The following is a 118,867-nucleotide window of genomic DNA, read 5'->3' on the forward strand; positions in this document are numbered from 1 at the left end:
CTAACCGGAAAAAACCAAGCGTATCCACCCTATTAAATACAATGCGTGCTGTGTGCGAAAAGTCCAGAGTTAGCAGCAAAATCTTCACCATTATCTAAATCTGTTAAGGATATACACCAGACACAACTGGGAGGGGGGGTGGGCCAGCCAACACTGTCGCACCTGTCAGCCTAGAATGAACATGCGTTCACACTTTAGCTATATAAATACTCACACATGAATCACGTGCACTAACACACATGCGCAATGTATTACGGCGGGAGATTATTTTCTGTCTAATTCGCAAGCTCAACCGACATAAAATACATCTCCCTCCTCATACCCGAGATACTCACACAAACACATACTGGTGTGCAGCTGCAGGCGCGGCACTAGTTCATTTAATTTAACAAACAATTAGAGTAACAAAGAAGGCCTAGTGTTGGTTCACACTCTGCAGCTAAGCACCATATGTTACCCCTCCATAAACACCACCACAGGTATCCCCTTAATAAAGATACTGTTATATCCCTATACTCTTGGACACTGTCAGGCGGTTCTCCACAGAGTCCTCAATGTAGCCATCTTTAGCTGTCTCTGATCTCCACCTTCCATGCTGGCGGAACAATCTGTCTGGGACCCCTGCCTGGGCTGCAGCGGAAGCACCACCTGCCCTGAGACTGTGCAGACCATATCCTGAAACAGGGTAGCCCAGTTCCAACATCTTGCCCCTAAACTGCTCTCTCACAGTTGTATAACTGAGCGGACCTGTACCTCTTAGTCTCTCACCACCACTGGTTCTGGTAATCCCTCTAAACAGGAAGAGCTCACTTGTGGTGTCCAACCCGACCTTAGCCATGTAACGCTCCAACATTCCTACTGGGCAGGTCGGCATACCTGTCCTGGCAATTAATACTTCACTTCCTTGCCTGAGTTGATCAGTCTTGCTACGTGGGATCTGGAGTTTGGCCATTCCCTCAGCAATAGTGACATCACTAGCCCTAATGTGAATGACCTCATCAAACCTGAGGAAACCTGCGAAAGCCAGCAGGCTCAGGGTAGTGATCCTCATGTTTTCCAGAGTTGGATGAGAGTTCATGTTCTCAACCATGTCAGCCAGCATGTCTACAGTCACAGGCTTCTTCTTCCGCACAGGCTTGCAACACGATCTCCTTATTCCTTGCAGTGTAGCTTGTACAAATGTTGCATTCGCTGGAGATTCTAGCCCTGCTAGTGTGTGAGCCCAGTTGATCGCATTGACAGCTTCTTCTGCAGCTGATTTGGATTCAAGGCGGTTGGCAATACTCTGCAGATACAAGGCAATGTGCTGCTCCTTAGCTGGAAATACTGGCAGGTTATGAGTTGAAGCCCAATAGCGCCACCGTTGAAAGGCTCCTACGTATTTCTTGGCAGATGAGTCTGCTCTGCTCTTGAGCACTGTGGATGGTAGCTGCGAAGCAAGTCTAGCTAGCTCAGGGTCCTCAAGGTCCTTCAGCGTGAGCCAGGTCCCTGTCGTCTGGACATCTGTGGTAATAACACAACATGTGATACAATATCTCCATGCATAGGTGACCTTGAATCCCATTGCACTTATCATTCATGCTTACTAAGAGTCTGATAACTATGTTTCCGTAATTATAAAGTATAACATTCTATGTACAACTAGCAGCTAAGCTAGCACATTAAACATTAAAACACTTGACTACCCCAGCACCTGGGCTGGTCCATTAAACATTAAAACACCTGACTACCCCAGCACCTAGACTGGTACATTAAACATTAAAAACACTTGACTACCCCAGCACCTGGGCTGGTACACTAAAACACTTGACTACCCCAGCACCTAGACTGGTACATTAACACACTTGACTACCCCAGCACCTGGGCTGGTACATTAAAACACTTGACTACCCCAGCACCTGGGCTGGTACACTAAAACACTTGACTACCCCAGCACCTAGGCTGGTACATTAAAAACACTTGACTACCCCAGCACCTGGGCTGGTACATTAAAACACTTGACTACCCCAGCACCTAGACTGGTACATTAAACATTAGGAACACTTGACTACCCCAGCACCTAGGCTGGTACATCACATTAAGCATTAAAACACTTGACCTCCCCTACATCTGGGCTGAAATCTTTCTATTTATTTAATTAATTAATTTTTATTTTTTTTTAAATTTATTTATTTATTTTATTTATTTATTTATTTTTTTTTTTACCTCCAAAACTGATAATAGCACATGCATAGTTTACACAAATATGTCCCTATTACATTTATCATACCTTAACAGTCTAGCAAATCCTAGCTGTACAGTTACTGACCCACCACTATGGTATGCGCAGTACCAACAAGTTAGTGTTGGGGTAACCTACAAACAAGCTGGAGCCTCTTCTTCCAGGAATTATAGTGAAGGTAACTGGTGTCAGGGTGCGGGTTTCTGCAATGAAGCTGGCTGGTTTGCCTCCTTCTGGGAATAACATAGGCCAGAACGGCGCTGATGGCCATTCTGGCAATATCAGAGTTGCTGCTGCCTTGCACTTCAACAGGTGCCTGATAACACGTGGCACCAAGTTTACAGGCGGACAAAGCCAGTTGTTGTCCATTTGCCAGTTGCAAGTGAAAGCATCCACATCCTCTGTGCCTGGGTTCCAAAACCTAGAATTAAAACGTGGCAGCTGTGTATTGTAATAGCTTGCAAAGCGATCAACTGTGTGAGGGCCCCACACTCTGTCCAATTCCATGAAGGAAACATGATCCAGGCTCCAATCATCATAGTCAACAAGCCGACTGAGGTAATCAGCGACCTTGTTATCCCGCCTTGGTATCCACTCTGGCTCAACGTGGACGCAGTGTGCTAGCAAAGTCGAAAATATAGCAAGTGCTTCATTCTGCAGGTCAGGTTTCTTACTCCCTACTGACAGTATACGTACTACATTCTGATTATCAGTGAACCACCTAACCCGCTCATTAGCCAACTTAGCTGCAAGGGCTTCCAGCACTAGTCTAACTGCTCTTAGCTCACGCCATGTGGAGCTCCTTTTGGATTCATCTGGCAGCCATGTACCCTGTGCTATGTGACACCCGCGTTGCACTGTGTAACCTGCATAACCAGAGTCACTAGCATCAGTGAACACAACCCTTACTGCTGAGGGCCCCATCCATATATTATGCCCATTGAACTTTTCAATTTCGTTATACCAGAACCCGAGTTCCCCTCTTACATGGTCGGATAGTGGCAGGTACTGTAGCCATGACATGCGTGTGTTCAATAAGGTGTACAGTCCCCTGGTCATTAACCTGGTCACTGGACCCAACCCTGGGGACATAGAAATTATCTTACCTGTAATACTAGCTAGGGCCTTAGCAGGGAGGGAGCACTTGCCTATTGTATCTTTAAGTAAGGCTTGCAGTGCATTAATTTTTGCCTGTGGGACTGTTATCTTGCCTTGCTCCAGGTCCAGCTCAAAGCCAAGCCAGGCGCCTGTTGGGATGGTGTCCAATTACACTTTGTATGGTTTGTGACAAAACCTGCTCTACTAAGGTCCTCCTGGACTAGTACACTAGCAATCTGTGCCTCCTTTTTTCCACTTACTGCCACTATCCCATCATCTAAATAGACAACTGCCCGCAAGCCTTGGGCCCTCCAGTGCCGAACCAGAGGTCTCAACAATTTGGTGAATAGATAGCATGCAGTGGCTAATCCAAAAGGTAACACACAAAAGACATAAAATTACTGTTTCCTGCCCTGACCCCAGGAAAACCCCAGAAATTTCCAGTGTTGCCTATGGATATCTACGTGGTGGTACCCCGATTTGAAGTCAAAAGAAAACATATAGTCCCCTTGTTGAAACATTGACATAGCCACCCTTAGATCTTCGTACTTAAATTTAGCCTTCAGCAGAAATTGGTTAAGATAGCGCAGGTTCAGGACTAGTCTCAACTTACCAGAGCTGTTGGACACTACTGAGAGTGGGCTACATATGTGAGGTTTCTGTGTGACTGTTTGGATGCAGCGGTTCCGTAGCAATTCTGCAACTGCCTCAGTGACAAAGCTTGGGTTATTGGTAGCCGACTTCTGGTTCTTAACTATGAATGGCGGTTGCAGAGAAAGGAGAGGGAGCTTATACCCCTCCTCAATGCACTCAATCACTGGATTGGAGGCATTCAACACTGTTCTCCAGAATTCTATCGAGCCTTTAAGCCTACCTTGCACATCGACTATTTGTTCCGAGTTCTGTTCTAGCTCCCAAAAACGTGTAGGGCCCACCATGTCACCTTCTGGGACCTCCACCATGGTATTGCTCTTTCGTAAACCCTCGTCACCATCATGAGTGTCATTACTTAGGGAACCCACATGCATCCTGGGCCCACCTGGCTGGACTATGGGCTGTGATACTACACTCACTCTGAACTCATCATCCACAGTTTCCAAAGTGTGGGCACAATCAGTAGCAGATTGGTTACTGCTAACCTTGTATACATCCCCCTTACCCTTAGCATTGAAAACAGTATTGAGGCCATTGGTATTACCCACTACACTAACAGCATAAGCACTATTAGCATTGCATACATTATCAACACCATTAGCATTATCCACTGTAGTTACTGCATAAGCACTATTAGCATTGCATACATCATCAACACCCTTAGTATGACCCACCTTACTCACAACAAAATTACTATTAGCATTGCATACATTATCAACACCCTTAGTGTGACCCACCTTACTCACAACAAACACTCTTAGCATTGCATACATTATTGACACCCTCACAATGACCCACTGTACTCACAATACCCTGACTTGTAGGTAGTACAATGCTCACACCATAAGGTGTACCCCACTGACATTCAGCATAACAATCATTACTATTCACCAAAGGATACGGTCTACCACCCCTGAACCTGGCTGGACATTGAGCCCTCAGGTGTCCCATCTGTAGGCAGTGGAAACATGGACCTGGCACTCTTGTTGGTGGTCCTGGTGGCCCAGTTGGCTTCATGAACATGGGAGGCTGGGGGTGCGGTGGCGGCCCAAATACAGGGGGTGGTGGCATACCACAGGCAGGGCCTGTGCCTACTACTGGAAAGGGGCCAGCAAAACCCTGACTCACAGGCTGAGGCGGCGACTCCCTCTCACTAACTGTCCTCTTTAGTCGCCGTCTCTGCTCCATTGTACACTTCTCTACGTCAGACCATTTCTTGGCATCCTTCTCGTCGGTGGCAATCTCTTCCTTTAAGTACTCTTCCACCGCACCCCAGCCGCAGTCTGAGCTATCCGCAAGGCGAATAAGCTTTTGCTGTGCCGCAATGGCGTGCACACCTTCTTGCAGCTGCTCTCTTGCGTTCTTAAGAACGGACGCTGCCTGGGGTTGCTCCGGCTTCAGCTTGTCCAACATCGAGGCAGCTGACTTGATGGCGTTGTTCACCGACTGATTGAAGGCGAACTGACGCTCATTCCCTTTTCGACGAAAGGTCGGTTCGGGCTCCTTCTGCTGGATCTTCCAGACGATAAGGTGGGCTGTCTCCTCTTGGCCGTCCGCTACCTCCTTCTCGAGGCGCTCAAACTTGGCGTTCATATCCTGCTGGATGTGCACGTGGGCCGCCTTCATATCGTCCTGAATCTGGGTGTGGGCCGCCTTCATCGAGTCCACGGACTTAAGAAGTAAATCCAGCTTCTGGGAGTCATCCATCCTTCGGAGGTAACTATTGTGGCTCGTGAATAGCCACCTAGTAAATTAACAACTTATATACTTATTACTAGAACAGGTACTAGCAGCCAACACTGTTGCACCTGTCAGCCTAGAATGAACATGCGTTCACACTTTAGCTATATAAATACTCACACATGAATCACGTGCACTAACACACATGCGCAATGTATTACGGCGGGAGATTATTTTCTGTCTAATTCGCAAGCTCAACCGACATAAAATACATTTACGCTTTGTTGTCAGCTATGTTTAACCCGTTACACAACATTTTGAATCAAGACCTGTTCAAAAAGCACCTCTGCAATCCACGCATACCGAAAGAAAAAAATGGTGCTGTGCGCCCCAGTTATATCAATTATTGTCTGAAAAGTGAAGTATCCATTACGCTTCGTTGTCGGCTATGTTCAACCCGTTACACAGCAGTATGAATCAAGAACTGTTTGAAAAGTACCCCTGATATCAAAATAGCTACTATGACAAATATGGATGATTTCCGTTATGAAGAGAAGCCGTCACGTGCTATCGCCGATCGACACTTTTCGCTGTCAGCAAAGATGAATGGAACACAAAGGAGGACACTGGTAAGTCCATGAAGAATGCATTGTACGTACTGTGGTGTGCCAAAAGGCACCTGTTGGGCCAAAGCGACGTCAAACAGTGAAAAAATCAAGTCTGTAGCCTTAGCCGTTATCGAGTTACGCTTGTCTGAAGGCATCAGTCAATCAGTCAGTTACTTACTTACTCAGTCAGTAGAAAATTCCGTTAAATAAGTTATTTTTAAATTTCCGTAGCAACTTGTTGAAAGCATTTTGGGTTGATCTGAAAGCTTGTTTGGGCTTAGTTTCACCTAACCAATACTGCCTGATAATTGTTAGGGGAAATTGAGGCTGTTTTTTGGGTGATATTATTTCATGGGCCACGCCTACTCCTTTGTGGTCCCTACTATACACTACTATCGTAGTGTATGATTATGAGAACAAAATCACAATCGTTAGTTTGTAAGCAGAATAATCATGTATAATTTGTGAATTTACTGTACCCTGCATTGTACATTATTCATTAATAAGTGATATTACCATTGCAGAAGACTCTAGCAACTTATAGTATTTAGTGTTGCAGATAATGTGTATACAGTAGTTAGTTAGGAAATACAGTAGTTGTTACTGCATTCCCGGAAGCAATAGTACATGCTACATAGTACAGTATGTATTATGTTGAGCTAAGCCCTCAATAACTGGTGGATTGAATTACACTAGTCTAGTTCTTTAAATTTGGCTCATTTGTAGTACTGCTTGACCCACTAAGAGTATTTCAATTTGTTTATTCAACCAATATTTATGACCAGTCAAAGATTTCATCATACACGAAGCCATAAAGTACATAGGCATAGCCTTTCCTGAATTAGTACAGGAGCCAAAACTGCACGTGTCTGTTCTTTACAACTTTACTGACATCATGCACTGATCATCTGGCTACCTGAAATGTTATTTCTCTTAACAAAAGTCCTCTTTTCTTTTTTAGCTGTTTTCTCAGGGCTCAGCTCAACTTGAACATATACTATTACGGTAGCCCATGCGTGTAACCATGCAAATATCTGTGATTTCAACAGGAAAAATTCTGCACGGTTGATATTTGGTAGCTTATATATGCTATAGCCATGCACATGCTATGTATGTACAGTGTACATTAGTTAGAATGCTTGTCTATCAGGTTCCAGGAGTAACTGGAAATCTTTATGTGAAGTGCTGGATGTTAACTATGAGAATCTTCAGCATGTTCATCCTACTGAAAGAATGCTAAACATAGTCAAACAATACCAGCAACAAAATGAAGAAGAAGTAACTGTTAGAATAATATATGATGCATTGAAGTCAATAAGTGCAAAGCGTGCTGCGTCTCTGCTGCTGAAAAGGACCATGAAAGTTCATGAGCAGCGCAAAAGAACAGCATCTGAAAGTCAAATGCACTCAGGAAGAAGATCTCAGCCAATTCAAACCAGTTATTCAATGTCGTATGCTTCTAGGACACAGATGGTCACTGGTGAGGATGATTTGTCTTTCAGTAGAGAACATTATAATGTGACAACAGTAGCTGTCACCAATTCCTCTCTGGGTGATGAAGCAATATCGCTGAACAGTACTGAATCTCCACAAGATGTGTAGAATTATATGTTTTGTATTGAAACATTTTTACATAACACAAATATTTATGTTTTGTACCTATTTTCTTATTTATCTTACTGTATAATACTGAACCTGTTCATTGGGTTTATTGTTTTTTTGTGTTAAAAGTGCTTGTGTGTATGATTCTTGTTATTTTTACATGCCTATATTAATTATATATGTACACAGCCACTGACCTAATTGTGCTTTCAATGAGGTGAATACATTTACAATTTCATTGTTGCATTAATCAGCACTTTTGTCAAGTCTATAAGTATTGAGCCGCAGATGAACACATATAATCAATCCATCTTTGTACGTTTCTGTTAATAAATTTGCAGTATTTGTCTTATTGGTTCAAGGCAACAAATAACTCATCTTTTCTCTAATCTCCCTAATATATGTGCGTATACACTGTTTGTATTCATATTGTACTCAACTTACATATTATGCTATAGTTACCAACCTTTATGATGCTATGAGATCCAATGGCATGGAATGTACGCACATGTTCATTAAAATCTACAATTATAAATTATATGAGTACTAAGGAACAGTAGCTATAGCTGTATGTATAATGTATGATCATGCACATTATGCCACTTGATAGCTATAAAGTATGACACATTCATCTGTCATAATTACTTTACATACAAACAGTAGTAATACATGTACATGTATATGGGAGTGTGCATGTGAATGACATGCAGGTTGATTCTGAGGTTCAGATGTAGGCAACCTCCCTTGTTTATTTCCTAATTGAACTTAAAATTCCTAGTACTTGTTTACTTTTTTTGTAACATTATTATGACTGATGAATCCCATTAGAAGAACAGGGTTTACAATAAGTCAAACAACAGACAAATTGCCCATTTTCCAACCATAACGGTTAGATGAGGCAGTATTTTGCCTCTCAAAGATTTTTTCTGACAAGAAACTGTAAAGAGTGACCCAAAACTAGATAATTACCTAATATTGTGTTGATAGATTTATATTTGTAATTTATTTTTGTTTTTTTGCCAGTATGTTGCAGTTCTCTTTGTTGTAACTTAAGCATGCCATTCCCACAGTGGTTCTCTACATGTTCCACTTTGTGGTCACATGCTGCCTGAGGTCTCACATATCTTTACAAATTTTTTTCTGTACCTATCAGTACATGTATACATGTTTCCATCATAAATGATGGTTTTCTCTCCACTCAGCTGATTGCAGTTAGGTCATTAAGAGGTGTAGTCACAGCATGCACTGATCATTAAGTGCAAAGCACATGTTGGGGTGTGGTTGGATAAGCAATTTTGGCTTTATAAGTGCAGCTACACATATCTGCTCCACCTATAGGGATATAAGCACTTCAAATAGTACTGTGGCATCTAGATGCACTCCGGCCACTTGTCCGGTTGGAATTAGAAAAGGCACATGAGTTTGTTATTGTGGCATGATTCCGCATGAAATGTGGCCGTGAGTTGCTTCATTTCGTCTCTAGTCTTACGACTGCACCAGTGATGAGGCAGGCAGGTATAGGCCAAAAATTGAGCTTTGACAATTTAAAAATAAAAAACAATATTAATTTTGGCCATCTGTTGAGTGTTTTCTTGTCAGTTTAATGCTGAATTTGAAATTAGATACACTAAGGCTATTCTGTAAACATGGTTCTATATATATGATTTATCAAATTATTTTACTGTAGAGTATTAGACATGGCAAACCATGCTTTACTCTATTACGTAGCTCACTCAAGACAAGCAAAGAGATCAACACTGTATTCTAATAAGCAGTCACAGCCACACATGTATAACATAGCTATGCTACGTAGAATTTTAAAATGATGTAGGGTTACAGCAATAAAAAATAGATGAGAGATATGAATAATGGTAGCTATTACAACATAGCTATGTGGGTAAATCCCTACTTTGGCATTGAACAGATGGTGATTAACATGCCAATGTAGGGATTTTCCCACATGGCTACAATAGCTACCATCAGTCATATATTGCTGGAATCCTACTTTATTTTTAAATTAATGTACTCAACATCATTGTATTTGTGAACAGGATAATCTTGACCATAATCCCATTGCTACGGATTAACTGGAAGTTACCCTTTCTGACCTTTTCTACTGTATGTGTGTGTTATATGCACTAACTGGTTGTGATTCCCAGAGCTTACTAATGCACTGTTGGAACTGACAATACATCTTCTGTGATTTCAGAAGGATGTAATTTATAGAGGTCTGTTATACTCATGACCAAACAAAGCGTATCCACTGGTGTAACAAGACCAGGAAGAAACCCTTTTTTGTAAAAACATTCTCTGTGCAGAGAATTCCACCAACACATGCTGCTCAAGCCAATTAAGGTGGTCATGTGTGGGGTCAAACACTTCAGACCCTGTTGTACTTCCTGCTCCAAGTTGTTAGGGCTGGATCAACACAAATTGTGGCCTATACAAACCACAAATGCGCCACACTCCATGGTTCACCCAAGAGTGGCCAAGACCTGCTATAAGTTGATCTGTTGCAGCTACAAGAAAGAGCGTACATGTCTTACAACTTTAAGTGCAAAAAGGCTGGTCTCCAATGCATCGCTCTCTGCGTGCAAAGGAAAATGTCTAATTCATATAGCTTCAATTGATTATTATCATTAGAGATATCAGAATAATAATAATAATAATAAACCTTTTACCAGTGTAATACAAAATTTATCTGATCTATATTTGCACTATCCATTGCAACAAAGATTTAGAATTGTTCTATTAGGAGGTGCTGTCACTTTGTGTAGAATTGCGGCCAAAATAATTTTCATTGTGATTAGCTACTGAAATTCCTAATAGTAGTTTAGAGACCACTTGCATGGCAGTGGCAGGCAGCTATTTTGTAAACTGTTGCTATGGCCATTGTGAGTGCATTTATCAAATAGTGTTACTCTATACATGTGTACAAATTTTGGCGCTTTCATCAGACAATTTACAATAAATTTGGTATTCCATTGCACTATGAGGGCATACATGGCATGTATAGATCACTTCATAGCTAAATCTATTGCTGTGACAGGATGTAGCACACATCGTGTGATACATGCATATGGATGTGCAAATTAAGCTATTAACTATTGTACATGTATCAGCTATGGGATGTGTAAAGCAGTTCAACCTGATAAGAAATTGACATGGTCACATCTCTACTGGGCTCCTTTCCAAAAGCCTGCCACTGAATGGGCGAATGGTGCAATTAAAGTATGAACTAAACAGCAGACAGCTATTACATTGTGCATGATCTATATAATCCAGTATTGATGTTAATAATAATTTAATAATGCCAGCCAAAATGTGTCAAAGTAATCATAAGCCTTTCACATTTCCTGGAGTATTAATTATGATCCACAGTAGCTACCGACTTGCACTGAACAGAATTTTAACATCATTCAATTATACCACATTTTGGGCTAACTACGTGTAATGAAAGATATTATGTTATAACATAATAATTATCTTTTGTTATACGTGAGTTATACGTAGTTAGTGCTTAATTTTATCTGTAGCTACTCCCTGTGAGGATTTAGCTACATATAATGTCATGCAATAAATAAAATAAATGAACATAAAGCTATATATTGGCTTGATTTTGGAGCAGTGCTTAAATGGCAAGCTATACTCTTTAGACTTAGTTATCTTTCTACATCATGTTATATAACTAGCTATACAGCAAGTGGCTAGCTGCTATGTAGCTATTTATTTGTTTTATTTTATTTACTACTGCATGGGCACTGGCCAGACAGATGTGCCAGGAAAAGTGGAAATTACAACAAGATTTGTAGCTAAGTCAATATTATACTTATGCATTGATAATCGTATCATCATAAATACAACTCACAAGTCCATTGTGTTGCTATGCTGGAATTGACACTGTGTCCATTATTTACAATTAGCATGGAATAGGAAGCAATCAAAAGTTGAATATTTGCAATTACACATTAGAATTTGATGGGTTGAACATCTCCAGTTACTAATTGAACTTTCAGCACTTGGCTATTACCAACCAATGTCCATTGGAAATTTTCTGAGTTTTCCAACGTTAGAAAATGTTGTTTAGATGACGCTGCCTACCAAAGTATCCTAGCCTCCGAGAGGACTGATATTTTTGGCTAGGAATTGTAAAGAATGGTTGGATCGGACTAAGTAATTGTCTACTGTAATAATTCTATTTATTTATCTACATAATTACATACCCTTGCCAAGCCCATGCAGGTCATTTCTTTTACCAGTTATAATCTGTGACTTTTCAATACAAGATCTATAGTAAAAAAAATCCTTATAGTTACGCTATTAAACTACGTAGCTATGCTAATTGTACTGACAAAATGTGTGGAAGCTAAAGCTATTTTAGCTATATATTTCAAGACTGATGTAGAGCAATTAAATATTTAAATCATACTGCTTTCTAAGTGGACTAGCTGCATTGATCAAGAGTTGTATAGGGCCGGATAAGCGACAGCCATGAGTATAGTTCAGCATGAGCCTAAAGAATGGTATAGAAAACAAGGACCATGTGCATTTCATTTGCAAAATATTCTTAGCACTGAGATTAAGTGTACCCATGGGTAGTGCTGCAGACGCTAGTTTTCATACTCAGCAACTGTGCATGGAGGATTCTGAGTAGTCAATAGTGTTGTGTGCTGACTGTTCTATTAGAGAATCCAACTGACTGGAGAGTATCTCCCTTTGGGGGGGGGGGGGGGGGGGTTGATACGCGCCCCTGGATCCGCCACTTATAGCTAATTGTTACAAATTCGCGCACGCGTAAATAGCTTACTCGATGCGAATGAGCGGGCGCCGCCAGACTAGTATTCGCGCATTAGAATCCGGCACGAGGGTGAAGAACTTGAGATCACGAGATGCGAATTTGATCATGATGCGTGACTAACACAACCTTCGCTGTCGAGCGTGCTGTAGCGGTTTCAACTATTTCAAGTGTCGCGCAGTGCAGTCACTTAAAGTATGGTATTATATAGTTGTTTTATATTATGGTGCGCATTGTCATGATCAAAGATAAGAGAGAGGCGCTCTGCCCCCCTCTATAATCTGTCATGATTGTGACATGCCTGGTGAGATCATATATCTCTATCTCCCTATCCAATGACAGGGAAAACTGTGTTTGTGTGTAGTTTTCCTTACTTTGGCCCCTTTTCTGCTACACCTTGTTAGCTATAAGTCATCGAAGTTTAAGTCCTTGTAATTAGGTTAGGTAGCTAATCTTAAGGCTGCAATTAAAGTTGCTGTCACCTTCAGTGCTGGTCACTGTAAAGTGTTAATAATAGTGTAATGTGTGTATTTGTGCCTACATTGGCTGCTGACCTCAAATTAGTTGTGGCTATGCATGTTGACAATAAATTGATTTCACTGGCTTAACTCCTTGATTGTCCTGTTACTCTGTAGCAAATAGTACTAGCATACATAATGAATTATGAGCAATAAATCAGTTGAAAAGACAGATGATTTCTATAAGGCATTGCCCAATATAACACTACCTCTAGTCTAAACTATGGTATACTACAAAAGTAATCATACCACGCTATATAGATTTCCAAACTTGTTTATTTACAAAACCCACAAATAATTTTGGTTTTTGAATGTTTCTTTGATTTGATACTAGTTATGTTTTAAAATACTGTGAATTGTTTCTGATGGGCTATGGTAGTCAGAGAAGTGATTTTCAAGAATTTGGTGTCATGTATGTGCACATGCACATGATATGCATGACAAGTGCTCAAGCACAATATAGCAGCTATAGATTTTGAATTAAAATGTCCAACACTATGTGAGGTTTAAGTTAGTGTGTTTTACAGTTTGAAAGGACTGGTCTACTCATGCTCTATTATTTATGCGGTATGTACAGTAGGTGCTATTGCTGTGGTTCACTATGCATTACTGCGAAATGTTATTGACAACATGATTTTTCATACATTTTCTCTCGCATATAGTGTAAGCCCATACTTCAAACTGAAGTTTTTATTTAGCAGTACTGTTAAACTTAATTCGACACCAGAATCTTCAAGTTTTAAAATTTACCAACAGTTTTGTATAGAAGTAACCTCTGTAATCTGATTCTTATACCTCCGAATTCTATAAATTAAAAAAATATATTTCCTGGACATTGCTTTCAACTTCTGTAATGTGCATGGCAGCATTAAAAACAAACTTTTGGAGGTTTGGCACCATTGTGTGGCCATGGCTTTGTTGGAATGGTGTGTAGTGAGCTGCAGAGAGCTAGCCATTTGTGTTCTTCTTCACTTGGAAATGATTTGAGTGGAAGGAGAGTCCATGGGAAGCCCGAATTAGACTTAAACGGTGAAAATGTTTTAATATGTAAGTTATAAGATTCCAAATATTTGAAAGTGAATAGCTGCAATACTGTGAATGATGTGCATTAAAAAAAACTTAGGCAATGGTGTACTCTTACATATCCATCATTTACTGCTTAATCTGACATAGTTGCAATGTTGGTGACTTAATAATACAACAACCTTACTAATCCATTGTAATAATTGTGTTCACCGTTGAACATTGGAATAGAGAGATTTTGATTGTACAGATACCGTGTTATTAAGTGCTTACACATTTCTTGTGATTAACCATGGCTGATAAGCGCACATGGCCCAATGCAAGGCTCAATACAAGACAAATCTACACGTAGGGAAAAAAAAACTGGAAGTACTGTCTCCTTGAGCACTTGTCTCCCTTGAAGTCTCCCTGTGCTATGTGTACAGTAAATCAGCCATCTTGACTGCAATATTCTTGGGGTCTAATATATCCTTATCGCCTAACAGATAGTATGATTTTTATATCCAAAGTTATAAACATATGCACTTAACAACCTGGCTTTATGGTATGTGTGGAGACCATATGTGACCAGATCTGCGAAAGGGTTATTATTACAGCATTATGGTGTCCAGCACTGAAGGTCTACAGCAACTTGTGCTACAGCCTTTGAGTTACCTAACCTAATAGACAAGACTTCTAAACCTCAGTACTTAACATTGCTAATAGGGTGAATGGACCAAAGGAAGGGAAAAATATCCCTCCAATCCCAGGATTCAAACTGCAGGCCACCCAATCTCTAGTCGAATTGCATTTACCTGGCAACCCATTACTTGACTTGGAAATAAGGTAGCAGCTTGAAATTTGTCCACTTTACGCCCTGGCGTAGCACTATCCCTGAGTGTCTTTTAAACATGATAGGTTAAACACATGAGGAGTTATGATTAATCAAACTAGAAAGGCTATAAGACCCCTGTTTCATATCCGGTCACATGATTTTTATCTGGAAAAACCGGCCTTACATATATCCTGTATCAACAGGTCTGATTCTTTACCACCAACATAAAGCTAGGTGTGTACATGAAACTTTTAATCAGGCTGGTCCTACAGACCTTCATGCAGCACTTGTGCTGTAGTGCCTTGTTATACTATACAACCAAGTATAAGAAATGTAGTCAAAATTACGTCATAAATAATTAAAGAAATAATGAATATGAAAGGAGTGTGTAAACAGTGGAATTGAGTACTGGAATAGTAATGGTGGAATAAAGTTCAATATCATTTTTTTACATCCGAATAAGTACATTTCCCCTTGAAGTCAGCTCCTTTACGTACATACTTCACCTAATAACACTTGTATGACTTACAACTTCATCACTTGTCTGAAAACTTAAATCTTAATGAAGGTTTAGTTCGGTGTGCAATGTGGCACTGCCACAACGAACTTTGGCTTAAATTTTATTTTCTAACGTAATTGTAGATAAGGCTCGTTGTAAATGTTTACAAGATACTTCATTATTCAATGCATACATGTTATTAACTAACTAGCTAACTTTTTATTGTTGATTTCTCATTTGGGAACAGGAGTTAAGTCAAGGGTATTCCCAATAAACTGCTATTGTGCATGTTCACTATATACAGTTTGTCTATGGTGAGGTGAAGTATGCTAAAAGAGCTCACTTCAAGGGGAATCCTATTTATTTGCTTACTTAAGGGGAGGAGTTGTACTTATTTGGATGTGAAGAATGATATTGAACTTTCAACATTTTCATTCCACCATTACCATTCCAGGAGTCCATTCCACTGTTTACACACTCCTGATTATGAATGTTTTGCCAGCCAGAGTGAGATCAGCATGCAACCAAGACTACTTATATATTCACTGCCATACATTCCTTGTATCCTGATGGAGAGAACAAACACAGCATGCACAAATGCTGGTAATTGCTGTGTGGTTGTGTACCTATGGTTACTATCTCTTCACCTACTGTATATACTGCTGTTTATTGTTGTGCCTGTACGTACATTCTACCACCACCATGTACTATATCCGTAAAATTCTAGTGTTGTATTTTTATCCTTTGAAGGAACTGGCATCTTTCACAGTGAACAGCCACTTGTTCTTCAAATTTTGTTCCATGATAATAATATTTTAGGACGCCCTAGCTCATTAAAATATAACAGTTGTAGGTGACAGACAGTCAAAATACTTTGCTTCTTTAATCCTAAAAGTTACAGAGTTCGTTGAACATTTGTTGGAAGTTTAAGCTTTATTGCTTGTAGGTGTGAGATTCAATATCTTGGGTGTTAGGACATGAGAATTATACTGGAGGCATTATTTTTCATGGTGAGGAGAAATATAGCAGTCTTTCAGAACTCATATTGATTGTAATTGGTTACTAATATATCACTCATATTTTTGTACCAGCCTGTGTACTTTTATCTTTTCCACCCACACACTGTGCTGGCACACATTTCCTATTGGTAGGTTGTCTCATTGGTGCAGATGAATAATAAATAAAATAATCCTATTTAATATCACTGTCAAAATTGTTCAGTTAAGTGATCTTCTTTTGCTGGCCGCTTTTTCATTCCTGTTGTGAGCCGTATGAATGATTTGAGGTCTTGATGGAGAACTGGCCTGCTTGAGATGGTTTTTAGCCCCATGGAGCTCAATAACAAGTTGATTCTGTGCTACTTTAAAAACCAGGTGCCCATGCAGTAAATACTATCCCTTGATTTAATCAACTCTTTATAACATATAACTTAGTGTAGCCATGTTTCTCACCTTGTTTTGTAATAGTACATGCAGTACATTAAAAGTAAATGTATTTCATAATTCACCAATTATTTCATAATTCATCAATCACATTACTATGCATTGCTAAGGAAGGTAACTCGAGCAAACCACTTTGAACCACAAATTACACAAGGAAGTATCTTCTTAACTGTTTTGTTGTTTGTCTATCATCTTTTAATATGCAAATTCTTTACACAAAACCTCATGGTTGCTCATAATTGTCGTTCGCATACAAATGGGATATGCCCTTTTTCAACTCGAGAAGATATGCCGCCAAATCATGGTAGCTTACAATGCCTGTTATGTTGTTCTTCAGTTGTTATATGTCTGTTGCAGCATGTAGGATAGCCTCTTCTGAATCATAGATTATCTGTGAAGATAATCTATGACTGAATTATTCAACTGGTTTCAGTTACCGGCCACACACCCTTCAAGTAAACATGACGAAAACAGAAAGTTAAGCTTTAATACAGTATGTAAACAGCCTTTATTCATTGAATGAAGGTTTATTTTCTGTAGCTCAAATCTCACGTGGGTGTTGGACAGACATACCGACAGTCAGACATTCAGACACATAGTTTTTGCCAAACCAATTTCGAGAAACCAGGCGTGTACCCACAAGGTTGGCTGTGGGTCCGTGCCTGGATTAAAAACCTATACTGGAAATTCTTGGTTTGAGCCCATACCTCACTAGCCCATACCTCACTAGCCCATAACCCTAAAGTACATCTGCAGTGTTTTCTAATATTGAGAACCACTGTTAACTCTGCCACCCACCACTCTGATTGGAGTTAGCCTGATACATTCAATCTCATACCAGGAAACTTGATACTTAGTAAACAAATATACGGAAGAAATTAGTAATTTTAAGTTCCATTAGGGTTCATAGGAAAAAATGAGGGAAGCAAAGGAGGTCCCCTACACCTGCAGATATACTAGTGAACATTTGTGATTGTCTCTGGGAAAACCAGTCTTATTGCCCATTATTTTAAAAATATCGAGAAACATCAGTTTTAAATGTTCAGAGTGTTGTAGCTGGCCAATGGTGGTAGCTACACATACCAAATTTCACATGTTTTACAGCAATTTCTTACCTTCCAGATCATCCACTGGAGAAATAGTCAACAGCTAAGTTTCCCGCCATTTTAGATAGTTTTAAACCGAGGGTTGACTGTATCAGACGAGCTCCAAAAGGGGTGGGAGGTGGGGACCCTGGAAGGTGGGAAAGATGGTGTTCAAAAAGTGAAAAGGAACATGTTTGGATGAATTAGGCCAAGTTATGGGCAATTCAGGGTTCAGAACTGGCTAAAATGAAAGGAAATTTACAGCACAGGTCATTGTCCAACACCACGGAGCTGTACAGCCACACACAGCCATCTCCTGGTTGGCCAGGGTTCCTTCAAGACCCCAGACCACTCAAACGGCTCACCACTGTGCTTTAAAAAAGCAGCCAGCAAAGCAGACCACTTTATTCTGGTTGACTCTGACAGTGAAATTTGATAGTGCATTCATTAAGCTTTGTGTTTGTGTGAAAAAATCAAACTTCCTGTCTTGAGCGATAAGACCACTTTTCGCAGATTCAGTCACATTTAGTCCCTAATTTCTATGCCCATGACTGAATTAGGGATTAAATGTTGAGTACTATATCTACAGGTGTAGGCAATCTCTCTTGTTTCCCTCCTTTTTGTTCTATGATCCGTATTTGAATGCTATGTTCAGTCCATTATACAGTGCTACAAATAAAGAACAGCTACCAAGCTGTCATGAAGGGAAATTGAGGCTGGTTTTAGGGTGATATTTTTGGCTAGAAAAGCCCAGTTCTTCATGATCCGTAATATACTGTATGATGCCGTGGAAGGTTAGTCATTGATACAAAAAAATCTAGTATACTTATACATAGCATTAATGATGAGATACAACACAAAAACTTGTGTTTCTCGATATTGGGGAATGTGTAGGCAATAAGATCAGTTTTCCCAGAGACCATCATATACCGTATGACAACAAATATTGGCGAAACTAATATTTGGCGATTTGCTATAAAATTGCAGTTGGCGAAATTTTAATTTGGTGAAATGCTCTCACTGAAAAATTGGCGAATGGCGTAAGTACGATGCTGCACTGACTCGCTTTAAAGAATATTTTGGTCCGGCTTCCATAGACGCTTACTGTACTCGAATATCTGTGCTCCAATTTCTTTCATGGCCACACCTACTTTCAGGATTATTTGCTGTCTGTACTTGAGGCATACTCGTCCATTTATCAATGGCTGCGTACGAATTCATGTCTGCTGCTGTCTGCAAGCTTACGTGGAGCCATGCCCACTAATCGAGTACGAGTTCTAGTCTAGTCAGTAAGCCACACCCATTTCGGCATACATGGAACCACACTAATTTACCAGTTTCAGCAGTATCCACGAAGGTTTGTCGAAAACCTACTTCAACAATTGCTTGACCCAATGTTTGAAAATAATATTGACGAAATTTAAATTTGGCGGTTTAGTGACGAATTGCCAATTCATCTAATTTAGTTCACCGCCAAATTTAATTGATATACGGTATTTGTTAGCGGTTCTACCAACCTGCACAATCAGTTAATTATCAAACAGTATGGTAGTACTGTTTAAGGGATTGCATCAAAAGTGATGCAAGCCACCTTTAAAAGTCATCCTTGAGACATCTTACATGACGAAAACCACCTTTATGGAATAATACTAATCCATCTAACATGAAGTACAGTATTAAAAACAAGAAAACACTTTCAGGGTATGTAGAATTTTTTTTAAAAATCGTCAAAACTTGAAATTTGATCTGCCTCACTCACTGACCACAGTCGCAAGCCTATAGAGGCCGAACAAAGCAAGCCACAATAACAAACTCATTGGTGAGATGCGCCTTTTGGGGTTCTGATGGGTGTGCTCTGTCGGTGCCTTATCTTTCCTTTTATCTTCAATCAGGTTGGTTGTCTACTTCTTCAAGCATTGAAACCATATCGAGGTGTTAATTTTCCGTATTATCAACACTTTCCCTTAGCAGTATATTTAGACATCACAGAATTATTTCAGAGCTGGATTTCAGTCCCGGTGCTACTACAAGAGGTACACTAGCTAGACATCTGCCACTTCACGATTGGGATCCTGTTCGTGATAGGTTCGTGACCCCGCCTATAGATGTAGGTGGACTAATAGTGATAGATCACCTCTTAACAATCTAGCTATTTACTAAACAGTAAACAAGATCACCTCACCCCTAGCTGCACACCCCTTGGCTGACCCGAGATATACTCTAATGCAACAGTCACTCTGTATAATAGAATGGTTACAGGTTATATTGTTCTGATAGACATATTTGTGTAAGAAAAAGAAGCAAGCACAATACAAAAACATTATTGTTCTAAAGGAGACAGGTGCCCCTCAGTTACAGCAAGGTCGACAGCTGGAGGCACACAGGGATGCTTGGATCTAGAACGTGATCTCCTGATACACATTATTGAAGAGCGCAGCAAGGAGAACTTCAAACTACAGCAAAGCCTGCCCATAACCACAGAATATAGGTAACTCCACTTCTCACTGAGAAAATGGGCAAAATGTTTATAAGTATCTGCTTTCCCCATACCTACAGATGTGGAAAATACAAGTGGACTAATACAAGTTACATTGTAGCAAGCTGTGCCACAACAAAAAACTAAAGCTAGAATTTAAAAAAAAATTGAAAATGAAGTAGGGATCTATGCTATAAAAAGTAGTGAAACAAGAGATGAATGATGGTATTACAGCATAACTCAGTGGGAAAGTCCCTACTTTGGCACGCTATTTTGTTCAGTGCCAAAGTATTGACTTCCCACTGAGCTATGCTGTAATTCATTTCTTGTTTCACTACTTTTTATAACATAGATCCCTACTTCATTTTTAAATTAAAATATTAGTGTAGTATAGTAGAGCAGCTAAATGACAATTTTTGCTAAAATCATTCACTTTGTGATAAAAGCATCAAATTATTTCAGTAGGGTATACTAAATGATTGAGATATGGTGCCACTTTAAAATCATTGTCTTAGGGAATTTTTGGAAACTTCTAAAGCAATTTTAGCTAATCAAGTTACAAAGTTCCAGTATGGTTTCTATTAAGCACTTTTATAGTTTCCTCAATGCATATTCTATGTTCAGTTTCTATGTTGGGTTCTTTGTGTGTAGTACATACATACCAAACAATAAACCAAATGTTAACTTGTAACCTTTAGTTAACAGTTTACTTCATCATGGTCATCCATACATTGTACATGTGGGTTGTATACTTTTTATAGCTTCCCTCCAATTTCGTTGTCAGTTGTGCAACCATATTTAGACAAACTTGCTATTGTATAGTATTGTGATATTGTGAATGGTATACCAGTATGTGCCGGTAACATTACTAATTTATTGGATAAACAACTCCTCTTCATCATTATTAAGGTTAATGCGCACATGTAATGCTGCTATAGAACAGTGTTGTAAGTGGGTCAAGTCATCCAATTATCTGGGTCATTTAGGTCGCATTTTGTTCAGGTCAAGTAGGTCTCATCCACTTTATTGAATATCTACGTAGGTCTGAGATCATAAATTAACAAGCTCAATTTTTTATAGATGAATAAAAAATTGGAAATTTTAAAATGGGAATGGGGATCGCTGAAAAAAGCCACCAAACAAGAAGGGATCGCTGGGGTGGTAATGCAAACCACAAATCCCTATTTTGATTCTCTGTCATAAATATTTAGTTACATGCTCCCCTGAGTCATTTAAAATGAGTCAAAATAGGGATTTGTGGTTTACATTACCACCCCAGCGATCCCTTCTTGTTTGGTGGCTTTTTTCAGCAATCCCTATTCCCATTTTAAAATTTCCAATTTTTTATTCATCTAGTTTGTGCACTTTTTATTAACCCAGTAATGGATTTGTTTTACTGATAATGATAATTGTTGTAGATATGCGTAGAACAGTTTACAATTAGTGGCTGTCAAGTTCAGTGTAAGCTTTGTTGTTATCAGACACACCGTGACTTGACTGCATTTATTATTTCAGCCAAGACCATACACAATAAGAAGAATCATATATAGATTTTCCATGGGTGCATGGACTACAACATTGGCTCACTGGTGAACAGTAGTATAAATGATAATATAATGCTTCGTACAATATAGTTTGTACAGCTAGAGTTTGTTGTTCATGTGAGTATTGTATTCATTGAGTATACCACAGTGAAAAAATCTATGTTGACATGTATATGAATACACAACTTCCCACAAACAATATGTGTTATTAACACTTTACAGTGACCAGCACTGAAGGTCTGAAGCTAATGTGCATGCACACACATCATTCACAACAACAAAGTCAGGTACTGTGTATAGCTGCAATGCCTATTATAAACCATGGGTTATCAACAGCATGAAGCCATGTTGTTTACACAATGTGGTCAGACAATTATGGCACTCACGAATAGTTTTAATTAACACTAATACTGACTCTACCCAACTTTAGGCTTTACGTGGAAAGGAGATATGGTTTATAGAAACTATATTCATAACAATGAATAATCTCTGGTGTCAGCGCTATCACTTCTTTATGTCTCTGAGAGAGCACTTGTATGGTCGCTCGTAGCAAATCGCGACCATGCGCTTACAGGAAGAAGTAGACTGTACTCACCACGCAGTGACGCTATGCATGATCTAAGCCTAAGAAGTGCTGTTGAGTACTTGATTAACGCTGCAACAAAACCCAAAGAAGCTCACACAATGGAATCCTGTAATTTTATTGTTATACGGCTTCTTTAGTATATGGAGCTGCTGCCAATAGTGTAATGGCGAAGAGAACTTAGAAAAATTTTGAGGTGTAGGGTGGTTGGCGATCTGTGGAATACGGGCTTATTAATAGGTCATGGACATGCGGAAGGACTCAGTAAGCATGGCTATATAGTTTTTAGCGCGAAAAAGTGGATAACTCTTGCTGTACATGAGTGAAACAAAATAATATTATGATTATACAACCAAGTAGTAAGAACTAGATGAATAAAAATTGGAAATTTTAAAATGGGAATAGGGATCGCTGAAAAAAAGCCACTAAACAAGAAGGGATCGCTGGGGTGGTAATGCAAACCACAAATCCCTATTTTGACTCTCTGTCATAAATATTTAGTTACATGCTCCCCTGAGTCATTTTAAAATGAGTCAAAATAGGGATTTGTGGTTTGCATTACCACCCCAGCGATCCCTTCTTGTTTAGTGGCTTTTTTTCAGCGATCACTATTCCCATTTTAAAATTTCCAATTTTTATTCATCTAGTTTGTGTACTTTTTATTAATCCAGTAATGGATTTGTTTTACTGATAATGATAATTGTTGTAGATATACGTAGAGCAGTTTACAATTAGTGGCTGTCAAGTTCAGTGTAAGCTTTGTTGTTATCAGACACACTTGACTGCATTATTAGAGTATTTACCTGACTGCTCATAACTGTGGACAAGATTATACATTACACACAACAGTGAGCAGCTGTTGTCTAACTTGTCTTACTACATGTGTCAGGACTCTAGTCTCTTACTCACATTAGCATCCTAATGCAGTGTTCATGAATATACACACACCAAATGGTATGATACTGAGCTAGCCACCTGTTATAAGACAATTGAAGACATGGAACTCTGACAAGCATATAATTATAAGTTAAAATAGTCAGTGGCTGTGCATTTATTATTTCTACCAAGACTGTACACAATAAGAAGAATCATATACAGATTTTCCATGGGTGCATGGACTACAACATTGGCTCACTGGTGAACAGTAGTATAAATGATAATATAATGCTACGTACAATATAGTTTGTGCAGCTAGAGTTTGTTGTTCATGTGAGTATTGTATTCATTGAGTATACCACAGTGAAGAAATCTATGTTGAAATGTATATGAATGCATGACTTCCCACAAACATTATGTGTTATTAACACTTTACAGTGACCAGCACTGAAGGTCTGAAGCTAATGTGTATGCACACACATCATTCATAACAACCAAGTCAGGTATACTGTGTATAACTGCAATGCCTATTGTAAACCATGGGTTATCAACAGCATGATAACACTAATACTGACTCCACCCAACTTTAGGCTTTACGTGGAAAGGAGATATGGTTTATAGAAACTATATTCATAACAATGAATAATCTCTGGTGCCAGCGCTATCACTTCTTTATGTCTCTGAGAGAGCGCTTGTACCGTGCGCTTACAGGAAGAAGTAGACTATACTCACCACACAGAGATGCTATGCGCGATCTTTTAAGTCTAAGAAGTGCTGTTGAGTACTTGATTAACTCTGCAGCAAAACCCAAAGAAGCTCACACAATGGAATCCTGTAATTTTATTGTTATACGGCTTCTTTAGTATACGGAGCTGCTGCCAATAGTGTAATGGCGAAGAGAACTGAGAAAATTTTCAAGGTGTAGGGTGGTTGGCGATCTGTGGAATATGGGCTTATTAATAGGTCATGGACACGCGGAAGGACTCAGTAAGCATGGCTATATAGTTTTTAGGGCGAAAAAGTGGATACCTTTTGCTGTACATGAGTGACATAAAATAATATTATGAATAATAATAAGAATAATAATAATAATATGAACAAAACAGCAAATTTCAGTTTTGTCCCAAATACACATACTGTTTCCTTTTCACTTGATACTTACTAGTGGACCAATACTAATTGCAAATAACCACCAGAGGGTTGTTTTGAGTTGGAGGGTGCTTTCCAAGGTGGTTTTTAGGCGTACGTTCTATTAGAGTTTTTGCAAAAAACATGGGCGATCCCTATTATGAACCCACTATTGTGGTTCATGATAATACGAACTGCAGTTAAAATTATGTCATTAATAATGAATAAATAATAAATAATGTTTGAGAAAACTACGAGGCCTAGAGACATGAACTAAGCGGGGATAGATTCGCCTGTGAATGAAGGCACAACCGTATAATAAGTACGCCTGTTCGTGCTGATGACTTTACCGTACGTGTAATTCTATATAACGCCCGGCACCACGCCCTTGTTTAATTACAGATTGTTCGAATGAGAAGATTAGTAAACATCCGTGGAGTAAGCAACAACATTACAAGTATGTTTAAATGTTTGTAACTGTGTCTTTTGTGTGCAGCATATGCGCTCCAGGCGTCATGCAGTGAACGACCAGCTGATGATCAGTTGGGATACCAGCTGATGCGCTTATAAACAACCAGCTGGAACAGCAAGGTATTGAGTAATGTAATACTTGTACCGGTAGTTGTATTATAGGTCTACATCTTCATCCTTCATCTGGCTTGCTAGTGGCTGGAATTATTTTCATTATACCGCCACCTTCATCTGGCTTGCTGGCAGCTGGAATTATTTTCCACTCGGCTTAACTACTAGTCTACTACGATTCTGTAATAGCTAAACAAGAAGCCGATGCAGTGCTGCATATACAACAATGTGTAACTATCTCCTGTATGTTGTGCATGGCCGTATGCATAATATTATAGACTGTGATCACTGTGCCAATGCCACACCGCTGATATACAGGTACATCACTAGTGGCCTCTAGTTAAAACAGAGTCTGTTGTGCCATATTGGCTTAATTGGGATCAATTGCTAATTGTGCCTTCACCATATCCCTTATTCTGCATAGCCTCACTTCACTGCTGAGTCATCTTCAGAGACACGTCACACCTACAATATATAGTTACTTTCAATATAGCTAACTTAACTTGGTTTTTTGTGTAGGTTGTGTTTTAGTATTGTGGTTTTCTGATGTCAGTTAAACTCCCTTGCCTGTGTACGTATGCATATGTATCATTTCCACAGGTACACGCACACTGCTCTGAGTGTTTCCTATGGCACTGTTTATACTTTCCCAATGGGTAGGTTGTAACGTTGGTGTGTGTACTTGGTTGTATGTGACGCGGTCCTAGTAATAAGAATAATAATAATAATAATATGAACAAAACAGCAAATTTCAGTTTTGTCCCAAATACACATACTGTTTCCTTTTCACTTGATACTTACTAGTGGACCAATACTAATTGCAAATAACCACCAGAGGGTTGTTTTGAGTTGGAGGATGCTTTCCAAGGCGGTTTTTAGGCGTGCGTTCTATTAGAGTTTTTGCAAAAAAACATGGGCGATCCCTATTATGAACCCACTATCGTGGTTCATGATAGATGGAAATACAGTGGTACATAGTCAAGAAACTTTTGTGGATCCATGTCCACCTATTGGGATTCTATTCTCTGTAGGCATGCATGATGCACACTTTTCGGAATTGGGTATGGCTGCTTGTATAGGTGATAGTTTGGCATCAAGCAAGCCAATTTATGGGAATTGTGGGTTGCTGAGCTGCCTTTTGTCATGCCCACTTATTGATTTTTGATATTGTGTGTTTTGGTAGCTACATTACTAGTATCTAGCAGATGATTCTTCCTATAGTGTAATATTTGGGTTCCATCCAAATTACTATTCGGGTCAATCAGTTAATTGGTACTGACTCACTTGCAGTACAACCCTGCTACAAAGCTGTATGTCATTTTAATTTGTTATTTTAGTGGAGATGCTACATCTTTGTTGGGTACTTTTTTGTGAAATACATACGTATCTATCCATACATGTAAGCGTAGATGTACTGTTTACTATAATTCTTGTATTTACTGTAGTTGCAGGTCTTGACACGTGGTATAGTTGCACGTGCTGGTTCAGTTAATAAATATGGAAACAGGTGGCATTATTAGACTTGGAAAACAAGGTAAATTAGTGGTATTTGTAGAACATGTACATGTACATTCATACTTACATTGTATTCATAATCTCTTGCATGAGATGCATATGTTATGACACATGTAAACCCTTGGTAACATACATACTGTACACCCTGTATTGCAGAGTGTATACTGGCAGCAGTTGTATAGTATGTACATGCTAATAGTGTGCATACATCTGCATACTGTACATGTTGTCCTTAAACCTGTTTTTATACGTGTTTCATATCATGTACGTATATTTACTTGACATTGGTTTGTTTCTTTAGTTGACCGGATTGCTGATCTCAATAGTATTAATGAAATTCTTACTGAGCATTCTAAGCAGTGGAAGGAAATTGGACTCAAGTTGGGCTTAAAAAGTTGCGTACTTGAAAATATAGAAGCTGATAACTCGGAGCAAAGAAAGCGCTTTGAGATCACTTTAAGTAATTGGTTGAAGTTGGATGGAAATAATGCAACCTGGGGTGTACTAGAACTTGCTATTAGCAATGCAAACCGTGAAAACTTAGGACTTAAAGCACTGTCAGAAAGTAAGCATCAACATGATTTTGTACTGTTCATGCTTTCATGTATGTATTCATATGCATTATTACTTGAAACTATATACATATGTGAGGTAATTGAGTGTAGCATCAATGGATAAGTTTGAGAGACTTATACAGCACAGGGTGACACTTTTAGGCATGTTAGACCATGACTGCTCAAAAGTTGTTGATAAATGTGTCCACTTATAACTTACACATGCATGGCATTTTTTCGTGTGGTGCCATGTATATTTTCTGCATGGGTAAAGGCACAGCCACACTCGGAGAATGAAATTGCTACATGGAACATGGCCATTCACATGCACCAGTTCTAGTCATGGTTGTTAGGCCTTGAGTAAACGTAAGTAACTACATAACAATGCATAGGTGTAGCAACCCGGGGGGGGGGGGGGCAAGGGGGGCTGGAGTCCCCCTTGCGATTTTCTGATTGTAAATTCAAGAAAGATTGAGATACTCTAATAGAGCAGTCAGTTACTCTAATAAAGCAGTCACAGTATTCAGAGAAGCAGTATAACAAATTATGAAGTTGTGAATAAAGATTTTTATATGCTTCATCAGTGATACAATCTATATTATTTAGTGGAGGACAGCCATTCTTATTAGGTGTTGACCTTTTTTTTTGTTTGTTTTTCAACACCAAAGTAGAGCCCCCCTATCTAAAAATTGCAATGTATGGTTAAAAGTTTTGATGCATGTTCTGTTTAATGAAGGTCTGCTACAGGACCAAACAACGATGTCTTGAGGCTGCAAATCAAACTGTCCAGCAGTGATACGCACAATAGTGGACATCCTGACCATATGCATGCTGTATTTATTGAACAAGAAATGATCAACTTACAGTGATTCCCAGTATGTGTGATGGTGAACGACTATCGCAAATCCCATACAAAAGTAAATGTAGCTTTGTCTGGCTATAACTCACCACCCCTCTTTCTAGTTACCTCTGCTATACAGGTAGAGGAAGCTATAGTTCTGGATGAAGCACTCGTAACTGGTCTGTTTCCTGAGAGTCACTGCTATTTGCATTTTCCTATGTCTTCCACATTGCATTTGTTCACATTCGTGATGTGGTAAAACATCATGTGTTATTAAAAATATTTACGGCACTGCATATGTATGGTATATTGTATGTAATGCACATACGTATCACACTTACCATACAAGAGGTTGAAGTTCACTTATCTACTGCTCATGAGATCTAAATTACTTTCCTTTCATAAATCAAAGTTCACTTACTGCACAAAGTTACTGCAGAATGGAGATTGAAGCTCATATACTGCATCGATGCCACCATTCTGTCTAATTCATAGTTCAACAATGCTGATATATCTACCAGTTGCATGTACTTTATTGGATTATGTGGTAGCTCATGTTTGTAACTATGTAGCTAGCTAACATTTTCTTGTGAGTTTAGTCAGTTGAAAAATTAATAGAAACTTGCCCTCACAGTTGGCTATCGCTTAATCTGGCAGTATAGCCACAGTGTAGCTATAATGGTAAACCATATACTGTAACTGCAGCTTGATAAGTAGTCCATCGTTTTGTGCACATTTGGCCCATGCTCGAAAGGGAGTGGGGAAGCCTAGTAATCACCTTGTAACTTAAAAATAACAACAGCCGAGGTTAACACATACCTAAACTTATAACTTAATTTCTCCCATACAAGGGAGTAAGAGCATGGTTCTATTCTAAGGAACACACATGACCAGGCTTGTAAACACAGCATGCTGGTGTGCTGCCATGTGTGGAATGTTGCCACATGGCACAATGTGGCTGCATAGCACATATGTCTGAGACACACTATACGTTACCTTCAGGTTACCTGTTTAGGAATTAAATACTGTATAGAGTGCATTTCAGTTTATTTTTGTATTAAAGCACATACAACAGTGCAGTCCACTTATAACTTCACAATAACATTTGTGGCCATGCTGATTATGCCACACGGCCACACCAGGTGTGCCACACACAAACGTCGCAAGTAGAATTTTTGTTGATAGAAGGAACAGCAAAGTACTCTAAGACACTTCTCTTTACACAGCTCAGCTGTTTTACCAGTAAAGACCATATATACATTCTTCCTTAACAAAGAAGACATACAGTAGTACAAACTGCAAAATTAATGTATGTACTGTGGATGTACAGGCTGTACATACAGCGCAGTTCACAGTACAGTGCTTCCTTGATTGTTTGACCCCTTGGTACCAATACATGTTCAGATAATCGAAAAGTGAACCCATTTATTGTCCTGTTCAGTTACTCTAATAGAAGCACACCGTAGAAAAATACCCTAATAAAACAGTCATTTCTACTGTCTGGATAATCGAGTGTTCAGATATGTAACTGAAGGTCCAGTAATTGAGGGAGCACTGTAAATACAAGGAAAGGTTTACATTATGAATGCAAAAGCAGAAGAAATGTACATAAAGTTTATTACAAAAGCATCTTTCCATCCTGGAAGAGGACTACTTGTAGATTCCTATTTCTATATTACGTAAGTACCTCCTGCTGTTAGCTGTATAGCTGCAGTCTACAAGTTTATGGTGTTGTGTCAGAGAACATGGACTCAACTGTACAAGGCCAATTCACTTTAAATGTAATAAGTATTTTTGCATTCACTGCACACATGTACATGTGTATGTATGTGTATGAATTTCATCAATGTGCCTGATCACATTTTTTATAGTGCCTAAACAATTAGTATCAAGTAGAGAGAAAATCAGAGAAGATAGCAGTCTGAATGTACAGCCAATAAAATCAAATGGTACGAAAGTGTAAATTTGTGGATATAATATGTACATTTTTAAAGTGTATGCATGTATGTATGTATGTACACTGGAACTGCAAAAAATCTCAAATGTTTGTGCAAGCCTAATTTTATGGTACCCTAGAATGATTAAACGCAATAGGTAAAACTGTAAAGAATTATGTACACCTTTTTTTGCAAATGAAGGAAAGCGCTAATGGCAAAAAAACTTGTCATCATATTTCCCAGTGCAAGAGGAGTTCAAAAGTCATTATTTTGTGCTAGTACTGTCAAGGAGATGAAAGATATGAATATTATATTGGGCATGCGGTTCACTGTTGCAAGGCTCACAATAACGGTCGGACATCAGACAATTTCTGGATATTTACATGGATTTCTGGCCAGTTGCTCACATGATTGGAAAAGATGTCCACTCACTCAGCAAAGGTCCTAGTAAGCAAGCGAAGTGTTTCTAGTTCGACCAGTGACAGCAAGCCTTCAACGAAGAAATGTGCAACCACAGTTGAAACAGTAGAGAAGAAGATTCGTGAGAATGATAAGACATTTCAGATGGCCTCATGGTTAAAGTATGAAAAGGGAAGAGGTGGAACAGTAACGCCTTTGAAATGTGAGCTGTGCATCAGATATAGAGAAAAAGTAGAAAACCTCAAGAATGCTCTCCACAGCTTGGTATCTAACTTGTCTCAAGTCGCCATTATACCCTTTGTGTGCGTGCGTGCATGTGTGTGTGTATGTGCGTGAGGCAGCATAGCCAAGTGGCTTGAGCATAATTGAAAGGTTGCAGGTTCAATTCCCAATTTAGTGTTGTTGCTTACAGCTCAGTATTCATACTTGGTTCAAACAACATCTGTACCTCGGTATTCAAAGACCACGGATGATCAGTGATGCATCAGAAGGCTTTAAGCTTGTTTACCAGGAGCAAGGTAAAGTCAGTAGTCGATCATGCTCCCATAGCAAGAGCTCTGGAAAGGATGGACGCCAGTACAGCATTGATTATGAAGCAAAAATTCAAAATAGCCTAGTTTATTTGCAAGCAACACTTACCTTTTATGGAAATGGGTGGTTTGGAAGAAAAGCATGGGGTAAATTTAGGCACTGGGTACAAAAATGACAGAGCTTGTGCAGTGATAGTTGAATTTATTGCCCAAGAACGATGAGAAGCCCTATTGGATGTTGTTTCTAAAGCAAAATCTTTTAGTATTCAAGCAGATGGGACGACTGATAAAGGGAACATAGAAGAGGAATTGTTTTCATGTGGTGTATTGTGATTTTAATTCAAGTGATATGAGGTTCAAGCACACAACAGGCATTTGGCTGTGAAGCAACCAACCAGTGGCAATGCTGCTGGACTGTTTGAATGTTTTAAACAGGCAATGGAATACATTAACATCCCAGAGGTTGATTGGAAAGTAAAAATGGTTGGGTATGGTTCTGATGAAGCTAGTGTTAACATAGCGTGCAATGGACAATCTATCCAAGTCAAAAGGTGTTAAATGTTGCAACTATAACTATTAGTCTTTATCCGAGTCCATCCCTGCAATGAAATCATCCCAGTTACACAAATCAAAATGATATTCCTCAGAAATAGAATCAGTCTCATTTTCAGGCCGACATGGTAGTGCTCTTGTATCCTTCACCTATTCTTGTTCTCCTTTCTGTTTTAATCATTTTGAGTGTTGAAAAACTTGCTCAAGATGCCCATTTGACACGAGCAAGCAAAACATCAATTTGACTAAAGCCAAAATGTTTGCCTACTTCTTGCAATTGGTACAATTAGCTAGTTTCCAGTTTCCACCAACCAGTCTGGCTGTCATCTTGAACCAGGTTAAGGTACGTTTTGGCATAATAAACCACTCTTCTTCTAGGACCATCAAGTCTACACCTGCTTTCGTCAGTGGCACTGCAAAGTGATCTACAATATTCTGTAGTGAGGCATTTGCAATATCATCTGATTCTGTTGTGGACCACCCATGAGTGGCAAGAACAGCAAGGATATCTGTAAGTAAATTAACATGTTGTAGTTTCACACAGCTCTTTAAACAATCTATGACAGTCCCCATGTATTCATTCTTGTGCATACTGAGATGTTTCATAGTGTGTTATCTTGGTTCCCTGGTAGGTGGTTTCAATAGCTGAATCTGTTTCACCTGCTGACATAGCAGAGTGTTGCAGACGTGACATAACCTTCATAACAGTAGGGATATCATCACTTTCAATTTTTCAATAGATTTCTTCGTCTTCAAGATACCGTCAATTGCTTCAACTATGTTTACTTTTGTGTACTGCAGACTTTTGCTAAGAATGGTAACTGGTTTCAGCAAATCTGCAAATAATGCACATGCCAGAAGCATTTCCCATTTTTCACTTCAAAATGTAGCCCTTTAACTTCTGTTTATCAGCTGATGTAACACTACTGTCCTCTGTCAAGCTACAGAGGTGATTACAAAACAATTTATATAGTTTAGTATACACCTTATAACAAACGAACATGGTTAGAAGGGATGCCACAATAGTCGTGACATATGACATATCATGACATAAAAATGGCCCATTAATGTCATGATAGAGAAATAGTACATTACTGTAATGTGCAAAATTGAATATTGGGACCAAAAACTTTAAATTTCTTTTATTATACTCTTGAAAGTATTGATGTTTTTTGGCAGTTCTCCAAAGGGAAACATGTTTTGTTAAGTTTTCTAAAGTAAGTTATGTCGTGACATACGGTATGATATATCGTGAATAAATGCCTGTGACATATGACATAAACATTTCTATGTCATGGCATCCCTAATGGTTAGTGAGTAAAAACTGGTAGCTAGTATTTATCTGACCAAAATGGCTTACCAGGAGTCAAACATGAAAACTGTCCTGTGTCTGTAGCTTTTTCCAGCGGAAACGTTTATTAAATCACCATTACAGGTGATGTATCAGAGTTATTAAGGGTTTTCTCTGTAAACAAAAAGATGGATTTTTTCAGGCACAAAACTAGGACAGGACAATTGCCTTTCTGTAAACCATATGTGCTCACACAAATAGTTTCACATCCAAGGGGTATATCTTTAACTATGTGTAAGTGCAGTAACTGGGCATCTTCACTTAAATGTATTTTGTTAACAACAAAATGAGAAACAGTTAAACATTATTATAGGGCCACCTATGTGACCAAAAATAATAACAATGACTTCTCAATTTTCAAAGCTACTGTGATTGACTGCTCTATTGGAATATCTGATATTTTAATTCAATAAAGGTATGGTATGGAACCATAGCCTCCTATCTCCTGCCTCAGCCGTTTCCACCACTTCTGCTCTACATACAGTATCACTTAAATGTAATGTAATATTTGGTCACTGGTCAATACTCTTAATTTGAATATTTACACTCAAGTACACAGGAAAAAATTACATGAGTCCAACTTCCTTGAAAGGAATATGTGTAGTGAGTACATTACACCTGGACAAGTAGTCAAGCAAATACACTGTAGGACATTAGAATAATAAACCAAGTTCTAAACTACTCTACACCCACAACTATCACATGCACAGATGGTGGCTGTAAGTATGTAATGGTTTGGGTAGTAGTGGAGGATTTGACACAACAGTACTAGTTTCATAAAATTATAATGTAGTTTTGTTAAATAACCATCATACATCAAGACACACGGTAGTGTGTTATGCGGCCCAAGAAGCCGGCATGCCACACCGTGAGTATATTAACAGGAAGAACGAAAATGTAATTTTTAAACTTATGTAGCTCTGTGATCCCTACTTCGATTGGAACCAAATTTGCTAGAGAAGTGCCAGCCAGTTAGGGGAGTCTACATACCAAATTTGAAGAAAATTGCTCCAGCCATTCCCGAGATACAAGCAAACAATATTTTGTTTTAATTTCTTCGTATTTTTCTTCTTCCTACTTCTTCAGTTCACACACTTCACAAAATCCGCCATAATATATGAATGCGTGCTCCAATCAGGCTGAAATTTGGTACACTTGAAGGGCTCATTAAGGCAGATCTCAGTACCAACTTTGGTAGGAACAACTGATTATGTGCATAAAATAAGGACGAAGGTCTGTCATTCCTATAGGGTAAAACCCTTGGAGGAATGAGTTGAAAATTGATATGTAGATGGAGTAACCATTGTAGGAGTGCCTTTTTGTGGTTTGAAAAGAATCGAGATAAAGACCATGGAGATATGACACAAAACCCAACCTGTGTCACAATTATGCAATCAATTTTTATGAATAAACAAACTATTAGTTTTCATGTCTACCAGGCAAACCGCTTAGAGCAATGAGTTGAAAATCAATATGTAGCTGAAATAATTATCATAGATAGTCCTTGCTGTAGTACAGATGAATCGGATTACAAACCACTGAGTTATGATTCGAAAGCAACTACGTGTAGCAAATGCGAGATCGAGATACTCTAATAGAACAGTCACCCTAATAAAGCATTCAGCTGCGTTTATAATTTACTCAATATATTACATTGCAAGTTATTCTGTAGGGAATTCAGCTACAAACATGTCACCTGTAGTCAGATCAGCTAGAAGAAAGTACCTAATAGAGAGTTCAGCTACAAAGAAACCATCATGTAGGAGAGTTTAGCTGCAAACAAATCACCCTGTAGAGAATTCAGCTACAAATAAATTGCCCTGTAGAGAGATCAGCTAGAAGAAGTTACCATGTAGAGAGTTCAGCTGCAAACAAATCACCCAGTAGAAAGTTCCGCTATGAACAGATCACCCTGTAAAGAGTTCAGTTAGAAACAAGTTATCCTGTAGAGAGATCAGCTAGAAGAAGTCACCTTGTAGAGAGTTTAGCTACAAAGAAACCACTGTGTAAGAGAGTTCAACTGCAAACAAATTACCTGTAGAGAGTTCAGCTAGAAACAAGTCACCCTGTAGAGAGATCAGCTAGAAACAAGTCACCCTGTAGAGAGTTCAACTAGAAGGAGTTACATTGTAGAGAGTTCAGCTACAAAGAAACTACCATGTAGAGAGTTCAGCTGCAAACAAATCGCCCTGTAGAGAATTCAGCTACAAACAAATCACCCTGTAGAAAGATCAGCTAGAAGAAGTTACCTTGCAGAGAGTTCAGCTACAAACAAATCACCCTGTAGAGAGTTCAGCTACAAACAAGTCATCCGGTAGAGAGATCAGCTAGAAGGATCACCTTGTAGAGAGTTCAGCTACAAAGAAATCACCCTGCTTCATCTTTTCTTCTTCCTGTGGTATAGAACAAAATGATAGGTTAAAAAGCCGGCCATAGGCCGGCTTTGGGGTATACAAATACAAAAAGAAGTGAAATCTAATCCAAAACAGCCAAGCTGTAAAAAAAGAGTGCGGCCCTCAGAAAGGCTATGGTGAAAAAAAATGTGAAATCCAAGGTGGCGGCTAAGAAATGGCTGTGATAGTAGGTTAATGGCATTTCTTGGCTGCCACCTTGGATTTCACATCTTTTTTCACTGTAGCCTTTTTGAGTGCCGCACTCTTTTTTTTTACAGCTTGGCTGTTTTGGATTAGATAATTATATCATAGCTCTAGAACTCGAGTATTTACTATGCAACAGATTTCAAGGATGTTCATTCATATAGAAAACAAGTTGATGTGCTACTTCTAAAAACCAGGTGCCATGTAGCTAGCTAACTTATCTGGAATTAACCAACTATGTATTACTATTTTATTATGTTGTGCAATAATGCATAATTTATTTATTATAATTCTCGGATTTTGTAATTATGGAATTTTTGTAATTCTTCAATTACGTTGCTATGCGCTGCTAAGGTAAACAAACCGCTTTTAACAACATATTACACATAGAAGTATCTTCTAAACTGTTTTATAGTTTGACCATAGTGTTTTTCCCACAAATTCTCTCGACAAAGCCTCAAAGCTGCTCTAGATTTTCGTTTACGTACATTGGGGATTTGCCCCCTTTCCAACCAAAGGGGTAGGCTATTCTTGGTAGTCTACGAGGTCTGCACTGTTGTTTCTCAATTGTTAAACGCCTGTAAAACCCAAAGGGAAGGTAATTCACAAAGTCTGAGGAGAGTCACCACACTCGTCTCAGACAGCCAAAAAGAAACCATCTCAAAGCAAAGTTTACCAGTGCGTAAGTTAATACAGACTTCATTTCACTTTTACTTCTTACACATAAAAGCTGCTTTTACCATTTAATGATTTTGCTCACGTGGGTGCGTACGGACAAACATAGATAGGTAGATAGATAGATAGATAGATAGATAGATAGATAGATAGATAGATAGATAGATAGATAGATAGATAGATAGATAGGTACACATACACACACACACTTTTACAAAAATAATTTCATTTGAAGGTCGGCTGTGGGCGTGCACCTGGGTGCACCTGGTTTAAATAATATTGTACACTGTATAAACAGTATATTGTATGCACACATTTTGAATGTATATTTCTTTGTTTGAATGCAAAGGTACTGCACTTGAGTTCTCTGAGGATCAAGAAATGTTCATGGCATTTGATGTCTTGACAGAGTACTTTTTGGAAGAGTTTAGAAAGTTACCAGCTTCTAAGTTGGTGGATGTTATTAGATGGTGTGAACAGTACTGTGATTTATGTGCAATTAATGCTTCGTTTAGAGCCTCTACAATGGATGACTTGTTCCAACTCCTTAGAAAATTACCTCATCATAATTTTCTAAATCCAGGTTTGCTGAAATACTTGGCAGAGTTATCTAAGTGTAAGTATTTGGTCCAATCAGTGAAAAATTATGAGAAAGTATTTTCATCTGTAAAGTTGAATAATCTCATTGAAAGTATGGGGGACAAGATTCAGGAAATACAGGTACTGAAGAAAAATGAAATAATTATGAACTGCGATGAAATGATTATGAAGTTGGAAAAGGAAGATATGACTGTTAGTGAACTTCATGGCTTTACAGTTAAATTTCAACAAAACATTCTTTATCTTCGAGTTGGTATAAACCTTCCTCGATGTGTGAAGAAAGGATGTATATGCATACAATGGCTAATTCCATCTTGCTTGGTTGATTATGTATACCATATGGCTTGTCTTAATACTAAACTGTTTGCAGAATTTAATTTGTTACATGTTTCAGTTGGAAAGTACAAAGTGGAGCTTGCAGAACATTCCATAGGGAGTAAGTGTTATGTACCTTGTATGTACAGTATGTTGTACTTACATTATGTACTTTTAATGTGTAAGTTCAAAGGGGTAAAGTGCACTATATTATGCAGATTTATTTTCCTTAGTGTGGCAATAAAGTGCACTTTTCTAGCTCCTGTCCCACTACTACATAAGCAAATTTTGGATCTCAAATTGTGTGATAAGTTGGTGTTGAATTAACCTTCTGCTATTTTTTCTTCTTTGCATTCACTTTATTTTCCTTTCTTCTTAAAATTTTGATTTATAAACACGAGTACAGTAGTGCAGTGATTAGTAGTTTTGTTGATGATCCATACTACGTTACTGCAGTGTAATAATATTTCTGTGTATTTAGATTAGTTTGTCAAAGGTCATTAGCAGTCAATAATCTCAACCATTGTTGTTGCTATGCATATTCTGCGTACAATATCATTGTTTAATTGTGACTGAATTTGACAAAACAAGGCTTCGACGCACAAAGCTTTGTTAGGAGATATGGCGATTTTAAGGAATCATTGTGTAATAACTTCCCAGTGCCTACAGCTGTGCAAACAAAATTTGCACCAATTGTTCATCTGTTCACTAGCTATCACTGAGTGGGTGTATACATTTCTGATACCAAAAATTTGCCCTGTTTTGAGCAGCTTTTTTCGAGCGGGTAATAATATCACAGATGGTAGTAATAGGGTGGGAGGGTGGGGGTGGACGGTGGTCTTAATATACGGGTATAAAATGGAGTAAGAAGACGATTGGAATCCAGAGGCCAAGTTTGGGCTCTCCATGGCCCTCCATGGCCCTCAAATTACTCCAAATTGACTGAGAACACTATTGGCGAGCTGTCTGTGAAGTCCCAGCTCACTACACACCATTATCACAACCCCATGGCCATTTAATGGTGCCAATCTCATACTCGTGGCTTTGACAGGGTCGGAAGAAAGCTGCTACAGAAACCAGACTTGTCAGTGCTGAAGGAAGTACAGTGTGAAATATGATAGTGTATTAGACCAGCAATCCATTTCTGGTAAAATCGTAAGTTTGATTTTGTGTGTGTGGAAGCCTTGTTATGTGAAATCCGGTCACAATTGTACGGTACTGTTGCACTTGCCATGCCCATTACTTGCATCTCCATCCAATACTCACACTCAACATTTGAAAGAAAATTGCAAGTGTTTGAGTGATTTATGCTCTTGAGACAAAGCTTGTGAGCAAATTATAATTCTCACACTTGCGGGCCACTTGACAAGCTATTCATACCTACGAGTAGTGAAGCAAGTGCTGAGTGGAAAATCGAGAAGCATACTCATAACTTGAGAAAGCAGTGTAAGAGAGTGCAACGTTATGTTTGAGTGGTACAGTGAACTCTTGCATGCAATCCCTGTGTTCTCAGGTAATGCAGATAGAAGTGTTCAGATTAGTGAATTGTTTGGATAATGAAACTCATACAAAGTTCTGTTGAAATACTGTAATGCAGTGAAACATACACCTACGTATACTTAAAATACTCTAATAGAACAGTCAATTCCAATAGAGGTTCAGATAACTGAGGGTCTACTGTACTTGGTCTAGGACATTTTACTATGAATGTCAGTGCATGATTAGACGTTGGTCTTTGTAAAACTCCGCAGTAATGAATTCACACAAATAATTTAGATTTGGCACTTGGTGTTTTTATGCATACACACACACACACACACACACACACACACACACACACACACACACACACACACACACACACACACACACACACACACACACACACACACACACACTGTATGTAGTGCAACATAATTTTCTTTTCATATCACTTTTACTTTACAACAGTGTATGTACTGTATTCATACGTACATATAGTATATACGTATATGCACATACATACATATAAACATATGTTGCAGGAAATCCTATTCAGATTTTGTGTGACCACTACCAGTTTCTGTTAGAAGCTATGGATCCAAGTGAGATATGCAAAATGTTATTTTTCAAGGCTTTACTTTATGATAGTGACCTAAATGGTTTAAAATTGTGTATTCCCAATGACTACATGAGGAATTCTGCTATACTGGAGTACATTCGGAATCTGCAGACAACAAGCCTGTTCTTATTCATCAATGCTCTTCAAGATATCAGTAGCCAAAAGCATATTTCTGAAAGCTTGCTCAAAGGTAAATTATATGTGCCATGTGTATGAACAGTACGTACTTACGACGAACAATTTTCTGTGTGAGTGCATACGTAAGGATGTAATGTTCAGCAGTTGTTTATTAAGAAAGCTTTGCATGTGTGTACATGATGTAATGTGGGTGATGTTGTGTGTAACTTAATTTGTACATGCAAGTGACTGACTTAGTTTCAAAAGCAAGGAGAGTTATTTTTTGGGTAAGTAAAGCAGTTGTATGTGGCTTTATGCTGCAATAGCAAGATTTTTGGGAGCTTGTTCAGAAAGGGAATATAAGAGATTACAGATGAAAATACAAACTGGTAATTTCTAAAAACCCCTAATGAAGACCTAGATGCTATGTCTACTGATAAATTATTAGAAGAAGAAAAAGAAACTTTGGTTCTTCTGTGTACTCTGAGTTTATCTAGCTAGAGCATCTGGGATGCATGGCAAAGGAAGAGGCCAGTATTATTAACTATGCACTTTTGTTAACAGTTTACGCGTTCACCTGCAGTTAAGGTAAAGATCACTCAGTATACTCTCATCATGCTGCATGGCTACCTGCATACACTCTTCATAACTAAACTGATTGGGTGTGCTTTCTGGCTTGTACCATGAAAGATCTCCTACTACTCAACCTAGAGTAACTGGAGACTATTTGATTGGCTTGGACAGCCTTATATGGACAGCCTTATAGAGTGAAGCAATCATGAATTGTACCATGACAGTGTTTCAATGCAAACTTCCTGTGATGTGCGAGTTGGCCTTGAGCTTTCCTTTTTTCATTTTAAACCCTACCTGTACTTTATTCATCTTGCACTCTATTGTGATGTTGCTGCACTTGAAATATTGATGGAAATTTTAAAGGCTTTTGTTTGTGCATGCTTGGATACTCAAGTAATTCTATATATTTAACCAATGTTTCACCCACATACTTATGTATGTAGCTGCCATGTTAAATTAATGGGTTATGTTCATAAATTGTAACTTGAGCTACCACAACATATAATACAGTGAGGTTTACATCTGCATGGTCACATTATGTGCTTGATTCATGTGCATAAACCCTATCTACATACAGTGTACACATACATGCAGTAGTTGCACACATTTAAATATTACATACTATGTTTGTCTTTTAATAGACTTGAGTGCTAAGGGTTTTACTATCATATCAAAAATCCAGGATGGTGATGATAAATGTCCTGATTCAAGCCCAGAAAAAAAACTTGATGTTGGTTTATTTGAGTACAATGAAAGAGAGTTAGAAAAGTTGAAATGTTCCAGTGCAAAAAAGTGGCCACCAATATTTCCAGACAAGGATATCGCAGACAAGTTTAAATATATTGATCCGTGTAATCTAATGTTAAAGTATCTTGATTTGTTTGATGCTTTAGTTGAGTTGTTACAGGCTAGAAAAGTTACTGATGCACTCAGAGAAATTATGGCTAGTGATATACATGGTATCAGCATTTTTAATGCTGAATTCGTTGAGATATTGACAAAAGGTACTAACACCATTTCACTACTAAGGATATTGTTCCCATACACCAACTGGCATGATCACTCCATCATTAGGGAGTTGGTAGAAGTTTGCGATTGTCCTGAAGGTGTGAAGTTATTGGATGAGTTTGACTCTCGGATTGATGTCTCTCTACCCATTACAAGTTATCCTATACCTGCACCATCTAACCTCATGATCCCTGATGAGTCCAGTACTCACACTGTGATGGCTGTTAGGTGCGAACAACAATTGTCTTCATTATCACTACAACACACTGAAGTGGTGAAGTCACTGATGATGAACACATTTGGTATTACTAAACATGCTTGCATATTACTGGCTGTTGCTAATCATAGCTCTGCTATGTTCTTCTGGTTGATCCCAAAGAGTGTAGGTTTGATTATCACTAATGAAGTGCGAGAACACTCAGGTTTTCTACATGATAATGGATTGTTGGAAGTAGCTATATTTCCTAATTTCTCATTTTCAACTGGTAGTATAAGTAGAGTGTGGAAAACTGTCTACTTCTCTGATATGGCCACTATGTATAAGCATGTAAGTAGCTGTTATGCATGTATAGATGCATGTATTTATCAACTTGTGAGTCCCTTGCAGAAGACTCATGAGTACATGTCTTGCTAGTTAAAATACATTTGCAGCTATATATTTGTGCCACGAGTCAAAAATCATTTTACAAACTTTGCAGGTCCATTCATGACACGTGTGCAGGTGTGATGTTGCATTTTGGCAGTACTGTATGTAGCTGTAGTATTCCATCATGATACTTATTTCAGGGATTTTAAGCATTCACAAATTCGAAGAAACCTAATTTTGTTTTTTAGGCTGTTTCTAAGCAACATCGCTACATAGCTGAATGTAAAGAGAAAGAAAAATATATAACGCAACTAAAGGATGCTTTGAGTAAAGAAAAGCAAAGAGAAACAATAGAAAATTCTCAGGAACAAAGTAGTTCAGGCACAGAAAGTTCTTCATCAACAAATGAAGATAAATCACAGGTTAGTACATATAAATGTTATTAAAGTACTTACAGGATCTGCCAAAATCTAACTTGTTATAACAATTATATCACAACTTGATGGCAATGCTATCACACAGGAACAGTTTGTTTACTTTCATTGCTCTGTTCTGCTTTTGTACAATGCTTTTGAATGTGTACATGGTTGTCCAAGGGATTCCCATGGCTCTTGGTTGGCCCACACAAGTGGAAACAAAATGGATACCTAGAATGTTTTCAACCACTGCTAACTCTAATGAATCTAGTTAGCTATTTTCCTTCCAGCGTACTGCTTTTCCTTTTCCAAGTGCTATTAGCATCCCACATACTACTCCCCAGGCTGAAAGTGCTAAAATGGCAAATACATCTACAGGTAGCTTCTTGCTCAATGGACAATTTGAAAGGTGTAAAATAGATGTATTGAGGCCATTTACAGGTTGTACATGTGAATAATAAATTCCTTTTAATGTACACAGTACTAAAAATAGTCACACAAGGAAAATAATGGCAAGGATAGCTTAGTCTTTTTACAGACAAATATTCATAAATGCATGTGTACCAGCCAAATGAATGATGCAGAACCTTGAAATATTGCTAATACATAATGCTAATAATATCAATAGACATACGTAATATAGTTAAAGACATAGTTTACTTGCATAGTTGAAGGAACATCGGTATTGTGCATTTCTCTTGTACATGCATATGTATTGACTGATTGACTAAACTAACTACATACTAACTATTGCCTTCAAACAAGCATAACTCATTAGATTTTTTCATATTAGATGCTTTTTCACTGTTAGATGTCGCCTCAGTTGCCTATTGGCATATACCGCTGCATGTACAATACATGTATCATGGATTTACAGTACCTTTGTCCTCCTTTGTAACCTATTGCTTTGCAGTGCAAGGGAATGACTTCATGGCTTTATCTGAGATGGCTTTGGTGCTTCGTGTCAATGGCTTTGTGTGTTGCCTATTGCCAATCAAAATGAGAATCTCTGTAATCTTATTATCATGTCTCCAACAGTTGATATATACATATAATCTAGGCTGACATCATGCATTGTTCTCTGTGTGTTGGGCTGTGTAATGGGCAGAACATAGGCAAAATCTATGTAAAACAACTATTTTGCGTATTAATAAAGGGGTGTGGTTTGTATGCAATTGTAGCCTCATTTGTATGACACTGTTCTTTCCTTGTGATGTAGTGTTAGAAGTGTACTAATGATGAATTATATTTTAAAGAAAGTTGAAACGTAACTTTAACGTTGTCATTTCTAAGCTTGAACCACCTTCTTGCTTAATACATAGCATGGGTATATTTAGGCCAAAAACTATACCTCGATTAATGCCTTAGTTCATGGTGAATAGAATGACACAAGTCCCAACTCTGTAGCCCATTGCACTCAAGACTTATGATCGATTAAACGAGTGCCTGTAGTTTTTTCTCGTATAGGCATTGTGCAAAAACTGATTGTTTTGCTCTTCTTGTTGTCTATTGCTCTAACTCCAAAAGCACTTACCAGATAAAGCTAAAATTTTAGCAGCCCATTGGTTTTTCCTTCTAGACAACAAAAGAGTCATAAAATAAAGCTCAAGGAAAATGCGGGTTTTTGCTAAATGGGTCGCATATTTGTGACCGGACTTTACAAAACCAATCCAAATCGCACATCAGGCAAAATCAAACTAACACCACCAGGGGATAGCTACACTATCGTGCTATTGGTTTGACCCTCTGCACATTACTCAAACTATTTGAGGCTGGTTTTAAGAAACGTCTTTTCTGGGTGGTGTAGCGAGCTCAAATGGCAGTTTCTGGCTTTGTGAAGGACCTGGCTTGACAGAATTCAGTGGTGTACTGGTGGATTGCTTGATACGTATAATAGGCTAAACATTTTCTGCATTAATTTTGCTGCATATCAGTTACTAAGAAGTCAGCACAGCTATGTAACCTGATCTCGTGTCTGGGCTTCAATCATGGTCTGCTCTATTTTGAAGTCTATCTCTTGCCCACCCAAACCCTACCCCTTTGTGAACACTTGTGATACTACATCTAATTACTTAGATTTTTTATCTTGTTTGGTGGGAAACTCTACAAGAAGCTACAGGGTGGTCTAAAAGGTAGAGTAATAAATTGATACATCTCTTCTGTAAACTTTACGCGTGCTCACTATCCTTGGTAAGTTATAATGGCTTGAATTCTTTAGAACCATATATCTTGTGTTTGATTTGGATCATTTTTCCAAAATCCAGTCATATTTACACTTGTTCAAATTTTGAAGGAAACATCATAATTGTAAATTGCACTCAAACGTGCTTAGTAATACATGGTAATTAATAGTTATATAATTATGGAATTACGTATTTTAGAGCATCTCGTTTCATTACTATTTATAATTCTACAATCTTTGCTTAAATTCCTAATGTTTATTATAGTGCACATATGTACGTACATACTGTACTCTTGTTCCGAAGTCTTCTATTAGCTTAAACATTTGGATTTACTATAGTACATGTAACCACAGATTCAACTACTACAACTAAAGATTACTAATTTACAAAATGAATTGGATAAATCACATGTGGAAACTGATTCTCTAAGAAAGGTTTGTTCTAATATTTTACAGTACACCTCAGATGCAATGCCTGACTTAAAACTCGGGTGTGCATGCATGTATGTCGCCTGCTGCATGGTTTAAAAAACTAGTACATATGTGTTCAACTCATGAGTTGACATATCCTTGCTTATACGCCCTACAACTTTCTAGCATGATTGTAGTGATGTCGCTGTTATGAACATTTTGTTACAGGGAGTAATTTATGCTATAGCATACAGCTACCAGTCAGCATGAGGTGACAGAGTAGAAACAGGGATAGTAGCACTCAGAATGGGGGTGGTATTACATACTTTCCAACATCTTCACAAAGTTAGAGGCAGAGGATTTGTTCAGTGACTACTCTCATGCCACAGCCACAGCATTAAAATACATTAATGCTTAGTGCATATCAAACATACTGTATGTTATTAGTAATCACTCCTACATACATACCTGCATTTGTACAGTCTAGCCCGGTGGGTCATGCTTGAGTGATACATGGTCCTTGAGTAGGGACCCGCCGATTATGCTTATAATTTTACCTATTATGCTATGCTGCACTGCTCAAAAATTCACCTATTATGCTTAAATTAATGCTCAATATTTACCTATTATGCTCAATTATGCTCAATGTTCATGCTTTAGTTCATATGCTTTGCTACTAGTTTAACACTGTATAGAAAGAAAAAAATGAGTGGCTGGAACACAAATAATAAATTCTTGCTGCATGCCTGCATGTAAGAGAAAAAATCGATATACTCTAATAGAACAGTCAGTTTGATGATTGTTCTATTAGAGTTACTGACTGCTCTATTAGAGTATATCGATCTTATTTTGCAATTGTCATTTTTCCAGCAAGAATTTACACTATCGTACAAATATTTAACCTATTATGCTGGCATTATGCTCAATGCTTTTAGGTACCTATTATGCTCAAAATTATGCCAGCATAATCGGCGGGTCCCCATCCTTGAGTATATAGTTATATATACTGCAGGGTAAATACTCTGGTTAAATATTTGTTTTCATACATACATACATATATATATATATATATTATATATCACAGTGATTGGATAAGTGGAGGTAGCTGTGACTCAGCTGGATTGTGGTACCACACCTTCAGCTGTAACAACATTTTTTATTTAAACCAATGCATGCAGTATTGGTTTAGTAATCAATGATTGTTATTACTTATTTTGGTGGCTCAGTGGTTTTAGTCTTATGTATGTCGATCCACAGATTTCTTATTTGCTATACTAATTGCATTCGATATCCATATAATTACAGCATTGATTGCTGTATTCTATTAATTTTTGTACATGAAGCTATTCTAGGGACTAGAGTACTATTCTATGCTGCAAATTAGTCAGTTATGTGTAAAGTGAGTTCTGTATATGGCTTACCATTAGTGCTTGTATGTCTTCAAAAGCACTTGTAAGCCATGGCCATGCAGTATGCTTTGCAAAATATTTGCTCCTTCTTACATGTACTCTGTCAAACACATTAAAATGTGTAACAAGTGTGCACAGTTGGGACATTGCATCTAAGCTGTACTGTACATATGTACTGCATGTTACTATGCTGTGCAACATATTATTTTGTAGACTTTCCACCAAAATGAAATTGATGTTAACATGTTAAAAGAAGATCTGTCAGAAAAAGAATTACAAATTAAGATGAAAGAAGCAGAGCTGGAAAGGATGAAAGCTTTAAACAAACATCATATTGTACAGAAAGGAATAAAGAATGTAATGGAAGTCGAATCTGTCAGTACACAATCTGTAGAAAATAAAGGTACACATCTTTTGTGCTAATCATCATAATTTGTTTTCTTTAATACGTATATTTTCTACATATATGGATGCATACGTACATGCATACTTCATATAGTATATCATGAACCATGACAGTGATTCATAATAGAGATCACCTATATTTTTGCCAAATCCTAATAGAACACACCCCTAAACTTAGGAAGCTCCCCAACCACAAAGAAACCATAGAAGTTAATTTGGAAGAAGTATAGGTCCGCTGGAAAATATTGAGTCAAAAGGAATTAATAAAAATACTTTTTTTTAAAATAACTGAAATATTCTATTTTGTTCATCTTCTTACAAGTACAAAGAAAAATTTGGAATTTTCAACTAGAGTAGGGACCATAGCACATCGATAAAAAGTACTGAAACAAGTTGGAGTAGTGCACGTTATTAAATCACTGTAAAAAAATAAGAAGTGTTATATCCCTACTGTACATTTCCATTATGGTATCTTGAGCACAGTAGGGATATATAACACTTCTTATTGTTTTATTGTGATTTAATATCGTGCACTACTCCAGCTTGTTTCAGTACTTTTTATCAATGTTCTATGGTCCCTACTCTAGTTGAAAATTCCAAATTTTTCTGTGTACTTGTTTGTTAACTTTTTTTGTAAACAATTAGTATGACTGGCGAACCCACGCATACCGCGAAAGATATGGCGCTGCACGACCAATTATTATCTGAAAAGTGAAGTATCCATTACGCTTCGTTGTCAGCTATGTTCAACCCATTACACAGCATTTCAGATCAAGAACTGTTCGAAAAGCACCTCTGCAATCCATGCATACCAAAAGAAAGAAATGGTGACGCATGCCCCAGTTATATCAATTATCATCTGAAAAGTGAAGTATCCATTACACTTCATTGTCAGCTATGTTCAACCCATTACACAGCAGTACTAATCAAGAACTGTTCGAAAAGCATCCCTAAAATCAAAATAACCACTATGAAAAATACGGACGATTTCTGTTATGAAGGGAAGCCATCACGTGCTACTGCCAAATCGACACTTTTTCCTTTCAGCAAAGATGAATGGGATACAAAGAAGGACACTGGTAGGTTCCATAAAGAATGCATTGTATACATACTGCGGTATGCCAAAAGGCACCTCTCGGGCTGAAGCGACGTTGAACAGTGAAAAATCAAGCCCATAGCCTTAGCCATTATCTAGTTACGCTTGTCTGAAGGCATCAGTCAGTCAGACAGTCAGTAGAAATTCCGTTAATAAATTATTTTTAAAATTCCATAGCAACTTGTTGAAAGCATTTCAGGTTAATCTGAAAGCTTATTTGGGCTTAGTTTTACCTAACCAATACTGCCTCATCGTCGTCAGGGAAAATTGAGGCTGATTTTTGGGTGATGTTATTTTGTGGGCCACGCCTACTCCTCTGTGGACAGGGCTAGAGCAAAATGTGAGTATTTTTGGGGATAAAAAATACATAACTTTCCTTCCTATGTCTTTCTTCATGTCCATGACCTATTTTTAAATGGATATTACAATGATACATTCTCAAGCAAATTTGTTTCTTGTAGGTTCACTTGCCATTGATCTTCTGACTTATTCTCTGCAAGGGTAACCAATGTGTTTATAAGTATCCAATCTATTCATGTTAACACATACATTTGGAAACCTTATGTCATTACCTATATTTAACCACAGTATATTAAGTTCATACCAAAGCAACAATGTTGTTGTGTACCACTGTGTACATCACATAGCTACACAAGTGTACATGATAAATCAGAAGCCGTACTGTTGCTGAACACAGCATGCTATACACTGCCTATAGAGTTGGATATGTCAAAGCTGTATAGTACAAAGTACATTCAATAGTAAGGAAACAATACACTAACTCTGATAATATTAGCTGACTACTTAACAGCTACTGTACATGATGACTAACTTGATATACATGTTTAGTACTGTGTAATATCAAGCACCTTACCTCTTATTATCATGTTACCTATCTATAAATGTGACCGGATCTGCGATAAAGGGACATAATCTCACAAGCCTAAATTTACAGTATAAAGCATTGAATATATTGGGTGAAATACTTGCGTATTATTGAAAAAAAATTCCGTAAATTTTTTGAATGCTTCTTTCTTAGTGAAGGAAGGAACTAACAATAAAAACCTGAATATTATCTTATTCTCCTGCCCAAGAGGTGTTGGAAAGTCTTAGTTTCATTGCAGTAGACCCAAGGATGTGTAAGTTATGAGCACTTGTTTACGTCATGTCGAAGCAATCGTACGCGATCGATTTTTCTTCATGAATTTTGCTTTTGTATGCAATGAAGAAGAATGAGTAAAGGAACAACTTACCCAGTAATTGATTCCCCTGTACATGGCAAACATGATGGTGAAAAGTTTAGCTCTGTACCTCAATCCGTTGGTAAGTTACAACCGTTTTTGTAAGCACCTGTAATTTATTTTCCCTATATTTGCTGTACAAATCAATTTTTCTGTTATTGCTACTTTGTAGGGCTGTAGCTCCAAAAGTTATTGGCATATGAAGCTGAAACTTTGCTAGTGGATACACTTGGCTGAGTAGATTATAAATATTTAATTAACAGGAATTCGAAAAATATGCGATTATGTCCTGTTTTCGCAGATCTGGTCACAAATGGATTTATAAAAAGTAAACAAACTAGTGTAAAAAATAGTTTAAAACATGGGAATAGAGATCGCTGAAAAAGTAAAGAAACAAGAGTCAAACAAGCCAGCATGTTAAATACACAGAGATCTATATTTGGACTCAAATAAACATTTATATAGAAGCATTCTTAGTACATGTCCGCCCCTGATTTATGGAGAAACTTCTGTTTTTTCCTTAGTTTCTACCATATCCATTGAGTCCAAATAGAGATCTCTGTGTGTTTAACATGCTGGCTTGTTTGACTCTTGTTAAATCAGGCATGCATGACCTGATTTAACAAGCAGCTAGCTAACTCATCTGAAATGAAGTTATTAACCAACTATATGTATTACATAGGTTTTTGATTGTGAAATTAATTTATTGTAATTATAGTATTTTGTAATTCACGAAATTTTTGTAATTCTTTAATTACGTTGCTATGTGCTGCTAAGGAAGCGATTGTTAAACAAACCGCTTTTATCAACACATTACGCACAGAAGTATCTTCAAACTGTTTTATAGTTTGACTGCACCCACAGCCGGCCTTTGGCCGGCTGTGGGTGCGCGCCTGGTTTACTGAAATTGTTTTTGTAAAAGTGTGCGTGTGTACCTACCTATCTACCTATGTTTGTCCGTACACATCCACGTGAGCAAAATCGTTAAATGGAAAAGCAGCTTTTACGTAAGAAGTAAAAGTTAAATGAAATCTGTATTAAACTTCCGCACAGGTAAACTTTGCTCTGAGGTGGTTTCTTTTTGGCGGTCTGAAATATGGGTCTGGCGACTCCTCCAACTTCATGAATTACCTTCCCTTTGGGTTTTATAGGTGTTTAACAACTGAAAAACAACTGTGCAGGCCTCGTAGACTACCAGGAATAGCCTATCCCTTCGAGTTGGAAAGGGGGTGTATCCCCTACGTATGCGAACAAAAATGAAGAGCAGCTTTGAGACTTTGCGAGAGAGTTTGTGGAAAAAACACGATAGTCAAACTATAAAACAGTTTGAAGATACTTCTGTGCGTAATGTGTTGATAAAAGCGGTTTGTTTAACAAGCGCTTCCTTAGCAGCAAATAGCAACGTAATTAAAGAATTACAAAAATTTCGTGAATTACAAAATACTATAATTACAATAAATTAATTGCACAACCAAAAACCTATGTAATACATATAGTTGGTTAATAACTTCATTTCAGATGAGTTAGCTAGCTGCATGGCGCCTGGTTTTTAGAAGTAGCATAACATCAACTTGTTTCTTTTTAAATTTTTTTTATTAAGGCTTTACAGCACAAGTGCTGAAGGTCTGTAGGACACCTGGTCCTTAAGTTGTTACAGAAAATGTGCTTGAAAATGTGGAGAAAGGAGAAAAAAAATCCATGACTGGACCTGGGCAGCCTCGAACCTGCAGCCATCTGATTAACTTTTACTGTTTTCAGTGATCTCTATTCCCATGTTTTAATTTTTAAAATTATTTTGCACCTAGTAATATAACTTTACAGTGTTTTGTTTCTCCATAAATGCACATGCAGAACCAAATCGCCATCCCGGTAGCCAGTGTTAAGTTTTACTATTTTGCATTATTGTGGGAGCAAATGAGTTATTAACATGATTAAGACACAGTTTTTATAGCAGCCAAGAAGGTTGACACACTACACCATCACATACCGTAAATGTGAGTGAATCATCATGACCAGTCATTAGATGTGCATGACTGATTTTTTTCTTGTCGTTTTGCAGACTTTTCAAAATTGAATAAAACATAAACACGTAATCTGAATGCCTTCATCAAATTTGACACACTTAAAACAAGGGCATAAATGCATACTTCTCTTCATAACCGCACTTCGGCGGGCATAATGACATACTTCTCTAGTTCTATACCTTGTTTTAGCACTTTAATTGTAATGACCCCTATATAACCACACACTGGCATGCCCAACAAGAAAATTTCGAAATTAGAGAAACACTATTAGAGTATCTCGATCTCATGTACTCCCAGCACTGATTCATGCAGTGTTGCATTCTTGCTAACCTTTGTTAGCACAAATCCTAGTAAGTCGCAAAGTACATTGGCTAATGAGTACAATAGCTTTACTTTAGCAACTAGGCATTGGAAAATGTAAGAGAGTACTGCCCCTCCACTTTTCAAAGTTGGGGGGGGGGGGGGGGGGGGAACAGTTGACTCCCCCCCCCCCCCCCCCCCCTTCCCCCTATTTTTCTACCCCTGCCCTTATTTTTCTACCCCTACGTTTACCATACATTATATAGGTTGTAATATGACAAACACATGCCCCCAATAATCCAATAATAACAAGTAGCTATGAAAAAAAAATTAGCAATGTAGAATAGGGGTCAGTAGTGAACTGATAAAAGGTACTGAATCAAGCAAGACATATACCATGAAGCCACCTAACTTCAGAGGCAAATTTCAGGGTACATCTATATATATAAAGCTGAAAATCTAATTACTTACATTCCATTCGGGTCACTCATTTATCTCGCCAACCACTGGAAGTATCGAAGCAGTTTTTGTGTCTCACAAAGCACTCATCATCTAATTTCAGCAAAAGTCGTTTCTAACTGTAGCAGCTGCCGTTTGCCGTATACAGTGCGTTGAATGCATGGCTGTAGAGCAGAACTCACTGGAATTTTTGTACAAACCGCATGGTGAACCGCAAGTAAACACCTAAGCCATTCAACTTATGGATGCCTTTATAACTCATGAGCCACAAATGTAAGTAGTTTTATTAAATGGGTAGGGTGTATGCTTCATAACTGTCATGTAAATCCCAGATGGAGCAATTTTTTTTTTTTTTTTTTTTTTGCTTTGGCAACCTTTTTAGCTACATCTTTTTTTGCTTTTGGCTACCTTTTATATGCATACTTTTTGATGCGCCTTCTTTTCCTTCTATTCTGAAGCAACATTGTTATGTCGTGTTACATGTGTAACTATAACTAAATAGTGTTGCACCGATATGAGAATTAGCCGATATTCCGATAACCGATATACTGGACAAGGAAAGAACCGATATTTTTAGCCGATCCGATATATTACATAGTATGTAATTGTATTAGGGCTGGGACGAATATTGAAATTTACCTTCGAGTATTCGTTAATAAGAAGTTTGAACATTCGAAGCTTTGGTGTTAGCTTTCAAGTTACAGGTTTTCTTGTATTGATGCACATCCTTCTTAAGTTTTACCTTTCTAAACCTATTTAATAAGTTTGTAAGCATTTGGAAAGGATTAGCAAATCAACCAAGGTATAGTGTTAGCCATGTAGTCTCTTACACTTATGGGTATGAAGGCAGTTTAGTTGAAGAAATGACAACCTTGTTTACCACATCATAAACAAACAAATGTGACATGCATAAGATTGGGGCTACAGAAACAAAACAAAGATTTTTGAAGTCTCCGTCAGCAGGAGAATAAGATGGTATATAGTTTTTAATCTTTCTTCTCTGTATGTGGTCCAATAAAAACTAGTGTATTTTTTCTTTGTATTTTACAAATTTGTTTTAAATTTCATTTTTCTGTGTGATTGTGCAAATGAGTCGGGAGATGGTCACATATGGTATACGGTGTGTATGTGTATTTTTGTATCCATTATGTATAGGACAACTTCAACAAGCTAAAGACCAGTTATGTATAGAGCCAAAAAAAGCACGTCACTTGGAAGGTATGCTTCATAGCCTTGTACAGCAAATGTGTACAACAATAAATTGGTACAAGCATACATATGTTGTGTGTATACGTATGTACAGGCTGTGTTTATGTGTGTAGTGCTATCAAGAGTAAATAATGGAGAAGAGAGTATGGAGTTTGTAAAATGCGGAATACGGAATTACAGAATAAGAAAAACTTATCTTTTGCAGATTGTACAAATAGTTAGATTCTCATAATTATACTTTATTTACCTTGTAACAGCTCTGCATGGCATGCCACGGCAATGGATAAACAGCAGCTGGTCAAGCATTAAATGGGACAAGCACACATCCAATCACCCTAGAAAGATCTATCTTCGCTAAACTTACTTACCTACACTCTTGACTCAAACCTGGAGAGCTTTGAAATCCATTTAAAGACAAACACAACCAATAGACTTCCCTACTGACTTGATAGTATGACTCTAATGAATTCAGTTGTATGCACATAAAGTAGGCATTCCAGTATCCGAGATTTTTTAATAAAAAATTCTCCGTATATTCCCCAATAGAACCCTGGCACAAAATAACAACTCGTGTTTAAACTTGGAATTGCTCCGTCGTCCGAGCTCCAATGAGGATGAAAATCGCTGTGGGGTTTGTCCACACGTTGATCATCATGAAAATCTTAGTTTTATCGTGCGCGTTACATATAAGTAAGTTTTGTGTTGTTTTGTAATCTTTTCAAGCCATGCAATATATGCAGAATACTTTAAAACTTTTAAAAACGTACTGTTAGGTGGAAGGTAGTCATTGGTGCTTACTTTAAAGTGCGTAGTTACTTCGCTCGGATTAGCGATTTTCAGCTCCAGTGCAATTTTCTGGTGGCTGTGTCATCAGCTCAAAAGTATAAACCACTTCAAAGTCTGCATAAAAATTCCATAATTGAAACCACAACTCCACCTTAAGTATTGTTGCACCTCCACTGTAGTTGTTTACCTTTATAAGTTGTTAACTTGGTGTTTTTACTTACTAGAGATAGCCACTCACCTATAAATATACACCATTATATTGAGAAGTGTGCAGTAGGTGAAACATATTTGCTCACCACAAAGCATACAAAGATCACTGAGATCCGATATGATCTGAAGTTATTCTCATTACATGTACAAACTTGCAGCTAAAAGCAACTGCAGTTTCAAGATAGTCCAGATTGCTAGATGGCTTCCTGATTCAATTGTGCCATATTTCCCTTTAAAATGTATGGGGAACTCTGGAGAAAAAATGTACCTTTTTTCAGTTTTTAAGCACTGTGCATGCCAAAGTAGCTAATTCCAACCCAACAAACTATATATTTCTGAGATCGGCAATCAATACTCTATCTATTGAGTATATAAAAAACCCATTTTTCCAAAATTTAAAAATTGGGCTGGAATGCCTACATAAAGGACAGCTAGTTTGACCTAAAAATAGAACTAGGTCTTAGCGTTTTGTAGCTATATCAACTAAGGAGTATAGATAAGTAAGTTTAGCGAAGTTTGATCGTTCTAGGATGATTGTTTGTGTGCTCATCCCATTTAAAGCTCACCCAGCTGCTGTTTATCCATCACTGTGGCATGCCATGTAGAACTGTTGCAAGGTGTAAATAAAGCAAAATTGCTATAGAGCATACACTGTATAATTATTTGTATAATCTGCAAAAGATAAGTTTTTCTTATTCCATTATTCCGCAATTCCGTTATTCCACGTTTTACAAACTCCCCTAATTCACTATTAGTCCATCAAAAAAATGAGCCCATAGAGTCCACAGTGCTAATTGTCCTGTATGACCACATTTTAACAATATTCATTTTAAATAAGCAGGTGTCAAAGGGTGAAAACAAAACTCACTAGGCTTCTTTGAAATGAATATTGTTAAAATGTGGTCATATAGGACAATTAGCACTGTGGACTTTATATGGGCTCATATTTGATATGTACTCTGTCTTTTCCTTACACTTCTTTTGAAATACAGTATCTCTCATCCACAAAGCAGTGTATTTGTGTCTGTCTGTCTCTGAGTGTGTAGGTGGGTGTGTGGGCGTGTGTGTGTGGGGGGGGGGGGGGTGTAGTGAGTGAGCATACACATGTGTGAGATGTTAATTCATGTGCTTTACATATGTACATGTAATGAATTGGTAGATGACAAGTTGATGATAAAACGACACTGGACTGAGACAGAAGGTATGTGAGTAGTGATGTGCGATACGCCTGAAATGGTGTATCTGTATCTAACAGCTGTGTAGTCATGATACGATATCGATATGCGATACAGTGCATCCTTTGTACAAAGAAGCCAAGTTTAATTAAGTGCGTGGGCGGCCGGTACTTTTTTATTGTTTTAGTACCAGCCATTACACCATTGCACCATTCTATAACATGCTTAAGGAGTCTAGGAAACAGGTAAAAAACCCAGCTACACTCTTAAATTGAAGAAAGCCAGACCTTCATATTTCCGACATTGCGCAATCAAAATATTGATACGTGTGTATCGGTATCGCAATACAGCTGGAGTATCGCGATATTCTGATATATCGATAAATATCGCACATCACTATATGTGAGACAAACAACCACAGTTCACCCTGGTTGTCTGTAATAGATAAGTAAAAATGTTAATTTGCTACCAACATCAAAGTCATTTTCTTAATTTTACACATTCCTTTTTACCACATCAAAGGAACATTGAGCAAAGTAGAGTGGTGCTGTGCTGCTCTACTGTTCTTTAGGGAAGACCGTAATTATGCATATATATTCACTTGATTAAATGCTGCACCTCAAATAGTCTCCACATTTGATTAGTGGCTACACTGCATTCTAACATATTTGCCACCTTCAATTAATACCACTGCTACATAGGTAAATTCATACAGCAGTGTATAATTATTGTTTTAGGTTGTTGATAAACTTATTAGCTTTATATATAGCAGGAGAAAGAGTCCTACAGCAATGTGCATATGTACAACAAGAGGAAATTTATTATATAAATATTTGAAACCTTACCTTTCATATGCTGTTCCTGATCAGTTCACAGTAAAATGTTTGTACTAACCATACAGTACTGCTCAAGCGCAACATCGTCTCATGAGAGTGCAAACGATTAAAAAAAAACTTGCTAATTAAAGGGCGTGGCACCCACTTCATTCTTGACTTTTCATCCCAAATGAAACAGGATGAATGCTCGTGAGCAAAACAGGTGCCATACCCTTTAATTAGCAAGTTTTTAAATCACTCTCACTCTCGCAAGATGACGACGTCACTTATGAGCAGTACTATATGTACATAAGTGCATATGTACGCACATAAGTAGGTGTCTTACGTACAGGTATATATATATATATATTAGTGCTGAGCGATACTGCCATTTTAGTATCACGATCGATACTGAAGCCACTATTCACGATACTGAATAGTTCACGATACTTATGCTACATACTGTATTGCTCAGCATTCCTGCAGGAAGTCCTTGTAGGTGATAGTAAACTAGCCACTATTATTCTTGTTTACAGTAACAGTTATTGTAACACATGCTTTGAAGTTATGTTGTGGTGTTCACACCTCTCTGCAGGGGAAACCAGGTGGGTGGACTTTATCACTTACAAGGATTCTTGGCCTAGTACTGCATAGCAAATGAATTTTTAATGACAGTAATGTACAGACATGGTATCACGATAGTTAATAACAAAATATCGCGATATCGATACTTTTAAAATACCGCGATATATCGCTAAAACGGTAGTATCGCTCAGCCCTAATATATATATATACAGTGGAACCTGTGTTATGGTCACCTGGATTAAGCGGTTGCCTTTGCATAATGACCATGGTCACAAGGTCCCAAATATTTTCCCATACTAATGTATGCATTGTGGTCTGCATTAAGCCGTCACCTGTTTAAGGCATATATCGGCCAATCAAGAATTCACCTATGAATCACTGTATACATAACTTCATCATTCGTATAGCGTGGTCCCAAGGTGACCATTATAGACGGGTATAGCAAAAACCTTTGATATACTGAGTGGTTGCCACATTTGGTCTACACATCCTGTGAATAGTAGCTGCATTGAGGGTAACAGTAGTCATGGGATTAACTAGGTAACTCCATTTTGTACAATTACAGTGTTATAGAATCACTCTTATGTACGGTGTGCTTTACTTAAATGGTATTCATAATGTGCTTCTTGGGTTTTGTTTAGTTACGATATGACACTTGTATTACCCTATAACTTTTCTACCCATTTGCAGTAGTTCCTCTATTATCTGGCCATCGATTATCCGAACTGTGAAAATCACTATTCTATTAGAGTATTTTGGCAATTATAATTTTTATCAGGGTAGCAGCATCAGCCAAAACTGTTCTTTAGCTATGTCCACACAACATACATACTGTAGTTATAAACACACACATGCAATAATTACTTATGAACAAATTGTCCTTAAATAGCTAACTATTTCAAAATTGAGTAAATTTTGTAGGTGTACGTTCTATTAGAATAATTAAACGAACTCTGTATATAAATGAATCGGCTTCTATGATCTGAATTTTTCGATTATCTGAACTCACCCAGGTCCCAATGAGTTCATATAATGGAGGGACCACTGTACATGTAAACTGAGTTTTTATAGTTCTAATAAGTTCTGTGTGTGATTGCAGACTTAAACAGTGTCATTTCATCCTTTTTGTGCATGGATAATCTTAACCTTTGCACTGAACTGTATCATGTGCTTTGTACATTTGGTTCATGATAATTCTAACTATGTGGATTTTATGACACATGTATTGCAGGTGTTCTAGCAAGATTGAGGTTGCAGAATGAAGCATTACAACAACAACATGATAGTACTTTATCCGAGTACAAGAAATTGGAGTGTAAATACATACGTAAGTTAGTTTTTATTTTAGACCTGCATAAAGTTCCTGTTGTTGACATACATATGTACATCATATGTACATACATACATACACACACACACACACACACACACACACACACACACACACACACACACACACACACAAATACAAGAATATCTAATTTTTATGTCATACCTATGTCATGGATATTTATGTCATGATATGTGTATTGTATTGTATATCACAACTTACAGTAACTTATGCTACATAGCATTGGTATCTACATATGTATGCACCTACATGTATCCTATATCTAGAACTAAATAAGGAAAACGAAATACTATGCAGACCAGCTAGGAAACCAGACAATGAACATTTCCAACAACCAGAAACTTTTAGTACTCATACAAATCAACAGGTATCTACTACATGTGTAAGTATAGCATTGTGATACTCATGTTACTGGCATATTGAATGATCTTTGTGCTACGAACTTATAATTTTTTTTTTTATAAATTCCACTCTCCTCCACACAATGAAGTAGAAATTCAAATAGATCATGAAATTAATGTACACGGTAGGACCCATGCATTCAGGCCGGCCAGGCTTAAATGGAGTACTTTTGAATCTTAATTGAAAGATACACAAATTTTTTAGAAACTAGTAAGAGCAGTCAGTGATTGTTCTATTACAGTATTTAATGTAATTTATAATTTTTTGTGTTCTACATGACTCTGCTGCACTGGAACTCTTCTGAAGCTTCTGCATTCGGTTAGACTGATTGTCTGCTAGACCACTGATATTTTATTGTATTGTTAGGGACAAACAAACTATTTGTCCAAAACATATGCCGTAGGTTTTGTGATTTAATGCATCATACATGTGGTGGTTCCTTTTTACAGCACGTATGTAATCCGTTACTGGTGAACAGGGTTGCATAAAATTGAAAGTTGATGCCTGGGGTTTTACAGTAGCTTATGCATTATCTAACCAATATATGTACAGTGTATGCTTTAACCCTTCAAAGACCAAAGTCCAATATATTGGATGCGAGTACATGGGCTGGTACGTATAAGCCGTTAAAACTACTTAACAGTACACAATAGAAAGAATTCGCTAACACCACAATACTCACCATGAAATTCCTGACAAATCATACCAAGTATCGCTTTGTTTGAAGAGAATCTCCGCAATTAAGTCACTAAGAAAAAGGATCTCTTCCATTATCGTCCACCATTACTCTACACCTGCTACTTTGATCGGCCATATCTCAGTGATACTTCGTCCTAGCGCATCAAACTAAATGCCATCAGACTCAGCATGTGATGGCGATTCGATTGTATACAAAAGATCATGTGACTACCTCATGAATTTGCAATAAAGGAATAATGAAGCAGATGTTCAGTGGAGATGACATTGCCCATGCATTGCTTCGTATCACAAGTACTGTTTTGTGCAGAATAAAACTGTTATGATATTATTGTTGTGTATGAAATTACCATTAAGTCAATGCCAAACAATAATCCGTCTTTGTTTTACAGAAGACCACTGCCTCCATATAACACAAAGTTATGCGTTCCTCTATACTTGAAAATTAATTTGGTCCTCGAAGGGATAATTATTAATTAATTAAGTAAATCCACTACAATACTGCTATGTAGCATTGTACATAACATGCAGTAATTGTGTCTGTCCTTCTGCTGTTGTTTACACACATGTGTACATACTCATGCGTTTGTATGCAAAGTGTAGAGATATCTGTGTTTATGCATGCTTACATACAGAGTTGGGGTAACTAGTTACTTTGTAACTAAGTTATGTAACTAGTTACTTTAAAGGGTAACTAGTAATATAACTAGTTACTTGCTTTGTAACTAGGAATTTGTAACTAGTTGCAACTGCCTGAAAGGTAACTAAGTTACAATAGTAACTAGCTACAATAGTTACACTGTAACTATAGGTAATTATGCTTTAAAAGCAAGAGCACTTCAATTTTTGTGCTACAGCCACATCAAGTAGACACTTTCTGTGTACTGTTCTTGCTTGAATAACAGGCGTAACAGTTGAAACTGATCTGAAATGGCTACAGAATTATTTTCAGAAAGTGTCCATATAAATATTATATATAGTTCTCTTCTCCTTGATCTGGGTAAATAATCATTTTACAGAAGTTAACAAACAAGCATAACTTATGTATGAAAGTAACTAGTAACTAGATACTTAGTTACATTTTTAAAAGTGACTATAACTGTAACTGAATTACATGAGATAAAAGTAACTCTGAAGTAACTACCCCAACTCTGCTTTCATATGTGCTCAAAAGAACAAAATTACTAATGATAATTGTGCAATAAAAATGTTGTTTTGCAGCACTTTGTTCCAAATGATCACCAGTGCTGGTTGGAATCTGTCAATAAATTATTGCAAATGCGTGATGACCTTTCAAAAGAGATGGCCGACAACCTTTCAAACACTTGCATTAAAGGTACATAAATGAATGTGCATTCATATGTATCTTACAATGTCCAAAATCACAAATCTGTCATAAGATGATGTTTGATGCCTATAATTTATTTAACCTATTCTCATTGCTGTGGTCATAAAATATCACATTCTTGTCAAATATTTAGTCATCTGAAAGCGCAGCTATAACAATGACGTGTGCTCATACCATAATTATGTAGATTGTTGTGAGCAAACATGTTTAGTGCATCTCTTTAGTGGGTTATAATTCAGATTGTACACTTGTACACTATTCATTACAACAACAAGTACACAAAAATTGAAAATTTCAACTAGTAACAAAAGAAATCCACTTTTCTTTTTAGCACTTTTCTCAGGGTTCACTTGAGCATACTATTACAATATCCCATGCCTGTAACCTAGCAAATATCTGTGATTTCAACAGGAAAACATTCTGCATGTATATATGTAATTTGTAGCTTATGCATGCTATATATACTGCAGCTATGTACATATGTATATTCTATGTATGTACAGTGTGCATTAATTAGAATGCTTGTCTATCAGGTTCCAGGAGTAACTGGAAATCTTTATGTGAAGTGCTGGAAGTTAACTATGATAATCTTCATCGTGTTAATCCTACTGAAAGAATGTTAAACATAGTCAAACAATATCAGCAGCAAAATGAAAAAGAAGTAACTGTTAAAATAATATATAATGCATTGAAGTCAATACGTGCAAAGCGTGCTGCATCTCTGCTGCTGAAAAGAGCCATGGAAGTTTATGAGCAGCACAAAAAAACAGTATCTGAAAGTTCAATGCACTTGGGAAGAAAACCTCAACCAATTCACACCAGTTACTCAATGTCATATGCTTCTAGGACACAGATGGTCACTGGTGAAGATGATTTGTGTTTCAGTAGAGAGCATTATGATGTGACAACAGTGGGTGTCACCAATTCCTCTCTGGGTGATGAAGCAATATCGCTTGACAGTACTGAATCTCCACAGGATGTGTAGAATTATATGGTTTTGTATCGAATATTTTTACATAGCACAAATATTTATGTTTTGTATCTATTTCTTATTTATCTTACTGTATGTATTGAGCCTGTTCATTGGATTTATTGTTTTTGGTGTAAAAAGTGTTTGTGTGTGATTCTTGTTATTTTTACATGTCTATATTTATTACATATGTGCACAGCCACTGACCTAATTGTGCTTACAATGAGGTGAATACATTTACGACTTCAGTGTTGCATTATTCAACACTTTTGTCAAGTCCATAACTGGTAAGCAGTAGATGAACACATATGATCAATACGGACATTTCTATTAATACTGGAGTGGCAGCTTGGTACATTCCATTACACTCAAACTTTCGTTACTCATCTTATTTCAAGAGATGCAGTCACAACAAATAATTCTCATCTTTTCTCTTGGCTCCCTAATGTATGTATTATACTGTTTGATACTGTAATTAACTTTTTGTATTTCTTTTACAACTTAGCTACTTAGTTTACCTGTATTAACTGTCTGTTGTACACTTCATCTCTTAACTCTTTGTGCTGTAGTATACTTGAAATCTCATATGTGGTCCTGCATTCCTCACTGTGATTGACCATGTAGTAAGTAAGGTAGGATTCACAAGTTACTGTTATCTTAATGTACAGCATTTGCTGTATATGTGGAATAGTATTTACTTACATGTACTCCACAAAATGTTGTGTATTGACTAGATCTACATTTAACTTAACCCACACAAGTGTTCAATAGGAACATAGACAACATTTAATGCACACAAGACCATAGCATTGCCACATCATGCAACTACACTATTCAGTTTTATCTTATAGTACTGTATGTAGTTCATGCATGACCAATATTTTGTGTACTGATCATACATGCAGAATTCAGTACATAACAATAACTTTAATGTTGATATAGCATCCCACGCAAAAACAGCCAAGCTGTATAAAAAGGGTGCGGCCTTCAAAACTACTGGGTGAAAAAAGTTGTGAAATCAAATATGGCAGCCATTTAATTTAATAATAACCTTTGTGCATTAATAAAATTTACTATCATCAACATCTTTGCAGCCATCTCATGGCTGCCACTTTCATGGTTATGTACTGTAATAAAGTATGACCATATGGGGATATTCTAAACAGCTGATTCATCAGACCAAGCATTCCAATGTGTATAGGTTCACAAAGGATATATAATGGGTTACCACACACAATTGTTCATAATTGTAAGGTGTATATATTATTATGAAAGTGACTAGTCTCTGCCTGGCCTGTAGCAGCATTAGCAAGTAATGTCAGGTACTGTACTAAATGTATGCATATCTATATTATCATGTTTTAATGCATAATAGTCAAACAAAAAGGCCTACTTTATTCAACGGACTGGACTGGACTCGTGGACTGCGCTGGAAACAGCTTTCAAACAATTATCCAGGAATTATCCATCTCTTGCAACATTGGAGACACCACTATTGAGCTACAACTGCTACTGCTGGCTCTTCCTTACAAATCAAGACACTAGCGCATGCACTAATTAATTAGAATACACTTACGGTACATGCCGTACTAGCAGTGATACAGCGTGATAAAGGCTATTCTTGTAGCGTAGATGTTTTCCTTTTCCGTTTTAGCACTAGTGTTACAGCTGTAGAGATGAGCCAGTAATTATTCTTAGAAGGTAGCGAGGTGCTGGGGCTATGCAAACAATCTGGCTCATCACTACAACCCTAACGCTAGTGTTAAGTACTGAAGCAACAAAGGAAAACATGTACGCTACATCAATAGCCTCTGTCACGCTTTATCACTGCGAGTACACGTGTATCGTAAGTGTATTCTAATTGATTAGTGCATACGCTAGTGTCATCTGACTTGTAAGGAAGAGCAGTACCAGCAGTTATAGCTCGATAGTAGTGTCTCCAGTGTTGCAAGAGATGGATAATGCCTGGATTATTGTTTAAAACTGTTTCCAGCTCAGTCCAGTCCGCGAGTCCAGTCCAGTCCATGGAATAAAGTAGGCCAAACAAAATGGTATATAGTAGTGTGTATATAAGGAAAAAAAAGAAGTGCATGACCACGCAAGTGTGTGTATGTACTGTAGATGTTGAATTATTAGCTTGTAATTGATTTACTATATTCAATATGGCTAGCTGGTGCTAGGAAAGTTTAAGAGACTATGGATCCAGTTGGTGGTAATACCTACAAGAGTGATGATGAATTAAGTCAACTAAAGGCACAAGTGAAAGATTTGTTGAGTAGGTTTTGACACTGGTGTATGCATTTGTGGGTATATTTGTGTTTGCAAAAGGGAGGGGTCTGCCACATACATTCAATTTGCCAACTTTGATGATTCATAACAACCTGTACAGGTAAAAAATGGCTGCATGCTGTTGAAAAATGGTCAGAAGTGAACAAAGGCATATGGTCTGTTAAGTATTGAATGTGTGTGTAAAAGCCCTTTTGCAAATCAGATTCATGAGTCATATTTATAGCGGTCACTCATTGCACAATGTAGAAAAGATACAGCAACTGCAGGTGGAGCTGCAAGCAACAAGAGAAGAAGTTAAAGAATTGAAGAAACAAAGTGCCTCAGGTACAGTACCGTTTGGTATTTATTTCATTGACAGTTCAATGTGCTATGTGACAGACAATATCGCTGAGAGTGAATACCAAACACCGATCCTACCAATGACAACGAATACTGTGGCAATTCCTGAGGTAAAGTGTATACAACACTTCACCTGTGAATACTTTGAATACAACTTATATGTGTCATCAATGGTTCCAAGAGAAAATATACCTATAAAGTTTAGTGAAAATTACGTGGACACGGGCTGTCCCATGCATTAGCATCACACATACAAACATACAGCTTATACAAATACTTTTATAGTACTACTTCAAGCTAATACTCAAGTATGTACATTGTACAATCACACAAGAAGTAGTAAATGTATCTCACCTGAGCAGTAAGAGCTAAAATGTGCAAACTACACTCTTATCAGTTTTGGCTAACAGATTGTGATCACATACCATAAATAACCAGGGTATTCACCCCCATAATTATTTCCTTGTTTGCTTATATAATGTACTTTTCCCCTATGTTTTGGCAATATTACTAGAGTGAGGTAAAGACAATATCTTGAGCAATGTAGTGTAGCTTCATACAACAGTAATCAATAACATTATAAGGTTAACATCCACGAATTAGGATCATTTGGATCTCCACAATTATTTATATATAGAACTGCAATTTTTAAGATTCAACACTACGGATCATTCAGTAACCACTCATTAGGCTTGCCTTAAACTGCTATAGCTGAGTGTATAGCTACATACATAATTTAGTCGTGTTTTAAACTACTGTATCAACATTACTATCAGTAACACCCAGTCACTCATGCACAAATGTTAAACAAGCTGTCAGAGTCTTCAAACTTTATATGGTGAGTGAATATTGTGACTTTCAAACATAGCTGATCTGGCATTGCGTTTATAGTGATTGTCACATTAGTGGGGTGCTTTACATCAAGATGAATCCTAGAAAGTACCACTCATGAATAACATAATAAGTATTGTGTGCATGTACTGTACAAATGAACTCCTGAATTATTTCCTGTAGCTAGCCAGGTCATTAGGCTCTTCTGAAACCATAAAGTATCTATACTGCTACAGCTATACAGAAATAGAACACAGGTTAATAATTGTTTTGTTTCTTTGCATGCTTCCTTGCTAATTACTGGGAGCAGTCAACGCAGAATAACTAGTAGACTAACTACATGAAATTGAACTGTAACTAATTGATGTGTGCTTTTAGGATCACGAGTGTTGGCTACAGCTTGCCACTAAATTGTTGGAAATTAAAGAAGAGCTAGCAAAATTCATAGCAGAGCATCTGAGAGAAACTCCTATATCAGGTGTTCATGTATTGTACACAAGCATATATGTGACCGGATTTGCGAAAAGGTACCTTTTTCACACACAAAATTTGACCCATTTTTGAACTTTAAAGCTTCATAACTTTTTGATCATAGCATATAATTGCTTAAATTTTTCAATGAATCTAGCTACAGTATCTGGCTACATTGTGATGCTAAGAGCAAGTTAATCAGTATAAGGAGTCACATGTTATATCATTTTGTTTGCTGCTATGTCAAATGTGTGGAAAAGGTACCTTTTCGCAAATCCGGTCACATATGATGTCTGTAAACGGTGCATTGTAGTAACAGTTCTACTTTTATTTACTATTGGTATTAGATTTGTATATGTATTGTATAGTATAGGGAAATTTCATCATATTCATAATTTCACAGGAAAAAAAATCTTAACTCATTGCTCTGAATTTTGAAAATATTATTGTCATGTATAAAAATAACCTTAAATCCCCATAAGCACCTGCATGGAAATTAAGGTTTTAATACTCTGGTTTATAATATGGAGAATTAAAACCAATTTACTGTTGTCTTCTACCACTGCTATTGTAAGGTACATGTAAATGATAGTGACCCAAACTATTTACTGTACATAGACAAACCAAGTGTTATCATGTACGTATGTGCTCTGTACATGTATATATTTAAACTTCACACATGCATAGTCGATGTGGCTCTCAACACAATACACCATGAATATGAGAATGTGACTATCACGTTACTCTATGTCCTATTATAGGTTCAACATGTAATTGGAAGTGTTTGGCTGAAAAGATGAACATTCCCCATGACAACCTACACACTATAGAAGAGAGTGAGAGGCTATACAGTATTACTTATGAACATCAAAAACAGAGTACCAGTGATATAACAGTCAGAGAACTTTATCTTATTCTCAAAGGCATTCAGGCACATTATGCAGCTGAAAGATTGGTAAGAGAATCATTTGATTTATGTGAACAACGTAAGAGGACTTCATCTGATGCTCTTGATTATCACAAACCTGACTTGAATTATCCTATGCAATACACACATCACAGAAACTCTTTACCACACTGTTCACAAAAGCCAACATTAAACCCACGAAACAAAAAGTAACTGAAAGTTGCAAAGAAACCTCATCAATTTGTATGATTGTTATGCACCATAATAATGTCTGTCTGTATGTATGTGTTACCGTGAAAATTTCAGTCGTTAGCAATGTTTAAGTTTTGATTGGTGGCTAGTGTATGCTATTAAATCTGATTAATGTTGTTTAAGCTACAATCTTGAAGCACTTTTAGATTGGCAAGTTATTAAGTAAATATGCATGCATGTATAGTGACTCATCTAGGCCTCAATAGTTTACACCATACCTTACACTTGGATTATATACATATAGCTACGCACATAATTATGCATACTGGTCAATATTATACGTAAACACAAACAACTTACATCTAGAAGAAAATTTTTCCTACATATATTTTGATGGCAAAAATAATGTGCAAAAGTTATAAACTCAATTAAGCTATGCTTCATTAATTTTTCTTAAATAGATAATTGTATAGATACTTTAAAGTTTATGCAGCTGTGGAAATAAACTGTATGGCACAGCATACAGATCCTGACATTCAAATGAGTACATTTCACTCTCATGTAGGGTGAGTAGACTACTGTAACTAGTATGAGTGTTGACTATAGCAACTACGTATATTCCATGAAAACATCAGGTTGAGTCCCTAAACAAAAAAGGTACTTGATGTGATAACATGCATGCATACAGAGCTTTGTAACATAATCTGACTAAAAGATCAGTTTGACTGAATGGGTGTTGGTATTTGTGAAGCTCTATAAAATGAAATTTGATATTTGCATGCACTATGTTTTGTTTTTCCCCTGATGAATGAAACATTCCCTCAATGATTGTGTTTTACATGATCATGTTTATGTGGGTGGTGTGCAATAAAAGTTCTGTATAGTTGTGTAAATAGGGGAATACTCTATTATTCATTTTAATAGCTGATATTGCAATGGTCTTTATAGGATTGTCTGTATCCAGACATTCCCATCATATGGCTACAAAAGATATGTAATAATTATAGTTATGAACAAAGTAATACATACAGTGTCCAGGATGTACTGTACTGTATTTGGTGACATTATTCCAGTTGCAGTGGTGTATGAAAAACAGAGATGTTATCGCATTCATCCCAGGCAGGAAGCTATTAGCAACTGCGGTAGTTGTGAAGCTTGTTGATGAAGACCCTGAAGGTTATAGGCTGGGTTATTTGATATGTGGGTATGCACTGTTGAACAACTTATTAAACTGATGACCAATGCAATAGATATCAGAGTCACTGGAGAGTTCTTGAAGCAATCTTTTTTGTAACTAAAAGGAGTAGGTATTAAAGTGACCCAATCTTGTGCACCATTTGCTTAAAAGCAGAAGAAATGGCCTTGTCAAGTAGCTCTAAAGTATCCTCTTCTTCTTTTATAGTAGCACTCAGGAATTGAGGATCCAATGGTGGAAATGAGCTCACTTTATTCAATTTGATAAATTGACTGAGGGTTGTGGATCCAGAGAAATTTCTCTACAACCAACAAGAAAACTTCTTGTTGCGAAACAAACATTATCGATCATGTTACTAGAAACGATAAAATTAATGGAAAACACAATTAATACAGAAAGATTAAAGTATATCTACAGTAGTTAACATATTATTTTAACTTCATAAGGGTTCTATAATTCTCCATTACTCCTTTATAGGCATTTCTTCATATATATTCAGTAAGTATTGTCTTAAGATGATTTTTTTAAAAAGGTAACCAGGATGTAGTATCTATCAGTGTTTTTAAAATAAGACACAGGAGGTGTGTACAAGTATTATCATTAACTGGCAGCTTGGCAGACACAATTGTGCGGATACAGTATAAATAGAGCTGATATATTTGCACCATAAAGCCATCATCGTTTATTAACATTATCTGTGTTATGTTAATGTACCTGTATGAAAGACAGTTTAGGAGATAATGAATCCAAGCAGATCTAGAGGTGATAACATTAACGATCATGATGATGATGATGACTAATACAAGCACTAAGGAAGGGCTCATTATGCACTTTAACTGGTACACAATAATGTTAAAAGTTGTATGCACTATTTTACACATCTTTACAGCTGCAAATGAAACAAATTAAGAGCAACAAAAACTGAATAGACTATAGTTGCTACAAGGTTGTCTAATATTGACATGTCTCAATGACAATGTATGTCACATAATAATGCAATACAAGAGCGTGCCAGGTGGAGTTATACTGATGAGTGATGGGCAAAGCCAGCTTCTATCTTACCCACAAAAATACTGAAATGTATTGATGAGTACAGTGAAGTTTCTGATGTAACTATGTATATTCTGTAAAACACTACTAATATAATTGTTTCTATACAACTCACTGAACGCAGCATGTGTGTTTATAAAGGGACACTATGTATGGTAAACACTGGATTGTGATAATCATCTTTGCATGGATGTGGATTTAGCAAGTCAGACAGAATGTGACATAGTTATGACACATTTGAAAAAAAATTCCGCTTTTACGCACACACAAAATGTTAGTAATTTCAGGGGAAGATTCAGACTTTCGAAAAAGGAATGTTCCACTCAGACAAATAATGTTGTATCTATTTGCCTGAAAGCTACTATTTGAGAAATGATTTGCATAATATATTCTCATTGCCTAAGCCCATGGTAATTCATCTATTTGTAACTAAATTATCACCACAAATTTACAGTTATGTATAAAGAATTGTCCAGTTTTTTGGCTTTGATATTATAATTATACCGTAGTTGACATAGGCATGGTGGCTGTAGAGTAGTGGTTATATGGATGAGTGAATGTCAGAGGTTTAATTTTACGTGTGTGGTGGAAGTCAGATTCTTTATCACACATGCATAGATATTATATGACCAGATATACGAAAAGGGGTCTTTCACACGCATCCAATTTACCAACTTTGATGACGCATAACTTCAAATTAGAAAAGCCTATTGACTTGAACCTTGGTCAGCAGTGAGCATCAACACAGCTTAGTGGATGGAAAATTTTTCAAGTTAATATATTTTTTCGATACTGAATTATGGTCTTCCACATTCATAGAATTGGATGCGTGTGGAAGACCCCTTTCCACAAATCCAGTTAGTTGACATCTTACATACTGTAGTAAATAACCTCATTTTACATATGTGCTATGGTCATACCTAGCTGCTAGCTGTGTCCCAGCAGTGTGATACTCTATTATAGATGTGCTTACAGCATTTTAATGTAGTGAATCATTTCATTACTTGTGAAGTACAATTATTGCAAAATCAAAACCTAGACAGATGAAGTGTATACATGTAATTGTGTAGGGATCTTAGTAATGAAATAAGGGATGTCACCTACATCTGCAGCCATATTAATTTTACACATTTAATCCCTATGTAAGTTATAGAATTGTATAGCCGTAGGAATTAAATTTGCACTAATATGTCTACAGGTATTATTATCTTGTTTGAGTTCCAAATCCCCTTAAATTTCCCTACACTTTTTCATATAAGAGAAAGAATGTGCAGGTATAAATTGCATAATACATGGAAATAATTAATAACTGGCAAGCAAGGTGGTCAATTTATTTTAGTTTTAGCTCTGTGTGTGCGTGTTCTGTGTGTAATGAACACAGGTATATTATAAGGAACTGTCAAAAGTGCATGTACCTATTAATCTTCTCATACTTAAACTGTAACAGGAATGGAAAAAAACTTGTGGGCAATTCCCTTTCATTCTTAAGTGGTAACCAACTAATGCACAAAGCTATTGATTCACTACACGTGCACAAGCCTTTTGCACACAGAAAAAAAAAAGAAGGAAAGTCAGCATGATGTATATGCATACATAGTGTCCCTTGCAGTATACAAAAACACAATGCAGGTGATGTCTAACTCCTAACTGAATTACTTAAGCTCCTAATGATATAGTTTCAACAGGTTAGTCAGTCATTCAGTAAAATGTCTGATAGAGAGATAAGAAATTTAAGTCATATAAATTGTGACCAAAGTTTTGCAAGTCATTGATGTATGCAACATTGAACTAGACTTTTCACCATGAGTGGATACAGCCACACCAATAGACTACAAATTCGTACCACAGTTAAGCACCAGCCTATTATGCTTTTAATTTTTCCTATTATGCTATGCTGCAGTGCTCAAAAATTTTGCCTATTATGCTCATAATTATGCTCAAATTTTTGCCACAGTTCAGATGTTTTGTTACTTTCTATGGATAGTGATAAATTTTGGCCTATGAACAACTGGTTAAATGTAAAAAGTGTTCGGTGTGCATTAAGAATTTGGCTGCATTATAAACTATAATAACAATCATGTCAGATAACTACTTAATGCCTTATCAGTGGCATCGACTGTTCTATTATTGTAAGTCAACCTTTTTCTGTGGCATGCATTTTTGCTTACAGTATGACAGTTATTCTGCCTATTATGCTAGCAATATGCTTGATGCTTTCAGACACCTATTATGCTCAAAATTATGCCAGCATAATAGGCCGGTGCCTAACCACAGTCATGCCACTGAGTTGCGATTTCTGCACCAGTCACTGGGAACCTTCTGGCACCTTGGACTGTCACTGGCAAGCTGGAATACACAGTTAAAGGCATGGACACCCTTTGACAATTGCCCAGACAATTTTTATGCATACACTGTAGAATGGCACAGCCGCACAGGTGCATGGTCTTTAGAGTCATCTCTTTAGGCTGGAGACTCCATATGACCTCTTTGGCTATTTTCTGTTGATGTGCTAATTGCTCACCTACCACCCATCAAAATCATGGCTATATCAGTACCTATGGGTTAAACACTATGGTGGGCTGCATTCATGGTGAAACTTTGAATTCATGTACAGCTTTTGGCTAGTTATACTGGATTGAAATGCTTAAATTCACATATCTCACAATCTGTTGGTGTCTGTACATTGACAGATTTTCCAAAATTATAGGCTATATAATCAAAAGCACTTTGAACCACTTTGAAGAATACACTTATAGACTTGATTGTACCATATCACTGGACCACTGTTACATTTCTGGGTATGATCCTTGTACTATTAAGCAGTGTAATTTATTTGATTGTAGGTACTGTAGCTATGATTATATAAGACAGAATTACCACAATGAAATTTTGATTTATTACAATAAGCTTTGTGAACTTATTCAGTTACAAGATCAAGATACTCTCAGTCACCGAACTACTATTCAGTGTAAGCATAAAGTTGGTTCTGTTATGGAATTTTTTCAAATCAGTCTGCGCCTATACATACAATGAAGTGCATTGGTCTGTTTAAAAGGCTTGATTCGTATATTTGTGTGGTTATTACTGGTACTGGTACTCTTAATTCAAGTACACAATTTCCATTGAAAATGCTCCCAGATTCAATCTCGCATCATTCAAATTTCAAAATTTTCCGGTTTCAGCTATCACGCACACAATTGTGAGAGGATGCATCATGCATGTGCTTGGTTGTCTGAATCTACCCAAACCTTTCCATTAGCAAATGCTGCAGAGAACCATACCCATAATCTAAGGGCAGTATACAGTGGAACCTCTCTATTATGGACATTTTGGGACTATGAATTTTTGACCACTTTTTGCTGTAATATAGAGGTTTTCCCCTTTCAGAGGTAAAAAAATGTACTAACCAGACCTGTTGGGACCAAACTTTTTGCCCTTATTATGGAAGTTTTTTCTATTGTGTCCTTAACTCAGGGAGTTTGTTAAGAGAGGTTCCACTGTATAAGATATCTACAGGCAGAAATATATGCATTTTTATGTGGAATTGAAATGTCTCCAAATTGCAGTATTTTAGTCAAAATTTTCCTGGGAGAGGAGGGGGGGCATGCCCTCAGACCCCCCTAGTTCCAGTATGCTTTATGTGCTTTGCACACCACCGCCCAAGAGATTAGTACCTTGAGTTAGCCCCCCCTTTTATGAATCCTAGATCTGCCCCTGAATTCTGACTGAACTTTATAAGCATAAAAAATTCTGAGTCTCTTTAACAAAATCACATCACTATTCTAGATCCCTAGCAGTGGTGTTATAAAAGAGCACAGCATAAATGCTGCAGTATGGTTTGATGTTCATTATATATATATATATTAATAAGTGCTCTGGGAGTGTAACCTGCAAAAGCTAAAATGCAACCATGGCTATAATTACATTGTAACTCTTTCAAAATTTATTTTACCAGGGAAGGACAGTTTGCTGAAATTTCCATTTCATACTGTATATAGTTACTGTAGAGCATCTCTGAAATTTTGGAATTTAATGGGACCACGGTGTACCTTAATTGTACTTTATAGTGTACTTACAAATGTAATATAAAAGTAGGGATCAAGGGTGTAGCTAGATATTTAAATTGTGAGATTTGCAATGCTTATGCTATTATAGTAATATTATCGATGGCAGAGCCCTATAATTATATTATGTACATTATATAGCATACCAATGTAATCACACTATAATAGCATGTAAAACTTGTCAACCTGAGCACACCACTCCTGCAGGGAATTTTTGAAACTTAGACCATCTGAGGGAGTGATTTTAGCAGTTTATCAAAAATCAAAATGTGCTTGACTATTGTATTAAAATGAGTGCTCTATTAGGGTGATTAGGGTATTTTAATCTTGTTTGGCCAGTTAAGAATTATTTTTTTGATTGCAAAAATTCAACCCAATCATTAAGTGTGTATAAGAAATTATTTAAGAATAGCCTCAAAGAAGATATTAGCTCAGAAGAGATCTAGAAGGGATTAGCTCCTCCAATTCCTAGTTATTTTAACCATTTTCCTGTTTTTTCCATTGGTGTATGCAATTTCACCGGCACTGTAGCATCCTATATAGCTAGCATATCAGTAAAATTTTGGATAGGGGATGTCTCCCCCACCCCTTAATCCATCTATGATATTAGTGACATTGCACACACACTTGTTTTCATGATTGTTATCTACAGCTTCTGTTTTCATATCCATGCTGTTTATATAACTCAAATAGGTAACTTTTGCCTCTTGTAGATCTAAGTCAGGGGGGTGTTCAATGGCTTCAGGAAATCCACCTGTGAAACTTAGATTCATCAGGAACCTACACACTCAATTTGGCAGCACAAAAGTGAGCAAGTAACATCATGCAATCAACATAACTGTTTATAGTAACATATAACTTACTTTTATCTCTCAGGGAAGGATCTACAGTTGGGACAGCTGTATTGATGGAGATGATGTAGTGCTTTGGGTTTAATTTCAGTAGAAAGGAATATGTTTAGACAAGACATCATATACCATTATAGAAGTGGTGTGGGTGGTGCAAAACTGAGTATGAGCTTATACCGCTAGTCTGCAACATTTTAGTCATTTGAAAAGATGAACCTCCTGTATTATTATCATATACTTCCATGTACTGTGACAAGTACATCCTTAAATTGTAGGTATATAGAAATCAAAAATGTTTTGATTGTAGACCCACAAGCTACATAGCTGTTTCCCAGAAGTTATACAATTTTAATATAATAACTGATCATGATTTGCTACCACATTTAGATACTAATTTTACATCCAGTGATTATCTCACTGTAGCCAGCAAAAGCCATTTTTCCAGCCTCTTCCCTATCACAGAGGCTAAGTGGACTGGAGTTGTACCCCAAGACCCCTGCTGCTTGTAACTTTGTGTTGTTTCGAAAACCTCCATTGAAAAATCCTGGCTATGTTATGCCTCTGTATGTGTAACCATCAGAGTTGTACTGATTATTGGATCGGTAGTCGGTAGAAGCCGATAATTAGCTTTTTTACCATAATCGGAAATTGGTTGTAATGAACAGATTATCAGTTTCAGCAGCTGCAGTACCATTGGAGGGCTGGTGTCAAAGGTTCTTTCATGTACTTAGGTAATTTGTTTATGTTTTGTGGTAACCACAATAATAAACAGTGATGGTTCGGCCCTAGACCACTTGTCTGACTAGCAACTTTGAGTTGAGGTAAGTGTACAACCTCATAATGTACTAGCTGTACTTTTAGTGGAGTATGCACAAGTGTAACTTATAGAGACCTATAATCGGGTATCAGTTAACTATCGGTAAAATAAAGTAAAAATATATCGGATATCGGTTTTGTCTAAAAAGTGGGAATTGGTACAACACTAGTAGCCATATACAGTGCTCCCTCCATTATCCCAACTCATTTGGCTCTGGGTGAGTTCAGATAATGGATAATACAAGTGCATTCATTTATATACAAAACTCTTGTACAAATACTCTAATAGAACGTACACTTCATTAAATACTCTAATAGAACAGCCATTTCCACAGTTTGGATAATAGAATATTTGATAAATCAATGGCTGGAGCAGCTACTGTATGTTGTTTATGCAATATAGAGTTTGCCATAGTATTTTAGTAGTATTGCATTGACAATTTGAAGCTTAATGTCAAAGACAGTGAAGATTTCATATATTAAATAACAAAATTATGCAAAGTATGATATTAAAGGATTAACAATGCTATAGTATGTTCATGTTGAGTTGAATCCTCAAAAACATTTAATAACTCATGGATGCAATTACACACAATCTTGAAATTTGGCTCATTTGTAGTACTGCTTGACCCGCTAAATGTATTTCAAAATCTTTTAAAAATTTTTGACATTATATTTACAGCCAATCAAAACTTTCACAATACATTTCCTACAGGGAAGCCATATAAGTACAGTGTCCATTACAGCCCTTTCCCAAAGTTGTATTGGAGCCAAACCGTACGTGTCTGTTGTTGACACCTTTGCTGCTACCAATAATCATCTAGTTGGCTGAAATGTTAGCTCTGTTGAGAAAAAATCCACTGTTAATTAGCTGTTTTTCAGGATTCAGCTAAACGTGAACATACTATAAACATTGAAACACAACTTAAAATCAATAAAGTTTACTGCTAAGATAAGTGTGTAGAATGTAATGTGCAACAGAATCTTCAATCTGTGAATTCATGGCTCTGTGTCAATCGGTAATGTTAATTGGCTCTTATCCCGTGCAGGTATCTTGGTCTTTATATTGGTGAGCTTCTAACTTGGCATCAGCATACAGCAAAATAATGTTCTTTAAAGGATTTACTCTAGGATACATTGCCTATATTGCTTACATCCCTTGCCTGCTGACCTTCTTTCCAATTGTGCTTTCGTGTTACCCATATACTGGATTATTGTGCTATAGTATGGATAAACCATCATCTGTACGACATTTCAAACATCCAGAGAGGCTTCATTCAAAGTTCAATAGTTCACCATCTACCACCAATCTTTCTGTGTGTGTGTGTGTGTGTGTGTGTGTGTGTGTGTGTGTGTGTGTGTGTGTGTGTGTGTGTGTGTGTGTGTGTGTGTGTGTGTGTGTGTGTGTGTGTGTGTGTGTGTGTGTGTGTGTGTGTGTGTGTGTGTGTGTGTGTGTGTGTGTGTGTGTGTGTGTGTGTGTGTGTGTGTGTGTGTGTGTGTGTGTGTGTGTGTGTGTGTGTGTGTGTGTGTGTGTGTGTGTGTGTGTGTGTGTGTGTGTGTGTGTGTGTGTGTGTGTGTGTGTGTGTGTGTGTGTGTGTGTGTGTGTGTGTGTGTGTGTGTGTGTGTGTGTGTGTGTGTGTGTGTGTGTGTGTGTGTGTGTGTGTGTGTGTGTGTGTGTGTGTGTGTGTGTGTGTGTGTGTGTGTGTGTGTGTGTGACTTTAACAAAGACATTTTCATACAACAGTACAAGTATATAAAATCATAACTCATCACCATGTTATCTGAATGATACATTTTGCTATGCTGTTGACATCACTGCATGTACCAACCAAAATGTTCACCATTTGTTTTTCCAAGAGTGCAAACTACTTTAGTCAAACATAGTTCCCAAGTCATGTGGTTCATTTCTTCAGTTACACTGTAAAACAGCCAATATAAAGTAACAGAGTAACATGATAAACAGTCAATGAAATAGACTGATAATAGAAGCTTTTAAAATGCATCAATATTTTGAGTAGCCAATCAGAAGTGTGAAGTCTGTGAAGTGCAACAACTATAGTGATATCCAATTGGATTAAGAGTCCTTTTAAGTGTTGAAAGAATGATGCAATCACCAGTCAGTTAGAGATTAATGGCCACACAGAACTGGATAAATGTTCACTATAATATGAAGGGTGGTCATCATCTGATTAGTAGGCAATCACTAATAATACATTCTCTCATACTACGTTCTGACTTGTCAATTGAAACGTAATTTCAGCAGATGTAACCAGATTTGTGTCTTCCACACACGCATCCAATTCTATAAAATTTAATGTTTAATAAACAGTTTTTTTCCAATTTGTAGAGTTGCTTTAGTAAGGCATTTGACTTTTAGTTTTAGTTTTAGCTATAGCTGTAGATAGAAAAAAGTTTTAATTAAAGTTTTAGTTTTAGTTACCATCTTCAATACATTTTAGTTGTAGTTCTAGATCTTAGATTTCAAGAGTTTTAGTTTCGGTTATCCATACGGTGGTACCATTTGAACAAATACCATACTACTAAGTACTAAATATGATTATTTGGTCTTTTCTGGCCAAAAATAACACTGCTGCACATATACCCACATGGCTTTTGGATTTTAGATGCAAATATGTAAGTCAGTTTAAATGTTTGTTGCAATGATGTATTTAAATGGAGTTTAAACAAGGTTAATGTTGGGAAGTATGCAATAATGTTACTGACAGCTTGTAGTTGATGACCAGGTAGATGCAATAGTGTAAATGGGTTCCACAATGCAAAGTAGGCAGGAAATAGTGACCATTATAATAAGGATAACTCTCAAAAGCATGCGACAGAAAAGAGTGCACAGATGGCCACATGGAAAGTTGGAAAAAGTTTGTGCCCACCCAAAGTCTGCCTCTAGATCTAGGAGACTACATTCAAAGTATTTGTATATTATTGTGAATATATAAGCAGTGCAAATAACAAAACAAACAAAAATCATAAGCTAAATTAATAATAAATAAAAGATACATGTCAGGCTGGCGGAGGATATGCACCCACATGCGAGTTTCATGGGGTAGATTTTTGCCCCATTCCATGAGCTGCAAAGGTTAGCTTGGGGTGTGATAGTGCAGGGTTTCATTGTAGGATTGGTAGGGTGACATTAGAAATTTCTGTTGGCGTCAACTATAGGAGAACTGTGGAACCCTGCACAACTTACCAAAACAATCACCATCACTAGACAGTGGTGGACAAGTGCCACATGGCAAACAGTGTTCGTGTTATTATTGACTATTGAGTGATATAAATTACACAACTGCAAATTTTAAAGCATAATAAGTTTGCTTGTTTGTTGCAGCAAAACATATTCTAAATGTTTCTGAAAATACAAGATACGCAATGTGACAATTAAGGTGCCAAGATAGACATGGTAAGCACAAGATCAACAGAATGTACTAAGGTACCAAAATCAAAATGATTCACTGTAGCAAGTGCCAAAACAATTGTAGTAAATATGAAGACTGATTTAGTAGTCAGTGCATACCATCACCCTTCAATCAATTGATGTAACCCACCATGTTTGGTTTATGCAATAATGAACGTAGCAGCTTACCTGCATGATTTTTTTTCAAAGAACAGGTGTATTACAGTGCACATGATTTCGCTAATTTTAAAAGAGCTCTTATTATTAAATTCTGTGATAGTTTAAGTTAGCTACGTCCTGCTTGACAACATCACAGTAGTAACTTTGTTAGCCGGCATTAAACCCTTGTGATGATTATGAAATATCTTTATAGCAAAAACTCTTTTAGTTACTTTATACACTGGCAGATAATATGTGTATAGTGAATAATTGTTACTACAATATAGCAAGGTGCTTAGTTTTAAGCAAATAACTTTTATAATTGTCGGTGGTAAGTACTTTTAGTTTTAGTTTTAATTATTTGCAAACAATTAAATGATATTTTAGTTTTAGTATAAGTTTCCACGTAAAAATTGAGGCACTTTTAGTTTTAGTCTTTTGACAAATCAGAAAAACTAAAGGTTTAGTTTTAGTTTCAGATAACTAAAAGTAAAAGCCCTAACTAAAACCACTTTTAGTTTTAGTTTTAGTTAACTAAAACAACACTAATATGAATCATTAAAATTGGATAAATGTTAGTGAGTGTAAGACCCTTTTGTAATCACAAACAGTAGCCACTGCTTGAAGTTTCTTGTTTACTAGAGTGGTATATTCCCAGTATATGGAACAGTTAATTGTTTGTTATTTTAGTAGTTTTCAGTAAACCGCATTCACTGATGTTTTACAGAGAGTTTAAAACTTAATGTTACTGATATTTTACTATCAGTATAACTGGGTACAACTACAGTAAAGTAGCTTAACAAATTAGTAAACTAAGAACCTTCAAGCAGTGAGCCTAACTTCCTAAAGTATGCATGTTGCTAGGCATAGTGGTACTAAGACTCATTAGACATCAATGTAGCTTTAATTTCACTGCACGTAAACTGGCGTTATATATGGTTGTCATATTTATTGTATATATAAGGAGTATCGGTGCTAGTTCCATTTACATCATCAATAACATATCATGCATATTAAATGGCTTCTATAAATAATGGAAATCAGCTCATGATTACTAATGCTATGCATATTATGCAGAGTTATTATGACTACTTAAATTAAGGAAATAGGTTAATTTATGACTCTAGTACATGCATGGGGGATGCAAGCCTGCTGTGTAACAGTTGAAGTAGAAGCAAACATCTATAGGCAATAAGAAGCAAACTTCTTCTGTAAGTGCGTAGTATCTTTGAATGTGCGTGCATGTGTGCATGTTGTCTTATCTGTGGCTCACCGTTCATGTTTATTATTCCAAAGAAAGAGATAGCTATTCTACATTTTACTATCCTGTTAGTCAGAAATACTTCATTGAAGTACAAAATTGATTGTCAGTAGATGAGGGTACAGTGATACACAACATACACATGCATATACATTTGTTCTGTATGTGTATTGGGTAACCATCTTAGTATTTATTTGTATAACATATTGTAGGCCATGTGATCTTATGCGTTACATGCATGAAGTATGCACTGTAGTTTATAATGTCTATTATAACCAATTATCCTTAACATGATGAATTCTGTAAGCACATATTGCATGCTTACTTTAATAACAGATCTGTAGACATGATCCAATTGTGTAATAGGCTGGAAGACGTCAAGCATGAGGCTTCACAGGGGTAACAGCTGATACGTAAAAAGGAAAATAATGGGGATTACAAAACTAAAGATGAACATTTCAGATGCTAATCATAAGGAGTAAAAGCTTATTTGCTTACCTCCCCCATCTGATCAAGATCACAGGTACACTAGTAGAAAGAGTATGGTCTTAGAGAAGGCTAACTAAAAGGCAAATAACCAACACTGTACACACACAGTATAATAATACAGTAGGAAAAGTGACATCTGGAATCTATAATTATTATATAACAAAAGTTGTACAATACAGCTATCACCATGGCTAACCTAGTACACAAACCCTACACTAGCACATCTTGCACACTGACATTTACCAAAATGGAACAGTTTAGTTTTGTTGGACATCTGAATCTATACTGGATTCATTATACTAGTGGCTCTAGACATAATGTGGATTATCTATTCAGTAGCAGCTGCAGAATGTAGCACCATAATGTGTGGCCATAGGGTGACAAGACAACATGGTACATATAAGGCTTGAATTTCATCACCATGCATGATTTCAATTTCTGTGTAAACACATACTCATACTTTGCAGTAGACAGTGATATAGAGATCAACACTTCCTGACCATGTTACAGTGGCATGTTCCCTTTCAGAGGCAAAGAATGTAAAACCAGATGTAAATCTTTTCTTCTGTTATGGAGTTTTTTTTTTTCCATCAAGTCCTTAGTTTACAGGATGATATCACTTTAATGATATACCTCATGGGTCTAAAACTATGTACTACTCTACATAGTACTGCATTATGTATGCGATTCCTCAGTAAGGTGGTTCAGTGTACGTACATGTAAGAACTGGCATATTACAATACATGCAGACATTAATCACTGTGGCTAACCTGCATACATACAAACTACACAAGCCATGGCCATCTACTAAACACACACATCGTACACGTCATCTACTAAAAATAAATGGTTTTGTATTGTAGGATGTCTGATTTCATTATGATCTCAACCGGGTCAGTAACATCATACCTACGTATCTATGGCATCCAATGTATGGATGCACTAGCACACAACCATAGTGTAGCTCAAGGGTATTAATAATTATGGCACATATTAAACTATGAAATTTGCATTCCATCATCATGGTGCCTGATTTGTCATTAAAATGACAATTTGAAAATGTATTGATACTTATTCAAAAGCAGTGGAACCTCTCTTAACAAACTCCCCAAATTAAGGACACAATAGAAAAAATCTCCATAATAAGGACAAAAATTTTGGTCCCAACAGGTCTGGTTAATACATTTTGTACCTCTGAAAGAGGAAAACCTCTTTATTACAGCAAAAAGTGGCCTAAAATTCTGGGTCCCAAAATGTCTGTAATAGAGAAGTTCCACTGTGTACGTATACACATTACTAAATATTTAAAACAGTGGTTTGGTTAATGGTACAATATTTCATATAACTACATAAGATAACTTTCCTTTGTACAACTGGTCAGTAAATATTAAAAATTTCTGTCAAAGGTATTATTATGTACCATCAAATCATGCACCAATTCATATTGGCTCTCAAAAATGGATTAATTATATTGTAGTAAGGAGGTGTGATATATTAATATGGTATAGATGATAAGGGTGTGTATGTATTTACATGTAGTTATATATATGACCTGCAGTTCGAATCCTGGGGTTGGAGGGATTTTTTTCCTTACTTTGGCCCCTTTTCTGTTACACCTTTTCAGTCAGTCAGTAAGTCAAGTCATTAGGTCTAAGTCCCTGAAATTAGGTTAGGTAATCCTAAGGCTGCAGCACATGTTGCTGTCAGACCTTCAGGCTGGTCACTGTAAAGTGCTAATAATAATAAAAAAATAATATAGTTATATAATAATACATTGTTACATGTTGAAAGTGTTCAAATGTTCAAAATGTAGTTACTACAACAATTAACTATTGAGTCTATACAGTATAATGCTACTGTACCTATTGAGTCTATACAGTATAATGCTACTGTACCTCAAATGCCAAAAACAAATGAAAGCAATGTTATCTCTTTTAACATCCTGTATAGCTATACATTCTAACGAGATGAATCTTTCCATAAGTATGCTCAAAGCTTTCATACATATTTATTTTATCAACCTAATTATAGAGTTGAAATTTCCCTGTCCCCACTATTGCATAACATCTTAATAAACAGCAACAAATTCCCTCATTAGCCATACACATGATAACATATCCAACACTAAATGTCATAAGACATGTACCAATATCCTTCATATGGCATAGCAACCTTGTTTGGAGTATGGAAGCCAAGGGAATGACATACATGTATGTACTACCAACAGACACAGAATGTGATTACTGGTCGAATGCTAGATTTATAGTATCACCTATTGACTTTTTATTTCAGATATCTATACTAATAAGTTGTAACATAGTGGCTTCTTATAGTAGTCAATGGTTATGGAATGAGTACACTGAACCCATTCAGTTACTAGTTAGTAGGTGTGAGAATCAGTGTCATGTTCATAAGTGGGTGACTCCATGGTAACCACTACTTTGTAGACAAAACATATTTTTTATTGGCTGCATGACTATCACAGTATCATACATTGTATTCCTTGAAAAAACAATTGTTTGTACAAGTATCATTATCATTATTCTAAGACAAACTGTGTAGTCATGAAGCTACATGATCAAGGGTTGCTGGTCTCCACAGTTACTAATGGTATAAGTGTACATTATGTTAATGTGTACCTGTATACATAATGACATTAATGTATGTTGTACCCTGTATTTAGAGTCTGCATCTTGTATAAAATGGTGGAGATGTTGATCAACAGATATCATGCTGATATTAACTATCGGAATGAAGCATAATATTAACCATCGGGATGAAGCATATAATTAAAATTTCAATGTACAATAAAGAAAATAATTTATACATACAAAGTAGACTGTATATTATGCATATCATACAATTGTATAGTAAAAACTTCCATATAATGTGTGCATTTGTGCAGTCAAATTCTGCGTGAATTAAGCAATTACATTGTAGGGCACTACACTTTGCCTGAACACACAGTGATTGAGACTGACATGTTTGAGCTTCACAATTGACTTATCCACAAAGAATATAAGGTAACAGCAGTTGTGTGTATGTGCGTAGCTATAGTATGTACGCCTTGAGCTGGATCCTCAAAAACATTTAATAGTTCATGGATGCAATTACACATGATCCTGAAATTTGGTTCATTTGTAGTACTGCTTGATCTGCTAAAAATGTTTCAAAATCTTTTTGTTCAAATGTCTGACACAATATTTACAGCCAATCAAAAGTTTCAACATACGTTTCCTATGAGGAAGCCATAAACACACAGTATCTATTATGGCCATTTCCCAAACTTGTAATGGAGCCAAATTAAACCATACTCCACTTTTAATTTTTAGCTGTTTTTCAGGATCCAGCTCAACTGGTACATACTATAGTACATATACATGCATGTACGTGTGTGTATGTGCGTGTGTGTGTATGTGTTTGTGTGTGTGTGTGTGTGTGTGTGCACAGTAAAACATATGTAGTGAATACTGTGGCATGTAGGTTTTGCAGAACATAAATTCTGCACATTTTGCAGAAAAGAGATGGAAATAGTGTTCACACAAGGTAAAATTATATCAGTATGCAATAGGAACTGCATGCATGTTTATACTCTTACTGCTAAAACAGTTACTCACTCTTTTGATCTTGAGATGTTTTGTCCAACACACATTAATTACGAGCAAAAGTTAAGTAAAATATCAATTGCTGGAAAGAAAAATATGTCAAAAACCTTATATTTAATAGACTCATTTCTTTTGGCATACCACTGTACGTACGTGCAAAGCATGCATGCATCATCAATCTACTTCTTTGAGTCCCATCAGTTCTTTTTACTGAAGGAGCAAGGCCATGTCAATTGTAGTAGCACACCCATGACTTCATGTTAAAATTATCCACAACTTTTGCATCGCTGTTCCAATAAACAGTTGGATCAAGGGTAAGCAAATCTGTGGTCTAAAACTACACAGAACGGATACATTGCTCATCAGTAATTTGCGAAGAAATGTACGTACACTTGTTGTACGTCATACTTCTAATGCCATTCATTATATAAATGCACTAATGATGTTATGTAAGTTGATCCACAAGCGTGAGGACAATGATAAGTTAGCAAGGATCATTACTATACAATAAAGGAGCTCACCACTCTCCATCCCTACTTTAGTCATGCTGGTCTAGATCTAAAGTAAATAATAAATTTGTACTTCAAGTGATGATCTCTTTGTTTAAGCACTTTTTGTTGTGACTATCTCTTACTACATAGCTAGTTTATTTTCTTTCCACTTGAAAATGTGCAAACAGAAACAACTATCGTTACTGTTATTTGCACATAAATTTGACTGGAGTTGTGAAAGGGTGTCTTCCACACACATCTGGTAATTTGGTTCGATGAATTTGCAAGGCTATAGCTTGGTATTCAAGAATAACACAAACCTCCATCTATTAAACTACAGTGTAGTTGCTCACAATTGACCAAATTTCAAGTCATTGTCTTTTTCCAGTCTTAAGTTATGAGTTGTCAAAATTGGTAATTTGGAATTTTGGATGTGTGTGGAAGAACCCCTTTTCACAAATCTGGTCACAAATACTAGCTAAGAAGGGTCTTCCTCGTTAATTTCTTTTACGGGGATGACAGCATCAGCCAAGTAGGCTGCTCTTCAGCTGTGCCCTGAATTGTACATATACAACTAGATATGCTCCTGGTTTAACAGCTGGGTGGCTGGAGCAATGGGAGTAAAGTTATTTGCTCAAGGAAACAATAAGTCTGGAACCTTTTGATCACCAGGTCAATGCACTTCCACCTGGGTTACTTAATGAGTAATAATAATCATTATAGTTGTTTACATTTGTTATAGTACAGAGAGGATGGACAGATAGAGACATGGCAGAGAATCAGAAAATGCTTAAAGCAGCAGAAGAGGTATATATGAAAGCGTACCCTACACATAAAGTGATTTGCAAATATTTATTTCTACACTAAAAGAGTCACATCAGGCAGCTTTGCATACTGTACATGTGGTCCAACAATTCGAACAGTCATCAGCAATTGTATCAACAGTAACACAATTCCATAGTGTCTGGCGTTGGCAAGTCCTCATTCTCACACTGCCTATACTGGGCAAGCTGCCAGTCCATAGATACAGCTCACAATGTGCCTCCTTCAGTCCAAAGTCAACTGCTTTTAGTGACATGTATATGGGCTAAAATGATGAGGTATAGGAACTCTAGCTAGCTGTGCATGATAAGTAACTGAATGACCTTGTCTGTCAGTCTGGGTATCTGGCTATACCTCAATTGTTGCATCTATAATGGAAGAAAATAAAAAAGTTATTTTCCAGTAGTGACTTTGTTGCTGGCCATCATGATTTAGAAGATGATGTTAGCTGTTCAGGATATCTAGAGTACTGTTGAATTTAGCAGATTGCAAATATGCTGAGTGCCCATGCAGTACGTATATGAAGTTCAGAGATCTGTGAGCAGTGTTATCTTAATGATGTCAAGTTCATGGCTTACAAAGAAGTACTGGATGCTGCAAATGATAGCTACCATTTTTCAGATGAAGATGAATTTCTTGTTATTCTAGAATATACACAGTGTCAGCCTTCATATAGCTTTACTATCACAACATTAATATTTAACATAGCTAATTCTCCTAGGTCAAATAGAATTGTGTTAAGTTAACTTTGGGAAAGACCCATAGGCATTATGGTCCACCTCTCCATTTATATTGTGATGAAGTTGCTGCCAGTACAACAAGATTACTATAGGAGACATTTATGATGACTTCTAAAGAGTTCATGCACTGTAAAAAAATAAGTGTAGTGAATACTGTGGCAAATAGTGAACAAATTCTTAGTGACGGTCACTAAATGTACAATGACATGTTCACTACTTGCCAGCATTTTTTTACTGTGTTGTATAAGACCTCACCTGGAGTATTGTGTCCAACTTTGGCATCCATACCTAACCAGAGACATTGACATGATGGAAAGATACAGAGAAGAGTGACCAAGCTTGTCTCCCAATTACCTAAACTTTATATGAATCCAGACTGAGAGAGTTAGGAATCTAACTACATAGTATCAAAGAAAATGCAGAGACTTATAAACTATTATAATATTGACTGTTCTGAATATTTTACACAAAATCCTATAGCCTCACTGTACACCACACAAGAGGTTGAAACTCTATAAAAAAACAAACTAGACTGCAACCGAGAGCAAATTTCTTTATTCAGAGGGTTGTTAATGAGTGGAACTCCTTACCATCTGATAGAGCCGCCCACAGGGGGGGGGGGGGGGGGGGGGGGGGGACTGGGGCATTTTTCCCCGGGTCCCAGCCTGAAAGGGGCCCCAGGAGGCCCCACAAAGGGCCCCTTGAATACCTATTTAAAAGATCGATATACTCTAATAGAGCAGTCAGATCTAAATACTCTAATAGAGCAGTCACAGTATTCTTCAGAGGAGCGGTGTAGCAAGCTTAAAAATAAGTAGATGTGGTTGGTGAGGGGTAGCTATTGTCATTGTCAGCATGTAATAACCTTTTTTTTTTGGGTCTTCAACACACTGTACAGCTTGGGTGAAGTTGTGATTCAGAATGGAAACCTCCTTGTCCCTGGGGCCCCACTTTAGCTCTTTGCCCTGGGCCCCTTAATTTCTCTGGGCGGCCCTGCCATCTGACATAGTCTGAGTCTCAGCACCGGTTTTGAACAGTTACAGGACATGGATATGAGCAAAGGCCTAGCTGCCTAGCTGGAGAACTTTATAGCTATCATCGTTGTTGACAACAACTTCATGGTGGGGTCTATTCTACGGAACGGAACGGAATGATGGACTAAACCACGGAACGGAACGCTTTCTCAAATTGAAGCTTGCAACTTACCATTGCTGAAACTGCCCTTACAAGTTATCAGTGGCACCTCCAGTGGGTGATTAAACGTAAGATAAAAAGAATTAAAGGATCGATTGTGGGTTCTTGTTGGCTGTCATTAGTAACAAAGTATTAATTGTGTATCAATGATGTTCATCCATGGTTCATCTACGGATATACCAGAAGGGCACTTTATGTGAGCTGTTTTGCTTATTTTGACTTTAGAAAACAGTCTGGACCAGTTTTTCAAGTCATAAGTCAGTGTACAAATTAAGGCCATACCTATTTGAAAAGTTGTAGCTCGGACCCGACCGACCCTCTTTTTATAAGACCAAAAAAAAAACTCACATGATTAATAATCACGTGATGTTGGCAGACTTTTAGCCGAAATGGAAGCTAATGCGTGGTTATCTGTTATAGCGAAGAAAGGAGCTGTTGTTGTGTACCCTCGTACAATTCGTTGTCAACAATGGAATGACACGTTTGGAATGGTTTTTAAAAAATATGATCGTTTTTTTTTCGACCTACCGACCCTAACTTTTCCTTAAAAAATCCGAGCAACAATTTTTCAAATAGGTATGGCCTAAGCAAGCAGGAAGACACTGGTAACAGGAAAGAGCCAGTTGAACTGAATTTTGTGCTGTGTGAGGAGCAAATATTTTGGCAGACTGCAAGGAGGCTATATTCTGCAAACATCACTGAAGTGTATGCATGGAGTTATTAACAGCCGGTGCAATGGACTAATGCCGTGTTCAATAGTGAGCTGATTTTTTGTTGCACAAATTCAAGGATGTGTCTGACTGCTAGCCTTGAATCAGGCTAAATGCCAGATCAACCAAATCTCAATTATAAGCCTTCTAGATGTGTGTGTAATTCAATGTATCTAGTCAGACCTAAAATGGAACACTCACATCAATTACATACCACCTAAGAATCCTAGGATTTTTTAAGTGTAACATTTCACATGCTTCACTTCAAATAAAACAGGTTAAATTTGTTCGTCTATTTTCAAGTGATTCCCAGTCCAGCTGGTCCATGAAATTACAGTGGGATCACATGTATTTGTTACAGTGCGGGCTGCTCTGTGTTGGATCTACTCTAGAGTTGAGATATCAAGGTAGACTACTAATGTACCGACACTGTTGTAGTATATTTAAGTGGAGGACAAATGAATACAGTAATGCTAGATTATTTATGTATATAAACTTTTCATAATGAAATTGATATCCCATTTTGATTTGTACTTCCACTTTGCAACATATTCAAGAACAAGAAGCTTTTAATCTCCAACCACTGCCGTTAATTAACCAAGATCTCACCAGTCTTTGTTTTTTTCCATCTGCAATTTTGCTTCAGAACAATAATTATCTAAAGGCTCTAATTCATATTATTTAAATTTGTAATTTACCTTATTGTAGTTGTACTAATTTTATTGATTTGTTTGTATGTTTTCTTCATTTTCCTTTGAAGTTGTACAGTATAGGTAAACAAAGATAAATTTTCTCTCCCATCTTATTCTAGGATTTCTATTGACTAAGAAAAAATTAATTTTTTGTATGCGGGCTCAAAATTGAAAAAAATATAAAAGTGAATTAATATAATACAGTCAGTTTGCTTTTGGATATTTAATGTCTCCAACTGCAACAAAAATTCAATGAATCCATGCATCTCATCGCTGGTCATCCGAACATTCTGAAAGTGATACTTCACTCAATCAACCATAAATTCTGTTTATTAGACTGAATAGAGTCATGATCACCTAGCCTTTTCCTGTCACCAGTAACTTTCTAGTTAATTTCTCTGTACATATTATGCTCTGAAACTGAAGAAATTGAGTGGTCTTCTAAACTATCTACCTTGTCAAGTTCAGCAGAAACAACTGGCATCCAATCGGCTACTGTATTGTAGTAGCAAAACTTGCCTTAGTCATGCAATAAATGAATTGAAGATAGTAGAACAATCACTGCATGAGACAGCTATTAATATTTTATCACTATCCTACTCCATTTCCTGGAGGCTCCACTGATAAAATGCAATTTCAGCAATGATAGCGGCTAGCCAAGCTGCAAGTTTTGATTCAGAAAACATTCCATTCTGTAAAATAGACCTCATCCTGGATTCAACTCACTACTCAGGCTGAGATATCTGGCATTAGTCCACTACTCTATTAATTAATCATTGATGTTCACCTCCTTGAGGTATCTGAATGTTTGCTCCTCACACACTGCACAAAATTCCTTTAGATTCTGCTTAGACTGAGTTGATTCAGCTTGTCACCATACTTGTTTCCTTTGTAGTCAGTGTAGCCGGGGAGTGTAGCTACATACTGATTTATGCTGATTAGAAAGGCTGGTCCCCAGACTGTACATTCTAAAGTCAAAGTAAGCAAAAACAACTCACATAGTAAAAACAAGTCATGCATTAAGTTCCCTACTTGATACATCCGAAGATGGACACATTGAGTCAGCTATTCCCACAATTAGTACTTCGTTACTAATGACAACCAACAAGAACCCACAATCGATCCTTAAAATCTTTCTTCTGGTGCGTTTGATTACCTGTTGGAAGTGCCACCGATAACTTGTACAGCAATGGTAAGCTGCAAGCTTCAATTTGAGAAAGCATTCCGTTCCGTAGTTTAGTCCATCATTCCGTTCCGTTCCGTAGAATAGACCCCACCCATCTTCATCATTGCTAGCTAGCTGCCAAAGCCTCAAAGTTCAGATTTACGTGCAGGTGTCTTACTCCTATAGCTACTGCAGCATGTTTTCACGGAGTTCTTTAGCCACCCCGATCTTGATGATGAGATAATTGAGATTTATTTTTATTTTTTCCCGGGCTAGATGTAATGCCCTTTCCTACCACCCCCAGCACAAGAGGCAAACGTGCTGGACAAGAACTGAAAATCGGGACATCTAAAAGTCCCTAGGGCCCTTTGTTAGGCCCATTTCCGAGGAAGCATCTGGTGATCTAAACGAGAGGGAGCGGCTTCCACGGATGCACATCGTCGATTGAGATTGATCCATGCAGCTTTTAATGTCATTAATATTGCCACCTCGGCTCTGTCTGTGATTACACATGTACATGCCTGTTATTCTGACTGTCCAGTAATAATAAGAATAAAATAAAACCTCATAACCACACACACTAGTAATTGGCAATTCAGTAGTATTAAATGACTGATGGAAGCCCTTGCTATATTGGCATGAACCACACCTAAGCTGCTCACCCCCTCATGCAGCCATACAATAACCGGCTTGGCCGAGGTAGCTACGGTGATTCCGTAGCCGGTAGCAATTCTGATTATGATCTCTGTATGGTTTTAAATTCTTCTGGGATGCAAGCGCTGAAATAATGTGTATAAAATTGTCAAAACAACACAAGAATTCATTTTTTTTGTAGCTTTAACACACTACAGCTAGCCTGCTACCTCGCTTGCTGGCACTCATACGCCAGACGAAACTTCCGCTATTTTAGCAGTTCACTGTCAACAACCAAGAGTCTCATTTCAGTCGCCTAGTGAGCGATGAGCCGTACTTCAGTGAGTAGTAGTAGACGAGTAGTAGTAGACTAGTAGTACATCATGATCAATGTAGTTAGCAATGTACGTACTACGTATAGACTCTAGCTATCTAGTATGGCCGATATTAAATTTTGTCGACTCGATCTTTTCATTGCTGATCATGATTCTGAAGGGTGTCCCTTAGAGTCGGCTGTAAACTGGTCCTGGTAGTTCTTGCCATTCTTCCAGGGTCCCTTAACCCCCAATTTAAGCAGTGGTTGCCATCATATGGACACCCGACCTGATCAGTTAGCCACAACTCCAATTCATCCGGCTCGGCTACACTGTGTATACCTAGCTACTAATTTTACAGCGTATTTTACAGCGTATTTCCACCCTTGCCATGTCCACACTTGTTTCATCTTTTGAGCTATAGTCTTCAGTTGAGGTCTATAGCTAGCTAATTGCTTTTTTTCCCAAATGAATGATGGCTTTAATAATAAGACCCTGAGCCAATAGCTATAGCTCTTTAATATTATTTGCCATATCACTACATGACACGTAGCTGGGTGAATTTAGATTTTATATGATATAGTCAGTTTTTTATGGTCACAATTTCCCTAAAAGTACTGTGAAATCAGTATAGGGTGATATACAACTACTGTAGCTACTCTATGCCGTATGGCGATACACCTGCATTCTAGCAAGTAACTTCATATTTGTGTTGTACTGTATAACTGTTTGTCCTGTCTGTGTGTATGTATGCAGTACATATGTATGTAGCTACGTATGCGTGGTTGATTGTTGTATCTTATGTACATATGTCGCTTTCATGGTTGCTATTCACCAGTGTAATTGCTAGAATAGGGTACTGGTATACTGAGTGATATACCAAGTGAAGGTTAAACAACTTTTAATCAAATCAACCTTAAAATGTAATAGCTCAACTATAACATAACGAAATTCTAAAAGCTTATGCATACTACATGTACAGTACAATTACTACACTGATAATATACATTTATATTGTTCAGACATGCAATGGATTCAATTAGACAAGTTTGAGCAGTCTCATTACACACGTGCATACATTTCCTTTAATAAGGGTAGCGGTGAGGAGGCAGAGATACAAAATTCATCCCTCAAATGGAAGGACTAAATCAAGCCCGCTAATTGAAATTAAGATGTTGATATTGTATATATTTTATACCTAGACATTTTTTTTCAATTGTTAAGATAACTGTCATGAGGTACATGGGTTGTTTTTGTAGCCAAAGGTGTTATCTTTTGTTCAGATACCACCATCTCTCATGTATTGGCAGGAGCTTATATAAGTACCAAAGGCATGCACTAGTTATATCTGTAGGGCAGTTGCAGTAATTGTATGCTTCCTTTTTACTTACATTCCGATCAGCAGTGGTTTCTCTAGATCTACTGGATAATCTGACTGGACTACTAAATATTTTTACTGAATAACTGGTTTATGTATATTAACAGAGATGTCATAGTTGCCCAAAAATACTTTAATTCCTTTTGTATGCTTTCCCATCATTTGTTTGCATCAGACAAGATTATTCACCAACTTTCTTCATGACCTTTACCTTTCTCCACTCTCCATTAACGTGTAATACTACATGACTTCTGTCATGCTGTTGCTGTTTTGCCTGTAGGTAGCTATCTCAAGTGAATTTCTTTGTCCATATGCTTGCATGCATCTTCTATTTCTAATAGTTCATTGACAGTTAGAAGGGTATGTTGTTCTTATTTTTCTGAAGTGTGGCTTCTGGAGTCATTGGTGCAGTGTCATATTGGGCATATTAATTTTGTATTTTAGAGGATAGATCCCTTCCAATTGAGGGTAGCCACCGTAACTCCACTTTTCCATTGTTCTAACTGTGGTATGCTGAGCTGTATGTACGTGCAACTGAAAATCACTCCTTTGCAAGCTTTGTGTAATATTATGCGTGTTATTGATAGTAAACTATTATCACAGATGACTCTTTCTGGCATGCCACACTGTGCAAAATGCTGTTTTGTTTTACTGTATAGTAAAGAGTGTCAGGCATTCCACCGCAATTAGCTTTTGTACAAGACCCCACCCTGCACTGTGATTTCATTATGTGAACTTGAAGTATTTTATATTTGATTGATTGATTGATTGATTGATTGATTCATTAATTCAATCATTTGTTCGTTCGTTCATTTGTTTGTTTATTCATTCATATTCATATTATCAACAACAGTTTTTAGCAATAATTATATATACATATAGCCACATCTTTGCAAAACTGTAACTCTATTTAATTAATTATTTACTTAGGTTTCAATTGTATCAACAATGTAGTGTTTTGTTGACAGCCATGCATGTAGTAGCTATTGGTTTCCAGTCTCATGATCACTGATGCTATTCATATCCAAAATAATTTTAAATTGCCATGCAAATAGGCAAAACCTGGTTTATTTGTAGTTCTATCTAACTTACATAGAAACAAGTCAGACAGGCGGGAGAAACTATACATAGTCCCCAGTAAACAAAGTTAAATGCCCTAGCTTATCAAGCAGTGTTCAGTTTGTTTCCATGCTTTTGGCTTTATGCATTAAAGTGAACTCCTTGTTACATCTATATGAGTGAGTCTGATGTGACATTACTGTTCTATACGTACTTATTAGGAAGAGATATCTTCATTCCACCATGCTGCTAGTCAGGGAGACCTTGAATTGATCAAAGAGTTCATTGAAGTACAAGATTTGTCGGCAGATGAAGCAGACGAGGTACATTTAATCTTACATGTATATACTGTATGTGCAACTAATCTAGCCAAGTATCCATATAATGTACAGTGTTGGGCAAGTTACTTTGTAAAGGTAACTAGTTACATATTACATGTTACTTGCAACTGAACTGTTTAGTTACAATTACATATTACCCATAAAATAAAGTAACTATAATAATATTACATATTATATTACTTTGTGTCCACAGCTTTAAGCTGTCACGTGTGAAACTACCACCTTATAACGTGGCATGATTGCGTTGTTGGACAATGTGCAAATCTTGGTTATAAGTAAGAAGCCGGTGAATAAGCTTTATTCAGTAGATTTTGCTACTTCATTGTGGCTAGGCGTTACTCAGTGGATTACTAACAAGATTAGTAACTTCGTTACTTGTAGTAATAATATTACGTAATGTTAGATTCGTTACAGTAACTATATTACTTAGGTAACGCATTACATTTGTAAGTAAAGTAACTTGAGTTATATTACCAGATTTATAGCGTATTTCGTTATATTACTTAGTTACCACAAAAGTAATACTATTACATAACGCGTTACATAAGTAACGCATTACTCCCAACACTGATAATGTATTACATGAAGTGTAGTCTCCTTCACTTATAACCTATTGTCTTAGTGACTTATGTACATAGATGAATCTCACAAACACATAGCTACATAATGCATGCTTGCACAGATAATAGAATAATCATTTTCTGTAGACATGGTCCATTCATAGAAAGAATCTTCCTACAGAATTTCATACAATTCTGTGGTGATGTTATATCATGCATGAGTGTTCACACAGGGTTAAGTAAAGGATGAGAAGTGTTGGGTGGCCATTACAACATAATGAGGAAAATGATGGAGATCACAAGCTAACAAGCATTTGATTAATTGTAGATACAGTACCACACATTAAGAGTTCAAAATTTATTTGTTCACCCCAATTGAGAATTTTCATCCATTCTTACTTCACTGAGCCAGTGTCAAGACCATGCACAGGCACATTGTACATACAGTACATAGTAAAATAATAGGAAAAGTGACATCTGGAATCTATACTGATAAAGTTGCACAATACAGCCGGCTATCACCATGGCTAACCTAGTATATTACACTATACTACACAAACCTTACACTAGCACACCTTGCACACTGACATTTACCAAAATAGAATACTTTAGTTTGTTGGACATCTGAATCCATACTGGTTCATTATACTAGTGGCTCTAGACATAATGTGGATTATCTATTCAGTAACAGCTGCAGCATATAAAACCATAATGTGTGGTTAAATGGTGACAAGACAACATGGTACATATAAGGCTTGCATTCCATCACAATTATTTCAATTTCTGCGTAAACACATACTCATACTTTACAGTAGACAGTCACATATAGAGATCAACACTTCCTGACCATGCATGTTCCCTTTCAGAGGCAAAGAATGTAAAACCAAGACATAAATCTTTTCTTATGTTATGGAGTCGTTGTTTCCATCAAGTCCTTAGTTTACATAATAGTTAGACTTCAGACCACAGGGGTCTAAGTGATTTACTAAATTACTTAGACCCCTGTGGTCTGAAGTCTAAGTTATTCAGACCCTTTATGTAGTTGTTGTACCTTAACACTGTTGACAGCTGCTTGTAGCAGAGTCATTAGTAGAAACAGGCCATTACTCCATCTGCAACAACAGTTACTGGTTTTAAAAAAAATTTCAGGTGGCGATGCGTTGCCAATGCTACCAGTGCAAGTGTGCGTAATAAACATGAAAAGGGTCTAAGTAAACATGAAAGGGTCTAAGTAAACATGAAAAGGTCTAAGTAAACATGAAAAGGATCTAAGTAACTCAGATACCTCCAAAATCTATCAAATCCACCACAAAAAAGGGTCTAAAGGATGATATCACTGTAATGAAATACCTCATGGGTCTAAAACTATGTACTGCTCTGCTTAGTACTGTATGTTATTACGTATGTGGTTCCCTCAATAAGGTGGTCCAGTGTATCTATATAATTTTTTATATAGTCCATTATGATTTTGCAATTGCCTATTATGTTTTTGAGCAATGCTTCAAAATCATGCTCAATTGTATTATTATGTGCCAACTATGTTCTTGTATCTTAAAGATATTGCATATCTTTGTTGTCTATTTTACATTTGCTACACATGCCCTATGACTGGAAACTTTCGGATAGTTACAAATGATTAGACTTGTCTTCAGTCAATGATGATAAGCAAGTTAATGATGATAAGCAATAATAAGTTGACCAACTACAATAAAATTCCCATTTTCTTTGTTAGTATACATTATGGTTGAAATGAAATGTACTTAAAACATTCCCAGTAGTTATCATAGAGACATAGCAAGCCTAATAAAATTGTTGACATTACAACAGCAAGTGTGTGAAGGCTTCTCTAAGATAGGGAAAGATAAATACTTGATGGTGAAAAGGTAAACTAATTATACTAATATTACTTGAATTTCTATGGTTAAAAAGTTTTTCTGTCTGTACCACCTGAAGGCAACAAGAAGTCTCACATATTATAACAAAAGTTATCCAGCCTGCATAATTATTATACAGTTGAAATTTCCCTGTCCCTACCACTCAACAACTAACTTCCCTCACTTAAGTCATGTACCAGATGATGCAATACTAAGTCATATAAAGTCATTCACATGAAAACACTGACACAAAACTAGACATACATCATTATCACTTATATGGTATAGTCTAATTAATAGCCTTGTTTGGAGGATGGAAGTCATGGCAGTGATATCCATTTATGTATATGAAAGAAGCCACCAATAGGTGATGAGTGGGTTTAAAGTATTCTGTTTTGGAGCAATGTTTGATGAAGGTTGTAACATAGTAGCTTAGTCAAAACATGTTTACGCCTTGTACCAACTTCTTATCACCTGGCTATTTAAAATTAAAATCAATGTATATTCCTTGAACAAAAAAAATGACCAATGCCTGAAATGCACAACAGGATCATGCCAAGTTGGAGTGCTGTAGTCATGCTTACATGTAGTAGTTTACCAGTATGTGATATTGTCTACATTAAACTGATGGCATTAATATGCTACATAAATACCTTAATATGAATCCTGCTGTTAGGATGGTTGGACTCCACTGATGTGTGCATCTCAACGTGGTCAGTGTGAAGCAGTAGAGATGTTGGTCAGTACATACCATGCTGATATTAACCGTCAGGATAAGGTAAATAATTATATAGATGTGCAAAATAGAGCAGATTTTCTTTATCTTGTGTACAGTACAACAGCCAGCCAATTAAAGTATGTGTATTTGTGTCCCCTCAGATACACTGTTAGTGTATATTCGCATCATCAATAGACAAAAACTGTGTACATGTAGTCCTGTAAATGACAAAAAATTGGCGTGACTTAATAAAGTTAGGTAAATCAGCATGCAGACAAAAATTTGATGGAGTTACCATACAGCTAATATAGAACAATAATATTATACTGAATAGCATAAAAGTTTGGCCAGTTAATTTCTTCACATTATGTCCTCACATTTGCCATACTTTTAGATTACTCCAAACGTTGTTGTTTATACTGTAGTATCCAACATTCATAATAATGTGTACACACACAGGGGCAGATCCAGGGTGTGGCAAGGGAGGTACACCATGGTAGTAGTCATATGGAGCAGGGGGTCTGGGGGGCTAGCAGCTAAAGCTATATTTCATATGTTGCAAGACTAGTACTAAAATTTTGATGTAGAATGGTTTTATGCACAAATATATCTAAACCATAATGTTTTCTAAGTGGACTAGAGTTGTATTAGGGATTAGTGACAGTCATGAGTACTTCAGCTAGCTATAGCTAAATAAATAATTATAGACCTAAAGAATGGCATACACAAGATCATGTGCATTTCATTTGCAAAATATCTTAGCAAGTTAAGTGTGCCTGTGCATGGGACAGTGCTGCAGATGCTAGTCTTTAAGTTATACTCAGCAACTATGGAGGTAGTATTATGTGTGTTGACTGTTCTATTAGAGTATCTTGATCTTGCATTTTTTTGAGGGGGGAGGGCACAAGGGACACGTACCCCCCTTCCCTTTCCCCCTGGGTCTGCCACTGACACATATGTATGTATGCACAAAAGGTTCTGTCTTTATTAAGCCATTTCATTGCAGGCTGGTAGGACAGCACTACACTTTGCTGTGAATGAAGCTGAACACAAAGTGATTGAGACCTTGTTAAACCTTGCAATTGACATAAACATCAAGAACAAGGTACGTGCAACTGAAGTATTGACAGGAGTTATATACTAACATGTATTATGTACAAGTATGTATATCTAGACAGCCTGCAGCTAGCAATCAAAAGGTTCCACATTGAAGTCCCATGGTCTCTCTTCATGAGACCTGGACAGACCTTCTGCAAATTACTACTAGGAGGATTTGCCTGCGCAAAACTTTAGTGTCTGAGTGGTGCACAGGCATCCCAGTACTGCTTATTTAGGTAGCAATAGCTGTGTTTCACATGGCTGCTGGAGGCTTTGCTTGCTTTGCTTTGCTAAATACGTATGAACATACTGTTAAACATGACAGGATTTTAGGAATTTTGTTAGTAATCAAAGTTGTGAGCATTTGTAATGCGTTACAGGGAGGATGGACAGCTAGAGACATAGCAAAAATTCAGAAGAAGCATGTGATTGCAAAAATGCTTAAAGTGGCAGAAGAGGTATGTAGGGAAATTTAGTCTATTGTATCTGTAGTCTACATGCTTTTCTTCAGAAAAAGAGTTACATCAGGCAGCTCTGCATGACTGCTGATCACTATGGAACAGTACTGATACAGTTACTGACGGTTCTAATTGTTGGACCACCTGGTGTTGGGAAGTCCTCATTGTCACACTCCATACTGGGAAAGCCACTACCAATCCGCAGACATAGTTCACAAGGTGCCACATTCACTCCACAGTTAACTGTGTCTAGTGATACATTTACATGGAGTCAGCTGACTTTCAATGGTGTGGTAGATGAAATAGCCAATGTTATAGCACCAATTGTGCATGATCAAGCAAGCAATACTGCAACCATGAAGAGAAAGCGCTTCAAAAAGCTTAAAGATTACGTCAAACGGTGTACTACAGGTCCTCATCACAGCACGCCCCCATCATCAAAAAGGCATAAGCCACTTATTAGTCAAAGATCTGATTCACTTGATGATGCAGTAATTAGCAAGGTTGTTAACAACAAATCCCACACTGACGATGACATTAAATCGTTTCTTACTATCATTGACAGTGGTGGCCAGAAAGCTTTCCTCAACCTTTATCCAATATTCATCCGTAATCCTTCCCTTGTGATGGTTGTTTTCAAGATGACAGATGAAGCTGATTGCATTTGGAAGCCATTACCACTTGAAGAATACCACTGCCCAGAGGGAGTGTTCACCAACCCTCACCAAACCAACCAGTCCATGGCTGACCTTATCAAACATACAATGGCTAACATTAGTACGTACACTAGTGCAGAAAATGGTAGTAAGGCCACTCGTGTTCTCTGTGTGGGTACTCACAAAGATATGGTGTCTCCTGCTTCTATCACTGCCATAGATCAGCAGCTGAATGATCTTGTCTGTGAGTCTGGCTATACCTCAATTGTTGCACCTAAAGATACATATACGAAGGTTCTTTTTCCAGTGAACAACCTTGTTGCTGGCCACCATGATTTAGAGGATGAAGTTATTCAGCAGATCCGTAGAGTGCCATTGAATTTAGCAGATTGCAAAGACGATGACCGCCCAGTATATGAAGTTCCCATTAGGTGGATCAACTTAGGAGTGTGGATCCGTGAGCAGTGTAATCTTAATGATGTCAAATTCATGGCTTACAAAGGAGTACTGGATGCTGCAATTTATAGTTACCATTTTTCAGATGAAGATGAATTTCTTGCTATGCTGGAATATTTTCATAGCCTCAGCCTATTGCTTTACTATCACAACATTCCCTACCTGAAAGATATCATCATTGTTGACAACAACTTCATCCTTACCAAAGCCTCCAAGTTGGTGGAGCTCAGTTTTACAGGTGCTGGTCTTACTCCAGTAGAATTCAATAATTTCAGATACTGCGGCATATTTTCCAAGGAATTATTAAGCCACCCCAATCTTGGTGATGATATTAATCCACAAGGCTTACTGCAGCTTTTGATGTCATTAAATATTGTGTCACTACTGTCTGATGACCATTACTTCATGCCCTGTGTCCTACCCAGCATTGAAGACTACACAAAGTCGTGTGAAGATTTTCTTTCTGCCAATTATGGTGCTAAGCAATATGAAGCGATTGACATACAGTTTTCAACTGGCTCATTTCCAAGAGGAGTTTTCTGCAGTCTTGTGGTGTGCTTGATGAATTCTGAACATACTGCCAAGCGTTGGAGTCTGTGTCGGTCCACCGAAAAGCACAAAGAAGTTTTCTGCAATTTTGCCACATTTACATTGCCCACTGGACACAGGGTTAGCATACATGATAAGTTGACACATTGTCGGGTTCAGATCCGTCACAAGAACCCCTTCACAACCACTACTGTCCACTGTGAAGTGCAGAAAGTCATTGTCAACCTTGTGAAGGAAGTCTGCAAGACTATGAGTCTCTCTACTGATTTTTGCATTGGATTTCAGTGCTCTGGTCAGGAGTGTCATCATTTAAACAATTGTTTTGTGATGTCTGAAGTGTCTTTGCCATTGCATGACTCAGATGTTCATAGTATCTGTAAGCTGACAAGCAAACCCAGCAGATTAACAGAACAGCATATCGTCTGGTTTAAGGTTGGTTACATTAACTGTGTAGAATATTTTCTATATAGTGTGGAGTAGAGGTTTAAGTATTGACTCTAAAACTAAAGTAGCAACATTCACAATGACATGTAAAGTTTTGTTCATATGTTCTATATTATAAAGACAGAGGATTAATTATTTTGGGTGCTTATATTTATGTGTACATATTATAGTGTAAAAGATGGCATAACATGTTCTGATCACATATTTAGCCTCCCAAAAATGAGCCTGGTGCTAAGGATGTTTCTCAAGTTGGAACAGTGCCTATTTCAGTTATAATAAGTGAGTCATGGTGTGTAATTAAAATTAAGCTCTTCAATATATATCTTGCATTCTCAATTACAGCATTTCAGTTACACAGACTGTTCTATTAGAGTGTATTACTCTACTACTCTTGCAATCCAAAATGCTACAGCACATTAACAATACTATGTATTTACAGGTGCTAATCACAGTTCACACACACCAGTTGATATTAGTGAGTTGTTAGTGTACTCACAAGACTGGACAACAGAATGGTGGAGTATTGGGGTTAAGCTTGGCCTACCAGTGCAACGACTAGAGGAAATCAGGATAGATCACCATAGAGTACAGGATTGTTGTCATCAGATGTTACTATTGTGGTCGAGAGCTGACCCTACTAGTTGTTACTGTAAACTGGTCACTGCCTTGGATCAGTTGAATATGAAGGAAGCTGCTATGAGACTGGCTAAAGAGTAAGTTATATTGAAAACTCTACCATACAGTTTTCCTATATAGATCCTCATATTGGCATTGTATGCTAGCAGTGTATGCTTGTGTAAGAGATTAGGATAATAAGCTATTTGAAACATGTGTAATTTTATATCTTGACAACTCCCTTGATAAATCCTGTTTAGCCACAGCTTATTACTATTAATAGTCGGTAACCAGCTAATGCTGAATAGTATTATATTAGTGCAGAAATGATTAGCAATATTCGAATAGTTTTAAACAAAATGACCAATTATTCTAACACCCAAACCTTTGTTGTGCAGTAAGGTAAAGCATGAGTGTTATTTCTATCTCTACTAAAATGGATTTCTTCAGTGATGCCACTATGTTCACAATCTCAAGCCTATAGATTGGCTTCATCCATCTGATCACCGCTTGCTACAGTGCTAATAAATTTTTGAAGAGTGTGTTAGTGAATTAAATAATGTCACACTGACTGAAAGTCAGCTTGAATATCTGAATACACATCACACTGAGTATTTTTGCACAAGTAGTCCACTGTTGACAATGTATGTCACAAGTAGTCCACTGTTGTTGATATTAGTGTTTGAACTACAAATTGATCATGTACCCAGCAACAATAACAGTAACAACACAAGACATAAAAACTGCTGAACACATTAATTGTCATTATGTGTGATGTATATCCTTACAGGTTGTGAAGAAATGACAGGAAGCCTGATTACTTTACTTGTGCACAAAACTATTACACCTTCAACTGCTTTTATATACAATTACAACATGCAATACTATAATATATGGAATGCCGTTGTGGACAAAAATCCATTTTTAAGTATGTACTATATAAATAAATGCATGTATCATTTTGTGTATGCTTGCATGCCTTTCGCATATTTATACATATAGGCATTTCAACTTTCAACACTCAAATAGTCATTTCACCACTTCAATTATTGCTTCATAACTCTCAAACAATCATTTCACCACTTCAACCTTTGCTTCATATTCACTCAAACAGTCATTTCACCACTTCAACTATTGCCTCATATTCACACTTCAAAACTCAAACAGTCATTTCACCACTTCAACTATTGCTTCATATTCACACTTCAACTCTCAAACAGTCATTTCACCACTTCAACTATTGCTTCATATTCACACTTCAACTCTCAAACAGTCATTTCACCACTTCAACTATTGCTTCATATTCACACTTCAACACTCAAATAGTCATTTCACCACTTCAACTCTTGCTTCATATTCACACTTCAACTCTCAAACAGTCATTTCAGCACTTCAACTCTTGCTTCATATTCACACTTCAACTCTCAAACAGTCATTTCAGCACTTCAACTCTTGCTTCATATTCACACTTCAACTCTCAAACAGTCATTTCAGCACTTCAACTATTGCTTCATATTCACACTTCAACTCTCAAATAGTCATTTCACCACTTCAACTATTGCTTCATATTCACACTTCAACTCTCAAATAGTCATTTCACCACTTCAACTATTGCTTCATATTCACACTTCAACTCTCAAATAGTCATTTCAGCACTTCAACTCTTGCTTCATATTCACACTTCAACTCTCAAACAGTCATTTCACCACTTCAACTATTGCTTCATATTCACACTTCAACTCTCAAATAGTCATTTCACCACTTCAACTATTGCTTCATATTCACACTTCAACACTCAAACAGTCATTTCACCACTTCAACTATTGCTTCATATTCACACTTCAACACTCAAACAGTCATTTCAGCACTTCAACTATTGCTTCATATTCACACTTCAACTCTCAAACAGTCATTTCAGCACTTCAACTATTGCTTCATATTCACACTTCAACTCTCAAATAGTCATTTCACCACTTCAACTATTGCTTCATATTCACACTTCAACTCTCAAATAGTCATTTCAGCACTTCAACTCTTGCTTCATATTCACACTTCAACTCTCAAACAGTCATTTCAGCACTTCAACTATTGCTTCATATTCACACTTCAACTCTCAAATAGTCATTTCACCACTTCAACTATTGCTTCATATTCACACTTCAACACTCAAATAGTCATTTCACCACTTCAACTCTTGCTTCATATTCATACTTCAACACTCAAACAGTCATTTCGTTGCTTCAACTCTTGCTTCATTTTCACACTTCAACTCTCAATTGTTCTCATCAATTCTCCTCAGTGGCAATTCTGTAACCTCGTGTACCCTCGTGTACAAGGGACATATCACAAACGTTGTTGTATGGCTGCAGTATAAAGGTTGAGTCTGGAGATTCAGAGCAGGAATCTTGCAATTTGATTTGAAACAGGCTTAATTACAATCAACTTTCAAGTAATGCGCCGATCAATGTCATGCTGAGGGTGAAGGAATACAGGAGATGAGTGCCTGCCATGAAAAACAATTGGCTGTCAAATCCCCATTATGTCCTCACCTTTTGTAAGAGGGCAACTAGCTAGATGCATTATATTCAATTCATGTGACATGAATAGCCATTTATGGTATGTGAGCATAGAGCCGGATAACTGTCAATTGCCCCAAGAATTTAGACAAGAATCGACAATCACATATGGAGATGTCCCGGGAGGGGGTGGGGATGGGACATGACATTGATAGGTGCGTGACACCTTCCCATAGATTTTTACCAATACTAGACATTGCATGTGAGGATCAAAGTGCCAAAGTATGCCTGCCGTACTTTCCATACAGTACCAATTAGGTGCATTACTGTACTCTATGAGTCATTCGTACAGAAGAGTTATGCGGATAGCCAGGTATTAGTATAGTCTCTAACAGCAGTGTCTCAGTTGTTGTTTTTTTTTTCTAAATCAATGTACATGATATTGTATAGTCACTATAGCTATGGCTAATGAGATAATGCGTTCTAGCCAGGGATGCACATAGGTCTATAGTATGGTCGATTAGTATGCAGAGTCTTCCTGTACACTGGTGTCCTTGTGAAGGAAGCTTTATGTATGAGTGTGAGATCAGGAGCTATGCCGACAGTAGTGTCCTTTAAAAAATTTTGATGCTGTTCCATCTGGACCAGTTGATTTGTTTGGATCTAATTCTTGCAGTAGTTGAAGTACAGGTACACCTTCTGTTGTAATATTCATTGGTGAGATATTGGGAAACACAGTACCTTCAAGAGTGGCGATTGCAGCTGTGGAGTGAGTATAAAGACAGACTTAAACCGATCATTTTAAATAGTAGCTTTTAATGAGATGTGGTTCTTTGCATTGTACTTTCCTTGCTATTGGATTGCCCCACAGCAAGGCACTTGTCAGTGAAATGTATGGGCCTGCCTGTCATTTAGGGGTGGTTTGGAAGCTCATTAAATAGCACTTGGTCATGGAATCCCACCAGGTTTTGCATATAGAGAGTCTTGCAACCTGAGTGCTGCAGCTACAGTGCAGCCAGTACATAAAGTGTCACTATAGTAGAAGCTTGTATTATCTCTTGAATGTCTTACACTTGTTAGCTGGTGGTTCAACAAGTACAGCTCATCTATAAGGCCTGGTTTAACCTCATAGTACTGATGGGCTAGGCGGCATTTGGAAGAACACCCATCTCTGGTTCAGAGAGAAGCAGCTGCCATGCTACGCAAACCATTAATTTATCGTGCAGACAAGTTCATAATCGGTAGGATATTAAATATCCTTTTAGGTTTGAACAGTTGTCAAGGGCAGATTTAGAGTAGTGCTTGAGCACCCCTTCGGAATTTTAAAATATTTCCTAGCTAGGAAGCTAGTAGAAACAACAGGTGCAGTTACATGTTAAGTGTAATTAAGAATAGAAAAGAGCACAGGGAAGTGATAATATTTTCTGTATGTGTGAATGTAATGAGTAATGAGAGTAATCCAAGTATTGAAGAGAGGTGTTCAAGCTTTTTTTGTACAGACTGAAATACTCAAATAGAGCAGTCAAGTACTAACAGCATTTGTTTTTGGAAAATCAGTCTTAATGCCACATTTGAAATACATAGAAATCTACACTTATGTGTCACCACTAAAGCACATACTTATGCGCCTAGTAAAATATTTCACAGAATTTCAGACAATTCACAGTACTCACTACTGATCTATTGAATAAAAGTTTGTAATGCCTTATTTTATCGTAAATATTCCAGTTGTACAATGTGACATTAAGGCTGATTTTCCAAAATCCGGTCACATTTATTGATTTGTGTAAACTATAGCTAATTACAGAAAAGGAAAATATTGCACAAACTGAATCTAAATTTCTTTCTCTTCTTGACACGTGTGCTGCTATCTAACCATTGTGCCAAATGTCTATATACCAGAAACTTAATAGTACTCAATTTTAGCTAGCTACAAACTTGATGTTTGGGTGTTTGGGTCTTTTTGTGACTGAAGCATTTTACTAAGGTTACATACGCCTGCTACCAGAAATTCTGGACTTCAGCACCACATATATATAATATATCCAGGGGTGGTTTTGGGGGTGGGGGTGGGTTCTAAGGTTTCCGGAAACCCCTTGGGGCTTGGCTTACTTCAGAACAGCTTTCCAGCCATTAGGCAACTACAGTACTGATTCTTCATTAACTAGCTACAACCAAACCATCCCATAGGGCATAACACATGAATCATGCTCAACAATATTATATCGGCTAACTGACACTGATCACAGCCCAAGTTTTAAACTTGTAATTTATGCCCATCATTTAATCATTAATTTATAGTTTTGTGCATTTATAATATTGGTAGTAAACCTTCCAAGACTACATGTAGAATTCGAACAAACAGAAGAGGTGATGGTAGTAGTGATAACAAAGGACGATTCTGGTCGAATGCCAAGATGAAGAAGCAAAGAGCCTTAGATCGATACTCTCTAATAGATACCATAATTATTGGTCAGTTAGCACTAACTATAGTCTATAGCTAGTAGCCTGGCTGTGATTCATTTTGTAGGTCCACTTAGTAGCTACAAGGGCAGAAACTGACTTCCATCAGTAATTTATTGGAAGGAGGCTTTAGCACAGATGAAAAGAAGCTCTAAGCACTAAATTAAGTCCCATTTATTTTACCTAGGTTTCCTACAAGATTAGCTATTTAGAATATCAGCAGAAGAAATTGACATTTCAACTCTGAGCATGGTTGAATGGATTGCATACTTAGCTAGATAGGGTGTAAGTATTGAACCCTTTCTAAGATTCTGGTAAAATTGATAAGCTATAGTCAAGACACCATTGTATTTCTGCATTGCAGAAGTTCCAAAGTGATGATATTAGTGAGGATCAGCAGACCAAAACTAATGTGCATGTATAGTAGTTTTAAGCCATCGAATTTTATTAAATTTCAAGCATTATAAAATTAGAACCTTGCCCCCAGACCCCTGCATTTGAGTCTTACTACCACTGGAAACCCCCCCCCCCCCCCCCCCCCAATAGAAATCCTAAATCTTCCCCTGATATCCTTCTGCTTGTACTATTGCATCTGATATACCCTAATAGAGCAGTCATGTACACTTAATGACTAAATAATATTTTCAGATCAGACATTGTAACACCATGCTTGAGGGTCATGACATTATATTGCTAGTCTGCAGTGTTTAAAGATATGGAACTCCAGTATTTTATCAGTTGAGTGTACAGAATGAATCCATGCTGTGCATACTTGTAGTTAGAAATCAAAAAGCAATGTTTCGGTCTCCACTAACTAACCAGGGGCACTTATATGTAATCACTATACTGCTTTAATTATAGCAACTTGTGAGTTTTGAGCCACTAATTAAAAAAATATTTGAAGGCTCTCAGTGGCTAGGGCTGTGCCACAGTTCCCTGTCTTCAGTAACTCAATACTGCTGTTGGAAAAACCCTTCAGACTACACTTCACTCATTGTGTGTCCTCGGTAAAGAACATAATGGGCATAATGTCAACTATGTACACCACCACAGATACATAAATACATTAACATCATACAAAGAATGTTTTACTTGTTTGTAGAAATCATTTTCACTTGTCACATTGTGTTGTGTAAGGTGAATAGAGTCTGTAACATAATAGGCTTTTTTTCAAAATTGCCTCAATATACTAGAGAATGTGTTCAGCACCAGCCTAGTAATCTATGTCAATGCTTGCACTATGCTACAATAAGATGGCTATGGCTCTTCAAGCACTTGCTTTGCATTGGTCTTGAAACCGTTCCTGTCTGCATGCTGTATTATTACCATGTGGCATATGTATTAAGCGCCACAGAGCCACCACCACTTTGGAATAGATTGTCTTGATGCAATGTTCAGTAGTAAACTAGTTTGCATGGAGGATCATAAGCTCTGAAGTAACCATATGGACAATTCAGTCTTGTTTCCTGCTTTGCATTCCAAGTACCTCCATTGTAACCAGGTACATAGATTTTGTTTGCTGAGATATACCGTATGTTTCTGCATGCATCTTTTTGGGTCTTGGGTTGCATTGTAGACTGTCTATTTATGTGACACTCTATTGTATCTATTCACGTGGCACTCTATTGTGTCATCTAAGATTGCATGGTGGTAAAATTGCATTCTAGTCGTAACAGGGTCGACCAACTCCAGGAGGTTGTAATCAATTACTACACTATCCATGACATGCAGTATAGCTGAATGTACTTGTAAAAACTCAAAAATACTTACAAATTAGACTCCTCAATGTAATAGGTCATCAATGTAATTATGTCACATACAGTATAAATTTTATAGTTGGAAGTACACCAAATATGTAAACTGTTAGCTACGATATGCTGTCCTACCATGAGATTGGCAAGTTTAAGGGCAAACAGGTCGAAAATTAGACTTACTGTACGCTGAGCAAATTAAACAACTTAAGAGAAGCCAAAGATCCTTACCCCTATACTCTTAACATGCAGTGTGGGGGAATAGGGTAACTTTGGAAGTGAAATTGCACAGTGAAGTTTGGATAATATAGCAGACTTGGATGCCATTCTGGGGGTCAGGAGTCATCCTCCCCAGGAATATTATATTGACTATAGAAGGTGTTTTATGACATTTCAGACTGCTCTTATTGTGCTTTTATTTATTTGTTGCACCCTGTAGCTACAGCTTATTAAAGGAGATATTTAATATATCTATTAGTGGGTGACTGCTCTATTAGAGTATTTAGATTGTTTTGCTACAAGAAGTTACCAATAATAATAATAATAATGGGGGCGTGCCACCCCTTATAAAAATGGTCCAAATGCATCAACAATTTAAACCTTCAGTAAAAAAAATGGTGCTTTCAAAATTTGATGCTAAGTTACACTACTAGACTGGGTGAAAGTCTATATCACTGACTCTACAGCCAGACCCTACAATATATAATAATTATTATGTGACTGGATTTGCAATTGCAAAAAGGTATCTTTTTCACATACAAAATTTGATTCATTTTTTTAACTTTGAAGCTTCATTACTTTTTGATCATTGCTTATAATTGTGCCTGAAATTTTCTGTGAGTGCAGTTAAAGTATCTGGCTGCATTTTGAAACTAAGAGCAGGTTACATAATTAGTATAAGGAGTCAAGTGTTTGTTTGCTGGTATGTAAAATGTGTACCTTTTGCAAATTTTTATTTGCTGGCATGTGAAATGTGTACCTTTTCACAAATCCGGTCACATATGAAGGTTTACAGGTTGGTAGAGCTTGCTGCACTGATGAGTGTTCTCATGTACACAATTCTATTAGTGGCTGTGTACTGCATGATTATGTCGAATCTGTTGAATAGCTAAATGCATTTACATGTGGAGGGACTTGGAGTCAAGCACAATTAATCTAGTTATTGACAAATTAGGTGATGACCACAGATATACAAGCATGCATGCGCAGCAGCAATATAAGCACACTTATCACCCGCATATACCCCACATGTACATGTTCATATGTAAGATGGGTGAACATATGGCATACACCATGTATCAACAAACTACATTTCTTGTATATAGTAACTACACATGAAGTGTCTACTGAACAGGATACGTGTACGAAATGTGGCATGTACACATCCATGCAGTACAGGATAGGTACAGGTGACCTGTCCTGTTTTGTGTCCTTGGTATCATGATAATGTAGGATTGGTAAACTTTGGTCCACTGCTGTTTAGCACAATTGTGGGTACAGGGAAATACAGGGCATGCCCGGACAGGCAGATCTGTTTTGTCTGTGTGCTTGTACCATGTGTTGTATTAGAGTATATGAATTGTTTCATACATGTGCTTCATGTTTAAACTACTTTGCTGCATGTACAGAATACCTGAACCTAGTTTTAAGCATATATTTCACCAAGAGTTCTCCTATATAATATTATGAACTCCTGGTTTCACTTATTAGTAGTGTGACCTTGCACTTTACACAATGACCCTGCTCACAAACTATTTATAAAAGCTGGGTACTACAGTATGGGACATGTAAATATAACAGATGTTTAAATACGTACTTTGGGCTTCACTGTTGTAAAAAAATAAAATGGATACATACTTGGGGTTAAGTGCATAGCATGCACAATAATAGGGCACATCAGTCCTGGCAGGTTTCCAGAGGCTTACTTAGGGAGATTTCCTGGGGTTTCATAACCCCCTACAAAGTTTTAACTTGTATATTTGCAGCAGGACCACCAGACTATCTTAGTTTGGCAGCATGAATATACCGAATAAATGGGAGCAGTGCAAGCAGATAGCTACAGTATAATAGAAAACTTACAAAGATTCCTCAAAAGTGGGTTAGGGGAGAGCTATGTATTGAAAAAGCTTTATAAAAGATTGAGGTACTCAGATCTCTGATAGGGCAGTCAAAACTACTCTAATAGAACACATTACAATTTTAAAGTGGGTGCTAAGAATGTTCAAAATCTGTCAGCAGCTGCTGCACCTATAGCTCACTATCAAATCTGGAAAACGCCTTGAAAAAACCCTTGATACACCTCTGCGTTTCAGCACTATACATTATGTTTAAATTCATTGTCATTAAGTTCTAATGTCATATAGAAACTTCAGCATGAAGAGCAGAATGTGTAGATTGTGGTATGCTAAGTAGCCACAAACATGCATGGTTCACTCCCACTATGTAATTCTGTGATGTTACAAGCCTTTGTCCTCGCTATTTAGTAGCTATAATGTACAATAAAAGTGTAGAAAAGCTATTTACTCAGCACTGCAGGGTTTGCATCTATGTGGTAAACACACAGCTGTCTTTGGCTTAGCTTAGCTATATGGTTGTGTTGTTGAACTTACTTTTGTCACTACGCGTATCAGTGCTTTACAGCACAAGTGCTGAAGACCTGTAGGACACCTGGTCCTACAACCTGTTTTGAAGATGTTAATGATATAGGTGTGTTTGAAAAGTTGCAGAAAGGAGAAAAAATCACCTGAGCTAATATTCAGACTCATAGATACACCATAGCTAGGCAACATGTACGGGGCTGGTACACCTGTACCAGTGCTACGTACATTATGTTACGACCTATTCTATAGCATCCCAAAATGATGTGTTGCAACAGTTCTGTAGCACCATACGCATGCCAGGGAGCTATGATTGTGTCTTTTCTATAACTCTTTGATGATGTGTTGTAACACCACCTATAGCACTGTGTGTCAAGGTGTTGTGACTGCACTTTAAGGATTGGCTACTGCAGGAACACCTGTTGTGATCAGCACCACCAAATTAATAGATCACGGCAGCATATCATTTAAGGTGTTATCAGTACCAACACCTCAGACTGATGTAGCACTTTGTGTGTGGTAATCAACACCTCCAAACAAACTAGGCTGACGGCATTCTACACTCTACTCTGGACGGAAAGAAACTGTATGCAGTATAATACTTATGTTAGAGTCCCATGCAATGTTGCTGCTACACTCTTAGTTATCAATGGTTCCAGTATACGTAGGTTGACAAAACATCCCGGAGGGTGACTCTAGCACTCAATGCTGGATGTCTTCAGCACAGTGCTACTTACAATAAGGTGTTATCATACTTATAATCCAATTGTACTGATAAATCTTAAAAATTAAGGCTTGTGCATGTATTTATAATTAAGTGATAACATAATCTACAATCATTCATTGTTTTTAATTTAGATCAACTTGACCAAATGGTATGTACTTAGCTTAATTGTTTAAATCACAGCATAGTCAACTAAACATAGCCAAAGAAATTACTGCATCTAAATCCTAGAATCATGTTATCATTAAAGTCTTTGTTGGTACGGTGGCATGTAGGCATTCTCAAAGTCAGAAAACACGTGGAGGATGTTGGAAGAATCTTATCATCACCCAAGAAGATCAGTTCAATTTTCTTACCAAATCCTCCCACTGGGACTGAGTCAGCCCCAGTGCAAAATACTAGCACATGTTCTAATGTGCACTCTATGTCACCAGCTACAGTGAGACAGTTGTATATTCAATGTATACTGGCAACTTTAAGTACTGTACCTTCACAGTCATCCAGAAAATCTCCAAAGAAAACATAAGCCTGTTCCTCTACACTCCTCTGGTCATCTCCTGAATATGTCACAGAGAACAATTCCTTTAGCGATTCTATAAATACAGATGTGCGTATATATATGTGCAGGAATCATTGATCGATCTGTTTATACCTGCAGTCAGAACTGATGGTCGAAACCTAAACAGATCTCTTAATACACAGCCATCATGATGTTTCATGTAATGTAGCACACCAGTGCACTGCAGTCCCTCTGCAAACTGGTCCATTGCAGCCTTCGGCTTAATGAGACAATGGTAGTCTATTAATATTGAAATTATTTCGTCTTTATCATCAGTTGTTAGGGCCTCAAACGGCTTCATGTAGCCGGTTTCCATTAGAGCACTCTGGTTGAGGTATTGCTCACCATCAAATACGGCTTGCACTTCATTGTTGGATGTAGCTGCTTTGATCTAACAAAATAAATGCAATTTTACATTTACAATAGAATCGACATGATATGCTTCTAAACTATGATTCAGGAAAATTACATTAGTTGACCTTTGGTTGTATCGAGTGATTGGAGTCAAATATTTTACAGCATTTGCAAGGGGGCTTTAAGTCATAGTTCTTATTTTAGGGATCATAAAGTTTAGGATTTTTCTAGCCAAAACTATTACCCTAAAACCAACCTCATTTTTCCTTCATGAAAATGTGGCAGCATTGATTAGGCATAACCAACAAGCCCAAAATGTCTTCAGACTGACCCCAAAACTTCCCAACAAGGAAGGTTCTGTGGAGTTTTCAAAAATCTCTATGTTACAAAATTTATGCTAACAAGCTAACTGATGCCTCAGCCAAGCATAACTCGACAATTGATAAGGCTACGGGCTTGATTTCTTTGTACCACTTCACCCCAAGATGTACCTTTTCACCAATTATGGTGTAATTGCAATAGCACAATACTGCTTCCCTCTATAGCTGGTTAGCAATCACGCTTATATCTTTTGTAGTGACTGGATTAATCACGGACTGAGACGCTTCTCATACAGTTCTTTGTAAATAATGCATATAGCTGAAGGTATTAGCCACTTAAGTGTTCAGTACGTAATCAATTGCTGGGATGTGTTCGTATGCTAATTTTATGGCATGCCTGATGCCTTTCTCTAATGCAGTAACACAGCAAAAATAGCGCTCCAATACTACCTATACTAATCCTGTCTTTGGTCAGTATTGAAACAACCATTTTAAAAAGGTCCCCATAATGAGACAAAACGAACCTCAAATCTACAAATGGCTCCAATGTTGTTCACTATTGGAGCTCGTGGTCTGTTTTTGTTTGAGCTTAGGTAAAATTTCTGCACTATTATTAGTTCCAACACCAAAACATAGATGGAATAAATACAGTCAGTATTTGTGTATAATATTATGCTGTGTATGCACGAGTTCAACAGTCATAATCATGTTACAGCAAGGTGAACAAACAAGTAGAAAGAAATTGAGAATTTTACGGTGGATTAGGAATCAAAGAAAAAAGCATTGAAACAAAGGCAGCTAAAAAGTGGCGAAACAAGGGAGGTGCAGATATACTTACCGGTGGGCATATAATCCCCTAATTCAGCCAAGGTTATGAACTGAAGAATAAGGATTAAATGTCCACTAGTATATCTGTACGTATAATCAATGCTGAAGGCATGCCAGCGACTGGTGATAACTTCCATAGGGGGGAGGGGGGGAAACAAAACAAAAAAAAAAACAGCACAATTGTTAATGAGGATGGGCTCACTGGAACATTGGTAGCATGGACAGAGAACATAGAATGTGTGATATGACAATTATGGTAGTAAATAAAACAGTAACAATAATTAGCACCTCCTCTGCAGTGATTTGTTTATTATTATTCTAACTTTCTCTGTGTATCGATGTAAATTACCTGCTGGATTAGTGCCTTTATCATTAAAGGAAGATCCTCGTCATCTATTTCAATATTGGTGGTCTCCCCAGTACACAAATATTGGTATACGCTATCAGACAGCAATGGAAATCCTGGTCCTCCTTGGACAACAGAGATGCCAGCATACCATCCAATACGCATGAAGTCTTTCTTCTGTGTATCAAACAAGTGTTTAATTTTTCGAAGATTGACTTACTGCTTACCTGAATGGCTTGTACATTGGAGCTAAAGAACTTGTTTTTTCCTCCAAGCATGAAACCAGATTGGCTCAGTTCTTTGATAAATAGCCTGAAAAATTCCCGCTTCGGTCCACCTAAATCGACTCCACTTTCACCAACAAAAGTCACCTACAGTTATAAGTAATCACTACATACTTTATAAATAACAAATACCTTCATCCGTTTATTCACGTCAAACTTTTTCTTACGGGCTTCTTTTAAGGCATCTTGCAGTAAATTACTTCTTCTTACGTTGATTGTGAACTCATCATTCAGTTCACCCAGTAGAGTGTTTACAATGGCTTCTGTACTACTGAAATAATTGCATTTTAATTGTTATTCATAGACATTATGATTACTTTGTAGAAGTCTCATCTCCGGCCGTTGGTGGTGCAATGAGACTTGATGCCAATAGAGTGGGTTCTGCACCACTAAATGATTGCAGCATATATAATTATCATTAACAGACATTCTGATTACTTTATAGAAGTCTCATCTCCAATATCTGCTGCAGATGGAACATCTTCATGGGTGAGATCAATAGATGGTCTGATTGAGCAATAAGTGGATAAAATTGAATATATATATTAGGTTTAAATTTCATACACTGTAGGTTCACTCTGCTGAAGTTGCCTAGTAAGCACATTGCAAGGTGGCAGGACAACAGAATCCTCCTCCTCACTGTTGCTATCTCTATCAGTGATGTTTGCAGAGTGAGTCATCTGTGGACAATACAACATTTGCCTTTTGAAATTGTACTGACATAGCTATATGAGAATGTTGATTAAATTTTGCCAGTTTTATTTTTTATTTTTTATACAAGTGCTATAGTTCTGCATGGGCTTAGATTTGTGACTTGCTAAACTCATACACAACACATGACCACAAATTAAATAACCAGTAAGTTGGCATATATTATTTGGAAGCAGCAAAGTCCTGGATATAAGAGTGCTGTCAATGTCCAAGCACACCACTAAACTTTACTTTTCACAACAAATGCATAGCTAAACTACACACTACCGGTTTGCTCAGGCTACTTTTCATGCATGGATTTTCTAGAGATGCATGCCAACCATTGGGAATACTCTTGCACTTTGGAGTGCCACTGACTAGATGGAGCACAAGACAAGAGGCATATGGATAGTTGCCTAGAAGTTTATTTTGGCTTGTGCTTTTAGTCTGGCACACCATATAATGCTCAAAACATGGATAATTGAGTACATAGCTTAGACGAAGCAAACTCAAGAGATATTGCAACACATGCATAAATATATATATATACCATTCTCAATACTAGCATGTCCCACTTGCAACTATATAGGCTCACACTAGTTATGCCAGTATATGGGCTAGCAAAACCATGGCAGTGTTTACCTATATCAAGGCACTCTAATAGAGTGGTCATTCATCTACTCTACTGCTTCTTTTAGCAATGGCATACACTGCCTTAAATTGCAAGGATTCTTGTGGGTAGGGTTGATTTCCAGACTGCAATGTTAAATTATAAGGTAAGTTATAACGGTAAGTTTATAGAAACCGATGGATACGCAAAAAAAGTACCAAAGAGTTACAAAAATAGTGCTCTGCGATATACCGGTAATACCGTTTATCGTGATAAATTATCATAACTGCTTATCATACCGTGACAGCCTTTGATAACCGATACATCAAAATACCAGTATACGATTGTGGTGTTTAATTACCCAATTCGTTGATGGTTTAGCAGACAGGCCCTAAGCAAAACTCAAGGTTGTCACATTACAACACATGCCTACTTGTACTGGACTAGCTATATATTTTCGGTTTTTTGGGATGCATACCGCTTCATACTAGGCCCAAGAAATGATGCAATAATTACAATAACAAGCTAACCGATATCGATATATCGCGATATTTTCCTGTTACTAATACCGTGTATTCAAATTTCAATACCGCCAAGCACTACTCAAAAAGCAAAATAATTAAAAGTATACTAAGCAGAGATGCCAGATTAGACTTCAAACACCACAGTCGTGTCTGTGGGCTTGACGGGAATGTAGTTAGCTTTCAGTAAGCCTTTATTACCTACACCAGTGCTATCAATGCGATTCACACTATCTATAATAATTGTACATGTATTATGCTGAGGCCTGTGTTGATACATATGCCCCTTTTCCTGTCGAATGCTGTACAATTTCAACAAATGTTGTTCAATATTTGACATTCACAGACAAATAGTCGTATAGTTACAGACTTATTTTGCTCAATATCGAATACAGCAGAAAAACACACGCATGTATGAAAACAGAGACCTTACAATTATGTTTATTTACAAAATCACCTAAACTCGAATAATTTTAGTTGCCTGCCTAACCACGTGCATAGTCTCAAGACTACAGGTTAAATGAAGCAGTGCATGGCTCCCATTCCACGCTACAATTACAAACTCATGGGTGGCATTGTCATTTTGAGTGTATGCCATTTGCACCCTGTACCATATCAGCATACCAAAGTGTTAATTTTCCATAGAGACTCCTTTCTTAATGCAGCATAATTATGTAGATGAAACTAAACTATGCTTAAGAAACTATAAGAGGGTGTGGGTAAATACCTGTAGCTGCACTTATAATTAAAAATGGCTAGAAAGGACTTTCCCTTGATAGGTATGCAATAAAATATCACCAAGCTCCCTCTAATGTCGTAGTGCTGGGATAATATATGACAAAAGTTAATATACTGGTGCATTAAAATAGGCTTTCCAGTGATAAAATAGTAGTGAAACAAGAGAAGATGGCACCTATACTGTTATGGCATCGAGCAAATGCCAGTTTATGGATTTTTACAATACAGCTATCATCACGTTCCTTTCATCCCTTTTATGTTGCTACAGCACTACTTTTTTAAAATTTGATTTATTGTTACTGCACTAATGACTAATTCATATAAGGTAAGTAGAAATTAAGCTCACTGGAATATATACAATGCACAATATTCTGTATACGCACCTCCAACTCTGTATCTACAAACATTGTGGTACAGGTGAGATCATGATCATCTTCGTCAGATGATTCAGCAAACCTGTCCAAAAGAAATAAATGTACAGTTGCATACTATAATGTGTGACCAGGCCTGCAACAACCGAGCCCATCCCATGATAACATGCGTGACTGAACTTATCTGCAATAAGGTACTCTTTAGTTCCCTTTTCACACATTTACACTACACACTAATAACAAGCAAAATGCTGACTTCTTGCACTGATTAAGTTTCTTTGTATACAGCAGCCAAATACTGTAGCTTCACAGTAATAATAATTCAAAGGATGGGTGGTCTCACTTGAAAAGGGTGCTTATGCATCACATATTTTATGTTGGCAACTACTAAAATCCATACCTACTACCACAAACTTGCAAATGTTCACGGAGCTGTGAAATTACTATCTTCTCTCCACAATTCAGACATTCCTCTTTGACACTTGCTACCTAATTACAAACAAAGTATGCAGATGTAGCTTTGTAATACTCTATTATAATGGTCACTGTCTTACATACCTGATCAACAATCTCCTGTGCTGGTGTTAGATCTAGGCTCACTTGCATAGGACGTATGTAGACCCTTGCTACACCGATATAAGATCGGAGAAGTCTTGGTGAACTACTGATAGTAAAAGGGATTGTTTCCAGTTTCCTTGTGCTCTGCGTGCTCTTTAGGAATTCCACTCCTCCACCTTGTCGAAGCTTTGGAAATTCAGCAAAAAGAACTTCCTGAAACTCCTTTACACTGCAGTCAATATTGGAAATGGTCACCCGCTTCTCTCCTAGGCCAGCAAGGATTAATGTATTTTTGGCCATAGTGTTGGTGGGAACTTTCTCATCATCAGTTTCTGAGAGGCAGAAAAAACTGTGAGTCCAAGTGGAGGTCTTCTTTAATTTTTTGGCCCGAATAGCTGGAGAAACAGTGCTACGTCTTTTTCCAAAATTATGTCGGTGTTCTGCAGCTACGGAAGTGTTTCTGGCCTCTCTAAGTATATTGATGGCATTGCTGTAGGCGCTTCCAAATCTTTGCATCCTTCCTGTATGCATAATAATTATTATGAATTTAATCACATAATGATTTTAGAGGTTGTATAATAGTTGTAGCTATAAGGTTTAAGTGCAGTGTTAGGTTCAAGACACTAGTGTTGTGCTTTGAAATTATGAAATTATTACATGTATTGAAGTGTTGACAAGGTCACTGCTGATGCAGAAATTATCAAAGAGCATGTTGATCAGTCAAAGAGTTGGTTTTTAAGCACAATGATGTGGTAAACAATTAGAGACTTTTGCTAACCAAATTCTCATTGCATGTGCTTAAAAACCAACTCTTTTGACTTATCAACATGCTCTTTGATATAATCTCTGCATCAGCAGTGATCTTGTCAACACTTCTGAGCACCCATATAGCTATATATAGCTACAGGACAACATGATAGTGATTACGTATGTACCAAACAATAATGTCCCATACATACATCTAAAGTATCTGAGCAGCTATATTCCTACATGCAGCTTTAAGTATGACAATCAGAGCACTGTGGCCTTCTATGTTTGCGGAGGCTAGCTATGATGACCTCAGTCTACATGCAGTATAGCCACTAGAGCTACGTATATACTGTACTAACTGACTCACCTGAATTCTGCTGCTCGACTGATTGCTGTTGTTGGTTAGAACCTCGCTGTAGCTGGCTGCCACTACTGCATGGCTGATCATCAATACGGTCACTGCCGCTCCTAGTGGCTGCTGTGATGAGACGGCGTGTTCGGCTCACAGTTGCCGGGTTGGTCTCTTGTACCGGCTGTGGCCCACCTCCCTCTGACGAATTATTGCCGCGAGGATGATTTTGATGGTTTTCTTGGCTGTCAATGTTTCCTTCTCCACGTGCGGCCTGGTTTTCTGCAATATAAATTCAATTATATGCCGTACCGTGCGGACCTAGACAGCCAATTGGCATATGCAATTGGGTTAGCTAACCTTCCAGTGTAGCTTGAGGAGGGCATCTCAATTGCTGTAAAAACTCGATCGCATGCCCCAAAGATCTTCGTTGGTCGCTAGAAAGAAACTCCATTCCAATGACACAGAAAATTATACTGAACTTGTTGCCAATAATTTATATGCTGGCCGGCGCCCGTATAGTATTACGATCACGTGTAGCCGGTCGGAACGTCATTTTTTCTCCCCGGTTTGTTTGAACTGGTTTAAACGTCATTTTTAATACGCAATACTGTATACACAATGACAGATTCCGTTGGCGAATTGTTGCAAGATATCGAACGAACTCTTCTTCGTGTATATGTGTCCGCATCAGATGTGATTCCTGTCAATGAACGCATTACTGACGTATCGGACTATATGCACAATACTGACTTGGACGGGGCTATATTTGCTTTAGAAAACATTCTACAGAGATTAATTGTCTTACAGCCATTTCTTACTCTTGATTTTCCTGGAATTAATCAGGTGATATACAACGTTAGGAATCTTGTAGATGAGCTTAAAGAAATGGAGGACGAAATGCATAGAAGCCATCACAGGAGTAGAGGAAGGCCTAAAATCCAAATCACAGAACATGAACTGCTAAATCTTTTGGAACTGCGATTTACGCAAGTAGAAATTGCATCACTTTATGGGTGTTCTGCGAGAACTGTTAGAAGGAGGATTTTAAGCTACAACTTACAGGAAATGATAGAGTTCTCTGAGCTGAGTGATGAAGATCTAGATGAACTCGTTGCTCAGTTTGTTAACATATTTCCATGTGCAGGGAAAAAAACCCTAGCTGGCTATTTGCAGACTCAAAATTATCATATTCAAAGGTGGAAGATACGGGAAAGTATGCTACGGGTGGATCCTTGTGGTGTGGAACAAAGAATGAGAAGCATTTTGCATCGACGCAGGTATAAGGTAAAAGGACCAAACAGTTTGTGGCACATTGATGGTAACCACAAACTCATCAGATGGAGGATTGTGATTCATGGTGGAGTGGATGGTTATTCTCGTGTTCCTGTTTATTTGAAAGCCAGTGATAATAACAGAGCTGTTACAGTCTTGAGGGTATTTTTAAAAGCAGTAGAGACATACGGTCTACCTTCTAGAGTTAGATCAGACCACGGTGGGGAGAATACTCTAGTTTCAGAGTATATGCTACGACATCATCTCCGTGGTCCAGGAAGAGGAAGTTTTATAACTGGCAGAAGTGTACACAACCAACGAATTGAGCGTTTTTGGAGAGACTTGTTCTCTGGTTGTACATCTGTCTTTTATTATCTGTTT

General features: G+C 37.3%; 5 protein-coding genes across 10 annotated transcripts in view; 4 read left to right on the plus strand and 1 right to left on the minus strand.

Moving 5' to 3' along the window:
• The window catches only part of LOC136254810 (coiled-coil domain-containing protein 186-like), a 36,170-nt gene extending 28,095 nt beyond the window's left edge, over window positions 1–8,075 (plus strand). The window contains exon 12 of the mRNA XM_066047554.1: window positions 7,412–8,075. Coding sequence (XP_065903626.1) covers window positions 7,412–7,863 — 452 coding nt within the window. The 3' untranslated portion in view covers window positions 7,864–8,075. The remainder of the gene's footprint in view (window positions 1–7,411) is intronic.
• A 4,654-nt stretch (window positions 8,076–12,729) lies between these two features.
• LOC136254808 (uncharacterized) lies at window positions 12,730–61,094 on the plus strand. Of its 3 annotated transcripts, none has more exons than XM_066047546.1 (16): window positions 12,730–12,853; window positions 26,674–26,762; window positions 27,045–27,308; window positions 30,010–30,087; window positions 36,550–37,236; window positions 39,140–39,406; window positions 40,548–41,461; window positions 41,749–41,922; window positions 44,453–44,533; window positions 46,132–46,321; window positions 52,599–52,661; window positions 54,808–54,849; window positions 57,455–57,550; window positions 57,841–57,941; window positions 59,894–60,008; window positions 60,554–61,094. In XM_066047546.1, exons 2-16 carry the CDS (start codon window positions 26,726–26,728, stop codon window positions 61,003–61,005), a joined length of 3,561 nt encoding a protein of 1,186 aa, XP_065903618.1. In that variant the 5' UTR covers window positions 12,730–12,853; window positions 26,674–26,725; the 3' UTR covers window positions 61,006–61,094. The 3 variants fall into 3 exon arrangements, with proteins under 3 accessions (XP_065903618.1, XP_065903619.1, XP_065903620.1); XM_066047547.1 differs by lacking the exon at window positions 12,730–12,853 and adding an exon at window positions 25,530–25,884; XM_066047548.1 differs by lacking the exons at window positions 12,730–12,853; window positions 26,674–26,762; window positions 27,045–27,308; window positions 30,010–30,087 and having other exon boundaries at window positions 36,558–36,670; window positions 36,716–37,236.
• A 1,126-nt stretch (window positions 61,095–62,220) lies between these two features.
• LOC136254812 (uncharacterized) lies at window positions 62,221–66,150 on the plus strand. Of its 4 annotated transcripts, none has more exons than XM_066047558.1 (7): window positions 62,233–62,312; window positions 62,366–63,041; window positions 63,161–63,265; window positions 63,526–63,603; window positions 63,658–63,728; window positions 64,828–64,927; window positions 65,682–66,150. In XM_066047558.1, the coding sequence occupies exons 3-7, from the start codon at window positions 63,187–63,189 to the stop codon at window positions 66,038–66,040; spliced, it is 687 nt and encodes a 228-aa protein (XP_065903630.1). In that variant the 5' UTR covers window positions 62,233–62,312; window positions 62,366–63,041; window positions 63,161–63,186; the 3' UTR covers window positions 66,041–66,150. The 4 variants fall into 4 exon arrangements, with proteins under 4 accessions (XP_065903628.1, XP_065903630.1, XP_065903629.1 ...); XM_066047557.1 differs by having other exon boundaries at window positions 62,366–63,024; XM_066047556.1 differs by lacking the exon at window positions 62,366–63,041 and having other exon boundaries at window positions 62,221–62,312.
• Window positions 66,151–89,541: 23,391 nt separating this feature from the next.
• Window positions 89,542–118,867, plus strand: part of LOC136254815 (uncharacterized) — a 47,794-nt gene continuing 18,468 nt past the window's right edge. The window contains exons 1-9 of the mRNA XM_066047561.1: window positions 89,542–89,703; window positions 92,335–92,436; window positions 95,565–95,666; window positions 96,613–96,711; window positions 97,085–97,162; window positions 97,216–99,255; window positions 99,477–99,546; window positions 99,707–99,980; window positions 100,673–100,768. Of these exons, the coding sequence (XP_065903633.1) occupies window positions 89,689–89,703; window positions 92,335–92,436; window positions 95,565–95,666; window positions 96,613–96,711; window positions 97,085–97,162; window positions 97,216–99,255; window positions 99,477–99,546; window positions 99,707–99,980; window positions 100,673–100,679 (2,787 nt within the window). The 5' untranslated portion in view covers window positions 89,542–89,688 and the 3' untranslated portion in view covers window positions 100,680–100,768. The remainder of the gene's footprint in view (window positions 89,704–92,334; window positions 92,437–95,564; window positions 95,667–96,612; window positions 96,712–97,084; window positions 97,163–97,215; window positions 99,256–99,476; window positions 99,547–99,706; window positions 99,981–100,672; window positions 100,769–118,867) is intronic.
• Window positions 109,977–117,727, minus strand: LOC136254813 (uncharacterized). The gene is made up of 14 exons (XM_066047560.1): window positions 117,572–117,727; window positions 117,230–117,493; window positions 116,113–116,633; window positions 115,955–116,043; window positions 115,567–115,639; window positions 113,189–113,304; window positions 113,063–113,131; window positions 112,942–113,013; window positions 112,757–112,895; window positions 112,568–112,711; window positions 112,344–112,517; window positions 110,586–110,883; window positions 110,422–110,526; window positions 109,977–110,367 (listed from the first exon to the last, which is right to left on the minus strand). Exons 1-14 carry the CDS (start codon window positions 117,663–117,665, stop codon window positions 110,126–110,128), a joined length of 2,400 nt encoding a protein of 799 aa, XP_065903632.1. The 5' UTR covers window positions 117,666–117,727; the 3' UTR covers window positions 109,977–110,125.

Source organism: Dysidea avara, chromosome 4, assembly GCF_963678975.1.
Source record: "Dysidea avara chromosome 4, odDysAvar1.4, whole genome shotgun sequence".
NCBI classification, from domain to species: domain Eukaryota; kingdom Metazoa; phylum Porifera; class Demospongiae; order Dictyoceratida; family Dysideidae; genus Dysidea; species Dysidea avara.

Bases quoted from the DNA above. Each gene is read 5' to 3' on its own strand.
- LOC136254808 (XM_066047546.1), top strand. From the start codon at position 26,726: ATGGAAACAGGTGGCATTATTAGACTTGGAAAACAAG. The intron at 44,534-46,131 runs GTTTGTTCTAAT...ATTATTTTGTAG, and splicing joins AAACTGATTCTCTAAGAAAG to ACTTTCCACCAAAATGAAAT. The intron at 57,551-57,840 runs GTAAGTTAGTTT...TCCTATATCTAG, and splicing joins ATTGGAGTGTAAATACATAC to AACTAAATAAGGAAAACGAA.
- LOC136254812 (XM_066047556.1), top strand. From the start codon at position 63,187: ATGGATCCAGTTGGTGGTAATACCTACAAGAGTGATGATGAATTAAGT. The intron at 63,266-63,525 runs GTAGGTTTTGAC...TGCACAATGTAG, and splicing joins ACAAGTGAAAGATTTGTTGA to AAAAGATACAGCAACTGCAG. The intron at 63,604-63,657 runs GTACAGTACCGT...GCTATGTGACAG, and splicing joins GAAGAAACAAAGTGCCTCAG to ACAATATCGCTGAGAGTGAA.
- LOC136254813 (XM_066047560.1), bottom strand. From the start codon at position 117,665: ATGGAGTTTCTTTCTAGCGACCAACGAAGATCTTTGGGGCATGCGATC. The intron at 116,634-117,229 runs GTGAGTCAGTTA...TTATGCATACAG, and splicing joins AGTCGAGCAGCAGAATTCAG to GAAGGATGCAAAGATTTGGA. The intron at 113,305-115,566 runs GTGCGTATACAG...TATTGTCCACAG, and splicing joins TTGTAGATACAGAGTTGGAG to ATGACTCACTCTGCAAACAT.